Source organism: Pseudophryne corroboree, chromosome 3 (genome assembly GCF_028390025.1).
Source record: "Pseudophryne corroboree isolate aPseCor3 chromosome 3, aPseCor3.hap2, whole genome shotgun sequence".
NCBI classification, from domain to species: domain Eukaryota; kingdom Metazoa; phylum Chordata; class Amphibia; order Anura; family Myobatrachidae; genus Pseudophryne; species Pseudophryne corroboree.
The window spans coordinates 269,701,796-269,823,691 of NC_086446.1; the positions used below are offsets into that span (position 1 = coordinate 269,701,796).

The 121,896-nt window shown below is 46.1% G+C and overlaps 1 protein-coding gene and 2 pseudogenes across 4 annotated transcripts; 1 reads left to right on the forward strand and 2 right to left on the reverse strand.

Annotated features, from left to right (window-relative positions):
* Nucleotides 1–33,770: 33,770 nt before the first annotated feature.
* On the reverse strand, nucleotides 33,771–33,890 carry LOC134896058 (5S ribosomal RNA; annotated as a pseudogene).
* A 454-nt stretch (nucleotides 33,891–34,344) lies between these two features.
* Nucleotides 34,345–34,464, forward strand: LOC134896060 (5S ribosomal RNA; annotated as a pseudogene).
* Nucleotides 34,465–37,718: 3,254 nt separating this feature from the next.
* On the reverse strand, nucleotides 37,719–115,916 carry MAPRE1 (microtubule associated protein RP/EB family member 1). 4 transcript variants are annotated; one of them, XM_063959063.1, is made up of 8 exons: nucleotides 115,809–115,916; nucleotides 106,402–106,526; nucleotides 80,022–80,167; nucleotides 72,436–72,643; nucleotides 56,649–56,708; nucleotides 56,373–56,494; nucleotides 56,113–56,265; nucleotides 37,719–37,897 (listed from the first exon to the last, which is right to left on the reverse strand). In XM_063959063.1, exons 2-8 carry the CDS (start codon nucleotides 106,520–106,522, stop codon nucleotides 37,886–37,888), a joined length of 822 nt encoding a protein of 273 aa, XP_063815133.1. In that variant the 5' UTR covers nucleotides 106,523–106,526; nucleotides 115,809–115,916; the 3' UTR covers nucleotides 37,719–37,885. The 4 variants fall into 4 exon arrangements, with proteins under 4 accessions (XP_063815133.1, XP_063815131.1, XP_063815132.1 ...); XM_063959061.1 differs by lacking the exon at nucleotides 37,719–37,897 and adding an exon at nucleotides 52,941–54,300; XM_063959062.1 differs by lacking the exons at nucleotides 37,719–37,897; nucleotides 115,809–115,916 and adding exons at nucleotides 52,941–54,300; nucleotides 115,494–115,785.
* Nucleotides 115,917–121,896: the final 5,980 nt, after the last annotated feature.

Consider the following 121,896-nt stretch of genomic DNA (forward strand, 5'->3'; position numbering starts at 1 on the left):
TTATTCTTGTACTGTAAGAGGTTTCCTCTATCTAGATTCCTGGGTGTAAATTTACTAAGATGGGAGTTCTATTTAAGATGGGATGTTGCCCATAGCAACCAATCAGATTCTACTTTTCATTTATCTAGCACCTTCTAGAAGATAATACCTGGAATCTGATTGGTTGCTATGGGCAACATCCCATATTAAATAGAGCTCCCATCTTAGTAAATTTACCCCCTGGTTTTAGTAATTGCTTCTTCCAGGATCGTCTTGAGGTAGAGTTTTCTTCAAATCTTTTCTTGTAAATCTCTATCTGTTCCTTGCATTCATCATTCTTACTGCAATTTCTCTTGATCCTATGGAACTGCTAATAAGATATATTGTTCCATTTTTTTATGATGGCTGCTTTTATAGTGTAAATTGCTATTCTTGTCCACCTCCTTGGTGTAGTTCTTAGTGGTGACTGTTTCACCATCACCAGTTAGGATTAGGTCCAGAAACTCTATAGACACTTTATTTGTGTTGGAGGTAAATGAGAGATTCATGTCGTTGTGTTGTAATGTTTTAATAAATTCAGTAAAAAGTCCAATACTCCCATTCCATAAAATTAAAATATCATCAATATAACATTTGTAAAAAAACGTGTTCTATATAGAACTGTTTATTGTAAACATGAGTCTCTTCCCATTTACCCATAAATAAATTAGCAAAGCTGGGTGCGAAAATTGTCCCCATCGCTGTGCCTCAGCACTGAAGGTAAAATTTGTCTAAAAATTTAAAATAATTCCGACTCAGGATAAACTTCATTATATCACAGATAAAATCTTTGTGAGTTTCTGTGAGTGAGGGGTCTTTATCCATAAAATCTCTGCATGCCCGGATTCCCTCGTAGTGTTCAATGCAGGTATATAGTGACTGGACATCTATTGTCACCCATAGGTACATGTCTCTCCATTCCATTGCTTTCATCTGGTTCAATACCATGGCGGTATCCTGGAGATATGATGGAGTTCCTTAACATAAGGATTCAGGAATATGTCCACATATTCTGATAAATTAGATGTAAGAGAGTCAATTCCTGCCACTATTAGCCTACCAGTGGATTAAGTAAACATTTGTGGATCTTGGGCTAATAGTAGAAGATAGGGGTAATGGGGTTGGATTGCAATAGAAATTGATACTTATCTTTTGTGATAGTACTGTTCCTAAGACCTTGTAAGAGAAGTATTCTCAGTTCTTCTATATATGTATCCTTGGGATCGCCTGTTAATACTGTATAGGAGTTTGTGTCCCCTAGGAGGCGTAAAGCTTCTTTGACATATTGGTCACGGTCTAAGATCACAAACCCCTTCCCCCCCTTTGTCAGCAGGTTTTATTACAAGGTTGTTATTTTTCTGTAGTTTTTTTTCTGTGCTTCAGTCTTCCTATTCATCAGATTCTTAGTGATAACTGGTGCTAGATTGGTCTCGCATAGATCTTTCTTAACCAGATCGTAGAAAACACTGATATTGTTTCCTGTAGACTCCACTGGGTAGTACTTGGAACTCGGTTTTAGGCCTGATTTGGAATTGTTCTCGTAATTCCGAATGATGGCATCTTCTTTCCGTAAAAATTGCTGGGAAATCCTCTACGGATAGAACTCCAGGAGATACTGTCCTAAGTGGCAGGCTGTGAACCGTGGGCTGGGATAACCACTGGTAGTTGTGCAGCAAACGATAGCTGAGGTGAGAATTCTGTGGAGCTGAAAATCCAAGAGACACTGGAAGGCACACAGGTGGACCAGTGGGAGCGCAGAGCTACAACACCTGTACTGGGACAGAAACATAAAGCACTGGCAGGTTTGAAACTGGACTGCCCCCTTTTACCAGAGAGCTCAGCCTGTGATTGGCTGGAAGAAACCAGAGACCAAGTCCCATTGGCATACTATGAATTGGTCTCCAACATGGCGGCCCACAGTACTGCAGACATGCTAGAGAAGGGGATCTTGCTCAGGCAGCCTCCCTGTACAGTGCTCCAGAGCAAGGTATCTACACAGACAGCCTCCCTGCACAGTGCTCCAGTGACAGCAGGCCGCACAGTCACCAGCTCCCTCTCAGCTGCAGCACACCAACGGCCCTCACAGACCTCCACCGCCGCAGCGCTAGCCATCTGACAGAGAGCCCCAGGAGACTATCACCGTAGGTGAGTCCCTGGTCCATGACAAGTAGGACCCATTTGGTTTCTAAACCAGAAACAGTGTAGAATAGAACCCTTGACCCTGTTGATGTCGTGGCACAGGGTTGACCACTTCAGACTGCAGTAAAGAGTGAATGACTCCCTGCAATGCCTGGGCTTTGCCAGGGTCCAGTGATGGAGTGGTAGGGTACGCCTCAGGAATGAAAGAGTGTACCCATGAGAGATCACTTCTTGGACCCAGGAGTCGGTTGTGATAAGACTCCATGCCTGGGCAAACTTAAGAAGCCAGCCTCCCACCCTGGGGACCCCAGGGGGAGGCCTGTCCCATCAGACTGAGGGCATCTGGCAGCCCAATTCTGCTTGACCCTGGGTTTGGAGGCCTTGCCTGTGCGATCTGAGCATGAGAAGGACTGACCCTTGGGTTTGCCTTGTGAACGAAAAGTCCGAAAGGATCAAGTCCGAGGTCTTCCTGAGGAAGCTGAAGGCAAATGAGCCGTCTTAGATGTTGCTAGTTTCTCGACAATCTTATCCAGTGCTGGACCAAAGAGGAACTCTCCCATGTATGGGAGGGCTTCCAGGGCTTTTTTGGCATCCTTATTCACCTTCCATGAGCGGAGACACATGATGTGGTGAGCTGCAATTAAGAGAGCCGAAGCCTTAGAGCAGTGTTTTTCAACCACTGTGCTGTGGCACACTAGCCCAAAGCTGTCTCCAGGTGTGCTGCCATAGAAGCAGAGCCAGGCCCGTCAGTGTTTTGCTGCTACTGAGGCCCTGGAACGATCAATACTGGTGGGTTTATTAGTTTCAGAGTCAGTTCTAATTTTGGGCCTGGGCAGTGTTGGGCTCTTCTGGCTTTCTCAGATGTGGCTCAGGCATTACCTATGGAGAAGTTGCGACATGACATCCTAGGACACGCAACTGCATCATTCATCACCATTATATTTGTGTGTGCCTTGGCAATATTTAAATCTTGTTCAGTGTGCCGCGAGTTGTAAAAGGTTGAAAATCTCTGCCTTAGAGGATAACAGTGCAACATTAAGAGCAGCTTTGCCAATGTAATAGGCACCATCCCTGATGTTGGCAATAATGGATAACTGAGCTGTGAACAGATAAGATGTGAAACTGCGGTCTAGGTCATCAGTCCATGTGTCTATGGCCTTAGCGACCCATGCTGTGGCCATAGCTGGCCTGGCTGTAAGGGAGTACACTGACTTGAGACATGCATCCAGTTGTCTATCTGGCAGTTCCTTAAGTGAGGATGCAGTAGGGCTAGGTATCTGGAACTTTTGAGTAAGTGTGTCACATGAGTATACACAAGTGGTGGGTTTTCCCACTGTGCACAATTTTCTGTGGGTAATAGGTAAAAGGAGCTGAACCTCTTAGGGGGCATACACACTAGATTACTTTTTTCAAAGATATTGACAATAAGGATGATTTTGAACAATATATCATTCAAGTCGTCTGGTGTGTATGCCTATCCCAACGGCCGATGCGCGCAGCTGCACTCGTTAAGAGCAGGTCGCTGGTCAGCCGTGCAGACAGCTCAATGTGAGCAGTGAGCAATGTCACTTGTGACATTGCTCATCTCGGCATCTCGGCATGTGTGTACGGAGCTGTAATAGCACAATGTGACTTTGCTCCTCCTTCCCCCCTGCACCCGCCCCAGCTAAAACGTAGCCTCCTACTTCCTGCCTTCAGCGCATACTTAGTCACCACTGCCCCACCAATGAACAGCCGACATCCACTGTGCCACCAATGATCTTTAATCCACTGTTTATTTATGTGAGGGCACCCAACATATGATTATTGCATGTGCCTTGGCTCTGTATTATGCTTTGCAAAGCAGCAGATGAAGCAGCTAGACTCTGTACAGATGTAATGGCTGGTGAAAACCCACACAGGGAGCCACAGGAGGATGCAGATGCTGTGGAACTGCTACAGGGGAAGCCATTGTGGACTGCACTGGTTGTGGACTAGTCCCCGGGGGAGCCAGTGTGGGCTGTACTGGCTGAGGTATACCCATAGAGGGGACCACAGGTGGCGTAGCTATATGGTCGGCAATTTTTGCCAGCGGCGTTGTAATTGAAGTAGATGGGAGCTCTTGTACAATAACTGGTGGGGCTGAGGTGCTGGTATACACTAAACAGCACTGACAGACTATCCTGTGATAAATCCTGAGGTAAAACCTCAGTGTGACAGGCATTACATGCTACCAGGCACAATATGTGACAATGACCACACACAAATACTATTTTAGTAAAGTGTGGCAAATGTAACCCAATACGCACTAGTATTTAAGGGTTACAGGGAATAAACAAGTACAGGGAAAGCAATATCAATGTACAGTTGAAATAAAGAGAAATCAATCGAACGGCACTCATCAGGGCTGCCCTTTATCTTGTCAAAGTCAGAAAAATATCCCTATACACGCTGCCATATTTGCACCTCACGCTGGTCCGCGCTGCGCATGCGTGCGCTTTCCCGTGATAGCGCATACCCGCTGATGCGTGCACCCGCTCGCATCGGTATGCGTATTTACGGTAAGGAGTATGTAGTCGTAGCGTGCGACCCAATCGTTACATATTTTCACAATTAATGTAGTTTGTAGACCATAGTCCCTTTGATAGATTCTGAAAGTTTGGTTAATATGGAATGTCCCTGAACGGAGGAATCCCTCTTTGTATTGTGCTAAGGGTCTAACAGGAATCATACAGCAGTGTTTGGTACCCATCGGAAGAGTATTTAAATAGCAATATTCCGGTGTTGGTTTGGAGCGTATTAATCGCTCGTGCGGATAGTTATGGACATAAGAAGTTTATGTCCATTTCTATTATTTACTCATACTCAGGTATGCGGCGGGAAACCTAGTTTCCCACCCACCTGAGCTGTTTGAAATCGTCACAGCCCACCTGTATGAATCACCCTATGACCTTTTGTTATAATGCGAAGCCGAATTCCTGCGTCCAATGGACAATGAGGTTGTAGGGACCATTAGATTGCATTGTGTGAGTAGCATAAAAGACGGGCCTGTGGCATCCAGCTTTCACTTCTCATCAAACGGTTCTCATTGCTGATAATCGGGAAGCTGGCTGTCCAGAAGCGCTTGCGATCGTTACCCTTGTGCGTAAGTTTCTCTCCGTAATCATTGTCTTTCTGTGAGCCATTTCTCTCATCTCTCTCCCTATCTCTCTCTCTCTCTCTCTCTCTCTCCGTCTCTCTCTCTCTCTCCCTTCTCTTTTCTCCCATATCTCCCCTTGACTAGTATTGTATTGTATTGTATTAGATTGGTATTGTATTGTATTTCTAGTGTAGCTATTTTGGTTAGGAAGTCTCTGTTATATTGTAGTGTATCATTTGTACTGTGATTCCTTTTTGCAAGTATATTAGTTATAATACATATAATAGGCTTTGGACCCTAAACAAGTATCTGTGTATTTTCTCATAAGTATAGTGTGTTCACGAGCGTCGGTGACGCTCAAGCAGCTTTGTAGTTAAAACAGGTTACACAAGGTTGCACTTACACCTTGTCCTCACATTAAGGTATACTGTGCATTTCATTGTCAAAGATATAGATATCAAGGTTTAGCGTTGTGAGCGTCTGCGCCGCTGGTGACCTCCTCGTGGTCTCAAGCGTCCGCTACGCCATAGCGAAGCATTACGTTTGTCTATAGCCAATAGCGTGCCTGCCTGTGATCATTTACTCGTGAGTAAACGTGACGCCTGAGCGTCTCGATCACGGCTAAGCGATCGATACGCAAATAGCGTACCTTTACGGTACTTCTCACGCATTCAGCGTACAGTGTTCTTAGACCTCATAAAGGGTTGTTTATACGATAAAGCAATCCAACAGGCTTTGTCAATTGGGGGCCGTCCAGTCCTTCACATATCTGCACTAGGTAGATCAGCAGACATTATCCCTCAGCAAAGGGCGGGAGGTTGTCTCGCAGTGCTGATGGGATAAGCGTCTGCTTCGCTTAGGTAAAGGGTGCTGAAGGAATCCGGGAACCGGAGGTAAGAACAAAACGCTAGTGTTTTTTAAAACTGTTTATTTTTCTTCTGTCTTGCGTATATACGCACGCATACATATATATATCTGCATTTCTTTTCCATCTGTGTATTTCATTTTTCGTATATCACTATCCTGTTTGCCAGTTTTATAGTTGATAGAAAAGTGCCAAAAGAGATTTGCTGTTATTTCATAGTTTAAGAATAGAGGTAATAGTTAAAGTATAGACCAACACACGGTTTGCCTGGGAGATAAGGCGAAGTCAGTGTGGTGTGTGGTAGATGATCAGGGATCATCTACATTGATAAAAGTATAAATTGTGTTACGGTGGATCTTTGCTTTGCGTACACGTGTCCCTAACTGAGACTTGCGTACGCAATCCAAAGGCCGACGCACGCAGTGTACATTACGCAACGGAGCGTCTGTGTACGCCCACGTAACTCAAACCACAAGTTGACTTTAACAGGCGATAAATAGCGCAACGCGGTAAATAGCGCAACGCGGTAAATAGCGCAAGGCGATAAATAGCACAAATTGATTTCAGCTTTCCAAAAACTTAGTTTAAATACCTTACTTTACTGTAATACCTCTGGGGAGAGCTATCAGACTACGGGAAATTATTTTTCTGATCAGAAAACTATAAGAATGATATTGGTTTGAAAACGGTATGAGTGTATTGAATCCCGCTTTGTGAACTTTGTGATCTATGTGGAACGTGATGAGCACGATCTGAGTGAAAACGTGCAACAGAGTGTGATAAAGTTTTCGTTGTATTACGCTCTGGCTGTTTTGGAGCACAGTAGGGAGACTCCAATGATCCTACCATTTATGGGCAACAAGTGTCTATAAGTGGTACGATTGGACCGCACGGTTGTATGTGTGACCAATAACGCAACGTGATATGAGGTCGTATATCCATGCGTAAATCTTGCCCTCATACGTGTTGTAGGGAGCACATGCAAGCGTGATTTGTGTAAAGAAAAATGGAAAAGGGAATTTTCTCAGGAAAATCTCTAAAAATAGGGCCTGCAACGGCTACACGTGTCTGCTAGAAGGCGGACCGGAGATACCCGGAGCAGAAGAAGTTCAGTGGAAGAGCTTTAAGGATTTCCAACGAAGTTCTGTGTTTGGTGCATTTTAGGAAGTTTTTCTGTGTTAAAAAGGTCCACAATGGCAGCCAAGTGCACAATACAGAGACGGTCGGAGGTCAGGATTCAGACTCCAGAGGCTTGCAGACCCCGAGGGTCTGCTCGGTTAGTAATGTGGGGGAAATATGGTCCCCACTCTGAGACCTTTTGTGATGAATGGACACGAATGACTGCGGGGGATAAGGTACCATTTCCCGGGATAGGTAGTTTTGACTCAGAGGTGTTGCATAATTTAAGGAGAAGGATATGTCTCATTAAATCAGCAAAGAGACGAATCAAGCATTATGATTGTTTACAGATATGGCAACAGGAGGGTGAAATGCAAAGAAATGTAACTTACTTACCTAACTTTCATCTTGAGAGGAGAGAGATGGCAATGGAGGGGATTGTGGTTGCGGAGAGAAGCACAAGGGTGAACAATAAAAACGCTCTTAGCAACTGTAGTATAGATGATAAGAATAAGTGTAATAAATGTAACAAAGATAATTGTAATACTGTTGAATGTACAACTATTAACCCATGCAAGTCGCACCCCATGTTAAACTTTCCTCAGGAACACCAACCAGAAAGTGAACCCAGAACGATGTCGGCACCTCTTCCAGAAGCCATCACACAAGACGTCCAGGTGGACGCGACCCAGTCGGTAAAAACTGTAATCAAACCCCCTAATGGAGGGTCAGGTGAGGTCGTGTCCACAGGTATGTATGGTATTATACATCACGCACAAACAAATGTACCTTGTATCTTAGAATCAATTCAGAATGACATTACTGGACTTAATCCTGTTAGGGCAATTGCAGTACCAAATGGGGAAACTGACTCTTCAGGAATCACTCCTGTCAGGAACATCGCCATGTACTGCCCTTTTTCCCGAACAGAATTAAGAGCAATTCTGTCTGAATTTCCTGATCCCAGGAAAGACTTAGTTGCTTGTCAAAGATACATTAGAGTGCTAGGACATACTGCAGAGCCAAGTAACAAAGATTGGAGGACAGTTTTGAGGGCATGTTTACCCCCCGATGTTGATTCATTGAAATTTATCACTGATTGTAAGCTAGATGAGGAAGTGCCACTAACAAACAAGTATAACCAAGATAATGTAAAAAGAATCAATCTACAGTTGAAAGAATATTTTCCTACAGTAGTAAAGTGGAATAAAATCTATACAATAAGACAAAAAGAAGGTGAATCCGCAGAAGAGTATTTTCACCGGGCTCTGCAGGATATGGCTAGGTACACAGGTATAGATGACATTGAAACTAATGTACACCACAGAGAGGTAGCTGTGTCCGTATTAGCGAACAACTTAAAAGACACACTAAAAATTAGGGTACAAACTTCAATACCTCATTGGAGAGGTATCTTGGTGGCGGCATTAAGAGAGTCCGCTATCGAGCATGACCGAAATATCCAAAGAACCAGGGAAGCGCAGGGAGAGCGGTTGATGACACTGAACATCCAAGCACTAGAGGATGCATCAAGTCGACCGGAACCCCAGGCCCCTAGCACATGGAGAAAGCCAAGGATTTGTTACCATTGTAGAAGAGAAGGGCATTATGCCAACAACTGTAATAACCCACATAAAGTTAGACCCCCTAGACCAAGAAATGAGCAAAATTACAACACACACCATTATAATCAGAGATCAGATAGGAGGAATTTTGAGCCACACCCATGATAGGTAGTCAAGAACGGTGATCATACGACGGATGGTAAGCCTGAGGTAACGGTTAATAAAGTGGGAGGTCATTCACTGAAGACACAGGAATGACCAGGTGAAACGTTGTAAATGTATTTGTGAAGAAAAATGTTTTTCTCTCTCTCTCTCTATCCCCATCTTTGACGATTATCGGTAAGAATTCACACATTGCATATCCACTTGGTCCTTGCAGAAGTCTACCAAACCCCAGCATGACCTCCGCCACAATGTATTTCTGGCCAGATACAGACAGTGGAGTAATGCAGGTGCTGGTGGGGAGGGACTGCTCAAGGAGACCATTAGACACATAGATATGACAGCCTAATAAGTCTGACAATGTTTTTCTAATGCTAACAATGTTTTCTTAATGTTGACAATGTTTAAAAATGCTTTGTTTCTCTTTTCTTATTGATGGTTATTGTCGAGTTATGTAATGTATATATGCACATGAATTGTTCTCTATCTCTTTTGTTTTTTTTGTTGTCTCTCTCTTCCCACTCATGTTTCCATGGTTTAAAGATGCTATGTCACCCCTCAGTTGGACCAATGGTAATGCCAGATTTTTGCTCCTTACAGAAAGATCGTCGGTTGGGAAGGAATATTGCATCACCAGAATGTTCGTTTGGAAGACTGAGAGACAGCACCTTTGAGAGGACAGCAGAACAAGAAGAACAACAAGACGAGAGAACTTATTATCGTAACGAGTTCTCTCCCCCTCAAACTGATTTTCTTATACCCCCATTACAAATTTCTTCTTTTCTCCTCCTGTAAGATGGACTTGCCCCAAGAGACTGTGATATGGATTTTCCCGTTAACCATGATGTTGACCAGAGCAGTCTGTTTCGGTGAGAGTACCAGTGAGGTCGAGAAAGGATCCAGAAAGGTTCTGATGACTGAGACGGAGGTGTAAATTTCCAATAGCAACCCAATCACCAAGCAAAGGCGAGTACCGGGCACGATCTAACAACCATGTTATTTGTAAACAATTGTGAAGGATTGTTAGTTCAAAAAGAAAACTGTATCTGTAGGCTCGGTAGCAATAATGCCAATCCAGTTTTAATAACCATATGGACCGACATCCATTGAGTGACTATCACTCCTTAGTGGGTAGCGTGTTAAATGAGACAGATTGTTGGGTATGTTCTCAAGTACCTCAAGGGCATAGCAAATCAGGGCTAGTACCATTTCCTTTAACGTTAGGGGAGGTACTTGAGTTAAATGGTGGGAGACCGGTGGACAGGAGGTTTAATATCTCCAGCCCTCCTAGCTTGAAGCTCCACCACTACCATGTGGATAGGTCCCTCTTATGTTTCAACATCTCCAATCCCCGAAAGCCGGGAAATTGGGAAGTGTCATGGAGTAACCACACCATGACCTTTTCACACAGAGCAGATAGAATGCCTACAGATACAGAGCTTGTACGCCACATAGCCAGTAGAGGAAAATCTTTCCGGTATAGATACACCCTAGGAAATAGAATTACTAGAGTTGGAGAAGTATCACCAGGATACTGTGCACATATCGTACAGTCTGATACGTGCATTAAGCAGATGGAAGAATTAGGATCAGGAGATTTCACCTGGAAGGTGTGTAATATGGTAATGTCCTTCTCCGTCCCTTATGTTCTCCCCGATGATGCATATTTCATATGCGGGAGAAAGGCGTTCAAGTGGCTTGCCCCAAACTCTGAAGGATTGTGTTATATTGGAAAAGTATTGCCTGAAGTGATGACTGTAACACATGACAAAATGAAAGACATACACCGTGGTGCCCAAGCTCCTTATACTCACACTCATTACGAGCACCGAGTTAAAAGACAACTGTCAGAAAGGTTGGAGCATCCGGCCTCTGATCTTATCCATGAATCCACCGGGATTCAGGTTCTGGTAGCGTTAGATTTCACTCGCACCGCTCGGGGAGTGATGAATTATAGATACATTTCCGCACTCGCCAATTTGTTAGATAATATCACTGAAATGTATGATGACACGTTCAGATACACTGGAAGAGAACTTCAAGCTTATAAAACAGAACTAGTTCAGCATAGGATGGTTCTTAATTATCTTACAGCAGTAACAGGCGGATATTGTGTTACATTGGCAACACAGTACGGTATAAAGTGTTGCACGTATATCACAAATAGCACCGAGGATCCGGTAGAGGTCATAGACCAAAAGATGGACGATATTCTCCAATTAAAGTGGGAATTTCGCCGAAAACACAGTCTCACCCTTGCTGCTGTAGGTAATGAGCTGACTAGTTGGGTGTCATGGTTGAACCCGCGAAATTGGTTCTCCGGTTTAGGAGACTGGGCTCAAGGAGTCATAATGGATGTTGGAAAGTTTCTCCTATGTATCTTAGGTGTTATTATATCTATTGGATTGATATTTAGATGCGGGCAGGCTTTAATGAGGTGCAAACAAAGTACAAGAGTGATGAGCTTGAGGAGTGAGGAAACTGTAATTAACCTGGATTTGATTTATGACCCAATGATAGAAACCAGGATGTGATGAAAAATGCGATTATACGGTCCGTTTCTTTCACCTGTTTTTCTGCTTTTTTTTCCAAGATACAAAGACCCCCTTGGACGAGGAAGTTGACGAGACGCTATGACAGACAACAGACAAGCACCAAAGATGAAGTTTTGACCACTTGAGAAATGGACATTTGATGAACTTTGCCATGGATCCCCAGTTTCCCTAGTATTTTTAAACTCACGCTAGCCCAACATTTTTGTAAATCTGATGGCACTGACAAAGCTATTTGCTCATGCCCAAGGAGCAATACAGCGCAAAGAAGACGACTCTCAACAGATACCGAACAAAACTTCAACAACAGATGTACATTTCCCTGACATAGAATACCACCGCATTTACCGTATTTATGTCTTTTCTTCATTTCTACAACCCTCAGGTAATAACACACATAGTATAGGGAATACAGGCACAGATATCAGCAATCACATATTCCCCCATTCATGTATCATCAACTAAAATGTGCTCCCCATTCTGTTCAAAAGCCGAAAAGAGCTCGGTAAAGTTTGACAGCCCATCCACAGACCTGTACCACGGGATAAGAAGGAATTCAAATGTATACTTCGCAATACCTCGAAGCTTGATTTACCACACGTACGGCACGATGATACATGACCCTCCAAACATGGACTCATACACACATACTTCTGCTATCTCACTAGGTCATACCCTCTTCACACCTACTCCTCTCTTCTTCCTTACCCAACCATGGAAATGAATTAACCCCTGACTTATATTTTTCTCCTTTTTGAAATGTTTTGAAGGTGGCAGTTATTATTGACTGCCAAAGGGTGGACTGTCAAAGTCAGAAAAATATCCCTATACACGCTGCCATATTTGCACCTCACGCTGGTCCGCGCTGCGCATGCGTGCGCTTTCCCGTGATAGCGCATACCCGCTGATGCGTGCACCCGCTCGCATCGGTATGCGTATTTACGGTAAGGAGTATGTAGTCGTAGCGTGCGACCCAATCGTTACATATTTTCACAATTAATGTAGTTTGTAGACCATAGTCCCTTTGATAGATTCTGAAAGTTTGGTTAATATGGAATGTCCCTGAACGGAGGAATCCCTCTTTGTATTGTGCTAAGGGTCTAACAGGAATCATACAGCAGTGTTTGGTACCCATCGGAAGAGTATTTAAATAGCAATATTCCGGTGTTGGTTTGGAGCGTATTAATCGCTCGTGCGGATAGTTATGGACATAAGAAGTTTATGTCCATTTCTATTATTTACTCATACTCAGGTATGCGGCGGGAAACCTAGTTTCCCACCCACCTGAGCTGTTTGAAATCGTCACAGCCCACCTGTATGAATCACCCTATGACCTTTTGTTATAATGCGAAGCCGAATTCCTGCGTCCAATGGACAATGAGGTTGTAGGGACCATTAGATTGCATTGTGTGAGTAGCATAAAAGACGGGCCTGTGGCATCCAGCTTTCACTTCTCATCAAACGGTTCTCATTGCTGATAATCGGGAAGCTGGCTGTCCAGAAGCGCTTGCGATCGTTACCCTTGTGCGTAAGTTTCTCTCCGTAATCATTGTCTTTCTGTGAGCCATTTCTCTCATCTCTCTCCCTATCTCTCTCTCTCTCTCTCTCTCCGTCTCTCTCTCTCTCTCTCCCTTCTCTTTTCTCCCATATCTCCCCTTGACTAGTATTGTATTGTATTGTATTGTATTAGATTGGTATTGTATTGTATTTCTAGTGTAGCTATTTTGGTTAGGAAGTCTCTGTTATATTGTAGTGTATCATTTGTACTGTGATTCCTTTTTGCAAGTATATTAGTTATAATACATATAATAGGCTTTGGACCCTAAACAAGTATCTGTGTATTTTCTCATAAGTATAGTGTGTTCACGAGCGTCGGTGACGCTCAAGCAGCTTTGTAGTTAAAACAGGTTACACAAGGTTGCACTTACACCCTGTCCTCACATTAAGGTATACTGTGCATTTCATTGTCAAAGATATAGATATCAAGGTTTAGCGTTGTGAGCGTCTGCGCCGCTGGTGACCTCCTCGTGGTCTCAAGCGTCCGCTACGCCATAGCGAAGCATTACGTTTGTCTATAGCCAATAGCGTGCCTGCCTGTGATCATTTACTCGTGAGTAAACGTGACGCCTGAGCGTCTCGATCACGGCTAAGCGATCGATACGCAAATAGCGTACCTTTACGGTACTTCTCACGCATTCAGCGTACAGTGTTCTTAGACCTCATAAAGGGTTGTTTATACGATAAAGCAATCCAACAGGCTTTGTCAATCTCCACTGATTTTTGTTCTTTGCATGGAGGCCTTGGTGAGAGCCATTCAACATAATATGAATATAAATGGGATGGAGGTGGGTGATAGTGTAAGAGGGAGACGGTGGTGCGTGAAGTGCCTGCTGCCGTGCAGGTGTAGGTTCACCACTTACCAGGCGCCGTACTCTCTCACCTTCAGGTACCGGAACCTTCAACGGACCTGGAAAATCTTCAGTCGGACCCGGACACGGTGACCTAGGAGGAAGGAAATTGCTGAGTGCCGTCCTCCTGACTGTGGACCGAAACGCCCTCCGGAACCGAGTAGAATAGCGCTTTCGGGCTAGGTGAGAGTCATCCCAGGCGTACGCCTCAGAGCCCGAATTTCACCTATTGGCACTCTCGCACCAGGTGGAAATTCTACCTTGCACCGGTGTGCAAGGCTCACCGTTCGCCCTGAAGGAAGGGAGACAGATAGGGACAAACGCAGAAGGAATACACAGCCAGATGTTACTCACCGTCCTACGCCTTGTACTCCGATCTTCTCCACTTACAGGTCCCTGTAAGGAGGCAAAGAGAGAAACATCTGTGCAGGGCCTAACTCTAACCTAGTGTGCATCCGCTACACTAGCTACATAAACAAAGCCCTCAAACTGGCTCAAGTGTGGGTGGTGCAACACAAAACTATGCACAAACGTTAACACAACATTTTGCCCTGCACGGTAACAACACACAAAACATCATCAGAGTACAACATCAAACGGTGCAGATCCTTTATATCCCTACCTGCACTCTGGGATGGGGGGGTGGACGCCGCACAACCTTCCCACCTCCTATACCCTCTCTTATATGGGGCTCAGACCCAGCGAGCCTGCCTACCTATATCCCTTTGGGGTGGCCCAGGCCTAGTGCCCAGTGCCACCTTTATTCACCTTTGGGGGGGGCACTTATCTACCAGGCCTAACGCCCCTAACTGTCCACAGGCCGGAGGCCTTACTTTGTCCCTCGGGCCTAGCACCCACCTAACTTGCCGCCCGTTGAGTGACCTGGGCCTAATGCCCTGGGTCACCTTATAACCTTTGGCCAAAATGAACTTGGGCCTAATGCCCTCTACTGCTCCCCAGGCCTAGTGCCTGATCTTGCCCCCGGGCAGTGCCCGCCTACCGCGATGGTGAGGTGGCTTGGGCCTAACGCCCAAACCACCTAATCGAATACTGACCCCCAACTCCTAACAGGGCCACGGGTCGGGGGGAACCCCGACTGCACGTGCCCTCGGACCCAGAGGACCCGATTAAATGCACCCATGGGCCAGGAGGGCCCGACTAACTGCCCACAGGCCGGAAGGGCCTGACTTTGCCCACGGGCCTAATGCCCGAACACCCGGTGGTCGAGGGAGGAAGAGGCCCAAGGCCTCTTACCCGGATCGGTGGGAGAGGCTGCAGAGGGGTGCTTCGTCAGCTCTTTGGCTTCCCTCTCTCTGCAGCACTCTCCGCCGGACCTCCGCTGCTGGAATCCTGGCTCCGCCTCTTCGGTCTTCTTCGTCCCGTCTTCTGCCTTCTTTCTTCTCCGCCCGTTCTTCGGCCTTCTCCGGCGCCGCACCTTCCACCGCTGCTGGTCTTCTCCCGGCGTCTTCTGGAGCTCTTCTCTGCTCCGACTCCGGCGCGCAACTGAACTCCGCCGCCGCCCAGCGCCTGATATAAGCCGCTGGGAGGAGGCGGAGAGAATGACGCGGTGGACTCCCATTGGTCCGCCGCGACGAGCACTGATTGGCCCGTCGCGGCGGCTCCTCATTGGGCGCCAAGCCGCGAGCCGCGATTGGCTCCCGTCCGGCGCACTGTTCAAATCCTGGGGCGCTGATTGGAGGAACCCGGATCCTCTCGGATCCTAGTTCCTCCGTACTCAGGCCCGGTCAGGCACCTTCGCTCTCCACGTCTTCTGGGAACCAACAAGGACGCAGCATATCCCGATGAAGGGTTCTCAACCGACTAGACCCATCTGTTGCTTCCACCTGGTAAACCGGACCCTCTTCGGTGAGGCGCCTTCGGACAATATAAGGCCATACCTCCCACATCTATGCCAGTTTGCCACCCGGCCGCGTCATGCGGACCAGCACTCGCTGTCCCACGTCAAAAGGCTCCGCTCCTCGAGTTCTATGGGGTACATGAGTGTGGTTGGCTATCCTCCTCCGAGTCACTTCGTAAGCCACTCTTAAACGCTGCTGATGTTCCGCGACCCAATCTGCTGGCAACGTACCCCCTTCCTCCCGAAGTTCGGCCAAGGGCAGGTCTTGCGCTTCTCGCCCTGGGCGGCCAAACATCAAAAAGAAGGGGGAGTAAACGGTGGTGCTGTGAACCCGGTTGTTATAGGCCCACACCAGCTCAGCCACATGCTCAGGCCACCTCCGTCTCTTAGTGTCTTCCAGGGTCCGCAGCATCTGGAGCAAAGTCCGATTGAAACGTTCACAGGCGCCATTTCCCTGAGGATGATACGGAGTAGTACGGGACTTCTGCATCCCATAAAGTCGACAAAGCTGTTCCATCAGTCTCCCCTGGAAACAAGCCCCTTGGTCAGAATGAATCCTCTCGGGGCACCCAAACTGCTGGATAAAATGCTCGACAATGGCCTTGGTAGCGGACTCCGCCATCTGATCTCTGGTGGGGACCACGACCGTGAACTTGGTGTAGTGAGCAGTCATGACCAGGGCATATTGATGGCCACTAACGGACTCCCCAATCAGAACGTAATCAATCATCAACAACTCCAGGGGACGATTCATCTGAACGGTATGTACAGGTGCATGCTGTTCGTTCGGTTTGACCACCCCGCATCTCCGACACTCCCGGCACACTTTCTCCACCAACGTCCCTAACTGAGGGGCAAAAAACTGGCGCTGCATCCACTGAAAGGTTTTTGCTGCCCCCAAATGGGCTCCGCCATCGTGCGCTTCCGTCACCAGAGCCTTGAGGGCTGCTTCCGCCACCACAATCTGTTCCACCATCCTGAGTTCGTGGTGGAGGTACACCTGTCAACGCAGTGTTCCGGCGCAGACGAGTAATCGGTCCCAACTCCGCAGGACCTTTCGACAATAGAGAGTCAGCCGACTCCTCTCCCACTGGCTAGGCCAATGTCCCTTCTGTTTCCATCGCCGAATGACGCTCAGTCCCGGGTCACTCTGCTGTAATGAAGCCCACTCTTGTTCCGTGCTCCGGAGCAGAGCAGCGCATTCCAATACTTGTGGCCCCTCCAGGGTAACAGGGCATTTAATTCTGGTCAAGTCCGGGACCTCAGTGCTCTCGTCCTGAAGGTACCTCGATCGGGGGCATGGGCATAGGAAATCGCGACAGCGCATCCGCGTTCCCGTTACTCTTCCCTGGCCGATAGTGTATTTTATAGCTGAATTTTGCCAACCGGGCTACCCAACGCTGCTCCAGGGCGCCCAGTTTTGCAGTTTCTAGATAGGCCAGAGGATTGTTATCCGTGTAGATTTCCACATGGGTAGCGGTCAGGTACTCGGTGAACTTCTCAGTCACGGCCCAGACTACAGCCAACAGTTCCAGCTTAAAAGAACTGTAGTTGTCCGGCTTCCGCTCGGTTTCCCTCAAACTTCGACTACCATAGGCAATCACTCGTTCTTGGCCATCTTGTACTTGTGAAAGAACTGCTCCCAATCCCTGTAGGCTGCCATCGGTGCAGAGCAGAAATGGTTTCTCAAAATCAGCATATCCCAGAAACGGAGCCTCCGTGAGCATTTCCTTCAGTCGCCGAAATGCCTTCTCCTGTGCCTCACCCCAGGCTATTACCTGCAATTTTTTTGTAGTGGGCACTCCTCGAAGCAGGGCATGCAACGGTTCCGTGATTTTCGCAAAGTCCTTGATAAACCGCCGATAGTATCCAACCAACCCCAGGAAGGCGCGCAGTTCCGTGGTGGTGGTGGGCGTCTTCCAGTCCTGGATTGCTGAAATCTTGCCGGGCGTAGGGCAGACTCCTTCTCTGGATACCACATGCCCCAAGTACTCCAAGCTCGACTTTAAGAGATGACACTTGCGGGGCTTGACCTTGAGCCCATACTTCTCCAGACGCTGCAACACCACATCCAGGCGCGCCAAATGTTCCTCTAGAGTGGGAGCAAACACGATGATATCATCCAGATATATCAGCAGAGCTTCGAAATTCAAGTCTCCCAAACATCTCTCCATCATCCGCTGGAATGTAGCCAGGGCATTGGTGAGCCCAGAAGGCATGCGCAAGAACTCAAACAACCCCATCAGAGTAGTGAAGGTGGTCTTTTCTTGATCCGGTTGGTTAACCGCCACTTGCCAATACCCACTGGCCAAGTCCAGCGTGGAGAAATACAGAGCATTCCCCAGGGCCGCCAAAGACTCCTCTATTCTAGGCAACGGGTAGGCATCTCGCACGGTACTGCTATTCAACCGCCGATAGTCCACGCAGAATCGGATGTAACCATCCTTCTTCCATACCAACACGATGGGCGTAGCCCATGGACTTTTACTCTCACGAATGACCTGATTGTCCAACATCTGCCGCAACATCTTCTTGACCTCCTGATAGAGTTTGGGTGGGATGGGACGGTATCACTCACGGATTGGAGGACTCTCTCCAGTACGTATCTCATGCTTCAAATCTTCAGTATATCCGAAATCCTCCTCATGCCGGGAGAACACCTTCCGTCGTTCCCACAGCATATGCTCCAACTTCTGTACCATAGCTGGGCTACATTCGTCCAGACAGACATCCATCTGTTCTCGGATAACCCGGCCGCACCAATCCATACTGGGTTCCTCATCCCTATCCAAGCTCACCGCCATTGACCATGGTCCTTGTTCGTCAGTATGCAGCAAGACATGTCGCCCCCCTGAAACTCCGTCTTGGGTGATGGCCGTTACATTGGCAATGGTTGCTCCTGCCGGAATTTTCTTGGTCTCATCCAGTAGATTACACAGCCGAACCAACACCTTGCCGTCCCTTACTACAGCCAGGGTTCGGGCTAGGATGATTCCAGAGTCTATTCTGAGGTATCCATTGGGTTCCACCATCACTTCAACTCCCTCCAGGCGTTGGTGAGTACGCACCTCGAGGGGAAGGATTATCTCCTGGCGGGGAGGTAACTATCTGTTGCCGATGACTGGTCCGAATTGCTCCCAGGGATTCTTGCAGATGTCCAGCCTCACATATTCTTCCCACCTGCTGGAATGCCTGTTGCACCGGCCGTTGGACACCCAGTTCTTTCCAGTACTGCGGACCCCTTTCCTGGAACAAAAGCTGATTGAGATCTTGTAGGACGTTTATGCCCACAATCACTGGCCCGTGACTCAAACCCAAGCTTCCCACGACCAGTATTCCTTTCTTCCCTACTGCCTGTCCACAGATCGAGATCTCCATCCACACTACTCCGACAACCGGAATAGGAAGGTTGTTGGCAGCCGTAAGGGTAACCCAGCTTTCCAACACAGAATCCTTCAGATGAGAATAATGCTCCAGGAAAGAAGCCTCAGACATGGTGGTGACCTGCGAGCCAGTATCCAACAGGCATTTTTGCTCCTTTCCCCCAAGACACCCAACCACAACGGGACACTCACCCACTATATCAGCCGAATCCACTATAGCGGTTCCTCCTCCGCTCATCTCCCCCGCGGGTGGTCCCGCTACCGCGAGGGACTCTAGTTTAACGAAGGGTCTTGCCTAGGCTCACTACATTCCCGGGCAATGTGTCCAAACCTATTGCAGCGGTAGCAACGGGGACCCCTGCCTTCCCTGGGACGAGCGCCCCCAACGTTGGCTCGCGATTCCCTTGGCAGCCGCTGCAACGCCCGATCTTCCGACCCACCATGACCTCTCTGCCTATGAACCTCATCTCGCAATTGGGAGATCTCCGCTTTTATTTCCAGAGTGACTTTGGCGAACGCCGCCTTAAGATCTTGGACACAGGCCTCCATGGGGCTGGGTTCTCTGCTGGCCACCGGAGCAGACACCGGTGTCAACCATTGTGGGGCCATGGCATAAGGTCAAAAATTGGCATTGCGATCCCTAGCGACCACCTCCACTTGAACTTGACGGAAGGTCATCTTCTTGTCGTTGGCAATCTTATCTAACAGGATCTGTCGAATGGGGATACTACGTAGGCCCAGCGCAAACTGATCCCTCAGCATCACGCTAGGGTTAACCAGGGACCCCAAACCTTCTGGGTCACGCCGCGTGATTTCGCTCAACATTTCTTGCAGTGCATTGGCAAACTGGGGAATAGACTCGTCCTCTCTCTGGAATCGGTTGAATAATTGCTGACGCAGGGTTCCAGCAGAAGCAGTGTTGCCATAGGCACCCTCGAGGATCGTGAGTACCTCTTCCAACGTCTTCAGTTCCTCTTCTGGAACAAGGATCACGGACCGCCAGGCTTCTCCATCCAGTGTATTCAATGCCAAGTGCAACTGCATTTCGGGGGGCACCCTATACAGCTGGATGATTCCGTCCAGTCTCTTCTTCCAGTCTGCCAATGGCATATTCTGCCCATCGTACCGAGGGGTATGCGTCAATGCCGGTCCAAAATTGAATTTCCTCTCCGTTTCCGGAGAAGCGTTGTTTTCCGTGTCCGACATCCTGCCGACTACGCCAAAATGTAAGAGGGAGACGGCGGTGCGTGTAGTGCCTGCTGCCGTGCAGGTGTAGGTTCACCACTTACCAGGCGCTGCACTCTCTCACCTTCAGGTACCGGAACCTTCAACGGACCTGGAAAATCTTCAGTCGGACCCGGACACGGTGACCTAGGAGGAAGGAAATTGCTGAGTGCCGTCCTCCTGACTGTGGACTGAAACGCCCTCCGGAACCGAGTAGAATAGCGCTTTTGGGCTAGGTGAGGGTCATCCCAGGCGTACGCCTCAGAGCCCGAATTTCACCTATTGGCACTCTCGCACCAGGTGGAAATTCGTCCTGAAGGAAGGGAGACAGATAGGGACAAACACAGAAGGAACACACAGCCAGATGTTACTCACCGTCCTACGTCTTGTACTCCGATCTTCTCCACTTACAGGTCCCTGTAAGGAGGCAAAGAGAGAAACATCCGTGCAGGGCCTAACTCTAACCTAGTGTGCATCCGCTACACTAGCTACATAAATAAAGCCCTCAAACTGGCTCAAGTGTGGGTGGTGCAACACAAAACTATGCACAAACTTTAACACAACATTTTGCCCTGCACGGTAACAACACACATAACATCATCAGAGTACAACATCAAACGGTGCAGTTCCTTTATATCCCTACCTGCACTCTGGGGGGGGGGGGGGGGGGGACGCCGCACAATCTTCCCACCTCCTATACCCTCTCTTATATGGGGCTCAGACCCAGCGAGCCTGCCTACCTATATCCCTTTGGGGTGGCCCAGGCCTAGTGCCCGGCGCCACCTTTATTCACCTTTGGGGGGGCCACTTATCTACTAGGCCTAATGCCCCTAACTGTCCACAGGCCGGAGGCCTGACTTTGTCCCTCGGGCCTAGCGCCCGCCTAACTTGCCGCCCGTTGAGTGACCTGGGCCTAATGCCCTGGGTCACCTTATAACCTTTGGCCAAAATGAACTTGGGCCTAATGCCCTCTACTGCTCCCCATGCCTAGTGCCTGATCTTGCCCTCGGGCCTAGTGCCCGCCTACCGCGATGGTGAGGTGGCTTGGGCCTAACGCCTAAACCACCTAATCGAATACTGACCCCCAACTCCTAACAGGGCCACGGGCCGGGGGGAACCCCGACTGCACGTGCCCTCGGACCCAGAGGGCCCGATTAAATGCACCTACGGGCCAGGAGGGCCCGACTAACTGCCCACAGGCCGGAAGGGCCTGACTTTGCCCACGGGCCTAATGCCCGAACACCCGGTGGTCTAGGGAGGAAGAGGCCTACAGGAGGGTGGTGCAGGCCCAAGGCCTCTTACCCGGATCGGTGGGAGAGGCTGCAGAGGGGAGCTTCGTCAGCTCTTTGGCTTCCCTCTCTCTGCAGCACTCTCCGCCGGACCTCCGCTGCTGGACTCCTGGCTCCGCCTCTTCGGTCTTCTCCGTCCCGTCTTCTGCCTTCTTTCTTCTCCGCCCGTTCTTCAGCCTTCTCCGGCGCCGCACCTTCCGCCGCTGCTGGTCTTCTCCCGGCGTCTTCTGGAGCTCTTCTCTGCTCCGGCGCGCAACTGAACTCCGCCGCCGCCCAGCGCCTGATATAAGCCGCTGGGAGGAGGCGGAGCGATGACGCGGCGGACTCCCATTGGTCCGCCGCGACGAGCACTGCTTGGCCCGTCGCGGCGGCTCCTCATTGGGCGCCAAGCCGCGAGCCGCGATTGGCTCGCGTCCGGCGCCCTGTTCAAATCCTGGGGTGGTGATTGGAGGAACCCGGATCCTCTCGGATCCTAGTTCCTCCGTACTCAGGCACGGTCGCTGTGCCGCCGCCCGCCGCCTCACAATAGGGAGCATAAACTTGCATTGTCACGGATGACCTCCTAGCAGTTATTTCTAATCCCTTAACCTCAATTCCTCACCTTATCTCAGAATTTAGGCGCTTTGGAGCCTTTCGTATCTTATAGTCAACATATCCAAATCGGTAGCTCTGAATCTTACTTTAGATCAGATAAGTTTAAAGGTACTTCCATCTATATCTCCTTTCTCATGGCACCCATCGCAGCATTAATACTTGGGGTCATTTTGCAAATCTTTTCTTCCAAATTTCCTCCTTTTTTGGCTAAACTTCATTCAGACTCTTCTGCGTGGGGCGATTGAATTTCTTGGGTTGGGCGGGTCAGAGTTATTAAAATGAACATCCTACCTAGCGTTCTTTACCCCCTCCAGACTTTGCCTATTGCTATTACGCGTGCCTGGTTTACTGCTCTCCAATGAAAAATTAGAGATTACATTTGGGCGGGACACAAACCTAGGTTTAAGCATGACATTTTGTACAGAAGGAACCAGCAAGGGGGTCTTCAGTTACCACATTTTCTCTCCTACTATCATGTGGTGCTTTTCACCAGGGTAATGGAATGGGGCCGTACGTCGGACAAAAAACAATGGATGGATATTGAACTATCTTCCATCCCTTCTTTACACCAAGATCTTCCCTGGCTCCCAACTTTTGCTCCTACTCCTCACCTTCTTGTGGGGCCAATGTTTGCGTGTTGGTGTCATCTGCATTCTCAACACTGTTTGGTAATCCAGCATCCCCTCTGGGAATTCCAGCTTTGTCATTTAGGCTGTGGCGTTTTAAAGGATCGCTCAGCTATTGGATTCATCCGGTGTAGTGAGTTTTTCATCCATTCAGGCTACTTGGGATTTACCCAATAAGCATTTTTTAATAGGATTATGTTCACCTGTAGGCGATCACATACTCCGTTCGAGAAATGTGCCTCTCCCAACCCTACCCGCGTCATTCTCGCTCTGTCATTTATACATTGATTATTGATCAGGCGTTCTCTTCTAGGCCTAAATTCATTGGGGATTGGGAAGCTGATTTACATGGTTTGATAGGTGAAGACGATTAGCCAGAAATATACTGCAATACGTTTTCTTCCTCTGCCAGTGTGTGGTGATGGAAACTCACTACAAGGTGCTCACGCATTGGTATCGCTGCCCTAATCTGTTCACTAAAATGTATTCTGGAATACCGAACACCTGTCGGAGATGCATGGTGGCTGTTAGAACTCTATTGCATATTTAGTGGGAGTGCTCTCTTCTCAGACCTTTTTGGAATAAAGTAGTAAACAGCTAGTCTCATCCTGGGTGAAGACTTGCCTTTTTGCCCCAGTTTCTGGTTACTGAATCTCTTACGATGACCTCAATGTCAATACAAAAAGACACTACTTCGCTATATTCTTAATGCTTCTAACGCAGTTGTACCGGTACACTGGAAGTCTGATGTTGTTCCCACTATATCTGAGTGGTGTGCACGTCTTGGCCACTATATGGAAATGGTCGATCTCATTTCCTGCCTAGCTGACAAACATCAAGCTCTTACAGCTATTTGGTATCCCTGGTTGATATATAAGGAGTCAGATCATTACAAATCCCTGCGCTAGGCGGTGTTCTGTATTTAAGGGGATTTTTTGATAGAACTCCCAACTATTTTTGTCTTGGATCTGCGGACTGTGAGGAAGACCACAGTGAAATGGTGCCCTGGGCTGGGGGAGGGGCCACTGGGGAAGCGCCGACTTGCCCTGTGCTGACAATCACCACCGGTTCTCTTGGCCTATTAAAGTGGCCCCAGTGCCAGTGTACATGTGTGCCCTGGTGGTTAAGTGCGGCCGTGAGTACACTTAATGGACTGGGAGCACACCAGCAGCCGCTGCCCGTCTCCTGGGTCCAAGGCACAAGGACTGCATAGATTGTGGGTCCAGCAAGCGGGAACCCGCCTTACCTGTCCCCCTTGTGTCCGGATGCAGTCCTGGGAGCCCCTGTGTCTTGCTAATAAGAAGGATGCAGTGGGAGTCGCACTGAAATCACCTACCCACTGGTGGTGTCACGGCCTGGTGGAGGTGTTGGGAGAGACAGCTCTAGTATCTGTCAACCCATTATAAAAGTCATTCAAACTCAGAAAAAGTAAAAAAATAGATAAACAAAAGCTTAGGCTGCAGCCCTCTGTTCAGTGTGTCCAGCTCCATGCTGACACCGAAAAAACTGAAGTGCCTGAACATGGGGAGTGGGTTATGAAGGGGGAGTAGCACAGTGCATCCTGGGAGGCTCACAAGTTTGATGTCAGTCCTGGTCTCCACCAGCATCATACCCCCAAGGTTAAAAATTAACCCTGTGGAGACCTTGGACCCCGACGAAGAAAAATAAAATAAACACACTTAGAGTTCGTATTGAAATTGTATACAATGCTGATGTTACAGGAGTTGAGTGATTGCTTGCTACTGCATGTACATGAAAAACCCTAAGAACTCATACAGCACATGCATTACACTGTGTGTATACACTAAGGCACAGTTGTGACTGAAACACACAGGGCTAAATGTGATAGCCTGCGAGAAGCATAAAGTGCTTGATTGCGTACGAGTCTTTCCAAATTATTAAAGAGGTAATAACCAGTTTGGAGAAGTCCATCCAGACTCCCAAGAAATCCGCCACTTCCTGCTTTGCGCAGGCTATTACATTTAGCCCCCAGTGCCAGAATGTACTGGGCGTTCCTTGGCTTTTAGTTATACAGAAGCATGCAAATGGTCCAATTTTCTGGTGCGTGTGATTGGAAAGTCATTGAAGTAGTTGCATACACAGAAGCTTAAATCGCTAACAGCATGTCATACAAGTGTATGACAAATGGTGGTGACTAGAGCCATACCAGGCTGTATTAGGACCATACCACTGTTACATCACATTTTTGTTAAAACGTAACACAAGGAAGTTTTTAGAAAAAAAATAGTAAAATTGATATAAAAAAAACTTGATGTAAGTGCCTAACTTGCTTATTTTGTTTGATTTTTTTTTTTTTTAAACCCATTATACCCAGCATATCACAAAATCTAGAGGCTACATATGGAACGAGCAGAGTCCACCACCATTTTGTAATTGAAACATCTACTTGATAATACCCATCAACTCCAAATTAAGAGCGTGTTATTTTTTCATGAATACCTACAAGAAAGAGGTATAATTGAACTTGCCAGCTTATGTTGAAAACGCAAAAGATACACAGCTGGGGGCATGGCTTGGCCAGAGTTCTTTAACACCCTATTCTGAGTGCTCACCCCCTGTATTCCCTTTCTGGGGGCTCCCCTTCCCTCCCTGTAGGCCTCCTCAGCCCTGCTGCGACTGCCGCGGAGCCGGGGAGCAGTTTTCACTGCTCTCGCAGGTTGCGGTCTATACACCCCCGGAAGCCGGGGACTCGCGTACTCCCGGCGCCCGCGATTTAAGCTCCACAGCGGGAATGCGGCACAGGGAAGCGGCACGGACCCCACACACGCGCTCCGGATCACCCAGAAGCCTTCCCCTGACCCCCAGGGTGGACACCCCCTGAGGCAGCAGGTCGGGGAGACGCCTGGCAGCGGGGGACAGAGGTGGAACTGAAACCCAGGGAGACGTGGCGGCCATCTTTATTCCTACTGGAGGAGCTGGATCTGAGGTAGCAGTGTGCCTGTATAACTGTGGGGGTCTCTGGATTAGGGCTACACCAGGACTGGTGGCCCTCTGGCACTGTTCTCCCCCTGCTCTTACTCTGGGGCCCCTGTTGAGGGATTTGTGCATTTACTTGTGTGGGGAGAAATAGCCTTTTACTTGGCACTATTATCTTCTACTGTAACTGCCCCATCTAGTGGCCTCTGGATGTAATAGCATACATTTCTCACACAGTGTGCTGGATATATAATACATATTGCTCTGCAGACTTCATAGGACCGCAGATTTCCTGGCACCCGCCGAGACGATCGGCCGTGATGTCCCCATGGTTGAATGACCGCGATATTATGTTTTGTGTGCTCTGAGATAACTCCGCCTATGCCCGAATGCTCCTATGACATGATATGACAACACAACTTTTCTGTGGATCCTTCCTCGATTGATATTCCAGACGCCTCTTGCCTCCAGTTCCTCTACCTTTGTCGTTCAGCGTTGTAATACCTCCCAAGAAATATAAGGCCGCTAAAACTGTTTCCCAGGTGGCGTTCTTTAAACCTTCTCCCCAGGCCGCTAAAGCAAAGGATACACGGGGTGGTGCCTCTAAGCCTGCTGTTCTCGTGCCCTCACCACTTAGAGATGCATCCGCCCCTGCCACTGCACACACCAGCTCCATTGACGACAGCGACTCGCTTACAGTGGGCGCTATGAAGCATCTCCTAACACAATTTAAGGATGAAGTCGCGGCAGAATTTAGAGCAACTATGAAGGAATGCCAGGGATCTATTGACGAGATTGGTGGCCGCACCGATCACCTAGAAACAAAAATGGGTGATGTGGTGTCGTCGCACAACGACCTGATCTCTTCACATGAACTGCTCCAAAATGAGGTCACGGCGCTCAGGGACAAACTCTCGGAAATAGAAGACAGATCGAGACGTAATAACATAAAGCTACATGGTGGTCCGGAAGCTGTCGCTAATAGCGCTTTAAACGATTTTGCAGTTGACCTCTTCAGCAAACTCCTTCCTTCGTACCGCTCCGTGGACTTCCTAATCGATCTTATCCATAGGCTCCCTAAAGCCAGGAACGCTCCTGATGGTGTCCCCCGAGATGTCCTTATGAGGTTACACTATTTCCATGTGAAGGAGGCAATCTTGAAAGCTGCCAGACCCTCGGATGCTGCGTCGGAGGCTTTGGGCCCACTTCAGATATTCGGGGACTTGTCCCCTGCTACTTTAGCAAAACGGCGCTCTCTTTACCCCATCACATCAGTGCTACGTAAAGAGAACATTCTATACAGATGGGGATTTCCTACTAAGTTGCTCATCTCTCGAGAAGGTTCCATAGTTGTTATAACGAACGTCGAGGAGGGTAAAAAGATCCTATCATCATGGAACTCTGCAAGTTCTCCTACACAAACCTCTCCCGAACGGGGCAATCAGTGGGACTGGGCCTCTTCCGCTGTAGAACTTTGAGTATTGTTTGATTTACTACACTTGCATTGATTTCATGTTTTTCTAATCGGTTTGTCATGTCGTATTTCCTACGTTGCACCAGCTCCTTGGCGATTATTTGAGGAGGGTGTTTATGTGATATTTGAGTGCTATTAGAATGTTGTTCAGTGTTGCCTCCTCACCGCCGATTAACTGTTTACTGTCTATCTCTACTGCCCCGACTGCCACCCACATTTCTTTGTTGGCTGGGAATTCTACCTGAGTTTCCTTTAAGGTGGCTGTCGGGGGACCAGAGATTAGGTGCCGAGGAACTACATTTAGTCTAATTTTGGTTCGGGTGCGGGCGGATTGACCACTACCCCCCACCGTTTAACTCTGAGTCGCCATGGTTAGGCGTCCAAATGTGCCCCTGCGAGGGGTTAATGTTCTGTTTTTTCTTCCTGTTATCCTTCATCTTTTTTGTCCTATCTTTCCCTTTTCCTCTCCTTTTGTCCGGGTATGTTACACACACTTTCTACCTGCCAGTTGGTTGTTGATAGCTACGCATTCCCCGACAGTTTTACAATATGGTTAACATGGTCTCTATAAATGCAAAGGGTCTTAATTCCCCACATAAGAGGAGATTAGCGCTTAATCATTTTCATAAACTTAAAGCTCAAATCATAGCAGTCCAAGAGGCTCATTTTATTAAATCTGCCCCTCCACGGTTTACTAATGGGAGATAACGGGCCAGCAAAGAAGGCGGGGGTGGCAATCTTGTTATCTCAGCACTGCGCGTTTTCCCTCACTTCGCAATATTGCGACCATGAGGGGAGAATTCTAATTCTGGTTGGTACTCTTGAAAATAAAGAGGTAAAATTAGTTTATTGCTATGCTCCTAACACCAAGCAACTAACATTTTGCAGGAAACTCTGCGCTAAGGTGCAACAATTGGCTAAGGGCGCTTTACTCTTAATGGGGGACTTTAACTTCACTCTGGACCCTTTAGTTGATAACTCTGGCAAGCGGCCCTCGCTCTCCAGTCCGCTCCATAGGAATGCAAAGGGCTTTAGCCAGCTACTGGCGGAATATGATCTTTTAGACCTCTGGCGCGTTAAGCATCCAATGGACAGAGATTACACATTTTACTCCCCGGTGCATGCATCCTATTCTAGAATAGATCTAGCATTAGCAGATAAGTGGACTCTACAGTCCATCCGTAAAATCTCCATTCTCCCCATGTCCTGGTCGGATCACTCCCCACTATTCATCAAATGGGATATAAATAGTAGAAAGGTTACCCCGGCCCCCTGGCGTTTAGGTAAACTCAGTCTTCTTCAGCCGGAGACCACGCAGGCGATCCAATCCACCTTGGATTATTATCTTTCTGAGAACTCTCCTCAGGAGACGTCTATCTTCACATTCTGGTGCGCCCTCAAAGCAGTGACACGAGGGACGGCAATTCAAACAGCGGCTAAACTTAAAAGGGCATATCGTAAAAAATTTGAACAAGCTGAGCTTACAGTCGCTTCCCTGGAGAGTTCTCACAAGGCACATCCACACGATAAAGCCCTCCTTAAGTCATTGAAAGAAGCAAGGGAGGCGGTGAATGTTTTCTATCCAGCGGAGGTCCAATGCAACCTACATAGACTGAACCAAAAATTTTATGTTTATGGTAACAGGGCTGGTAGACTACTAGCGAGGAAGCTGAGGGGTAAGAAGGCTAAAGAAAAAATTCATATTGTCCACTCGGATAGGGGTAAAAGAGTCTATGATCCTGATGAAATTGCAAATGTCTTTGGATCCTATTACTCTAAATTATACAACCTGAAGGGGGATTCTTCTACTTTTCAACCTACAGGCGTAGATGTTCAGAATTTTCTGAGCAACTTTCCTTTCCCCTCGCTGTCGTCGGAGTCTTGTAGCTCTCTATGTGTGCCTTGGACTTTAGCCGAAGTCGAAAAGGCTATTGACTCCCTCCCAGCGGATAAGGCCCCGGGACCCGACGGTTATCCTTCTGGTTTCTATAAATCCTTTAAGGAGAGCTTGGCCCCGGTGCTCTTGTCAGTGTTTAATGAAGCCTCAGAGGCAGGCCACTTCCCCCAAAGAGATGCTGGAAGCTCAAATCATCACCATTCCCAAACCGGGAAAAAAACCCTACCTCCGTCCAAAATTTTAGACCAATTGCTTTATTAAATACGGATCTAAAAATTTATGCCAAATTAATTGCCAACCGTATCAGTCCCCTGCTCCCCTCTCTTATCAACCCTGATCAAGTGGGTTTCGTTTTAAACCGACAGGCCCCGGATAATACGCGTAGGGTGATTAATGTGATTGAGCATTCTGCCTGTAGAAGAGAACCCCTCCTAATTTTGTCTCTGGATGCCGAAAAGGCGTTCGATAGATTGAACTGGGATTTTATGAGATTAACTCTGGACAAATTTGGCTTCTCTGGAAGGATCTTAGACTCTATCCTGGCTCTCTATTCCTCACCCAGTGTGCGGGTCTTTGTTAACGAATGCCTTTCATCACTCTTCAATATCTCTAATGGCACGTGTCAGGGCTGCCCGCTATATCCTCTTATTTTTGGGTTGGCGATAGAACCCTTGGCTGCTTGCATTAGATCCCGGGACGCGATTAGTGGCCCTGTTATAGGGGGCATTTCTCACAAAATTAGCTTGTTTGCGGACGATATTCTGCTATGTCTATCTGACCCTGAGGCTTCCTTGCCAGTTCTGCATGACGTCCTTCAAAGCTATTCAGATGTCTCTTTTTATAAATTAAATACAAATAAAACTGAAGCCCACCCACTCAATATACCTCCGACTGTGGCCTCTAGGTTGAAGGATTTGCCCTCTTCCCTCATGTGCTTATCCTTTCTTACTTTAATAATCTTCAACTGCATCAACTCCAGCAGTCTTCTGCCACCTGATACTTATTCCAGTGTCATCTGCTGATGTAACTATGTGTATTTACCCTGTACTTGTTCTATACTGTCATCAACTGTAAGTTGCTGTTTTCCTGTTTGATTATTCATGTACTCTGTAATTGGGCGCTGCGGAACCCTTGTGGCGCCATATAAATAAAGGATAATAATAAATAATAATAATAATAATAATAAATATGCCTGGAAGTCCTGCTCCTTGAGATATCTAGGGATTAACTTAACCAGAGAAAATAACTTGATTGAGTGTAATTATTCCCAGTTATTAAAAGCGTTTACGGAGCTGACTGGGGAGTGGATGCTACAGGAAGTGTCTTGGTTGGGTAGGATTGCTGCTGCCAAGATGGTCTTATTGCCGAAATTAATGTACCTGTTTCGCGCCATACCAAGGCCCCTTCCCAGACTCTTCTATAATAAATTCAACCAGGTCCTGATCAGATATGTGTGGGGAGGCTCTAGACCGAAAATTGCTAAATAAAAACCTCTTATTCTGCCTAAACGGTCTGGTGGGGTAGCTTTCCCAGACATAGAAAAGTACCATGCTGCATGTCTGATAAGTCAGTTTAGAGACTGGTTTGACACCTCGAGTCTTAAACCTTGGGTTATTCTGGAAGCTTCATGCTTGAAAGCTGTTTCTCTCCCTGACTTGTTTTGGTTACCACTGTCTGCTGCTCGGAGTAGGGCCGGATCCTGCAAGTCTATTAAAACGACCCTAGATTCATGGCATAAACTAGTGCTCTCTTCGGAAGAGATTAATTTACCCGCCCCCTGCCTGTCGTTAACTGCTCTTATGTCATTGATTCCTAATGTTTCCCTAGAGGAGTGGATCCGTAGGGGGCTCTCCACTGTGGGCGATTTATTTGTAGGAGACGTCTTGATGTCCTTTTCTCAATTGCAAGAGAGATTTGAGATTCGGACTCAGGATTTTTTCAAACACCTGCAGGTGAGACGTTGGTTACACTCATTTACTCCCTCACATCTCCACAAACCTTCTCTTCCGGCTTATATTATAAGCCGATTGGAGACGTCCTCGCATAAATATGGGATTACGTGGTGGTATCAATTTCAATCGACAAACGGCACACAGACAAAATTAAAAGCTCAAACTTTATGGGAAAGAGATTTGAATAGGTCCTTTACTGATGCAGATTGGGACAGTATATTTAGATCTTGTTTTAAAGTCTCCAAATGTGTTAACCACTCCGAAATGTTCTACAAGCTTATACAGAGGGCCTATTTCACCCCTGAAAGAAAACACAGAATCTGGCCTTCACAATCTAAATCATGTTGGAGGAAATGCGGCTCTGCGGGGGATATCTTTCATATTTTCTGGGCATGCCCTCGTATACAACCACTTTGGAGAGAAGTTTTTTTTCCAATATTAATTTTTATTGTTTTACGGGTAAACAAAGCCAATGGGAAAGGGGTATAGAAGAGAAAAAAAAGGGGAGGGGGGATTAGGGGGGTACACAGACTGTTCCACAGTAAAAAAAAAAAACATTATTGCATAGAGGATATCAATGAGAACATTATATCAGAAAGTGACGTGAGGCTGAATCCAATCAATCAAAACATAATACCAGGAATACATATAAACCTAAGGGCCATGAAGGGGCGCAGGATCTGGTGAGCGATTATGCCAGTAGGTAGACCACGGATACCAGCGAAGCAATGGACAGGAAGAAGTAGGGGTATAGGCCACTCCCACTGTCTCAAATTCGCAGTGCGATTGTACAGCCAACTCTATCGCTTTTATATGAGGAACTCCGATAGAACGCCATTGGCGAGCAATTAATAATTTGGTTGAAATAAGACTGTGTCCTAAGATGGATAAATCGCCATAGTACAGGTGGAGGAGAGCCAGTCGTGGGTGGGGATGTATAGACATGCCCAGCACTAATTCCAAAAGATGGAAGACAGAGTTCCAGAGCGGGGCCAGCACTGGGCAATCCCAGAAGATATGTTATAGAGTACCTATCCCGCCACAATTACATCAGCATAGATTGGATGTAGAGGGTTGCATCGCATGTAAGCGGGAAGGGGTGAAATACAATCGGTGTATAAGTTTATAAAATAGTTCTATATGTGACATACATTTAGAAACAGTATAGCAGGATCAGAAAATTGTCTCCCAGTCCTCCTCCGATATCGAACACCTAAGGCCCGCCTCCCATTTCGCTTGGAAGGGGGCTGTCTGCAGTGATTGGGAGTTAATAATGTAGTTGTACCATTTAGTAATGCCACCCCTGCCCTCCCCGTCATCTAGAAACTTCTGGACAAGTTTGGGTAAGGTAGATAGCGAGTGGGGGCGTGCAGAGGCCCCGTGGAGCCAATGTCTGAGTTGTAAATATTTATAAAATTCCCCGTGTGGCAGCAGGAATCTTTCCTGTATCTTGGCAAACGATAGAAAAGTATTATTCATCATTATATCCTGCAAAGATAGGATTCCCCTCAAAATCCAGGAGTCAAATCTCAAATCAGGGATCAGGGAGGCTATGCCCGTCAATGAGAGAGCAGGGGTGGGGAGATTTATAACGCTTACATTATGTACTACTTCCAGCCAAGCCCTCCGAGTAGATTGGACCGAAAGAGACCTGTTGGCTAATAGTTTGCCCTCCGACTTCGGGAGTAGTAAAACATCAGTAAGGGGGAGCGGGGCAACGAGCCCCTGTTCGAGGAGAACCCACCATTTATATGGGTGATGTGAATACCAAGCACCTATTTGCGCAAGTCGGCATGCTAGTTGGTAGGAATGTAAATCCGGGTATGCCAGACCCCCCTCCCGTTTGGACCGGACCATTGTTTTCCTGGCTAATCTCGTTTTTTTACCTTTCCATATATAAGAGTTGAAAATAGCATTAAATTTAGACAAGAGATAGGTGGGTAGGAGGACAGGAATGGCCCGAAAGAGATACATGAGCCTAGGAAGGACCGTCATCTTTAGTGCAGCTATGCGCCCTAACCATGAGACATGATGCATCATCCAGTCCGAGACCAGAGCTGTAACTTTGCGCAGTAGCGGGGGGTAGTTAGCGGAGAGTAGATTGGCCAGCTTCTGGGTGATATGAATCCCCAGATATTTAAGGCTTCTATCCTGCCAGGAATAAGAGTAACCAAGAAAAAAACCAAAACAGAGAAGTATTGGAAAGTAGACTCTTTTTTGGGAGCACTCTAATTCAGAGGGTAACATTGTAACATGTTGATACTGGTAAAAGCATTTTTAATAGGTAAATCATAAAATAAGATTTGAGGAGTATCTGAGTATGAATAAAGTAGCTTCGCGAAAATATGAAAAAAGATTATAAATCGTACGTGATATCCATATCACAATCTACCAGTTGCCGGAAATTAATAACTGTGGTACCAAAAATAATTCATCATTGCACATTGAAACTCATGTAATATGTGACCATCATTTATTCTGCAAATACCCATTATGGATCATTATAGATGCAGAGAATTAAATCATTGGTCATGTGAAAACCAAGTACCCAATAATATATGTATAAGTGACACTGTGTTGGGGAGTCAATTTGTTGCAGTACCAGGGTGTTCAGAGGTGGTCTCCCATCCTAGTACTAACCCGGCCTTTCACTGCTTAGCTTCCAAGGTCAGAAGAGATTGGGCATCTCCAGTGAGGTATGACCGCAAATATTGTACTCACCCTCTTGAGTCACCCAGATATATATAGTGTAACCGCTATATATTAAGGATTTGTAAACATATATAGTACAATGGTTGACAGAAAAATGAGATTATGTGCAGCCACCTGGCTTAATCACCATGTGACACATCAGCCACAAGAAAAGTACACACGAGTGAGGGCCTATTATGTGGGAAAAATTCTTAGACACCACACAACGTCCACAATTAGGACTTGCCTTTCACTCCTAGACGTTGTGTGGTGTCAAAGAATTTTTCCCACATAATAGGCCCTCACTCATGTGTGTACTTTTCTTGTGGCTGATGTGTCACATGGTGACTAAGCCAGGTGGCTGCACATAATCTCATTTTTCTGTCGACCATTGTACTATATATGTTTACAAATCCTTAATATATAGCGGTTACACTATATATATCTGGGTGACTCAAGAGGGCGAGTACAATATTTGCGGTCATACCTCACTGGAGATGCCCAATCTCTTCTGACCTTGGAAGCTAAGCAGTGAAAGGCCGGGTTAGTACTAGGATGGGAGACCACCTCTGAACACCCTGGTACTGCAACAAATTGACTCCCCAACACAGTGTCACTTATACATATATTATTGGGTACTCGGTTTTCACATGACCAATGATTTAATTCTCTGCATCTATAATGATCCATAATGGATATTTGCAGAATAAATGATGGTCACATATTACATGAGTTTCAATGTGCAATGATGAATTATTTTTGGTACCACAGTTATTAATTTCCGGCAACTGGTAGATTGTGATACGGATATCACGTACGATTTATAATCTTTTTTCATATTTTCGCGAAGCTACTTTATTCATACTCAGATACTCCTCACATCTTATTTTATGATTTACCTATTAAAAATGCTTTTACCAGTATCAACATGTTACAATGTTACCCTCTGAATTAGAGTGCTCCCAAAAAAGAGTCTACTTTCCAATACTTATCTGTTTTGGTTTTTTTCTTGGCTGTTAAATTTGACTCTTGGGAGCACCACTGAAAGCAACAAGCATTGGTACTAGGATTGATTATCCACACACATATGGTTGCTATATCTAGAAGCAATTCAGTAATAATTCAGTTTTTCAGAGGCTACTATCTACTTGAATAAGGACTTGTGCGGTTCCCACTATTTCTTTCTCAAAAGGAATAAAAGTAGGAAGCTTTCAGCGCAGATAAGAGGGGGGGCCGAAAATTAATAGGAAGTGCCTCCGTCTTAGTATTGTTAAGTTTATAATAAGATACAGCTGAATATTCCGACAAGAGTGTGTGTAATGCGCGCAGGGAGGTAGTGAGAGTCGTGAGCGCCAGGAGGACATCGTCCGCGAATAGACATATCTTATGAGATTGTCCCATATATTCCACTCCTGTAATCAAGGGTGAAGATCTTATTTTCTCAGCTAACTATTCAATTGCCAGTGCAAATACCAGCGGGGATAGGGGGCACCCTTGGCGTGTGCCATTCGTGATCCTAAATGGAGAGGAGTCCATTCACACACACTCTTGCCGAGGGGTGAGAGTATAAAGCCAAGATGGAAGAGAGAACCCTGCCGGTAAGACCAAACTTACAAAGAACCGCCTATAAATACCCCCAGTGTAGGCGATCGAACGCCTTCTCCGCGTCTAACGACAACAGTAGCAGGGGAGAATCAGACGTAGAAAAGATGTCTAGCACGTTTATTACCCGCCTAGTGTTATCGGGGGACTGTCTTCCGGGGACAAACCCCACTTGATCGTAGTGGACTAGCGAGGGGAGCAGGGGGTTAAGCCTGTTGGCTACTAATTTTGCGTATATTTTCAAATCAGTATTTAGTAGAGCTATGGGGCGATAGTTAGACATCATAGCGGGATTTTTCCCTGGCTTGGGAAAGGCAACTACACGAGCTTCCAACATTTCAACCGGGAAATTCCCGACAGAGGAAGCATGATTATAGACTCCGTTCAGAACAGGAGTGAGAGTATCTTTGAAGCATTTATAAAATTTATTTATGAACCCATCGGGGCCTGGAGCTTTATCCAGCGGGAGAGAGTCTATAGCTTGACTAATTTCTGTAGAAGACCAGGGTTGGTTTAGAGCCTGCAGAGTAGATGAGTCGACGGAGGGGAGATGGGCATCTTTTAGAAAGGCCGCAATGGTAGCCGGCGTGGGTTGTGGGATAGATACGTCGTCCTTTAAATTATAGAGGGAGGAGTAATATGTGGCAAAGGAGTCAGCAATATCTGACGGGTCGGTTATTTTGATATTATTTGAATTGAAAATGAATTTCACCCTCTCTTTAGCAGTTTTCCCCCTCAGCTTGCGTGCAAGCATTCCACCAGCTCTGTCCCCGTGTATAAAACTTTTGTTGCAGTCGGAAAAGGTTCTTGTGGACCTCTGTTAAACCTAATTTATTCAACTCATCTCTGACCCGAAGCAGGTCCCGATATATTTTCTTATTAGACGGGCTCAGCTTGAGAAGGGATTCTAAATCTTTAAGACGGGTTTCAAGGTCTAACTGATGTTCTCGAGAGGTCCTACGGATATAGGCAGCCGCCTGGATTGCCGCTCCCCTAAACACCGCCTTAAGGGCACAACAGTGTGTGAAAACGGATGTGTCGGCTGGGACATTGGTTTCAAGGTACTGGAAGAGGGCCTGGGTAATTAACCGGTTAGCATCCGCATTTGAAAGGAGATAGTCCCCAAGGCACCATAGGGTAGGGCAGGTCCGCATGCGGCGGAGATTCCAATGGATAGAGAGAGCCGAGTGATCGGACCACGACACTGGCAGGATAGAAGCCTTCGAGACCCGTTGGAGGGTCCACTTATCCGATATTGCTAAATCTGGAGAGAAGTTTTAAATATGGCTAGCATGGTTTTAGGGCTCAGCATCCCCATGGACCCAGCTCTAGCGCTATTTCATTTGTACGTAGATCGCCTCTCCGCAGGTGATCGCTACGTCTTGGGGCATATCTTGATAGCCACTAAAGCTGCTATAGCACAATTGTGGAAATCTGAGAATATTCCCACCTTAGCGTTCATCCAAAATAAGATTCACAAACATTTCATTTTTGAAACAGCGGAGGCTAAATATTCCTCCTCGGCTAACTCTATCCACTTGAAATGGTTAGGATGGTCCGATTATAGGAGTAGAGAAGGTAGGTTAACCGATTACAGCTCTCCAATTGATACGTCTGTGCTTGGCCCTTCCTAGATTGACCTCCACGAGACTGCTGTGATACCAGATATTTTCTGTTTATTGTATTTTGGTCCTTATTGCTTTTTTTTTTTTCTCCATGTCTTCTCTCAGTGCTTTCTCCTTTTCTTGTATCTGTACGCCTAATGTAGCCAATTGTATATTCATCCGACTGTGCGTTGTTTGTATTTGCATATGGTAACCATTCCGGACTTCCCCTGTGTTTCCCTTATCTCTTTTTTCTGTTCCCCATTTGTGTGTGTAAACTCTTCAATAAAAATTTAATGTTTAAAAAAAAAAAAAGATACACAGCTACAGATTTATTTATTATTTAGTGTCACAGTCACGCATGGGACATTTTTACTTACTCACTTTCATGGAACAGCACATTACAGTGTTTTTAGATATTCAAAGTGGGTGCCTCAGTCCTTGCACATTCAGACTTGCGCTTATACACCAGGGGAAGGGCTGATACTAGCATTAGCATAAAGTCACAGATGCCAATACGGCAAAAGACGCTAACGCACTCTCGGTAGTTAACAACTCAGGCCCTTAATGTTTATACTTAAACCTTACGTGTGGATAAGGCAAATACTTTGCGGAATCCATCCTGTGAAAAAACAAGGTCATTTAGAACGGTAATTTTAACTGGATTTATTTTCAATTTGACACAATGCAATAAACGATTTCCCAACAGAAGAGTCTTTCTTGCAGGCAACAGCAAATATCTGGTTCTGTAATCAATAAATATTTCTGAGCAGTTTTCAGTCAATTTCCAAGACATCAAATTTTGCTGTTAGACTGGATCCTGAAACAAGAAGTCATAATGAGTTAGAAAATATTCTGGATCTCATATTTGAACAATAGTTTTGCGGAACAATCAAGATGCCATCATGTACACCCCACTTTCTCAACCATGCATTGATGGATAATGTACCATTCTCTGGACAAGTGGTCCTCACAATCAGTCCTCATGACTCCAAAACAGCTTACGGTCTCCTGGCAGATGCACACATGTAGTCATTACTCACTGACATATTTTAGACAATCCACAGATGGCGCTAATTATTTAAATTGTTATTCTGCATGGAGATGTGGAAAACATGAACCATTTGGGGCCCCGAGGACTGAGATTGAGACCCTATGATCTAGCCGGTATTCGGTCTTTAGGTCGACAACACTTAGGTAGACACTCATTTGGTCAACATGGTAAAAGTCAACATAAATTGTCACAATTTTTTTTCCATTTTTAAACTTTTTCACACTTTACGATCCACGTGGACTATGATTGGGAAGTGTAACCTGTGCTGAGCACATCGGCAGCGGAGCGAGGCACCTTGCCCGAAGCGAGCCATGTGAGGGGACATGGTGCACTAACTGGTGTTCCCGATCAAATAGTAGCGCTCTCCAGTAACCATGTTAAATATCACCCATGTGAAAATGATATATTGAAGGTTGATCCACCATATAATGAAACTAAAATGTCCTTTATGCTCCTTATCGGATGCAATCACAAACGGGGGGTCACACAGGAATTCTTCCTTCTCAAGGAAAATCAGCAGTGATCATTTGTGCTATGGCCAACACAGTATCTAAAAGGAATGAATATAAGTGCCTCCTAATCCTCTTGCAAGGACAATGGCTGGAGACACGGTTCTGTGTGTTCCTCAGCCGCCGTTTGCAGTGCAGTCTATGCTCTATTACAGCGTAATGTGAGCAAATGGATTGCTGGCTGGGCTTCGTTTGAGGAAACAATACCGGTGTAGCGATGTATCCAATGGGTTAAATTCCATACGCATTTCTCCGCACCTGTGTGTTGTTTTCAGCAGAGGATCCTCTGCTGAAACCAACACATAGGTGCCGAGAAACGCGTATGGAATTTAACCCATTGGACACATCGCTACACCGGTATTGTTTCCTCAAACGAAGCCCAGCCAGCAATCCATTTGCTCACATTACGCTGTAATAGAGCATAGACTGCACTGCAAACGGCGGCTGAGGAACACACAGAACCGTGTCTCCAGCCATTGTCCTTGCAAGAGGATTAGGAGGCACTAATATTCATTCCTTTAGATTCTGTGCTGGCCATAGCACAAATGATCACTGCTGATTTTCCTTGAGAAGGAAGAATTCCTGTGTGACCTCCCGTTTGTGACTGCATCCGATAAGGAGCATAAAGGACATTTCAGTTACATTATATGGTGAATCAACCTTCAATATATAATTTTCACATGGGTGATATTTAACATGGTTACTGGAGAGCGCTACTACTAGTGTACATTTATTTTCCTTACGCATATCTGTGTTTTTGTATGCACACTTGTGTACATTGTGTAGCTGCACTACTGTTTGATTGCGCACTGTATTTTGAAGTTCTCCCCATTTTTGTTCCCGACCAAATGACAAAGAAAAAGACGCCCAAAAAATTAAATAAAAAAAAAAAAAAATTATATATATATATATATATATATATATATATATATATATACACATATATACATATATATATATATATATATATATATATATACACATATATACATATATACATACATACACACATACATACACGCACACACACACACATAGCTAGCTATACATGGAAGCTAAATGTAATAGCCTTGCCAGCCTAATGACCGTGTCAACCTGGTTACTGTCGACCCAACGATCCACATCTGCTCTAGCCTGTAGAGTATGCCGGCTAAGAAAATCCGCTTTCCACCCATGGAATGGAAACCATTAACATCTAGAAAATGGAGTTCCATCTAGTTTTTTCATCAAGTGAAAGCTTTTGCTTCTTATCTGCAGTTGCTAAATTGAATTTTTATCAGCTTTCCCCATCGAAGAGGTCATGTGCCTAGTTGTAGAAAATGGATAGCTAATTTTGAATTGTGTAGCTAATTTTGACTTGTGTGAGGACCAGAGGCCTATGAACACCACTGCCCTTTTAACTAGCATCTGTAATTTAAGAGAGTTCATTTAGAAATTGTAAATGGATGACAATTGAGAAGGTTTTAGCTGGAGCCACCAAAGGAACAATAAAACAAGCATTTAAGAACAATCTGATGACTCAGATAGGTGACAGAGCAAAGCCAAAACAAAAACAAAAAAACACCTGCACCATGGCACGTGGGGCAGATTTAAAATGTACACAGAATCAGAGTTGGGAGCTGTATGTCGTAGCTAAATTCTAAACTGCAGAGTGTAAACAAAAAACAATTCAGTATTTGTGGGGGTTGCATGTTAAAGCAATCAGCATGTAAAGAAAAGGACACGTTTTTGTACTCCTTCCAATTAAACATTGTTTGCCCGAGTGCAGAGTCGATGTTTTTTTTGCCTTGCTCCCAAGTTCAAATCAGCCCACATACCTCCCAGGCCTCCCAAGTCTAGAAACACAGAAATCCATGTAAGAACCAACAGAAACCCTACTAGCTTCGGCAAAGAGAGAACCTCATCTTAAAGTAAGAACACTCAATAAGGTATGTTGGCAATAAGTACTAGGAAGTTCATCCCCTGACCAGGAACAAAGCGGTAGTTCTAGCAGTTGATGAGCCATCCGCAAGATTATTTGGGCTGCATGTATAAGTGGGCAACAGTCTGCTTTGAGTTACAGGTCATCCAACAAAAGAATCTTCTCAGGAGAACCAGCATTGCTGCCAAGACCTTAGGCACAAGCACAATGCCAAAAGGAAGACAAATCTGAGATTAGACCGCAAATGTCAGGAGGTAATGGTGACCCTCCCAGATTTGAGCATGCATGCGTCAATGACACCAGGAATTTTGTTTTCTCCATGATGTTTACAACTGACTTCAAGGACTTTAACTTGGACTGGATGAGTCAAAGATATAAATTTAGGTCCAGATAATTCAGTCTGGATTTTGGACAATCAAATTTTTTTGAATGAAATCACTTCTTTTGCTGTACTGGGACTAGAAGAACCTACACCAAGGAGATTCAAGATTGAATGGCCTTTAGTAAAAGTCTATCGCTATGTCCTATCCACAAGACCACTGTTGAAAGACTGGGAGAGAACAGAGAAAGTAATAAGCCCTATCTGCAAAGGACTCCATAATTCACTCAGGATCTGAAGGTCTGCTAACATGGTCTGCAAAACTAGGAAACGTTTGCATACCATAAACCAATTTGGTGTAACATTTACAAGACTTCCAATTTATGTTTGTTTACCAGATATGGAAAAAAAAAAAAAAGATATAAATAGAACTTCTTAACCAAGAAGACAAAGGTAAAATTAAAATTAACTGCTCTAAGATTTTAATGTGTTTAAATCTTTGAGAATACTTTTAAGAAAGGGTAGATGTATGAAGCAATAAGAGTGGAGAAGTGTGCCATAGCAACCAGTTTTCAAGTAACATATCAAGTGCAGTCTATAAAATGACACATAGCATCTGATTGGTTGCCATGGCACACTACTCCACACATCTATCCCACTGTCACTAAGTCCTTGAAAGTAGCCATATTATTTTCCCCAAAGACAGCTATGTGGTTCAAAGGACATTGTCTCACATTTGCTATCATTGTCTTAAGACAACAGTTCTATGGAGAGCTGTCCACCACCTTAATGACTGATGTAAAGTAATTTCCCTACTTTTTTGCTTTGTAATATTCTGGATATTTCTAAAGACACTGAAATATAAAACGCATGCCAGATTACACTGGTTTAGAACATTCCAGAATCACCGTCCCCGATTAATAGAATCTGGCAAATTTAGTGGCATTGACTTAATCTCTAGAATCATCCACAAAATCCAGAATACATTCTCTTGCATGTGGAACAATTTAAGACCATCCCTCCTTTAAAAGACTGATTAGCAAATATGAGAGTGTTTTCTACCACTCTGATCCTTCTTTACCCTATGAACAAAATGAAATGTGCTAAGACCCTAAGGCTATCTACACTGATGCTTGTATCATGACTAATGCATAAAAATTTATTGTTAACATGTATGCTATTAAAAAGAAAGTTCTGCTAAAACTTACCTTCGTTAACTCTTTTTCTTCGAGGTCCATGGGATTCAGAGTTAATCTTGGGTATGGCTGGTGGAGACCAGGACTGGAACCGAACAATTAAAGCTTGTGAGCCTCCCAGGATGCACTGGGTTCCTCTCCCCTCATACCCCACCCCCATGCTCAGGCACTTCAGTTAACAACTCCAAAGCAGAAGCTGGAGAGATTAGAGAAGGAAGAATGGTACACAGGAAATCAAAAGGGAACTGGTGACCGTAAAGGCAACCCATTCAAGCCAAGTGTGTCAGGGTGGGCGCCCTGTGGATCCCATGATAGACATCGAAGAAAAAAAATAAAAGATAAAAGTTGACGAAAGTAAGTTTTACCATAACTCTCTTTTCTTCTTCGGTGACCATGGTCTCCACAGGGTTAACCTTGGGATGTCCCAATGCAGTTGTAATAGGGAGGGAACGCTCCTAAGCTGAAGAGGACACTGCGGCCAAAGGTTGCATCCAGAGAGGTAAACTTAAGAAACATGTGGGCAGCAGACTTGCATAATTGTTCAGCAGACGCTCTACAGCATGCTGCACACGAAGGACTGACAGATCAAGTAGAGTGAGCAGAGACTATACTTTGAACATGAAGATCAGCCTGCGCGTAAGCCTGTGACATGGTCATGTGGCGCCAACATTTGTTTATTGGCAGCCAACCCCGCTTCTGGAATCCATAGAGGATGAATAAGGAATCCGTTTTCCGAAAAAAAACTAGTATGGTCCACATAGATCCCAAGAGCACAGACCACATCCAACGAGGCTTCCTTTTGAGAAAGACCAGGTTCCTGGAAGGCCAGTACCACAATTGGTTTGTGGATATGGAATTTAGACACTACTTTAGGTAGGTTTCAAGGTTCAGTTCGAAAGACTGCCCGGTCCTGGTGAAAATAAAAAAAAGGGGGAGTGACAGGAGAGAGTTCCCAAGTCAGAGACTCTTCGGGCTGAAGCTATAGCCAGCAGGAAAAGTTTTAGTGATGAGCCACTTGAGGGCTACCGTTTCCAATGGTTCAAAGGGAGTCCATTGTAAGGCCCAGAGAAGCCAGGCAAATACCCAGGGTTAAGCACGCCTGTAAAAAGGCTAATATTCAAGGGATCCTGAGAACTTTAGGGTCATAGCGACAACGAGCACACCACTGGAAATTGGAGTGCCATGTCCGGTGATATATACAGGCTTAGGCTCGTTTCCCGAGCCTGAAGCATAGTTTGAAGCACTGCACTGGAGAAACCTTTTCTCTTAAGAGGGATGACTCAAGAGCCATGCCGTCAAAGACAGGCAAGATAGGTCCAGATGGAGGCAGGGCCCCTGAGAGAGCAGGCCTAGACAAAAGAGGCAGAGGGAAGTGCTCGGTTATGGAGAGATCTTGCAGATCCGTGAACAAATGGCATCTGGGCCATGCTAGAGCCACCATTATGATCGTGCCGCTGTCCTCCTTGAATTTCCATAGTACTCTGGGAAGGAGAGACACTGGAGGGAAGAGATAGGCCAGATGAAAAGGTCCATGGGACTAAGTGCGTTCATGAAGCTCACTTCCGGATCTAGTGTCCTGGCCCCATACACTGGAAATCTTGTGGTTGTGTCTGGAGATCATGAGATCCACATCTGGAAGCCTCCATTTGTGTACCAGAATCGGAAAGACATCTGGGTGTAGAGCCCACTCTCTGATGTGACTATCCTGTCGACTGAGAAAGCCCACTTCCCTGTTGAGGACTCCTGGAATGAATATTGTAGAGATGGCTGGAAGGTGGGGTTCTGCCCAGGTAAGAATCAGAGTTAACTGCATCACTGCGAGTGCCTCCTTGTCGATTTATATAAGCCACTGTCGTGGCGTTGTCTGGCTGGATCTGTACCGGAGAACCCTGTAGTAGGTCCTGAGCCATTTGAAGTGTCCGAAGTTCCAGGACGTTGATCGGAGATCCCTTTCTGCCAGAGACCAGCACCCCTGAAAGTAGTGACTGCCCATGTCTGCTCTCCACCCTTGGAGGCTGGCATCCATGGTGAAGAGTGTCTAGTTTGGAAACCAGAATGTCCATCCTTTGACCAGGTTGGACGTGTGGAGCCACCAGGAGAGGGACGTCCGAGTAGCCTGTGGTAGTATTATAGTCTAGGATTTGATCTGCGTTGGTCGACTACTCCATTTGGCGAGTATCATGCGCTGTAGAGGCAAAGAGTAAAATTGGACATATTCCACCACATGGAAGACTGATACCATGAAGCCCAGTGCCTGCTTTGCCGAATGGACTAAGACCCGTGGACTGTGAAGTAGGTTGTGGATGCACAACTGTAAATGTCACAATATTGTACTGAGGAAGGAGATGCGTTGTACGTTGGTGTCCAGTAGTGCTTCGAAGTGCAGCAACTGCTGAGATGGGATGAGCGTGGACTTGGCCCAGTTGATGATCCGTCCATGGTTTTTGAGAAATTACATAGTCAGCCGTAGGTGACTACTGGACACTGCACCATAAAGGAGGAGGTCGTCCAAGTAGAATAGAATCTGAATTCCCTGCCATCTGAGATAGGCCGCCATCACTGCCATGAGCTTGGTGAACACACAGAGCTATAGACAATCCAAAGGGAAGCGCCTGGAATTGGAAATGCTGTCACAAGACAGCAAAGTGGAAGTATTGATGATGACAGGGTGCTATAGGTACATGGAGGTTCTCATCCTGAAATGTACAGGTAGACCATATAGTCCCCAGTTCGCATAGCCAGGACAATGGAACGGAGTGTCTCCATACAGAACTTTGGGACCCTGCGATACTTGTTCAGCAATTTCAGAATGGGATGGTATGACCTATTTGGTTTCTGAAACAAAAAGAGCGTAGAACACCTGACCCTGTTGAGGCCATGGAACAGGGATAATGACCCCCGACTGTAGTAAGGAGTGTGATTATTCCTTTCAGAGCCTGTGTTTTGCCGGGGTCAGTTGGTTGGGTAGTAGGGAAGTACAATCTGGAAGAACGCTTCAGAAAGAAAACAGCATACCCGTGAGAGACCACTTCTAGGACCCAGGTGTCGGTTGTGACTTGGCGGCACGTGGGCAAATTGCTTTATACCCATGGGGGAGCAAAATGGTCAGCAATTTTCGTCACCAATGCAGTGAAAGATGCCCATGGAAGTTACTGCACATGTGCTGGGGGAGGCTGAGGTGCGGGGAGGCACAAGGCAGGCTGTGCGCTGACCATCCTGTGACAAATAGTGGAGGCAAAACCTCCATGTTACAGGTTTTACATGCTACCAAATTAGGAGACCCTGTTTGCTTGGTCTTACTTTTGTTAGACATAGCAGTAAGCAATGTTTACACACAACATAGCAATGTGCAGCAGGAACAGTATGTGACAATGCACACACACAATATACAGTTAAGTGTGGCAAATTCAACCCAAAACACAGTTTTCAAGTTATTGAGAGATAAAAAGCAAAGCAATAAACCTGTACAGTGAAGAGATGTAAAAACATACAACAGCACTAGCATAAGTCACACGGTACAATGCAGAATATTAAATTTAACTGCAAAGGGCACTGATATCAACTACCCCGCTCTGGGGAAGAGACTGGGAGGATGCGGCGCTGAGTATAACCTGCTATGTGGCAGAGGTATAGGAGGATGAGGGAGGAGCCCAGGGAAGGAGGACCGCAGTGGAATGGCACCCTAGGCTGGGTGAGGAGCCCCTGGGGAAGCACCGACCTTTCCTGATGCTGAATGTCACTACCACTCCTGGCAAGCAATGGTCCCTAGCGCCAGTGTACATTACAATCCTGGTGGTTTAGTGCAGGCACGGGCACACATAAAATGGTCCAGGAACACATCCGCACCCCTGCCCATCTCCCATGACCTACGGTATATGGACTGCGCTATACATGGGTCCCACAATCGGGAACCCGCCTTACCTGTCCACCAGCATTATCCAGTCCTGGGTGCTCCCGCTAGTGGAAGGTGTTGCCAGGGATCCCGCCAAAATCACCTACTTAATTGTGGTGTTGCAGCCCAGTGGGGGTGTTGGAGCAAAAGAAACAATTAGCATTTAAAAAGTGAAAGTTTGGGCTGCAGTGTGCAGCCCTTGTTCAGTGTGCCCAGCTCCTGCTGGCACCGAAAAAAACCTGAAGGGCCTAAGCATGGGGACAGGGTATGAGGAGAGAGGAGCCCAGTGGATCCTGGGAAGCTCACAAGCTTTATTGGTCAGTGCCAATCCTGGTCTCTGCCAGCCATGCCCACTGTTAACCCTGTGGAGTCCATGGACACCGAAGAAGGTGTTTACAAAACACACTCAAGCATTTTTAAAACCTGTAAATAATGAAACGGAACATGATCTTGTTAAGCCAATACGTGACTTCTGATACTTCGTCTCACTGCGTGCAAAATGCACACCCACTAATACAAGCTTTCAAAATGTGTGGATGTGCACAAAATACACAGAAAGCGAACAGACAAGCTAATATCAAATATGTACTGTAGGTTTCATTTGGTATTGATTTTATTTTCAAAATAATTTCCTTTCACTACTGTGGTTTAAGAAACATCTTCAATCATCTCTTCAAGCACATACAGTTTTAGTAGCCATTTTGTGGACGGATACAATAAACCCACTGAACGGCTAGCACATAGGCAACCAAACTTAGGGGGCGATTCAGACCTGATCGCTGGGCTGCAAAAATGGTTGTCCTGCGATCAGATAGTCACCACCCAAGGGGAGTGTATATTCGCAGTGCAAGTGTGTAATCGCATGTGTAAGTCGATCTGCCAATCTGTTCGCACCTCACTCACCACTGAATGATATTTCCTGTGTGTGCAGTCTGTGCGCAGGCAAGGACTTACTTCTACAGTGTGATGAGAAAAAGGCTGATCAGGTCCGGAGCAGACGTCACATATCCACCCTGAAAATGCTTAGATACGCCTCCAATGTCCCTGACACTCCCAGTAAATGGTAAATTACCACCCACAAAAGGCCTCTTCACGTCAACCACCTTGCACACACCTGTACGAAAGAAATTTTCGCACCAGCCTATCGCTGACCGGCAATGCCTGTTACCTGATGTACATGTGCACTGTGGCTGCATATACAGTCTATTGCTGATAACACACAGCAATAATTAGGTCTGAATCACCCCCTTAGTCCTCAGGACCCCAACAATTCATATTTTCCAGGTTTCCTCACAGAATCACCAGTGAATTAATTAGCTCCACCTGTGGATATTTAAGATAGGATTTTAATTACCTACCGGTAAATCCTTTCCTCGTAATCCGTAGGGGATGCTGGGGTCCACATTAGTATCATGGAGTATACATGGGTCCCCTAGAAGCCACTGGCACTTTGAGAGAGTGGGCTAGCTCCTCCCTCTATGCCCCTCCTACCAGACTCAGTCTAGAAACTGTGCCCGAGGAGACGGACATACTTCAAGACAAGGATTTTACACAGATAGTGGCGAGATTCATACCAGCTCACACACAAGGCAAACCAAGCTAACTAGCTTAAAACATCAGCTGAACAATATTACTTACCAAGTAAAAAAAGTAAAAAAAAAAAAAACCCAGTACTTAACCAAGAACTAAGCAGTACTGAACAAAATAACCACTGCCGGATCACGAAGCGCTGGGCGGGCACACAGCATCCTCTACAGACTACGAGAAAAGGATTTACGGGTAGGTAATTAAAATCCTATTTACTCTTCCGTCCTAGAAGATGCTGGGGTGCACATTAGTACCATGGGGATGTACCAAAGCTCCCAGAATGGGAGGGAGAGCACAGAGGCTCCTGCAGAACCAATTGGCCTCTGAGGACCTGACGTTTGGAAAGTTATACAAGTTCAATACTTTGACCAAACGAGGTCGACACAGACCAAGTAGCCACTCAGCAAAGCTGTAAAGCTGAGCCCCCACCCCACCCCCCCGAACAGCCTCCCAGGAAGAACCCACCTTATGAGTAGAGTGGGCCTTAACAGACGTAGGACACTGCAATCCTGCCGTAGAATACACATGCTGTATAGTGAACCTGATCCAGCGAGAGATTGGACAAACAGAGAATCCGAGTTTCTGTGACGAGAAGTCCTCTTCACATAGATTTTCAGAGCCCTTACAACATCCAAGAACTTTGATAAAACTGAGGAGTCAGTAGCAACTGGCACCACAATAGGTTGGTTGATATGAAATGCCGACACAACCTTCGGAAGTAACTGGACGTGTCCGGAGCTCAGCTCTATCTTCATGGAAGATCAAGTAGGGGCTCTTACAAGACAAAGTCCCCAGCTCCGACACACGTCTAGCAAAAGCTAAGGCCAACAAAAGTGACAGCCTTCCACGTGAGAAACTTAACCTCAACCTCCGGTAGAGGCTCGAACCAATCCGATTGGAGGAACCAACACCACGTTAAGATCCCAAGGAGCCGTAAGTGGCACAAAGGGAGGCTGGATGTGCAGAATCCCTTTCAGAAAAGTCTGAACCTCAGGGGAGGGAAGCCAACTGTTTCAGGAAGAAAATGGAATAGGGCCAAAATCTGGACCTTTATGGATCCCAACCTCTGGCCCCCATCCACACCTGCTTGCAGGAAGAGGAGAAACCGTCCCAGTTGAAACTCCACCATAGGAAACTTCTTGAACTCAGACCAAGATACATTTTTTCCTCAAATACGATGGTAATGTTTAGACGTTACACCATTCCTAGCCTGTATCAGGGTAGTAATAACGTCAGTCAGAATGCCTTTCTGAGCTAATATCCGGCGTTCAACCTCCATGCCGTCAAACGTAGCCGCGGTAAGTCTTGATAAGCGAACGGCCCCTGCTGTAGCAGGTACTCCCGAAGAGGAAGAGGCCTCGGCTCTTCTAGCAGTAGACCCAGAAGATCCGCGTACCAAACCCTTCTTGGCTAGTATGGAGCAATGAGGATTGCCTGAACTCTTGTTCTCCTTATGAGTTTTAGAACTCTTGGAATGAGTGGAAGTGGAGGAACCACGTACACCGACTGGAACACCCACAGAGTCACTAGGGCGTCCACCACCACGGCTTGCGGGTCCCTCGACCTGGAACAATACCGCCGAAGCTTCTTGTTGAGACGAGAGGCCATCATGTCTACTTGAGGTACACCCCAAAGATCTGTTACGTCCTTGAACACCTCCAGATGGAGTCCCCACTCTCCTAGATGGAGATCGTGTCTGCTGAGGAAGTCCGCTTCCCAGTTGTCTACTCCCGGAATGAAGATTGCGGACATCGCCAAAGCGTGTTTTTCTGCCCAGAGGACGATTCTCATTACCTCAGACATTGCAGGTCTGCTCTTTGTTCGGCCCTGTCGGTTTATGTAAGCCACCGTCGTTACATTGTCCGACTGCACCTGAATGGCTCGATCTCGCAGAAGATGGGCTGGTTGGAGAAGACTGTTGTAGATGGCTCTTAGTTCCAGAATGTTTATGGAAGGCTGGATTCCATGCTTGACCACCTTAGTTGGAAGGTTACCCCGAGTGACTGCGCCCCAGCCCCAGAGACTCGCATTCGTGGTTAGAAGGATCCAGTCCTGAATCCCGAACCTGCAGCCCACCAGAAGATGAGATGAGTCGTGAGAACAATGGACCGAAACAACTGCTCCCTGGACGATGCCTTTATTAGCAGATCGTCCAGATATGGGATTTTGTTCACCCCTTGTCTGCGGAGAACCATCATCTCCGCCATCACCTTGGTGAAAACCCTCAGTGATGTGGAGAGACCGAATGGTAGTGCCTGAAATTGATAGTGACTGTCCAACAGTGCAAATCCGAGATAAGCCTGGTGCGTCAGCCAAATCGGAATGTGGAGGTACGCATCCTTGATATCCAGGGATACCAGAAATTCTCCCTCCTCCAGACCTGAAATCACTGCTCTGAGAGATTCCATTTTGAAATTAAACACCCTCAGGTAAGGGTTCAACGATTTCAAATTCAAAATTGGTCTGACCGAACCATGCGGTTTCGGTACCACTAAAAGGTTTGAATAATAACCCTTGTTTCGCATAAGAGGTTGAACTGGGACAATGATCTGTGACTTTTCCAATTTTAGGATGGCTTCCTGTAGGATAGCCCTGTCAGCAAAGCTGGCAAGCCTGATTAGAAGAATCGGTGAGGCAGGAGTTCTTGAAACTCCTGTCTGTACCCGTGACACAATATCCTGTACCCAGGAATCCAGGCCGGACGACACCCAGACATGTCTGAAACGTCTGAGTCTCGCACCCACCAGCCTGTCCTCCAGGCTTTGAGGTCCACCGTCATGCTGAGGATTTTGAGGAACCAGAAGCAAGTCTCTGGTCCTGGGAGCCTGCGGGTGCAGGCTTTTGGGATTTTGCCCGACCACCTCTAAAGAAAGTGGTAAAAGGCTTGGACATTGTTACCTTCGCGATCCAAAAGGGCTACGGCACAGCTGAAGAAAATGGAGTCTTCGTAGAAGGAGTAGCAGAGGGAAGGAAAGGTGACTTACCCACAGTTTCCGTGGAAATCCACGCAACAAACGCTTCCACCAAATAGAGCCTGACCGATGTAGGGTAGGTTCTCCACACTTCTCCTGGATTCCACGTCTGCAGACCATTGGCGTAGTCAGTCCCCTGCGGGCTGAGACACAGACATGGAAGATATCCGTGCAGTCAGCGTCCCCCAGGTCCTTCATTGATTCCACAATGAACCCCGCAGAATCCTGTATGTTACGTAAAAACAATTAAAATGTCACTTCTATCCATTGTATCCAAATCCTCTAGTAATGTGCCTGACCACTTTACTATGGCTTTAGAAATCAATGCACAGGTAATAGTGGGTCTTAATGCCACTCCTGAAGCAGTGTAAATGGATTTGAGCGTAGTGTCAATTTTATGATTAGCCGGTTCTTTCAACGTGGCAGATCCAGGGACAGGTAAAACCACCTTTTAGACAGATGCGTCCACAATGGGTGGGTTAACCCATTTTTTCCTATCTTCCTCAGGGAAGGGAAAAGCAACCAGAACCCATTTTGGAATCTGGAATTCTCTCCCTGGGTTTTCCCAGAATTTTTTTTTAAAATATAGCGTTTAATTCTTTAAACACAGGGAAGGTTAGCGAGGCTTTCTTATTGTCAGTGAATAAGACTCCTCAACCTGCTCAGGTGTGGTGTTATTAATATTTAACACATCTCTGATGGCCTCAATCATGAGCTACACCCCCTTAGTAAGGGATGCCGCCCCCCTCAGCACCTCCCCATCACCATCTGCAGTATCAGAATGGGTATCCGTGTCATCTTGCATGATTTGGGCAAGTGCACGTTTCCGTGGGAACATGCTAGGAGATTTTGCAGGAATAGGGACAGAGCCTGACCCAACTGCCATAGACTTCTTCAAACACCCGAGTTTCAGTCTCAGTATTGGCTTCAAAAATGGGGATCTCAAACAAAGCATTACAATCCTGTGTACATGGAATGGATCCCTCTTGAGAGGAAACATCTTCTGCAGCATATGACAGTCCTTAGACATGCCTATGTGAGATAGTAAACACCTACACACAAGGAAATGTCAGACAGTCCCCCCCCAAGCATGCCACAGAGAGAGACAGAAATTGGAGCCAACCCACACACAGCACTTTTTAAGGTAGAACTAATAACACTACCAGCGCTGTCTGTGTACCTTAATAGGCTACACAGACTTTACACAGCCTCCCCCCCCCCCCCCTTCTACAACCCCCTGGTACCGTACAAGGCAGCTGCAGTTTATCTGGAGGGACAGCTCTCCCTGTCCACGCTTCTGCAGGCAGGAAAATGGCGCAGAACGTTGCTGGGTCCGCTCTGAGGAGAAGCTCTGTCCCCTTCAATGGCGCAGTCTTCCCGCTCTTCTGAAGATTATACTGGCCTGAGGAATTGTGCTGGCAGCTATCCTGGGACCCTGACCGGCTTGCTGGTTAGTGTAGGCGCTATGTACCGCTGAGCCCCGGAGCGCAGTTAGTATTGCACTCCATACCCTGTTGCCGCCATCTTCACACCGGCTCCCCGCTTGCCAGGGGGGCCGGTGACTAACTCGCCACAGATCTTCTGGCTCTGTAAGGGGGTGGCAGCATGCTGCTGGGATGAGCTATCCCCTGTGGTGGGGAACGTTCGACCCCCTCAGGAGCTCAGTGTCCTGTCAGCAGAGACAGTGGCTCAGACCCCACAGAGCGGACACTACTTCCCCCCCCCCCTCCCTTAGTCCCTCGAAGCAGGGAGGCTGTTATCAGCAGCCTCCCTGTAAAATAATAAACTCTAAAAAAAACAAAAAAAACTTTTTTTTACTAGAGAAACTCTGGAGAGCTTCCCTAGTTGTGACCGGCTCCTCCGGGCACATTTTCTAAACGGAGTCTGGTAGGAGGGGCATAGAGGGAGGAGCCACCCCACACTCTCAAACTCTTAAAGTGCCAGTGGCTCCTAGTGGACCAGTCTATACCCCATGGTACTAATGTGGACCCCAGCATCCTCTAGGACATAAGAGAAAATATGTGTCAGTGAGTAATGAGTACACCTGTGCACCTGCTAGGTGAGCTGGAAAACGTGAACGGTGTGTGGTCCAGAGGACAGAGGGGCAGATGTATTAAGCCTGGAGAAGTGATAAAGCAGTGATAAAAGTGATAAGTGCAAGGTGAAAACACACAAGCCAATCAGCTCCAATATGTAAATTGGAAGTTAGGAGCAGATTGGCTGGTGCGTTATTACCTTGTACTTATCATTGCTTTATCACCGCTTTATCATTTCTCTTGGCTTAATACATCTGCCCCAGAGTTTGCGAATCACTGACATAGGAGACGAATGTGCTTTTTAAATCAAACTGGCAAACTTTAACTATAGCTTTAAGGGGACACCTCCTAAGATGGAACACAAAGCAGGAGACAAGTTCACTCTTGAAATACAGAAGTTTTATTTAGAAATGGCTTAAAGTAGAAAAAAAACTGTTGAGAAAGAAGGAGGGAAAACAAAAAAACAAGACTAATTTTGATAAATCAAGGAAGGAGGGGGAAAAAAAATAAAAAAATAAAAAATAAAATAAAAAAAATACCAGTATTAAAAAAAGGCCACGAGAGATTTAGAAAGTGTAGCACTGCAGTGTCAGTGACAGCTGGCTACCAGAAGGACACAAGCTGCTTAGGTGAGGGCCTTCAAACTTTTCATGCATTACACGTTACTTGTTTTGTTACCAAATAGAATGTCAACGAATATAACCAAACCATCTGTTCCAGGAGTGAATAACCCAGTGACCTGGAGAATACAGCAGATACATAGAGAACACATTGAGAATGAGATCTTAAATAATGTTAGCAAAAAGTTTTACACAAAAAAAAAAAAACAAAGCAAAAAAAAACCTAAAATAAAAATGTGAAGAAAACAAAAAAAATATATATATGTAAAGGAAGGAAGAGGGAGGCGGCTGAACATACAGGAATTTATCACTAAGCCTCAGTAATATTTCGTCTTATCTTATGTACACCCATTTTTGTTTTAAACTTCTGTTATCTTCTTGGCTGCCAGAGGGCCTGCACGGACTGAAGCCACCTGCCTAAAGAGCAATAGCATGCAGGCAGCAGAGGTAGAGGCAGCAGCACCAACCCATTCCCCTCCACACCTCACACCAGGAGCAGCACATTGGGTTCTTACACTACTTGCAAGCAATTAAAGGATGAAGAACCCGCTCGCTTCATGGCGAGCATCTATCTAGCTAGACACGCTCGTTAAGCCATATTACACTTTGAGCTTAGATATGAAAGCACATGTAAACTCCTTAAGGCATTTTCATCTCCTGTCCGCCATACTTGATCTCATTGCAATGAACTTTTTTTGTCTTTAGTTTTTTTGTTTGTGTTAAACACCAACTTGACATGTCTCTGTTACTTATTTCATTTCCATTTTGCAACAATTTAAAACATTCTTGCCTCCATCAAATTAACCTTCATTAGTCCTTATCAAACGTTCCTCTAAGAACGTTAAAAAAAAAATAAGTTATATGTTAATACTTTCTTGCTACAAAACGAGACATCTCCAAAGGGTAAACCACTAAAATGAGTGAAACTTTGGCAAAGTACACTTTCAAAAAGTGAGGTGCTGAGCCAGCCCTCTGAGAATAAAAAAGGATGTTTGTACAGTTAAGCACATGATTTGGGCCAAAAATAAAAATAAAAAAAATGCATGGCAGGAGAGCGCTGTTAATATTCTTCTTGGTCCTCTGGTGGTGCACCTTCATCTGGTATGACAAATCCCTCCTGGAGAAAACAGTCATTATTAGATTGATGTACACACTGCTAGACAGTTGGTGGATATAAAAATACTAAACAAAAAAAACAAAAATACATAAAATAAAACCACACAGTAACAGCAACTGGTTTTACTACGCCCAGACAGCAAGAACTACAATAGTGTGTGTAAATTATGGTGAGGTGGTACCCCTGGTTAATGATTTCAATGTTAAACCACTACAACATCTTTGGATTCATTTCTGAACTCTAGGTCTATGGCCAGATGTATTAAGCCTGGAGAAGTGATGAAGCAAAGATAAAGAAGTGATAAGTGGAAGGTGAAATGCACCAGCCAATCATTATAGGTTTGAAAAATGACAGTTAGAAGCCGATTGCCTAGTGCATTACTACCTTCCACTTATCACTGCTATATCACTTCTCCAGGCTTAATACATCTGCCCCTATGTTTCTCCTGCTTTGCCCATTATGTTTTGGGCTCATCATATTCATACAGTTTTTCTTGTTTCACACTTTAAACTGTTTAAACAGTGTACTAAATTGTTTTTGTACTGCAGGTAAAAGTACTGGAGCAGGTAAATGTGTGAGGTAGTATAATGCTTTATTAGGAAAGCATAGGTTTTGGAATGCTGGTTGAAGCAATGTCCCAATCATTTGCAAGCAGCTGCATGACCCTTATAAAAAGGGCTGGCTGTTAATATTCACAGGTTCCTGATGATAGCTCAACAGTCAACAGGTCGACACTTTTTAAATTTGCTACTTCATCATTTACCATTCATGTGGACTACGATTGGGAATAGTAACCTTGCCCAAAGAAGGATGAGTGAAGTGGCTTAGATATCCTTAAATATACAAATGACAAAAAAAAAAAAGAGAATGTCGACTTTTTCACCCTGTTGACCATACGGTGTCAACCTATTGACTGTCGATCGTTTGATCCACACACAATATTCACAGCATTCACTCCTGCCAATATTCTGAACAGTAAGCTGGTACAAAACAGATCTCTTCTTGTTATGTAGGGTATGCATAAGACCACCTGCTCCATATTTAACAGAGTGGGATTCTTGACTAATGAGAACAAGATACACTCATTTTTGGGGCGGTATCCAAGCACTAATTTTTCAGCCAATATATTAAAGAAAAAAAAAAAAAACGTAAAAAAAAACGATATCTTGTTTTTATCGTCCGAAAAATGTCCCGTCTTTGGCCCATAGCACATGGGATCCGGGATAAGTTCCCGGACCCATATGTTATTGTGGCTCTGAGGGATGGTTTTCAAAGATTATGCTTTGCGTGACTCCCCTGATGAGTGCCGGGTATCGGGGCTAATTCAATAGCCCCCGGCGAATCCATTAGCAGTAGTAAATGGCTTTGTAAAAAAAAAAAAAAAGGAAGGGAGGATGCAAGCTTTTAAGTATTTGGCCTGTGTGACCGAAGGGGCGTTTGCAAAGTTCCACCACCTACCTCGAGGCAGAAATTTAAATTGTGGACAACCCAGTTTGCCCAGCTGAATATATGCGGCAGTGGGATCTCACTCGATAGTGTTCGCTACCACATAGGGTAGTGAGTACCCTTAAGATAATCAGGCGAAGAGAGCGAGTCGGGCTGCCATTGCCGGCATTTAAAAACCGCAGCAACAGCAATTCGCACCCTTCACCCACAACAGATTTGCCTTTAAGAGTTATACATTCTACCAACCTACCCTGATGAAATTCAGGTTTATGGATGTATGACAATGCTTTGTAGCATTGCGGATTTATAAAAGCATAAAAGAAAATAACCAATGTCTAGCAATGGGATGGAATAAGGAAGACTTACATCTGTAGCATACAGAATCTCTATGATCCTCTGCAGGACTGGATCACTCTCGCCCTCATTCTCCTGACAGATGAGTTCAATATTCCTTAGCTTGCCAAAATAAAAGTCTCTTTCTTTTTCTAAGTCCTCAACCGTTACTTTCAGCACCTTTATCTGCAAAAAGAAAGTTACAGGCAAAATGTATAACTCTGAAGCGTTTCAAAACAGTGAACAAGCATTTTACTAATTATCTTGTCAGTTTCTTTACTAAACTCATTTACCTGTTGAACTAGCTCTGCAGATTCCTCTTCTCCATTACCTACTGCAGCGGCCTTTCTGCCAATCCCTGGGGCAGGTTTGTTGACAACTGCAGTCCTCTGGGCTGGAACGACCCTCTGTGGAGCTGAGAGAGATGGAGCAATTATACAAGAGGCCATGGCTGCAGAGATTCACAACGTGATGCAAACCAGTGGCTGGCACAACAAAAAACACCATATCCCTCAGCCTGTTGTGAAACACCATAGAATGTGTGCTCCCCACTCCAGACAAACATGTACCAATTTTAGCCATTTTCTTTAGGTTTTCAGTCTTTGGATGCTTTCCTTCAAATGAATCATCTGAAAGATATATATATATATATATATATATATATTTGGCAGCGAATCAGACGTACAGACGACAACACAGTGTGCGTAGACACAGACCACATGAGAAACTTTTCTTTTTTCTCAAGTCTAGAATAGCCAGTCATAATTATGCAATCAAATCCAGTTAATTTATTCAGTATCTAGGGATATATTGTAACCAGTTAGATGTAACTGAAAAAAGGCATTATACAGAACCTATATGACTAAAGACAAATGCTTGGCACAGTGCTCTGCTGCGCCAAGTGCTGTACATCTGCACTATTCGTGTAGAGGCCTGTCCATACATGTGGTTAATCCCGATGAAAAGAAAAGAACAAGATCATTCCGGTACTATGGGCAGGTAATAATTTTACAAGAATTATGAAGGTGTTAATTCTCCTTTAATGTATTTAATTCAGTAGAAGAACTGGACAGCAAAACATCTGACAACATACGGACTCGTCTTTCACTGGCTTTAATAGATCTATTGAGCAAGTAATTTCATAACCCCACTCCTCCCAACCGGATACTACAATAATGGGCGGGATATGCCATGGCTATAATCTGATCAAAACTCTGAAAACTTCCATTTTCCGAGTTTTGACTGCATTCCCCATATGTAAAAAGCTCCAGAAAGCCAAACTTTCCGGGGCTTGTACCTGTGGGCTTCTTTTTGCATTCCTCTCAGAAAGAGAACCGGCACATGCAGTGATCGTGCTGAGGCCCCCAAAAAGTGGGTCCCAGGGACCCCTCACTTTTAAAAATTGGGGTCCAACCGGTCCTTTTCTGGGTCCCATTGGGTTAAAGGCTCTTATTGATCTTAATCTTATTTGGACACCACAAAAAAGAGTTGCAAGGGGGGGGGGGGGGGGGGGGTGACTATGCTGCTGGGCTGTGTAGCATGCAGGTCACCCTGCACCAGAGCTGTAACTAGACATTTTGGTGCCCTTTGGCAGAAAGTGAATTGATGCCCCACCTCCAAGATCCCAGAATGCAGGCAGTGCGCGCGCCGCAAAAATTTAGGGGCGTGGCTTCATGGGGAGGGGGCGTGGCCACATAATAGTGCCAATTCACATTACGCCACACAGTAGTGCCGCTTATACACATTGCACCAAGTAGAATCTCCTATACACACTGCGCCAGTTAGTGCACGTTATACATATTGCTCCAGATAGAACACATACACAATGCGACAGGTAGAGCACGTTACACACATTGCGCCAGATAGAGCACGTTACACACATTGCGCCAGATAGAGCACGTTACACACATTGCGCCAGGTACAGCACGTTACACACATTGCGCCAGGTACAGCACGTTACACACAGTGCGCCAGGTACAGCACGTTACACACAGTGCGCCAGGTACAGCACGTTACACACAGTGCGCCAGGTAGAGCACGTTACACACAGTGCGCCAGGTAGAGCACGTTACACACAGTGCGCCAGGTACAGCACGTTACACACAGTGCGCCAGGTACAGCACGTTACACACATTGCGCCAGGTACAGCACGTTACACACAGTGCGCCAGGTACAGCACGTTACACACAGTGCGCCAGGTACAGCACGTTACACACAGTGCGCCAGGTACAGCACGTTACACACAGTGCGCCAGGTACAGCACGTTACACACAGTGCGCCAGGTACAGCACGTTACACACAGTGCGCCAGGTACAGCACGTTACACACAGTGCGCCAGGTACAGCACGTTACACACAGTGCGCCAGGTACAGCACGTTACACACAGTGCGCCAGGTACAGCACGTTACACACATTGCGCCAGGTACAGCACGTTACACACAGTGCGCCAGGTACAGCACGTTACACACAGTGCGCCAGGTACAGCACGTTACACACAGTGCGCCAGGTACAGCACGTTACACACAGTGCGCCAGGTACAGCACGTTACACACAGTGCGCCAGGTACAGCACGTTACACACAGTGCGCCAGGTAGAGCACGTTACACACAGTGCGCCAGGTAGAGCACGTTACACACAGTGCGCCAGGTAGAGCACGTTACACACAGTGCGCCAGGTAGAGCACGTTACACACAGTGCGCCAGGTAGAGCACGTTACACACAGTGCGCCAGGTAGAGCACGTTACACACAGTGCGCCAGGTAGAGCACGTTACACACAGTGCGCCAGGTAGAGCACGTTACACACAGTGCGCCAGGTAGAGCACGTTACACACAGTGCGCCAGGTAGAGCACGTTACACACAGTGCGCCAGGTAGAGCACGTTACACACAGTGCGCCAGGTAGAGCACGTTACACACAGTGCGCCAGGTAGAGCACGTTACACACAGTGCGCTAGGTAGAGGATCACTTACACATTGCAGCCACCACCTCAGACCCCCACTACTTGATGTGCAGGCTAGAGATGGTGTAATATGGCTAGGGAGAGAGAGAGGGGGGACAGGATACAACCTGCTGTTGCTAGTGGCTGCTATTACATGTCTCCCTGCAGCTCAGCCTCTTGGGCTCCATGAGCTGAATGTTCAGAGCAGCCCTCACCCCTGGTTTGTGCCTAGCCCTGTCCTATGCTGGGAGCTGGCTGCACACAGTAATAACTGTATGGACACTGCAGCCCTCCCCCAGCACCTCCGAGCTCCGTTCACAGCACAGCCTAATAAATCAAGCAGAGGCTGCCGCTGATCTCCATAAATCCCGGGTGGTAAGGGAGTGTGTACAGCGAGAGCTTCGTGATGGATTACATAGAGAGGATCAAGGACGGACTTTGCTAAGGGATGCGAACACTAGCAATGACGTGCGGTAGTGCACTGTAGCCGCCCTTTCCCTCCTTCACTGCCAGATCCTCCTGCGCGGTGTGCTCCTGGACATACTCCCCAACCCCATCCCCGCTGCTGCTGCGCTTACTGAAGCATGCGGGACATCAGAGGTGCGTGGCCCCCCTCCCCCATGTGATTCATATCTAAAACACCGCATCAGCCGATCAGAACTGCAGCAGCGCCAGCACTGAACAGGCAGGTAGCTGCTGGGTTATGAATACACAGACGGTCACTCACTGTCGCGGCCAGAGCGCCCGGGAAGCAGGGAAGAGTCGAATACACTTTTTCTGAAGGGGTGTGTCCCTGGGGACGCGCTCCACTCAGATTGGCTAGAGGTGTAATGATTGATGTCTCCCTTGACCAAGAGGCTCCTTCTCCACATATTTAGTTCTCTCTGCAGCCGGACAAGGTAGAAATCAATCATTACACCTCCAGCCAATCCCAGTGGAGCGCGTCCCCGGGGACCCACCCATTCAGAAAAAGTGAGTCCCTGGGTCTTATTATTGGGTAAAATACGCGCTATGCCGCGTTTTTGCGATCACTGACATGCACAGAAGGACTCCCAGGTCATAATCTCGAAGGTGCAATAAGCACCTGAAAAGCTGTCGTTTGCAATTCTGATCACAATTCCATGTGCATACCGGCGTTTAATGCTACTACGCACACGATAATTTGCTGGATGCATCACAAAGCTGTGCACAGTCCATCCGTTTTTTTTGGGGTGGTGGTTACCTACACACACAGGTGTGCACCCCATTTCTGGGTATGGCAAGTGCAGTGGTTCCCGGTAGACGCATGTTTAATTAACCTTCATATGTATCTCATCCACCCCTACTAAGCTCATTTACTCTTAACCTGTGTCAGCTGCTGCCCTACTGGTAATTTGTAAGCTGTGTAGGTGACCGACTCCCATTTAAAAGCCATAGGTTAGTTAGCAGGTGAGCTTTAAACCTGGAAGCACAATTTTAATTTGTCTCTGATGTGATAGCAATAGCCAGGTTTAAAAGTCAAGGTGATAGAGTAGGACTTGCAGTGAGATGGGGTCCCGTGAAGTTGGGCTGCAAGCTTATATGCATTGTATAATCCATGAACTAAAACCCCATAATTTCTGCACTGATGTATAGAGGTGAATGAACTTAGTAAGGCGAGTGCTGGGCTCTCAGTTACATGTCGTGTAAATGTTCTCTAATTAAAAAAAAAAAAAAAACTTCCGCTAAGATCAGATACTGGAGGCATGAAATATAAAAAAAAAAAAAAATAAGATTTTAAACCTATCGGTAAATCTTTTTCTCCTAGTCCGTAGAGGATGCTGGGGACTCCGTAAGGACCATAGGGTATAGACGGGCTCCGCAGGAGACATGGGCACTTTAAGTCCTTTTAATGGGCGTGAACTGGCTCCTCCCTCTATGCCCCTCCTCCAGACCCGAGTTATAGGAACTGTGCCCAGAGGACCACAAAAATGTATACACCTGGCGCCACTCTCCTCAAAGTAATTAGCCGCTAGTCTCGGGGATTAAGTTCCAAGTACCCCAGATTTAAAAGCAAAAAAGAAAGAATGAGACAGCGCTTCTTACTTAGATATAAATATAAACAATTTTGTTCAAAAACACAATAATTCTCATTATCACATATAAATACCGGCCAGTATTATTTAAAAGAACAATACAGTATTTATATTACACAATCTTAAAACAACAAAACCGCTTGATACTTTCTGGAGCTGCCAATTTCAATACTCTATTAGCTATAATATTCATCCATACTATATGGAGACAAATTTGCATATAATGTTTTTAAGGTAGAAATCCCTCTGTAGCTATTTCTAGCACAGTTCTTTTTAGGTACAACATACAGATGTGCCAATCAGATTCCAATAGTATTCGGCAGTCCCGTGCATATGCCAAAGAAATAACAGGGTATTGTGCCGTATAGATAAAAGGTAGATCTTCCGAGGCAATAGCAAGATGTTATTATACCATATTATTGGATGGCAGATCTTTCCAACACTTTGTAAGCCATACACCAATTTACTGGTGATTAATAGGTAGCAGTTCTTTTAGGTGCACCATGCAAAGCACCAATTACCTCTCCCAGCCACTTCTTTCCCTTAGAGCCTTGCCTGTGCTCCAAGGCTGCTGTGTGGAGTCTGTTCAAATCACCCTTTAGCACTAGGGTGTTTGAATGAATAAGAGCCGGCCGGCTTTAAAACAAGACTATAGGAGTGCTTTTTTTCTCCCAGGGTGTTCTGCTTGTGACAAACGCGTTTCTCCACCTCCTCATTAGCATCGGCGGCTTCCTCAGTGTCAGTGTCCCTGACACTGAGGAAGCCGCCGATGCTAATGAGGCGGAGAAACGCGTTTGTCACAAGCAGAACACCCTGGGAGAAAAAAAAGCACTCCTATAGTCTTGTTTTAAAGCCGGCCGGCTCTTATTCATTCAAACACCCTAGTGCTAAAGGGTGATTTGAACAGACTCCACACAGCAGCCTTGGAGCACAGGCAAGGCTCCAAGGGAAAGAAGTGGCTGGGAGAGGTAATTGGTGCTTTGCATGGTGCACCTAAAAGAACTGCTACCTATTAATCACCAGTAAATTGGTGTATGGCTTACAAAGTGTTGGAAAGATCTGCCATCCAATAATATGGTATAATAACATCTTGCTATTGCCTCGGAAGATCTACCTTTTATCTATACGGCACAATACCCTGTTATTTCTTTGGCATATGCACGGGACTGCCGAATACTATTGGAATCTGATTGGCACATCTGTATGTTGTACCTAAAAAGAACTGTGCTAGAAATAGCTACAGAGGGATTTCTACCTTAAAAACGTTATATGCAAATTTGTCTCCATATAGTATGGATGAATATTATAGCTAATAGAGTATTGAAATTGGCAGCTCCAGAAAGTATCAAGCGGTTTTGTTGTTTTAAGATTGTATAATATAAATACTGTATTGTTCTTTTAAATAATACTGGCCAGTATTTATATGTGATAATGAGAATTCTTGTGTTTTAGATATAAATATAAACAATTTTGTTCAAAGTAAGAAGCGCTGTCTCATTCTCTTCTTTTTGTGCCCAGAGGAGACTGACATTTCGAGGAAAGGATTTTGTTAATTAAGGGCGAAATACATACTGTACCAGCTCACACCACAACACACAACCTGGGATAACTAAACCAGTTAACAGTATGAACAAATAAGATCAGCAACAGCTTGATCTGAACTGCAACACAACCCTTGTGTAGACTTATCAATAACTATGTACAAGTACTGCAGATTTATTCCGCACTGGGACGGGCGCCTAGCATCCTCTACGGACTAGGAGAAAAAGATTTACTGGTAGGTTTAAAATCTTATTTTCTCTTAAGTCCTAGAGGATGCTGGGGACTCTAATGACCATGGGGTTTATACCAAAGCTCCAGACCGGGCGGGAGAGTGCGAATGATTCTGCAGCACCGATTGAGCAAGAGAGGTCCTCAGCAGCCAGGGTATCAAACTTACAGAATTTTGCAAAAGTGTTTGAACCCGACCAAGTAGCTGCTCGGCAAAGCTGTAACGCCAAGACGCCTCGGACAGCCGCCCAAGAAGAGCCCACCTTCCTAGTGGAATGGGCCTTTACCGATTTTGGTAACTGCAATCCAGCCGTAGAATGAGCCTGCTGAATCGTGTTACAGATCCAGCATACGATAGTCTGCTTGGAAGCAGGAGCGCCAACCTTGTTGGGTGCATATAGGATAAACAGAGCCTCAGTTTTCCTAATACGAGCCGTTCTGGCAACATAGATTTTTAAAGCCCTGACTACATCAAGGTACTTGGAATCCTCCAAGACATCCGTAGCCACCGGCACTACAATAGGTCGGTTCATGTGAAACAAAACAAAACCACCTTAGGTAGAAATTGCGGACGAGTTCTCAATTCTGCTCTATCCACATGGAAAATCAGATAGGGGCTCTTGTAAGACAAGGCCGCCAATTCTGACACCCGCCTTGCAGATGCCAAGGCCAATAACATGACCACTTTCCTAGTGAGAAATTTTAACTCAACAGCTTGAAGTTGTTCAAACCAATGTGATTTAAGGAACTGTAATACCACGTTAAGGTCCCACGGTGCCACTGGGGGCACAAAAATAGGTTGGATGTGCAGTACTCCCTTCACAAAAGTCTGCACTTTTGGAAGAGAGGCCAATTCCTTCTGAAAAAATATTGATAAGGCCGAAATATGCACCTTAATGGAGCCTAACTTTAGGAGCATTCTTGGATTCACACCAAGACACATACTTCCTCCAGATACGGTGATAATGCTTCGCCGTTACCTCCTTCCTAGCTTTAAGTAGAGTAGGGATGACCTCTCCTGGAATACCTTTCCTAGCTAGGATTTGGTGTTCAACCGCCATGCCGTCAAACGTAACCGCGGTAAGTCTTGGAACACACACGGCCCCTGTTGTAACAGGTCCTCTCAGAGGAAGAGGCAAAGGATCTTCTGTGAGCATTTCCTGAAGATCTGGATACCAGGCCATTCGAGGCCAGTCTGGAACAATGGAGTATCGTTTGAACTCTTGTTCTTCTTATGATCCTCAATATCTTTGGGATGAGTGGAAGTGGAGGGAACACATAGACCGACTGATACACCCACGGTGTCACTAGTACGTCTACTGCTATTGCTTGAGGGTCCCTCGACCTGGAACAATACGTCCAAAGCTTTTTGTTGAGGCGTGACGCCATCATGTCTATTTCAGGGAGTACCCAACCATTTGTCACTTCTGCAAAGACCTCTTGATGAAGCCTCCACTCTCCTGGATGGAGATAGTGTCTGCTGAGGAAGTCTGCTTCCCAGTTGTCCACTCCCGGGATGAAAACAGCTGACAGAGCGCTTACATGATTTTCCGCCCAGCGAAGAATCCTGGTGGCCTCCGCCATCGCTGCTCTGCTTCTTGTTCCGCCCTGGCGGTTTACATGTGCCACGGCTGTGATGTTGTCCGATTGGATCAGTACAGGTAGGTTGCTAAGAAGATGCTCCGCCTGTCTCAGGCCGTTGTATATGACCCTCAATTCCAGGACATTTATGTGCAGACAAGCCTCCTGGCTTGACCATGTTTCCTGAAAATTTTTTCCTTGTGTGACCGCTCCCCAGCCTCGCGTCCGTGGTCACCAGAACCCAATCTTGGATTTCGAACCTGCGACCCTCTAGGAGGTGAGCACTGTGGAGCCACCACAGGAGAGATCCTGGCCCTGGGGGACAGGCTTATCATCCGATGCATTTGGAGATGGGACCCTGACCATTTGTCCAGTAGGTCCCACTGAAATGTTCTTGCATGGAACCTGCCAAACGGAATAGCCTCGTAGGCCGCTACCATCTTTCCCAACACCGGAGTGCATTGATGAATCACTCTTTTTGGTTTCAGCAGATCCCTGACCATGTTCTGGAGTTCCAGAGCTTTTTCCATTGGGAGAAAAACCCTCTGCCATTCCGTGTCCAGAATCATGCCCAAAAACGACAGTCGAGTTGTCGGCATCAACTGCGACTTTGGCAAATTTAATAGCCAGCCGAGTTGTTGTAGTACCCTCAGAGAGAGTGCCACGCTTTTCAGTAACTGGTCTCTTGATCTCGCCTTTATCAGGAGATCGTCCAAGTACGGGATAATTGTGACACCTTGCTTGCGCAGGAGCACCATCATTTCCGCCATTACCTTGGTGAAAATCCTCGGGGCCGTGGAAAGCCCAAACGGCAACGTCTGAAACTGGTAATGACAATCCTGCACAGCGAATCTCAGGAACGCCTGATGAGGAGGATATATGGGGACATGAAGGTATGCATCCTTTATGTCTAGTGACACCATAAAATCCCCCCCCCCCCCCGTCCAGACTGGAAATCACTGCCCGGAGAGATTCCATCTTGAATTTTAATCTTTTCAAATACAGGTTTAGGGATTTTAGGTTCAGAATTGGTCTGACCGAGCCGTCTGGCTTCGGGACCACAAATAGAGTTGAATATAACCCTTTTCCCTGTTGCAACAGGGGAACCGTGATAATCACTTGCTGTTGACACAGCTTATGTATCGCAGCTGAAACTATTTCCCTCTCTGGGAGAGAAGCTGGTAAGGCCGATTTGAAAAATCGGTGTGGAGGCACGTCTTCGAACTCCAGTCTGTATCCCTGGGTTACAATTTCTAGCACCCAAGGATCCAAGTTCGAATGAATCCAGACCTGGCTGAAGAGCTGAAGACGTGCCCCCACCGGTGCGGAATCCCACAGCGGAGCCCCAGCGTCATGCGATGGATTTGGTAGAGGCCGGAGAGGACTTGGGAACTAGCCGCAGCTGGTGTTCTTTTCCCTCTACCCTTGCCTCTGGCGAGGAAGGATGATGCACGTCCCTTTCTGAATTTATGAAACCGAAAGGACTGCATCTGGTATGGAGGCGTTTTCTTTTGCTGTGGGGGAACAAAAGGCAAAAAAGAAGACTTACCCGCGGTAGCTGTGGAAACCAGGTCCGCGAGGCCGTCCCCAAACAAAAGTTCACCCTTGTAAGGCAAGGCCTCCATAAGCCTCTTGGAGTCAGCATCACCAGTCCATTGACGGGTCCACAACGCCCTCCTAGCTGAAGTTGCCATGGCATTGGCCCTTGATCCCAAGAGGCCAATATCTCTTGCAGCCTCCCTTAGTTATAACGCTGCGTCCTTGATGTGACCCAATGTCAACAATACACTCTGTCGATGGTGTCCATGTCAGACGACAAGTTAACCGCCCATCCTGCAATCGCGCTACTTACCCAAGCCAAAGCTACCGCCGGTCTGAGCAGGGTTCCCGTAGTCACAAAAATCGATTTCAAGGTAAGTTTCCTGCCTGCGATCCGCAGGATCCTTTAGTGTCGCCGTGTCCGGAGACGGTAGGGCCACCTTTTTGGATACACGCGTTAAAGCCTTATCTACCGTGGGTGATGATTCCCACCGTAACCTGTCATGTGAGGGTAAAGTATACGCCATAGACGCCATAACAATTCTCTTAGGAATCTGCAGTCTTTTGTCTGGGGTTTCTCAAGCTTTTTCAAATAGAGCGTTCAGCTCATGGGATGGGGGAAATGTTACCTCAGGTTTCTTCCCCTTAAACATACAGGCGCGTGCGTCAGGGACAGAAGGGTCCTCTGTGATATGTAATACATGTACTGAATACTCTTGGCCACCCTTGGGTGTAACCAAGCGTCATCATAGTCGACACTGGAGTCGGAATCAGTGTCGGTATCAGTGTCTGCTATCTGGGTAAAGGGACGTTTCTGGGACCCTGATGGGTTTTGGGACACCGCAATATCCATGGATTGTCTCCATGCCTGGTTCTGGGACTCAGATTTGTCCAACCTTTTATGTAATAAAGCCACACTTGTATTCAAAACATTCCACATGTCTACCCAATCAGCAGTCGGCGGTGCAGACGGAGTCACTATTACATTCTGCTCCGCATACTCTCTGGAAGAGCCTTCCGCCTCAGACATGTCGACACACACGTACTGACACCCCCACACACACACACTGGGATATAGGGGACAGACCCACAATAAGGTCCTTTAGAGAGACAGAGAGGGAGTCTGCCAGCTCACACACAGCACCACTGCGGTCTGAAATAATAATGTCCCAGACCTGTAAGCGCTTTTTGTATCACACTAGCACCAAATTAATGTGCCCCCCCCCCCCCCCCCCCGTTTTGCACCCGGTAACTTGTATACAGCGGTGAAGGGAGTCCGGAAGCAGCGTCTCTGCAGCAAGCTGTGTAGAAAAATGGAGCTGGTTAGAGCTGAGGGACCAAACTCCGCCCCCTCGATGGCGCACTTCGGTGCCGCTAATTTTTATACTGGCAGGGGTCTGTATATAATGCCCATGCAGTATCTATGTGTGCCAGTGAACTTTTATGAGGTAATCATTGCTGCCCAGGGCGCCCCACCTGCGCCCTTGCTGTGCTTTGTGTGTGGGAGCAATGGCGCGCAGCGCGACCGCTGCGCGGTACCTCAAAGATCTGAAGTCTTCTGCCGCCTTTGAAGTCTTCTTGCTTCTCATACTCACCCGGCTTCTATCTTCCAGCTCTGTGAGGAGGACGGCGGCGCGGCTCTGAGACGAACAACTAGGCGTACCAAGTGTACCGACCCTCTGGAGCTAATGGTGTCCAGTAGCCTGAGAAGCAGAGCCTATCAGTAAAGTAGGTCTGCTTCTCTCTCCTCAGTCCCACGAAGCAGGGAGCCTGTTGCCAGCAGTGCTCCCTGAAAAATAAAAAAACCTAACAGTCTTTTTCCAGAGAAACTCAGTAGAGCTCCCCTAGTGTGCAACCAGTCTCCTCTGGGCACAGAATCTAACTGAGGTCTGGAGGAGGGGCATAGAGGGAGGAGCCAGTTCACGCCCATTAAAAGGTCTTAAGGTGCCCATGTCTCCTGCAGAGCCCGTCTATACACCATGGTCCTTACGGAGTCCCCAGCATCCTCTAGGACAGGCCTGGCCAACCTGTGGCTCTCCAGATGTAGTGAAACTACACATCCCAGCATGCCCTGCCACAGTTTTAGCATTCCCTAATAGCAAAACTGTGGCAAGGCATGATGGGACTTGTAGTTTTACAACAGCTGGAGAGCCACAGGTTGGCCAGGCCTGCTCTAGGACGTAAGAGAAATGAAAGGTTAATCCAGTGGTTCTCAAACTGTGTGCTTAGGCACCCTGGGGTTCCTTGGATTGGTGGTCCAGTACCAATTAAAAATGTATATGGTCGATACAATAGGCAAAACCAGTGTTGGTGGCTGTCAATCATAAAACGTGTGGACAAAGAAGCAAATCTTGGCACCAGCGACATTTGAACCGTAGGATAAAACAATGTGTTCCCTAATGCACACCAAGTGAAAAATATTACTACATAATAGTCAGATAATACGGAGATCTTAGTTGCGTATATCTGCAGATATAGGGTTAAGCCCCCAGGCCGATCGACAAGGCTTCTCCGTCACTGGGGGTCCCTAATACTAGGTATGGGTCCAGGAGGATAAACATTTACTTAAATATTTTTCTAAATTTCTCAATAAGAAGCTTTTGGCTTAGGGGTGCCGTGAAAAGAATTATTTTCACTGTAGATCGCATGGATTCAAAAAAAGTTTGGGAACCACTGGGTCAATCCATTAAATTATGTATCTATCTCTTTAGAATTTATACATTCCCTAAGTCAAACCACTTAGAGGGCCCAATAGCTACCACATTGTGGGGCAGATGTATTTACCTGGAGAAGGGATAAAGAAGTGATAACGCACCAGCCAATCATTATGGATTTGAAAAATGACAGTTAGGAGCTGACTGGCTGGTGCGTTATCACCTTGCACTTATCACTGCTTTATCCCTTCTCCAGGTTTAATACATCTGCCCCACTGTGACAAGACAACAATGAGAAGGAAGCGCGCTACAAGCTAGCTTTCTGAGCCAAATCGGAAAGAAAAAAAAAAGTTGACCGTGACTACAGATTTGTAAAATGTAGGGAGCTTAAAGTAACCACAACAAACAAATAATACCTAGTTGACCATTGTTGCTGCTCTTGCATTGAACCAGGATTTTTGATCCATCCAAATGGAGGACACACAATCGGACACAGGAATAGATCTCTCGCTCTCGCATTTTGGAAAATAAGCTTCTCCCTAATTATTTTAGCTCAACTACTATTCAATGTCAACCTAAAGCAGGAAGATATCAATCCACTGCCTTTAAGCCTTGGGAGATAACTAGTCAAAATGTCCTTTCATTCTCTCCCTTGATGCAAAGAAGGCTTATGACCTGATCTCTCCTCTTTCTGACATACTAACCCCGCTTTGGTCCTCCCCCCTGAATTCACTGCAATTACTCAAGCTTTATACTCCAACTCTACTTCCCAAGTTCACTGTCATGATTATCCACTTCATTTGATATTCAAAGTGAAACAAGGCAGTCTGCCCCCTTTTGACATTGTTTGCAAGTGCATTGGAACAACTGCCCAAAGCCCTGTCAGTCCTCTTGCTTTCGTGGGGTTCGAGTGGGCAGAGTAGAGTTGAAATTAGCGCATTTTTCTGTTGTGTTTGTTTTGGCTCCTGCTCACTCTATTCCTTCGGTTTTGGACATTACGGATTGGTTTGGTTCATTTACAGGCTACAGTATTAAAGGTGGACAAATCTGAACTTCTGCCCTTTTCTAGACCTCAAGTTTTACAATTGACACCCTCCTCCTCCTTTACATTGGATACCTCTAAAATATCAGATTTGTATTTGAGCAATATCCGTGTTCATGCTAGGCTGTTTTAGCAGGGGCCCAATTTTTAAACGCCAAAATACACTCTGCCCTTGTATCGGTGCTCTGCTAAGAAAACAGCCTGCCCAATGCCGATCTGCCACTGTGTGAATAGATGCCACACGCATGGCATCTATTCACATTATGGGGACAGCTGGGGGGGGGGGGAAGGGGAAGAGGGGGGGGGGGAGTTATGCACTTCATAAGTGCTGGGCACGTCCCCGAAATGTGACACTGAGGGGACCACACTGCTCCCAATAGTGACATCAACGGGCCCACCCGTCCCCCTTCCTGGCCGCCACACCCTTTTTGGATGCAATACTATGCTGGCCCTGTAGCACCCTGCCATAAACACTATAATTTTACTGTTTCTTTCCAAGATCTCTCAACTGCTCATTACATGGAAATCCCTTCCTCACACTTTACTGGGTAGAGGGACGCTATTAAAAAGCAGAATTTTTCACAAACTTTCCTACGTCATGCAATCTTACTAAGGAAGATACCTCCTTGTTTTTTTTCTAAAACTTCTAAATTCATATGGGTTAGTGGAAAACATAACTGCCATGGCTAAATTAACTAATGAGCAGCACCGATGGCCGCTTGGGTGTCTCAAATTTAATGGGTTTAGCTATTTTCTACACGTATATACTGTACTAGACTGGCTCTTGTGCAGAAATATTTACACATCGCTTGCTGGATAAAGCCCTTCTGGCACCATGTTAGCCAGTGTCTTGTTACATACCCCACAATCAAACCCCTCCCCCTATTCCACAATACTTATTTTGCTTGGGTGGCAATTAATTGTAAAGTACTTTACAGACTCTATCTACATTACCATTTGGGGCGAATGCCTTTTACCCCGACAGAGTTTAAAGGAGATTGTCGACCCAGGTGGTCATAGGATATATTTTCAAGACCTTCACAACACTAATGGCCTTCCTCCCAAACACTTACATGCATCTGCGGTAGATCAATTTATCAACACCCTGCCCGCTCCACTTTTGAACTCCCAAGCAAACGACACACTCTTCTCTTTATGTTTTTATAAACACAGCACCTACTGTACCCTGCCAAATATTTATACAAATATTTGATTCATAAGACTCGTCAGTGATGTGGGGTTCAACTATCTTGAGTTGTATAAGGACATTACCTCTCTTGTTCCTCCCAGTCTGATGTGTTGTGACACTTTCGTTCCACCATGAAATACTTAGTCAGCAATGTTCCCCCTCAGAACTATGAATCGTTCCTATATAACCCAATGGTTAGTAAAAGGACTGTACTTTGACAGACATTCAACGTTACTAGATGTGGAAAAAGGGATACTTTCACATCACAATAAATGGGGCTTCTATCTTCATCAATTAGAACCTCAGATACAATCACATCAGCTACAAACTTTTTAAAAACACTAAATGGTATTTGAGGTGTCAATTATATCCCTTTCACATATAGCCTTTTGACTCTCGTTCGTGACCATGCTTGGTACCAGGGTTACACCAGGACCACACTGGGTCGCCTGTAGTGCGAACAGTATTACCCGAGTCATGCCTAAAAGGGGCTGATTGGCAGGCACTGTAGCGCTTAAGATTACAACTCCAAGAGTTTACTGTAAGCTGGGTCACTGGAAGATGCAGGTCCGGTGTGAACGGTGACAACCCGGGAATAACCCAGGTCCGTCACTCATCTGTGAAAGAGGGCAAGCACTGAAACCCAGCTTCAACCTATGCTCAGTGTCTGGGATGCGAGCTGGGATTTGTGTGTGAAGGGGGTGTAATTTGCCTGTTTGAGGTGTATTTTAAATGTAATAAAACCCACTCCCCAACAAACATGCTCTCAGAGCCAGTCAGGAAGCCGAGAGAAAAGGGCATGGGAACTGTGCTACAAACATGCACAATGAAATGATTGGCATTCCAGAGCTGCTCTGCATCAAGACGTGCATGATGACGGGTGGTCTTCAGTTTGCCGGCGGTCGAGCTCCCGACGACGGAACCCCGACCGCCGGCATACCGACAGCTTTTCTTCCTCTTGGGGGTCCATGACCCCCCTGGAGGGAGAATAGATAGCAAGGGGCTCATTTACGCTCACCCACCTGTCGGTATGCCGGCGGTCGGGATTGCGGCCCCAGTATGCTGGCTGCCGGGAGCCCGACCGCCAGCATAACACACTACACCCCATGATGACTGTCATCATAAACTGGAAATAAAAAACACCCACACAAAGAATATAAACCGATGACTTATCTTAAGGGCCCCATACACTAGAGCGATAATGCCCGATTTCAGCCAGATATACCGGATGAAATTAGGCATTTTGGAGGCGTTGCCGATCCGATGCACGTTTCCCTGAGCATCGGATCCTCCAGATTGAATGCACATTCAATCTGGTTCGACCCCGCAGGTGTGGCTGGGATCGCCCAAGACACATCGTATGCAAAAGGACAGCATACGATGTATCGTGGGCGATCCTGCCCCCCGGGAGGCTGCCGGGGGTGATGACCCACGTGCAACATGTCGCAGTAGTGTATGGGGCCCTTTACAGGTAGCAAGTGACCATACATACAATACAAAAAAAAAAAGAATAGATCGGAAGCGCTAAAGTCAATTATATCAATGAATAGAAACCACAAATAAATCGAAGAACAGTAATTCTATGTACCAGAGTTTGTAGATCCCATTGGCTTCTTGGGCTTGTTCAAGACTGGAGTTGGAAGAACTGGTGCAGGGGCAGTTTCTTGTCCTTGTCTGGCAGCAACAGGGTCATAGTCTTTACCATCGTAATTTGCGTCAAAAAACTTTTTAAACCACTGTATAAATTCAAAGTTGTCTTGAAATTTTCCTTTCACCAGCTTGTCCACTGGAATTATCTAAAGGAAAAAGCAAACAATAGATATATATAGATATATATATATATATATATATATATATATATATATACACACACACACACACACACACATTTATTTTTACTTAGTATCACACATCTCTTTTATAGTTCTCCCTTGGAAACCATTGGCATGACAGGCAATCTGCTCACCCAAGAACATAGGCGAGTTGTGAGCCCGTCTTCTCTTTCAGGACCAATGTTCAGTTCCACTTCAGGACACACGAGTAAAGAGTTGGAGATCAGGAATATATCAGTTTTCCTGCAGTACCCACCCAAACACATTCGGTTGTGGATCATTAAGTCGACCAGTATTAGGCAGACCCTATACTGTCAACATTCACATGGTTGAAAGGGTCAAAATGAGGACATGGTAAAGGTAGACCAGCACATAAGGCAGACCATGTAAAGGTGGACATGGAAACAATCAACAAAAGTTGTTTTATTTTTTGGGTGTCATTTTGTTGAAACGTGTACCCTTGTGGGCTCATTTCGCTTGTCACACTTCGGGCAAGATGCCTCGCTCCGCTACTGGTGCACAGGTTACTATTCCCAATCATAATCCACGTGGATAGTAAATGAGAAAAAAAAAAAAACACCACACAAGAAAGAAAAAAAACACCTTGTGTCTGTTATGTGTGTCGAACACTGTCATGTCGACCATGTGAACATGTCGACCATATGGGGTCAACCTATTATCCGGATACAGACATTTCCTCCAGCAGCCATCGCAGAGAAGAACCTAGGTGACTAGGGAATACATAGCATATGGGGGATGGTTGTCTCTGTTAGACAATGTACATGGTTGTCTCTGTGCTTACACACATACCTTCTGAATATGTGGTGGCAGCTGGAATTACTACTCTGATTTCTAATTGTGAAGTACTCCCATCAGGTAAATCAGATATAAACCCTGTAAGGTGTTGGATACAAGGATTGATGTATCACGCAGTGAAAAGGATGGAGACGTGAACCAGTGGCTTAGTTTCCATAGCAACCAATCACCAGCTACCTATTTTATAGAACGTACTTCATAAATGTTTCCTCAAAGCTGACTGGCTGCTATGGGCAACTTCACAATTCTGTTCGCTGCTTGGTACATCAACCCCACACAGTCTTCTACACATGCAAACTCTGGTAGGTGTTCAAAAGAAAGATAGAAATAAAAGCTTTCTTTGTCCAATACTTTCTCTCTCACTTCACTAATCTAAATTTACTATCACAGCAGGTGTAATGCTAGACTAACTCCATTCTGCTTTCAGTTATTAATCACCAAAGATTAATAACTGGTGGGGGGGGGGGAGGGGGAGGAGTAAAATAAGATTTTACTTACCGATAAATCTATTTCTCGTAGTCCGTAGTGGATGCTGGGACTCCGTAAGGACCATGGGGGATATAGCGGCTCCGCAGGAGACAGGGCACAATAATAAAAGCTTTAGGATCAGGTGGTGTGCACTGGCTCCTCCCCCTATGACCCTCCCCCAAGCCTCAGTTAGGATACTGTGCCCGGACGAGCGTGCATAATAAGGAAGGATATTGAATCCCGGGTAAGACTCATACCAGCCACACCAATCACACCGTACAACCTGTGATCTGAACCCAGTTAACAGTATGATAACAACGAAGGAGCCTCTGAAAAGACGGCTCACAACAAGAATAACCCGATTTTTGTAACAATAACTATGTACAAGTATTGCAGACAATCCGCACTTGGGATGGGCGCCCAGCATCCACTACGGACTACGAGAAATAGATTTATCGGTAAGTAAAATCTTATTTTCTCTGACGTCCTAGTGGATGCTGGGACTCCGTAAGGACCATGGGGATTATACCAAAGCTCCCAAACGGGCGGGAGAGTGCGGATGACCCTGCAGCACCGAATGAGAGAACTCCATGTCCTCCTCAGCCAGGGTATCAAATTTGTAGAATTTAGCAAACGTGTTTGCCCCTGACCAAGTAACTGCTCGGCAAAGTTGTAAAGCCGAGACCCCTCGGGCAGTCGCCCAAGATGAGCCCCCTTCCTTTTGGAATGGGCTTTTACAGATTTTGGCTGTGGCAGGCCTGCCACAGAATGTGTAAACTGAATTGTATTACAAATCCAGCGAGCAATCGTCTGCTTAGAAGCAGGAGCACCCATCTTGTTGGGTGCATACAGGCTAAACAGCGAGTCAGATTTTCTGACTCCAGCCGTCCTGGAAACATATTTTTCAGGGCCCTGACAACGTCAAGTAACTTGGAGTCCTCCAAGTCCCTAGTACCCGCAGGTACCACAATAGGTTGGTTCATGTGAAAAACAGAAAACACCTTAAGGAGAAATTGAGGACGAGTCCTCAATTCTGCCCTGTCAGAATGAAAAATTAAGTAAGGGCTTTATATATGATAAAGCCGCCAATTCTGACACACGCCTGGCTGAAGCCAGGGCTAATAAAATATCTCACATGGAAGGTGACGATGCTAAGTCCACAGTGGTGAGTGGTTCAAACCAATGTGACTTTAGGAAACTCAAAACATTGAGATCCCAAGGTGCCACTGGGGCACAAAAGGAGGCTGTATATGCAGTACCCCTTTTACAAACATCTGAACGTCAGGCACTAAAGCCAGTTCTTTCTGGAAGAAATTCGACAGGGCCGAAATTTGAACCTTAATGGACCCTAATTTTAGGCCCATAGACAGTCCTGTTTTCAGGAAATGTAGGAAACGACCCAGTTGGAATTCCTCTGTAGGGGCCTTCTTGGCCTCACACCACGCAACATATCTTCACCAAATGCGGTGAAAATGTTTTGCGGTTACATCCTTCCTGTCTTCGACCAGGGTAGGGATGACTTCATCTGGAATGCCCTTTCAGGATCCGGCGTTCAACCGCCATGCCGTCAAACGCGGCCGCGGTAAGTCTTGGAACAGACAAGGCCCCTGCTGGAGCAGGTCCTTTCTTAAAGGTAGAGGCCACGGGTCTTCCGTGAACATCTCTTGAAGTTTCGGGTACCAAGTCCTTCTTGGCCAATCCGGAACCACGAGTATCGTTCTTACTCATCTCCCTCTTATGATTCTCAGTACTTTTGGTATGAGAGGCATAGGAGGGAACACATACTCTGACTGGTACACCCACAGTGTTACCAGAGCGTCCACCGCTATTGCCTGAGGGTCCCTTGACCTGGCGCAATATCTGTCTAGTTTTTTGTTCAGGCGGGACGCCATCATGTCCACCTTTGGTTTTTCCCAACGGTTTACAATCATGTGGAAGACTTCCCGATGAAGTCCCCACTCTCCCGGGTGGAGGTCATGCCTGCTGAGGAAGTCTGCTTCCCAGTTTTCCACTCCCGGAATGAACACTGCTGAGAGTGCTATCACATGATTTTTCGCCCAGCGAAGAATCCTTGTAGTTTCTGCCATTTCCCTCCTGCTTCTTGTGCCGCCCTGTCTGTTTACGTGGGCGACTGCCGTGATGTTGTCCCACTGGATCAATACCGGCTGACCTTGAAGCAGAGGTCTTGCTAAGCTTAGAGCATTGTAAATTGCCCTTAGCTCCAGTATATTTATGTGGAGAGAAGTCTCCAGACTTGATCACACTCTCTGGAAATTTTTTCCTTGTGTGACTGCTCCCCAGCCACTCAGGCTGGCATCCGTGGTCACCAGGACCCAGTCCTGAATGCCGAATCTGCGGCCCTTTCATAGATGAGCACTCTGCAGCCACCGCAGAAGAAACACCCTTGTCCTTGGAGACAGGGTTATCCGCTGATGCATCTGAAGATGCGATCCGGACCATTTTTCCAGCAGATCCCACGGAAAGGTTCTTGCGTGAAATCTACCGAATGGGATCGCTTTGTAAGAAACCACCATTTTTCACAGGATCCTTGTGCAATGATGCACTGATACTTTTCCTGGTTTTAGGAGGTTCCTGACTAGCTCGGATAACTCCCTGGCTTTCTTCTCCGGGAGAAAACATCCTTTTCTGGACTGTGTCCAGAATCATCCCTAGGAACAGTAGACGTGTCGTCGGAAAAAACTGCGATTTTGGAATATTTAGAATCCACTCGTGCTGTCGTAGAACTACTTAAGATAGTGCTACTCCGACCTCCAACTGTTCTCTGGACCTTGCCCTTATCAGGAAAGCGTCCATATTTCTTTTAAGAAGAATCATCATTTCGGCCATTACCTTGGTAAAGACCCGGGGTGCCGTGGACAATCCAAACGGCAGCGTCTGAACTGATAGTGACAGTTCTGTACCACGAACCTGAGGTACCCTTGGTGAGAAGGCAAATTTGGACATGTAGGTAAGCGTCCCTGATATCCAGTGACACCATATCGTCCCCTTCTTCCTGGTTCGCTATCACTACTCTGAGTGACTCCATCTTGATTTGAACGCTTGTATGTAAGTGTTCAAATATTTCAGATCTCACCGAGCCGTCTGGCTTCAGTACCACAATATAGTGTGGAATAATACCCCTTCCCTTGTTGTAGAAGGGGTACTTTGATTATCACCTGCTGGGAATACAGCCTGTGAATTGTTCCCAATACTGCCTCCCTGTCGGAGGGAGACGTTGGTAAAGCAGACTTCAGGAACTTGTGAGGGGGAGACGTCTCGAATTTCCAATGTACACCTGGGATACTACGTGTAGGATCCAGGAGTCCACTTGTGAGTGAGCCCCCTGCGTGCTGAAACTCTTGAGATGACCCCCTACCGCACCTGAGTCCGCTTGTACGGCCCCAGCGTCATGCTGCGGACTTGGCAGAAGCGGTGGAGGGCTTCTGTTCCTGGGAATGGGCTGCCTGCTGCAGTCTTCTTCCCTTTCCTCTACCCCTGGGCAGATATGACTGGCCCTTTTGCCCGCCTGCCCTTATGGGGACGAAAGGACTGAGACTGAAAAGACTGTCCTTTTCTGCTGAGATGTGACTTGGGGTAACAAAAGGTGGATTTTTCAGCTGTTGCCATGGCCACCAGGTCCGATGGACCGCCCCTTTATACGGCAATACTTCCATGTGCCGTCTGGAATCTGCATCACCTGACCACTGTCGTGTCTTCGTCTGGCAGATATGGACATCACATTTACTCTTGATGCCAGAATGCAAATATCTCTCTGCGCATCTCGCATATATAGAAATGCATCTATAGTCAATAAAATCTTGTCCCTGTCAAGGGTATCAATATTTTCAGTCAGGAAATCCGACCAAGCCCCCTCAGCGCTGCACATCCAGGCTGAGGCGATTGCTGGTCGTAGTATAACACCAGTATGTGTGTATATACTTTTAGGATATTTTTCAGCTTCCTATCAGCTGGCTCCTTGAGGGCTGCCGTATCTGGAGACGGTAACGCCCCTTGTTTTTATAAGCGTGTGAGCGCCTTATCCACCCTAAGGTGTGTTTCCCAACTCGCCCTAACTTCTGGCGGGAAAGGGTATACCGCCAATAATTTTCTATCGGAGGAAACCCACATATCATCACACACTTCATTTAATTTATCTGATTCAGGAAAAACTACAAGTAGTTTATTCACACCCTACATAATACCCTTATTTGTGGTACTTGTAGTATCAGAAATATGTAACACCTCCTTCATTGCCCTTAACATGAAACGTGTGGCCCTAAAGGAAAATACGTTTGTTTCTTCACCGTCGACACTGGAGTCAGTGTCCGTGTCTGTGTCGACCGACTGAGGTAAATGGGCGTTTTTACAAGCCCCTGACGGTGTCTGAGACGCCTGGACAGGTACTAATTTGTTTGCCGGCCGTCTCATGTCGTCAACCGACCTTGCAGCGTGTTGACATTATCACGTAATTCCTAAATAAGCCATCCATTCCAGTGTCGACTCCCTAGAGAGTGACATCACCAATACAGGCAATTTGCTCCGCCTCCTCACCAACATCGTCCTCCTACATGTCGACACACACGTACCGACACACATCACACACACAGGGAATGCTCTGATAGAGGACAGGACCCCACTAGCCCTTTGGGGAGACAGAGGGAGAGTTTGCCAGCACACACCAAAAAGGCTATAATTATACAGGGACAACCCCTTATACAAGTGTTTTCCCTTATAGCATTTTTATATATGTAATCATATCGCCAAATAAGTGCCCCCCCTCTCTGTTTTAACCCTGTTTCTGTAGTACAGTGCAGGGGAGAGCCTGGGAGCCTTCCTCACAGCAGAGCTGAGCAGGAAAATGGCGCCGTGTGCTGAGGAGAATAGGCCCCGCCCCCTTTTCGGCGGGCTCTTCTCCCGGAGTTTGTGAGATCTGGCAGGGGTTAAATACATCCATATAGCCTCAAGGGCTATATGTGATGTATTTTAGCCATAAAAAGGTATTATACATTGCTGCCCAGGGCGCCCCCTCCCAGCGCCCTGCACCCTCAGTGACAGTTGGTGACTGTTGGTGAAGTGTGCTGACAACAATGGCGCACAGCTGCAGTGCTGTGCGCTACCTTATGAAGACTGAAAGTCTTCTGCCGCCTGTTTCTGGACCTCTTCAACTTCGGCATCTGCAAGGGGGGTCGGCGGCACGGCTCCGGGACCGGACTCCATGGCTGGGCCTGTGTTCGATCCCTCTGGAGCTAATGGTGTCCAGTAGCCTAAGAAGCAAATCCATCCTGCACGCAGGTGAGTTTACTTCTCTCCCCTAAGTCCCTCGTAGCAGTGAGCCTGTTGCCAGCAGGACTCACTGAAAATAAAAAACCTAACTTAAACTTTTATTCTAAGCAGCTCAGGAGAGCCACCTAGATTGCACCCTTCTCGTCGGGCACAAAAATCTAACTGAGGCTTGGAGGAGGGTCATAGGGGGAGGAGCCAGTGCACACCACCTGATCCTAAAGCTTTTATTATTGTGCCCTGTCTCCTGCGGAGCCGCTATATCCCCCATGGTCCTTACGGAGTCCCAGCATCCACTAGGACGTCAGAGAAATAAGAGGAACAGTGAAGAGGAGGGACATGGGTAGGGAACGCTGAGAAAAATTTGTCCAAGCCTGATTTGGTCCCCAAAATGCTGCACTGTAGTGAGATTATAGCACTTGCTATTCAGTTATAGCTTGCAGATGAATCTGCAACCTGGGCTCTCCGGCAAAGACGGAAAGTATAATACATTACAGCCAGATTGGACCATTGCATATTCACCTCCTGAAGTGGTTGGTGCTGGACATGTGGCTAAAAGTATATTATGTGCTAGTTCACTATTATATAAGCTTTTCAAGAATAGACAGTATGTACAGCACAATTAAAGGCAGAATGGGATCCAGCCCATAATCATTTCAAGATCAAGTTTTATTACAGAATTTTTACTTATACGATCCACAGAGCAGAGGGTCAGGAAATGGAACATAAAGCAGTATGAGATACAGACAGCACATTAGCAAAAATCCATCATACTTACTTTATCAGCACCCATCTTCTTGAAGCCGGCTTGTAGGACTTTATAGTTTTGGATATATTCATGTTCAAGCTTTGCCTGAAATTTCACTTTCTTTAATGTGACTGACCCAGGAAACAACATGTCCATAAACTGACAATACACACTACCTGCAGAAGAGATTGTACACAATATTAACATTCTAGCACATCTTTAGGTTATTCTTTGGAGGGGAGGGGCTACCCACCCTCCTCCCATATTAGTCTCTTGATTAGAAGCTCCTTAATCAGAGATGCCTGAATAATCATCACTGTCCATTACTTCTCCGGACCGAATGCTAGAGAAATAGGTGGCCATAATCATATCAAAACTTTAGATAAGGATTAATGGTCCCATAGAGATTTCCAAATCCCTCTATTTTCTGTGGGCAAGTGGGTCTGACTAAAAAGGTGGTCAATTTTTAGAGCCCCTGGTCTAGTAAACTAGGAGCACAGACCTGTGTCCAAACCAACCAAGTTCTTTCATATGACTAACCATAACTGTATTTTCCACTAATCTCAAAATGCTGAATGGGAACACTGCTCGTTTTGGGGCCACACATGGCACAAATGTTTTTATAGGCTGGTGTTTGACTTGGGAGGTTCACCTTGCAAGGCATGCTTTCATATAGCAGTCAATGTTACAGAAGGAACTATGGGGAATTTATATCACAACTTCTAAAGAGTTTTTGCTATGGAAAGAGGCAGACAGATTGCTATGGCCAACTTCACCACAGTTTAGAACAGGGGTTCTCAACTACGAAAAACAGGTCATGTTTTGTGGCTTTTGAATCATGCACGGGTGAGTTAATCTATACTGCTGGGTCAGTATTTATCCCAACTGATTCCACAGACAAAGATCCTCAAACCATGACCTGTTGGGAAAACAAGCACTTGTTTAGAAGCTTTGATACATTTCTCCCTATGTTAGGAAGCAAAAAAGACCCGATTAAAATGCAATGGAATTCCATCTCTCTAAAATCCCAAACCTTGCTCAGTGGAAGAGGTCTGAAAAAAGCACCAGCATTCAGTGCAGTAGGAGGCATAGGAAATCATGTGAAGCACTCAGTTTTTACTAAACTAGGAACATCGCAAGCAACAATGGATAACCTAAAATCTCAAAAAAACAAGTCATATTCAGAGTACTGTTCAATGCCCAAAGTCCTGTGTATTTACTTTCAGAGCAACAAAAAAAAAAAAAAAAAAAAAAGCATAAACACATTTGCATCCATTCCTGTAACATGATCCAATAACATAGGAAGCATTAAATGTAGTTGACACAAAGCCCCCAGGTTACCAAGCGACAATACAGAAACTAAACAAAAACAACAGCTTTGCACTTTAATACAATGTAACCATCAGAGGAGAGAAAGAAAAAGTAAATATACTTTTGCCCTCACCTAAGTGTGAGCAGAACTGCACGTTAAGTGCTGCCTCGGAGCTAGTCACGGGTTCATCGCAGGTCTCTATATTTTGCAGATGATACAAAGATATGCAACAGAGCAGACACACCGAGAGGGGTAAAACAAATGATTGATGACCTAGCTAGGCTTGAAAAATGGTCAAGAACGTGGCAACTACAGTTTAATGCTAAAAAATAAGAATTTACTTACCGATAATTCTATTTCTCGTAGTCCGTAGTGGATGCTGGGGACTCCGTAAGGACCATGGGGGAATAGCGGCTCCGCAGGAGACTGGGCACATCTAAAGGACTATCTGGTGTGCACTGGCTCCTCCCCCTATGACCCTCCTCCAAGCCTCAGTTAGGATACTGTGCCCGGACGAGCGTACACAATAAAGGAAGGATTTTGAATCCCGGGTAAGACTCATACCAGCCACACCAATCACACTGTACAACTTGTGATCTGAACCCAGTTAACAGCATGATAACAGAGGAGCCTCTAGAAAAGATGGCTCACTACAGCAATAACCCGAATTTTTTGGTAACAATAACTATGCACCAGTATTGCAGACAATCCGCACTTGGGATGGGCGCCCAGCATCCACTACGGACTACGAGAAATAGAATTATCGGTAAGTAAATTCTTATTTTCTCTAACGTCCTAAGTGGATGCTGGGGACTCCGTAAGGACCATGGGGATTATACCAAAGCTCCCAAACGGGCGGGAGAGTGCGGATGACTCTGCAGCACCAAATGAGAGAACTCCAGGTCCTCCTCAGCCAGGGTATCAATTTTGTAGAATTTTACAAACGTATTTGCTCCCGACCAAGTAGCTGCTCGGCAAAGTTGTAAAGCCGAGACCCCTCGGGCAGCCGCCCAAGATGAGCCCACCTTCCTTGTGGAGTGGGCATTTACAGATTTTTGGCTGTGGCAGGCCTGCCACAGAATGTGCAAGCTGAATTGTACTACAAATCCAACGAGCAATAGTCTGCTTAGAAGCAGGAGCACCCAGCTTGTTGGGTGCATACAGGATAAACAGCGAGTCAGATTTCCCGACTCCAGCCGTCCTGGAAACATATATTTTCAGGGCCCTGACAACGTCTAGCAACTTGGAGTCCTCCAAGTCCCTAGTAGCCGCAGGCACCACAATAGGTTGGTTCAGGTGAACGCTGAAACCACCTTAGGGAGAAACTGAGGACGAGTCCTCAATTCCGCCCTGTCCGAATGGAAAATCAGATAAGGGCTTTTACAGGATAAAGCCGCCAATTCTGACACGCGCCTGGCCCAGGCCAGGGCCAACAGCATGACCACTTTCCATGTGAGATATTTAAACTCCACAGATTTAAGTGGTTCAAACCAATGTGACTTTTGGAACCCAAAAACTACATTGAGATCCCAAAGTGCCACTGGAGGCACAAAAGGAGGCTGTATATGCAGTACCCCTTTTACAAACGTCTGAACTTCAGGGTCTGAAGCTAGTTCTTTTTGGAAGAAAATTGACAGAGCCGAAATTTGAACCTTAATGGACCCCAATTTCAGGCCCAAAGACACTCCTGTTTGCAGGAAATGTAGGAATCGACCCAGTTGAATTTCCTCCGTCGGGCCTTACTGGCCTCGCACCACGCAACCTATTTTCGCCAAATGCGGTGATAATGTTTTGCGGTTACATCCTTCCTGGCTTTGATCAGGATAGGGATGACTTCATCCGGAATGCCTTTTTTCCTTCAGGATCCGGCGTTCAACCGCCATGCCGTCAAACGCAGCCGCGGTAAGTCTTGGAACAGACAGGGTCCTTGCTGGAGCAGGTCCCTTCTTAGAGGTAGAGGCCACGGATCCTCCGTGAGCATCTCTTGAAGTTCCGGTTACCAAGTCCTTCTTGGCCAATCCGGAGCCACGAATATAGTGCTTACTCCTCTCCATCTTATCAATCTCAGTACCTTGGGTATGAGAGGCAGAGGAGGAAACACATACACTGACTGGTACACCCACGGTGTTACCAGAGCGTCTACAGCTGTTGCCTGAGGGTCCCTTGACCTGGCGCAATACCGGTCGAGTTTTTCCCAACGGTTTATAATCATGTGGAAGACTTCTGGGTGAAGTCCCCACTCTCCCGGGTGGAGGTCGTGCTGAGGAATTCTGCTTCCCAGTTGTCCACTCCCGGAATGAATACTGCTGACAGTGCTATCACATGATTTTCCGCCCAGCGAAGAATCCTTGCAGCTTCTGCCATTGCCCTCCTGCTTCTTGTGCCACACTGTCTGTTTACGTGGGTGACTGCCGTGATGTTGCCCGACTGGATCAACACCGGCTGACCTTGAAGCAGAGGTCTTGCTAAGCTTAGAGCATTGTAAATGGCCCTTAGCTTCAGGATATTTATGTGAAGTGATGTCTCCAGGCTTGACCATAAGCCCTGGATATTCCTTCCCTGTGTGACTGCTCCCCAGCCTCGCAGGCTGGCATCCGTGGTCACCAGGACCCAGTCCTGAATGCCGAATCTGCGGCCCTCTAGAAGATGAGCACTCTGCAACCACCACAGGAGGGATACCCTTGTCCTTGGTGACAGGGTTATCCGCTGATGCATCTGAAGATGCGACCCGGACCATTTGTCCAGCAGGTCCCACTGGAAAGTTCTTGCGTGGAATCTGCCGAATGGGATTGCTTCGTAGGAAGCCACCATTTTTACCCAGAACCCTTGTGCATTGATGCACTGAGACTTGGCTCGGTTTTAGGAGGTTCCTGACTAGCTCGGAAAACTCCCTGGCTTTCTCCTCCGGGAGTAACATCTTTTTCTGGACTGTGTCCAGGATCATCCCTAGGAACAGAAGACAAGTCGTCGGAACCAGCTGCGATTTTGGAATATTGAGAATCCAATCGTGCTGCCGCAACACTACCTGAGATAGTGCTACACCGACCTCCAACTGTTCCCTGGATCTTACCCTTATCAGGGAATCGTCCAAGTAAGGGATAACTAAAATTCCCTTCCTTCGAAGGAATATCATCATTTCGGCCATTACCTTGGTAAAGACCCGGGGTGCCGTGGACCATCCATACGGCAGCGTCTGAACTGATAGTGACAGTTCTGTACCATAAACCTGAGGTACCCTTGGTGAGAAGGGTAAATTTTGACATGAAGGTAAGCATCCTTGATGTCCCGAGACATCATGTAGTCCCCTTCTTCCAGGTTCGCAATCACTGCTCTGAGTGACTCAATCTTGAATTTGAACCTCTGTATGTAAGTGTTCAAAAATTTTAGATTTAGAATCGGTCTCACCGAGCCGTCTGGCTTCGGTACCACAACAGTGTGGAATAATACCCCGTTCCCTGTTGCAGGAGGGGTACCTTGATTATCACCTGCTGGGAATACAGCTTGTGAATGGCTTCCAAAACTGTCTCCGTGTCAGAAGGAGACATCGGTAAAGCCGACTTTAGGAAAACGGCGAGGGGGAGACGTCTCGAATTCTAATTTGTACCCCTGAGATATCACCTGAAGGATCCAGGGGTCTACTTGCGAGTGAGCCCACTGCGCGCTGAAATTCATTGAGACGGGCCCCCCACCGTGCCTGATTCTGCTTGTAAAGCCCCAGCGTCATACTGAGGGCTTGGCAGAGGCGGGAGAGGGTTTCTGTTCCTGGGAACTGGCTGATTTCTGCAGCCTTTTTCCTCTCCCTCTGTCACGGGGCAGAAATGAGGAACCTTTTGCCCCTTGTCCACGAAAAGACTGCGCCTGATAATACGGCGTCTTCTCATGTTGAGAGGCGACCTGGGGTACAAACGTGGATTTCCCAGCTGTTGCCGTGGCCACCAGGTCTGAAAGACCGACCCCAAATAACTCCTCCCCTTAATAAGGCAATACTTCCAAATGCCGTTTGGAATACGCATCACCTGACCACTGACGTGTCCATAACCCTCTACTGGTAGAAATGGACAACGCACTTAGACTTGATGCCAGTCGGCAAATATTCCGCTGTGCATCACGCATATATAGAAATGCATCTTTTAAATGCTCTACAGACAAAAATATACTGTCCCTATCTAGGGTATCAATATTTTCAGTCAGGGAATCCGACCACGCCAACCCAGCACTGCACATCCAGGCTGAGGCTATTGCTGGTCGCAGTATAACACCAGTATGTGTGTAAATACATTTCAGGATACCCTCCTGCTTTCTATCAGCAGGATCCTTAAGGGCGGCCATCTCAGGAGAGGGTAGAGCCCTTACAAGCGTGTGAGCGCTTTATCCCCCCTAGGGGGTGTTTCCCAACGCACCCTAACCTCTGGCGGGAAAGGATATAATGCCAATAACATTTTAGAAATTATCAGTTGTTATCGGGGGAAAACCACGCATCATCACACACCTCATTTAATTTCTCAGATTCAGGAAAACTACAGGTAGTTTTTCCTCACCGAACATAATACCCCTTTTTGGTGGTACTCGTATTATCAGAAATGTGGAAAACATTTTTCATTGCCTCAATCATGTAACGTGTGGCCCTACTGGAAGTCACATTTGTCTCTTCACCGTCGACACTGGAGTCAGTATTCGTGTCGGCGTCTATATCTGCCATCTGAGGTAACGGGCGCTTTAGAGCCCCTGACGGCCTATGAGACGTCTGGACAGGCACAAGCTGAGTAGCCGGCTGTCTCATGTCAACCACTGTCTTTTATACAGAGCTGACACTGTCACGTAATTCCTTCCAACAGTTCATCCACTCAGGTGTCGACCCCCTAGGGGGTTACATCACTATTACAGGCAATCTGCTCCGTCTCCACATCATTTTTCTCCTCATACATGTCGACACAAACGTACCGACATACAGCACACACACAGGGAATGCTCTGATAGAGGACAGGACCCCACTAGCCCTTTGGGGAGACAGAGGGAGAGTTTGCCAGCACACACCAGAGCGCTATATATATATATATATACAGGGATAACCTTATATAAGTGTTTTTCCCCTTATAGCTGCTGTATCTTTAATACTGCGCTTAATTAGTGCCCCCCCTCTCTTTTTTAACCCTTTCTGTAGTGTAGTGACTGCAGGGGAGAGACAGGGAGCTTTCCTCCAACGGAGCTGTGAGGGAAAATGGCGCCAGTGTGCTGAGGATATAGGCTCCGCCCCCTTATCGGCGGCCTTATCTCCCATTTTTCTATGTATTCTGGCAGGGGTTAAATGCATCCATATAGCCCAGGAGCTATATGTGATGCATTTTTTGCCATCCAAGGTGTTTTTTATTGCGTCTCAGGGCGCCCCCCCCCAGCGCCCTGCACCCTCAGTGACCGGAGTGTGAAGTGTGCTGAGAGCAATGGCGCACAGCTGCGGTGCTGTGCGCTACCTTGTTGAAGACAGGACGTCTTCTGCCGCCGATTTTCCGGACCTCTTCTGCCTTCTGGCTCTGTAAGAGGGCCGGCGGCGCGGCTCTGGGACCCATCCAGGCTGGGCCTGTGATCGTCCCTCTGGAGCTAATGTCCAGTAGCCTAAGAAGCCCAATCCACTCTGCACGCAGGTGAGTTCGCTTCTTCTCCCCTTAGTCCCTCGATGCAGTGAGCCTGTTGCCAGCAGGTATCACTGAAAATAATAAACCTAAACTAAAACTTTCACTAAGAAGCTCAGGAGAGCCCCTAGTGTGCACCCTTCTCGTTCGGGCACAGAGATCTAACTGAGGCTTGGAGGAGGGTCATAGGGGGAGGAGCCAGTGCACACCAGATAGTCCTAAAGCTTTCTTTAGATGTGCCCAGTCTCCTGCGGAGCCGCTATTCCCCCATGGTCCTTACGGAGTCCCCAGCATCCACTTAGGACGTTAGAGAAAATGCAAAATCATGCACTTGGGTCTCAAAAATCTCAAAGGCTAAATATAGTATCAAGGGTACTATAATGGAAATTACTGAGGAGGAAAGCGATTTAGGAGTCACTACTTCAAGTGATTTAAAGGCAGGAAAGCAATGCAACAAAGCAATGAGAAAGGCAAGTCAGATACTTGGTTGCATAGGGAGAGGAATCAGTAGCAGAAAAAGAGAAGTAATAATGCCACTGTATAGGTCATTGGTGCGGCCTCATCTGGAATACTGTGTCCAGTTCTGGAGACCATATCTCCATAAGGATATAAATACATTAGAGAGTGTACAAAGAAGGGCAACTAAAATGGTGCATGGCCTACATCACAAAACTTACCCAAAAAGGCTAAAAGATCTTAACATGTATAGTATGGAGGAGAGAAGGGAAAGGGTAGACATGATAGAAACTTTCAAATATACCAAAGGTTTTAACAAAGTTCAGGAGGGAAACATTCTTCAAAGGAACAGAAGTATTAGAACTCAAGGACATACACTAAAACTGGAGGGAGGCAGGTTCAGGAGAAATTTAAGGAAAAATTACTTCACAGAAAGGGTAGTGGATAAGTGGAATAGACTCCCATCAGAGGTGGTAGAGGCTAAGACTGTAGAGCAATTTAAACATGCTTGGGATAAACATATTTATTTATTTATTACCAGTTATTTATATAGCGCACACAAATTCCGCAGCGCTTTACAGAGAATATTCGGTCATTCACACCAGTCCCTGCCCCAGTGGAGCTTACAATCTATATTCCCTATCACATGTACACGCATTCATGCTAGGGTTAATTTTGTTGGGAGCCAATTAACCTACCAGTATATTTTTGGATTGTGGGAGGAAACCGGAGTACCCGGAGGAAACCCACGCAAACTCCCCACAGTTAGGGCCATGGTGGGAATCGAACCCATGACCTCAGTGCTGTGAGGCAGTAATGCTAACCATTACACCATCCGTACACATATGAATATCCTTACAAAGAATTAAGGTTCAAAAAGGGTTAAGATTACCTAAAGGAAAAAAAAAAAATGGGCAGACAAGATGGGTCAAGTGGTTCTTATCTGCCTTCAAATTCTATGTTTCTATGTCTCCACCTCTACTGATGGAAAAAATAAGAATTTACTTACCGATAATTCTATTTCTCGTAGTCCGTAGTGGATGCTGGGAACTCCGTAAGGACCATGGGGAATAGCGGCTCCGCAGGAGACTGGGCACAAAAGTAAAGCTTTAGGACTACCTGGTGTGCACTGGCTCCTCCCCCTATGACCATCCTCCAAGCCTCAGTTAGGATACTGTGCCCGGACGAGCGTACACAATAAGGAAGGATTTTGAATCCCGGGTAAGACTCATACCAGCCACACCAATCACACCGTACGACCTGTGATCTGAACCAAGTTAACAGCATGATAACAGAGGAGCCTCTGAAAAGATGGCTCACAACAATAATAACCCGATTTTTGTAACAATAACTATGTACAAGTATTGCAGACAATCCGCACTTGGGATGGGCGCCCAGCATCCACTACGGACTACGAGAAATAGAATTATCGGTAAGTAAATTCTTATTTTCTGACGTCCTAGTGGATGCTGGGAACTCCGTAAGGACCATGGGGATTATACCAAAGCTCCCAAACGGGCGGGAGAGTGCGGATGACTCTGCAGCACCGAATGAGAGAACTCCAGGTCCTCCTCAGCCAGGGTATCAAATTTGTAGAATTTAGCAAACGTGTTTGCCCCTGACCAAGTAGCTGCTCGGCAAAGTTGTAACGCCGAGACCCCTCGGGCAGCCGCCCAAGATGAGCCCACCTTCCTTGTGGAATGGGCTTTCACAGATTTTGGCTGTGGCAGGCTTGCCACAGAATGTGCAAGCTGAATTGTACTACAAATCCAACGAGCAATAGTCTGCTTAGAAGCAGGAGCACCCAGCTTGTTGGGTGCATACAGGATAAACAGCGAGTCAGATTTTCTGACTCCAGCAGTCCTGGAAACATATTTTCAGGGCCCTGACTACGTCCAGCAACTTGGAGTCCTCCAAGTCCCTAGTAGCCGCAGGTACCACAATAGGCTGGTTCAAGTGAAACGCTGAAACCACCTTAGGGAGAAATTGAGGACGAGTCCTCAATTCTGCCCTGTCCGTATGAAAAATTAGGTAAGGGCTTTTATAGGATAAAGCCGCCAATTCTGAGACACGCCTGGCTGAAGCCAGGGCCAACAGCATTACCACTTTCCATGTGAGATATTTTAAGTCCACAGTGGTGAGTGGTTCAAACCAATGTGATTTTAGGAACCCCAAAACTACATTGAGATCCCAAGGTGCCACTGGAGGCACAAAAGGAGGCTGTATATGCAGTACCCCCTTGACAAACGTCTGAACTTCAGGAACTGAAGTCAGTTCTTTCTGGAAGAAAATCGACAGGGCCGAAATTTGAACCTTAATGGACCCTAATTTTAGGCCCATAGACAGTCCTGTTTGCAGGAAACGACCCAGTTGAAATTCCTCTGTAGGGGCCTTCCTGGCCTCGCACCACGCAACATATTTACGCCAAATACGGTGATAATGCTGTACGGTTACATCCTTCCTGGCTTTGATCAGGGTAGGGATGACTTCCTCCGGAATGCCTTTTTCCTTCAGGATCCGGCGTTTAACCGCCATGCCGTCAAACGCAGCCGCGGTAAGTCTTGGAACAGACAGGGTCCCTGCTGGAGCAGGTCCCTTCTTAGAGGTAGAGGCCACGGGTCCTCTGTGAGCATCTCTTGAAGTTCCGGGTACCAAGTCCTTCTTGGCCAATCCAGAGCCACGAGTATAGTCCTTACTCCTCTCCTTATGATTCTCAGTACCTTGGGTATGAGAGGCAGAGGAGGGAACACATACACTGACTGGTACACCCACGGTGTTACCAGAGCGTCCACAGCTATTGCCTGAGGGTCCCTTGACCTGGCGCAATACCCGTCTAGTTTTTTGTTGAGGCGGGACGCCATCATGTCCACCTTTGGTTTTTCCCAACGGTTCACAATCATGTGGAAGACTTCTGGGTGAAGTCCCCACTCTCCCGGGTGGAGGTCGTGTCTGCTGAGGAAGTCTGCTTCCCAGTTGTCCACTCCCGGAATGAACACTGCTGACAGTGCTATCACATGATTTTCCGCCCAGCGAAGAATCCTTGCAACTTCTGCCATTGCCCTCCTGCTTCTTGTGCCGCCCTGTCTGTTTACGTGGGCGACTGCCGTGATGTTGTCTGACTGGATCAGCACCGGCTGACCTTGAAGCAGAGGTCTTGCTAGGCTTAGAGCATTGTAGATGGTCCTTAGCTCCAGGATATTTATGTGAAGTGATGTCTCCAGGCTTGACCACAAGCCCTGGAAATTCCTTCCCTGTGTGACTGCTCCCCAGCCTCTCAGGCTGGCATCCGTGGTCACCAGGACCCAGTCCTGAATGCCGAATCTGCGGCCCTCTAGAAGATGAGCACTCTGCAACCACCACAGGAGAGACACCCTTGTGCTTGGTGACAGGGTTATCCGCTGATGCATCTGAAGATGCGACCCGGACCATTTGTCTAGCAGATCCCACTGGAAGGTTCTTGCGTGGAATCTGCCGAATGGGATTGCTTCGTAAGAAGCCACCATCTTTCTCAGGACCCTTGTGCATTGATGCACTGAGACTTGGCCTGGTTTTAGGAGATTTCTGACTAGTTCGGATAACTCCCTGGCTTTCTCCTCCGGGAGAAACACCTTTTTCTGGACTGTGTCCAGGATCATCCCTAGGAATAGAAGTCGTGTCGTCGGGATCAGCTGTGATTTTGGAATATTGAGAATCCAACCGTGCTGGCGCAGCACTATCTGAGACAGTGCTACCCCGACTTCCAACTGTTGCCTGGATCTTGCCCTTATCAGGAGATCGTCCAAGTAAGGGATAACTAAAACTCCCTTCCTTCGAAGGAGTATCATCATTTCGGCCATTACCTTGGTAAAGACCCGGGGTGCCGTGGACAATCCAAACGGCAGCGTCTGAAACTGATAGTGACAGTTCTGTACCACAAACCTGAGGTACCCTTGGTGAGAAGGGTAAATTGGGACATGTAGGTAAGCATCTTTGATGTCCAGAGACACCATATAGTCCCCTTCTTCCAGGTTTGCAATCACTGCTCTGAGTGACTCCATCTTGAATTTGAACCTTTGTATGTAAGTGTTCAAGGATTTTAGGTTTAAAATTGGTCTCACCGAGCCGTCCGGCTTCGGTACCACAAATAGTGTGGAATAGTACCCCTTTCCCTGTTGTAGGAGGGGTACCTTATCACCTGCTGGGAATACAGCTTGTGAATGGCTTCCAATACTGCCTCCCTGTCTGAGGGAGACGTCGGTAAAGCAGACTTTAGAAAACGGCGAGGGGGAGACGTCTCGAATTCCAATTTGTACCCCTGAGATACCACCTGAAGGATCCAGGGGTCCACTTGCGAGTGGGATCACTGCGCTTCTTGAGACGGGCCCCCACCGTGCCCGAGTCCGCTTGTAAAGCCCCAGCGTCATGCTGAGGACTTTGCGGAGGCGGGAGAGGGCTTTTGCTCCTGGGAACTGGCTGTTTGTTGCAGCCTTTTCCCTCTCCCTCTGCCACGGGGCAGAAATGAGGCGCCTTTTGCCCGCTTGCCCTTATGGGGCCGAAAGGACTGCGCCTGATAATACGGCGTCTTCTTAGGTTGAGAAGCTACCTGGGGTAAAAATGTGGATTTTCCAGCAGTTGCCGTGGCTACCAGGTCTGATAGACCTACCCCAAATAACTCCTCCCCCTTATAAGGCAATACTTCCATGTGCCTTTTAGAATCCGCATCACCTGACCACTGCCGCGTCCATAAACCTCTTCTTGCAGAAATGGACAGCGCGCTAACTCTTGATGCCAGTCGGCAAATATCCCTCTGTGCATCACGCATATATAGAAATGCATCCTTCAAATGCTCTATCGTCAGTAATATACTGTCCCTATCTAGGGTATCAATATTTTCAGTCAGGGAATCCGACCACGCCAGGCCCGCACTGCACATCCAGGCTGAGGCGATTGCTGGTCGCAGTATAACACCCGTGTGAGTGTATATACTGAAGGGTTAGCTCTTCTGTCTTTGTAAATATTACTTTTTATATGATCAATTTCCTTATAATAAGTATAGTGTAAAAGTGAATATTTCTACCTCCCTAATGAAGGGTTAAACATGCTATATGAATTGTTATGTGTTTGAATAGACACGTACGCACTCTCTACAAGATGCCTTTGTCTGTTCATATAATATAAGGCTTGTGTGTGTCTTATCTTCAAGGACAATTACATACCAGATCAAAACTGTTACTTCTGTGTGTTACTAAAATATCCTGCATGTAATGTCGTATGCTACTTCTATTTATCCAATCATATGCTTGCACATATTGTATACACCCATGTTTCTTTTCTATATAGTACTCTGTAATTTATTAAATAAACAGTGTGAATTTTTACTGCTTGTGTTGTGCATGTAACTGATAGCGTAAAGGTTTACACTCCCAGACGTCTGAGAGGCCATCACATCGAGGGTTAAAGAATATAAGGGCAAATCCTTTCAGCTGGGGGCTCGTCCGGGATTCAGTGATCGTCCCTGAATGGTAAAAATAGAGAATATATTGTCTGTCTTTGCCATACAGGATTGCGGTCATACACTGAAGCTGAATCCGTGTCAGTGTTCCGGGAACACGTGACAAGGTAATATTTAAGTCCGGGACTTAATATTACGAAGTTTTATGTAAAAGCATAAAACAGGTATCAGGGATACCATAGAATCTTTAATGTCTGGGACTTAAAGATACGTCTGAGAAAGGACCAGGCGTCCAAGCGCAATTCTCCAAAGACGTTAGTATCTGGGATACTTAAAAAAAAATAGACCTGGGGTCTATACATAACGTAGATTATACCTCGATCTGATCGTCTATATATATATTCTTGTATGTTGTAGTGAGATAAGTTCTTATATTTGGTTCAGACGGCTGGTAAGTTTTCGTCTGCCAGATATCTTTACTCAAACACTTTTCTTGCTTCCTGTTTAAAACGCTGTATTTTTCTGACATCTTGTACGAATGGTAAGCGTACCCGTCAAAAGATTTCATGTTCTCATTATACAGATAATATTGTGATATTGTCAATGACTAATTAACTGGTGTTAGCTAATGCATGCATAGAAAGTTTTTGTAAATTGCATTTTTTGTTGTGGAAATTGCGTAGAAAGCTGGTGTAGATTGCATTTACTATGGGAGGGGGTCAGAGTAAGACAGTCATTTATCCCCCGCCCCTCCCTGGTGAGACATGCAAGATGTATGTCGCCCGCAACTCTACCTCAGAGTATTACTTAGTTAACCCATGGGTGGATAATTTAGCGGGATGGACAGAGAAAGCAGGACAGGACCCATTCCTACGGGAAGGCAGTAATTACCCTTTCTATATGGAGATTTAAGAAAAAATGTCAGTTTAGCACAGAAGCGAAACTGCAGAGAACTGTAAATCTTTTAAAATCCCTCTCGCCTCCCCCCCTTGCATTCCAATGTATCCTGCGCTCAGAGACACAAATCTCTTGGCAGCAGTAACCCTTTCACACTAGATGGGATCGCCTCCAACTTCACTGCTGGAGGGTGCGTCCACTAGCTCTATCCCTAGCACCAATAACCCAGAGTTTAGATAATAGTAAAACACTGTCCCAAGCCCACCATTACCCTCGATGGCTGTATATCTTATTTGCGCAAAGCTTGCAAAGGACGCAGCTATACACATATGAAGGAGGTCTTTAAAACCCGTGCTCCTTTGCCTGTGCTTTTTTGCCTGTCGCTGTAGCTTGTAAACAGAAACCTTCATAGTCTGTTACTGCGTTTTGGAAAAGGTTTAAGGACTGCTGGACAGATGACGCTGGCTTACCTTTGCTTAACTTAGAAAGCTTACTCATTTCCCCACCCACTCATGCCTATCAGAGCTCCGGACGCTTTGACAGACAGAGCCAACCCCGCAGTCAGGGAAGATTCCAAAGACCCCGCGCACTGACGGGGCCCGGAGGAGGGCATCCCAGCCTTTATTCAACTCTCCCGTCATAGTAAAGATTCACCTCTGCTGCCACTTATTATAAATGGAAGTAAAATTCCCTTTTTAGTGGACAGCGGTGCAACAACCAGTGTTTTGTGTTCTGACTTATGCAGTATCCCCTCTCACCAGAAAAGATAGAAGGTCTCCGCCCCGTGATACAGCAATTCTTACAACAGGGTATTCTCAGACATATTGTATCACCATACTGTACTCCTGTGAACCCTGTTGCCAAAGCTGATGGCAGTATAAGATTTGTACAGAATCTCAGAGCGATCAGCCAATTGTCCCAATTGCACCAATTGTTCCAGATGTAAACTCACTCATTTCTGCAATCCCTGCAGATGCTGCGTTCTTCTCTGTAATTGATTTGAAGAATGCCTTTTTTTCAGCATACCTGTAGATTCACAGACACAATTACTTTTTGCCTTTTCTTTTGAGGGTAAACAACTTACCTGGTGCAGATTAATGACGCACCTGTTGTCTCCAGGCCACATTGAGGCCCTGGCAACCTCACCATGGTTCAGTCCTGCTACAGTATGCAGATGATCTGCTGCTCTGTAGTAAAACTGAGGAGGCCTGCCGAGAGGATGGTATATCACTGTTAAACTGGCTCTGTGAATGTGGACACAAGGTGTCCAAAACAAAAATGCAATGGTGTAAGAAGCATGTGGATTACTTAGGTTTTGTGCTCACTCAGGGGGAGAGGAAAGTCAGTCCACAACGCATACAGTCTGTATTGGGCCTGGTCACCCCAACTACCCAGAAGGAACTACTGTCCTTCCTGGGTATGGTAAATTACTGCAGACAGTGGATATCTGATTGCTCTTATTATGATAACATTTTGAGACAAGCCACACTGAAGGACAAGCCTAAAACTGTACAATGGTCACAAGAAATGTTAACTGCATATGAAAGTTTAAAATGTATGTTGATAAAAAGTCCGGCACTTGGCCTCCCCAGTTATGTGCTACCTTTCCATCTATATGCAAGGGACAATTGTAAAACCATGGCGGGGGTGCTCACACAGTTTCATGGAGGGAAGTTGCGCCCCGTGCATTTTTTTTCCAAAGTCATGAAACCCTGTGTGCCCCAGTCCAGTGCCCCTTTGCTCGTTGCCCAGTGCCGTGGTGTTGGTCACCGTGGTGAAGCCACAACACTCCTCCTACTAACCAATGATTTTTATGTTACTAATGCCAAATCACTTGTGGACCAGTATGTTAGCAGATGCATCACTTGCCTCAGGAACAACCCTAATAAAGCTAAACACCAGCATCTTGAATACCCCACAGAAAACTCTAGGATACTCACCCTTTGAAATACTAATGGGTAGACCCTTTTCCTACACCCTGGGCTAAGAAACCACTAGTAATACAGGAAGGAGATCTAGAACTCATCAGAGAAAAGTATGTCAGGTCCCTGATAACAAAACTGAATGAAATTGAACATGAGGTTGTTTGTAAAAACCCTTTGAATCCACAGGAACCTACACACCCCTTTAAAGTCAGAGACAGAGTCGTGGTGAAGGTGCTCCCCAGGAACAAGAGCCCAGGAGACTTCACCTATGGTCCAGAGACAGAGGTCGTAGCAGTTACCCGAACAGCAGTCCTGACAGAGGAAAGTCCTGCCTGGATCCATGCATCCCGAGTAAAAAAGGTTCCTAGACCAGACCTAGAGAGGGAAGCAAGTGATTCCAGTGAGGTACGAACCGGGGCAGACAGCCCTGACCTCCCACCTAGCGAAGAAAGAAGAACAGAAGAAGATGAGGAACCTGTCCCCTATCTTTATCCTGGGGACTACCTTGATAGCCCTACTGGCCCTTACTCACCACACAATATGTGAAGTCGACATCACACAAACAGATGGGGTCCCCACCTTGTGGTACAATTCCTCCAATACACACGTAGCCACATACATCCTTGATTATTTCATGTTCCCTAAACTTGCTGACAACAAACATTTCATACAGCAGAAAAGGAAATCAGGAATGTCTGAGACAGTATATATTTGTGTTACTGACGAATGGTACTATAGTGCAAGACAAATGTTTTATTTGTGGGACATGTATAAAAACCCAAAATACCAGCCTAAAATTGCTCCCCAAAACAAACCTTTAAAGCCCCATATTGCCACTTCTAAAGATATGGTGGCTATTACTAACCCTACCTTTGAAGACACCCTAGCTATTGAAACTGGTTTCTCTGACATTAATTTTTGGTTGGAATGGATGAAGTATAGTGCTAACAAACACAATAAAAGCAACTGTTATGTCTGTGGCAAATCTAGGCCCCACCTAGGTACAGTGCCCCTTAATATACCCCTAGAACAGGAAAATTGTTTTTTCAGCCTTTTTAATGATCACCGATGACCCCACTCCTCCCTCTAATACTCCTGCTAATCGAAAGAAAAGAGCACTCCCAGGAGGTAGCTTTGACCCCCACGTATACATTGATGCTATAGGGGTCCCAAGAGGTGTTCCAAATGAGTTCAAAGCTAGAGATGAGGTGGCTGCGGGTTTTGAGTCATTGTTCCCTATAGTAACTGTAAATAAAAACGTAGCCTGGATTAATTATATATATTATAATCAACAAAGATTTGTTAATGATACCAAAGATGCTCTTAAAGGTATAGCTGAACAGCTAGAAGCCACTTCCCAAATGACATTTCAAAATAGAATGGCCCTTGACATGATCCTAGCAGAAAAAGGCGGTACATGTGTTTACATTAGTAAGGTGGAAGGCTGTTGTACATATATTCCTGACAACACTGGTCCCAATGGTAAGGTTACTTTAGCCATAAACGAGTTAGAAACCTTATCCATAGAACTTAAGAAAAATTCAGGTATTGATAACCCATGGAGCCAATATTTTGGATGGTTTGAAAATTGGAAACAGGCTCTTGTGCAAATAAGCATATTCATACTTGTAACTTTAATTCTTGTAGGCATTATAGTTTATTGTGTAATCCCCTGTGGAAAGAAACTTACCTCCAAAGGCATTGATAAGGCCCTGATGTACTATGATATAACCACCAGTCCTGTCACCTCCTCTGATAGTAAGGGACCCGACGATTATGTCCAATATCTCAAGAACTGGAGGAACAAGAAAGGAGCCTCACTCAAGAATCATGTCATATAATAATCATGATTCTAAGAGGGGATTGAAGGGTTAGCTCTTCTGTCTTTGTAAATATTACTTTTTATATGATCAATTTCCTTATAATAAGTATAGTGTAAAAGTGAATATTTCTACCTCCCTAATGAAGGGTTAAACATGCTATATGAATTGTTATGTGTTTGAATAGACACGTACGCACTCTCTACAAGATGCCTTTGTCTGTTCATATAATATAAGGCTTGTGTGTGTCTTATCTTCAAGGACAATTACATACCAGATCAAAACTGTTACTTCTGTGTGTTACTAAAATATCCTGCATGTAATGTCGTATGCTACTTCTATTTATCCAATCATATGCTTGCACATATTGTATACACCCATGTTTCTTTTCTATATAGTACTCTGTAATTTATTAAATAAACAGTGTGAATTTTTACTGCTTGTGTTGTGCATGTAACTGATAGCGTAAAGGTTTACACTCCCAGACGTCTGAGAGGCCATCACATCGAGGGTTAAAGAATATAAGGGCAAATCCTTTCATATACATTTCAGGATATTCTCCAGCTTTCTATCGGCAGGTTCCCTTAGGGCGGCCGTATCAGGAGAGAGTAGTGCTACCTGTTTAGACAAGCGTGTGAGCGCTTTATCCACCCTAGGGGGTGTTTCCCAACGTGCCCTATCCTCTGGCGGGAAAGGGTACGATGCCAATAACCTTTTAGGAATTATCCGTTTTTTTATCGGGGGAATCCCACGCCTCATCACACACTTCATTTAATTCCTCGGATACAGAAAAAACTACAGGCAGTTTTTTCTCACCAAACATAAATACCCTTTTTAGTGGTACTTGTATTATCAGAGATATGCAATACATTTTTCATTGCTTCAATCATGTAACGTGTGGCCCTAGTGGAAGTCACGTTTGTCTCCTCATCGACACTGGAGTCAGTATCCGTGTCTGTGTCTGCCATTTGAGGTAACTGGCGTTTTAAAGCCCCTGATGGCGTTTGAGACCCCTGGACAGGCACAAGCTGAGTAGCCGGCTGTCTCATGTCGTCAACTGTCTGTCGTAAAGAGCTGACACTGTCACGCAATTCCTTCCATAAGCTCATCCACTCAGGTGTCGACTCCCTAGGGGGTGACAACTCTAATAGGCAATTGCTCCGCCTCCATCTAATTTTCCTCCTCAAACATGTCGACACAATCGTACCGACACACCGCACACACACAGGGAATGCTCTGATAGAGGACAGGACCCCACTAGCCCTTTGGGGAGACAGAGGGAGAGTATGCCAGCACACACCAGAGCGCTATATATAGACAGGAATACCACTATAAAACGTGCTTTTCCCTTTATAGCTGCTGTTAGTATCAAAACTGCGCCAAATTAGTGCCCCCCTCTCTTTTTTACCCTTTTCTGTAGTGCAGGACTGCAGGGGAGAGTCAGGGAGACGTCCTTCCAGCGGAGCTGTGATGGAAAATGGCGCCCGTGTGCTGAGGAGATAGGCTCCGCCCCCTTCTCGGCAGCCTTTTCTCCCGCTTTTTGGCGAGTTCTGGCAGGGGTTAAAATACATCCATATAGCCCTGGGGGTTATATGTGGTGTATTTATGCCAGCCAAGGTGTTTACATTGCTGCTCAGGGCGCCCCCCCCCTAGCGCCCTGCACCCTCAGTGACCGAAGTGTGAAGTGTGCCTGAGTAACAATGGCGCACAGCTGCAGTGCTGTGCGCTACCTTGTTGAAGACTGATGTCTTCTGCCGCCGATTTTTCCGGACCTCTTCTTGCTTCTGGCTCTGTAAGGGGGCCGGCGGCGCGGCTCTGGGACCGAGCTCCGAGGCTGGGCCTGTGTTCGGTCCCTCTGGAGCTAATGGTGTCCAGTAGCCTAAGAAGCCCAAGCTGGCTGCAAGCAGGCAGGTTCGCTTCTTCTCCCCTTAGTCCCTCGATGCAGTGAGCCTGTTGCCAGCAGGTCTCACTGAAAATAAAAAACCTAAAACTAAACTTTCACTAAGAAGCTCAGGAGAGCCCCTAGTGTGCACCCTTCTCGGCCGGGCACAAAAATCTAACTGAGGCTTGGAGGAGGGTCATAGGGGGAGGAGCCAGTGCACACCAGGTAGTCCTAAAGCTTTAATTGTGCCCAGTCTCCTGCGGAGCCGCTATTCCCCATGGTCCTTACGGAGTTCCCAGCATCCACTAGGACGTCAGAGAAATAGATTGCACAGCAACACAAACTGCAGAATCCGTTGTACAGGCCATGCAATATACTATTATCCGCAGCTGTCAGCTCATCTGACATGCTGGGAGTGCACAGCCTCTGGTACACACTGACTGATGCAGGGGATATATCGTTCGGGTCCACGTCGGTACGATATATCATCCGATATAATCTCCTAATGGTCACACACACACCCCCCCCCCTGGAGTTTACCTCTACAACACTAGTAATCAAGTTTAGTGTACAGAAGTGGACAAAATGAAATTTTAATGCCAGAAACAAAACAAAAAGTTTTCTATTTGAGTGAGCAAGCTTCATATAGCCATCAAACTCATCTGAAAGTGCCTCCATTACCCTCCTCACATCAGGTCAATGCCCCTACAGTCACATGTAGCCATCCTGACATCACCCATGTCCTGTTATACTCTATGCTGGTGGGGTACCATGCTACTTTCACTATATAACTGTCTGTGGCTTCCTGCTGCGCATAATGCATAATATATTATATATATATATATTATATATATATATATATATATATATATATATATATATATATATATATATATATATATATATATATATATATATATATATATATATATACATACATACATATATATATATATACACACACATACATACAAGTTGAGTATCCCATATCCAAATATTCCGAAATACGGAATATTCCGAAATACGGACTTTTTTGAGTGAGAGTGAAATAGTGAAACCTTTGTTTTTTGATGGCTCAATGTACACAAACTTTGTTTAATACACAAAGTTATAAAAAATATTGTATTAAATGACCTTCAGGCTGTGTGTATAAGGTGTATATGAAACAAATGAATTGTGTGAATGTACGCACACTTTGCTTAATGCCCAAAGTTATAAAAAATATTGGCTAAAATGACCTTCAGGCTGTGTGTAGAAGGTGTATATGTAACATAAATGCATTCTGTGCTTAGATTTAGGTCCCATCACCATGATATCTCATTATGGTATGCAATTATTCCAAAATACAGAAAAATCCGATATCCAAAATACTTCCGGTCCCAAGCATTTTGGATAAGGGAGACTCAATAGGTAGGTAGGTAGGTAGGTAGGTAGGTATGTATGTATGTATGTATGTATGTATGTATGTATGTATGTATGTATGTATGTATGTATGTATGTATGTATGTATGTATGTAGGTAGGTAGGTATGTATGTATGTATGGGCACTCCGGATAATAGACAATATTTGCCCCGGTGCCTTCACTTATCTGTATTGCGGCAGACAATGTAGGAGTCCAAAAGGAGCGGCACTCAGCGGGTCTTTCGTATAGAGATGATGAATAAACGGCGGAGTAACGCCTGGCAGAGGTTAACGTTTCAGTTTAATACATAAACTTTCGTCAGAACAAAGAAGCAATAGAATGTACATACCTTGAGTTCACCATGTGAAACAGACAGCGTGGACGCTGACCGCGGCGCCTTCCGGTGACGTCACGCGAGTGCGACGTGCGCTCTGCAGCGCTACTTCCGGTCGGGCCGTAACTAGGAGACAGAATAAACAATACAACACCATCACCATAACAACATGACAGATGACGTCTGGATCCATAAGTAATACTGGTAGGCAGGATAACCAGAATCGCATTAAACATACCCAAACACTTTACTACTTATTGTTACTTTATAGTGCGCTGCTCAATCGCCAAACTATAAACTACCGTGCACTATAATAAATAAATACCGACAGGCCATAGCAGATAAATTATACTAAAGAAAACAGTTCCAGTACAATTGTTCATTCAGTCCCCTGGGTACCAAAGTATCCAGGGAGTGAATCCAGCGTGCCTCCAGCTGGAGAAGTCTCCTTGATCTGTCGCCTCCTCTAATATTTACAGGTACCTGATCAATAATTTTATATTTAAGAGTAGCCAGACTATGATGCATGATTTTAAAATGCCTGGCTACTGGTTGCTCCGAATCTGATCCTTCAAGTGCATGTCTAATAGACATCCTGTGAGTGGCCATCCTTTCCTTAAAACTACAAGTGGTTTTACCTACATACAGAAGTCCACATGGACAGCGGATGAAATACACGACAAATTTACTAGAGCAAGTAAGAACATGCTTGATTGTCAGTCGTTTTCCCGTGTGCGGGTGGGCAAAAGAAGAGCCTGCCTCCATATATCTGCACGTAGTGCATCCTGTGCACTTATTCAAAAACATGACTATCCTACCGAGTTATAAACGAGGACGTAATCTAAAAGATTTACTAGTGGTGAATGATGTTGGAAGATTACTCCCTGCTTCGACCTCTACTTTCCTTACGCGTAAGCCAGGATGCTATAAGTGCACAGGATGCACTACGTGCAGATATATGGAGGCAGGCTCTTCTTTTGCCCACCCGCACACGGGAAAACGACTGACAATCAAGCATGTTCTTACTTGCTCTAGTAAATTTGTCGTGTATTTCATCCGCTGTCCATGTGGACTTCTGTATGTAGGTAAAACCACTTGTAGTTTTAAGGAAAGGATGGCCACTCACAGGATGTCTATTAGACATGCACTTGAAGGATCAGATTCGGAGCAACCAGTAGCCAGGCATTTTAAAATCATGCATCATAGTCTGGCTACTCTTAAATATAAAATTATTGATCAGGTACCTGTAAATATTAGAGGAGGCGACAGATCAAGGAGACTTCTCCAGCTGGAGGCACGCTGGATTCACTCCCTGGATACTTTGGTACCCAGGGGACTGAATGAACAATTGTACTGGAACGGTTTTCTTTAGTATAATTTATCTGCTATGGCCTGTCGGTATTTATTTATTATAGTGCACGGTAGTTTATAGTTTGGCGATTGAGCAGCGCACTATAAAGTAACAATAAGTAGTAAAGTGTTTGGGTATGTTTAATGCGATTCTGGTTATCCTGCCTACCAGTATTACTTATGGATCCAGACGTCATCTGTCATGTTGTTATGGTGATGGTGTTGTATTGTTTATTCTGTCTCCTAGTTACGGCCCGACCGGAAGTAGCGCTGCAGAGCGCACGTCGCACTCGCGTGACGTCACCGGAAGGCGCCGCGGTCAGCGTCCACGCTGTCTGTTTCACATGGTGAACTCAAGGTATAAAAGGTATGTACATTCTATTGCTTTTGTTCTGACGAAAGTTTATGTATTAAACTGAAACGTTAACCTCTGCCAGGCGTTACTCCGCCGTTTATTCATCATCTCTATACGAAAGACCCGCTGAGTGCCGCTCCTTTTGGATAGATAGAGAGATATATATATATATAGATATATATATATAGAGATATAGATATATATATATATATAGATATATATATAGATATATATATATATATATATATATATATATAGATAGATAGATAGATAGATAGATATATATATATATATATATATATATATATATATATATCTCTCTCTAACACATTAGTTTTCCCATATATACCTTAAGTCCTTGTATGGCTCATCTCCCACAGTGTAACCTTTGTAGTGTGTGGTACACTCATGGGTGGGATGTAAAATACATGGTTCTGATAGTTATGTTAGGACCCTACTCCTAGCATTAGGAAGCTGCAACCAGACTGCAGATGCTTACTCAGGCTGGCCATAGAATGTGGACACCCGGGCCCAGAAAGTCTGCAACATACCCCCGTTTTGAAGAACTGTACTGGGTGCCGCACATGCTATGCCCCCCCAAAGAATGTCAATTATGCTGTGGCTGCGAGCGATATCGCATGACCTGTTTTGCACATGCGCAGAAACCCAAACATTGTATTTGCACTAAAACCATCGGGTTTGCATTCAAAGATGTATCAGGCCCTATGTGCTATGTTTTTTAAGTCTGTAAAGAGGCTATGAGAGAACATACATAATTTCACAGTTAATCAAGATTTAAAAGCAATAAATATACCAAACTGCTGTTCCAAGTTTATACAACCATGTCTTTTACGACTGAACTGCACGCTACTAATCTTAGCGATCCCCCAACCAGGGTCTGCAAAATAAATTAGCAATAAAAGTACTGTAGTTTTCTATCATTCTGAACTAGTTAAAACATGGGCCAAAATAATCAATCATTGGAAGCATGACATGGTCACTGCATTGAGCCCTCGTCATCATGTGCTGCCAGAAAGCATCACTCTCTCACTTTTGTAACTCTTGCTTGGAACAAACCCCAAATTGTTTCATGCACGGTTTGCTTCCTGTTGACATGTTTCTTTGGGCCCCAGGAGCAGATTCCTGAAACTCCAACAGACAGTTTCTGATGATCGCACTGGGCCTTTTCAGTTCAATATCTTATGTCAACTGAATACCTTCAATGTGATCTCCTAGGCCCCTTGGAGTTGTTACAAACTGGAACGAATAGGTGCAGTATCAGGTGTGCGCAGTAAAATCAAAGCAAGCTGCCCAGACACCCTGTTCAATGAGGGGAAGAAAACATCAATTCCCAATAATACAAGAGGGTAAAACAAGGCGAGCTGGGTGTCACTGGCGCTTGATCGATAGGATGTGAATACTGTTTCCAACAAAAATTGTCACCACAAAACCCCTTAGATTGTGTTTTTATCACTGAATGGCGGGTGTTACCATGTGGTGGAAAGGTATATAAAAAATGGCAATTATATGACAATGTAAACCCAAAGGATTACAAATTTATTCACAAACATAAATAGATAAAAATGGATAAAAATACATGACTGGTAAAAGTGCAACTGAATACTTCCATAAAGTGGCTGGTGCTTAGTATTAACAGGAAAGAAGCTCTCACCCTCTCCCTGTATTGCGGTGGGCTAGCTTAAGAAATAAGCTGGTGTGGTCCTAGGCTGAAATAGCCAAGCACCACCGCAAACAGTTTTTCAGCATCAGATCCCCTTCAGTCCACATGTATCAGTCCTCAGTCCAAGACAACGCGTTTCGGTTCCCAAGAACCTTTCTCAAGAATTGTTCTTGGGAACCTTTTTGCGGTGGTGCTTGGCTATTTCAGCCTAGGACCACACCAGCTTATTTCTTAAGCTAGCCCACCGCAATACAGGGAGAGGGTGAGAGCTTCTTTCCTGTTAATACTAAGCACCAGCCACTTTATGGAAGTATTCAGTTGCACTTTTACCAGTCATGTATTTTTATCTATTTATGTTTGTGAATAAATTTGTAATCCTTTGGGTTTACATTGTCATATAATTGCCATTTTTTATATACCTTTCCACCACATGGTAACACCCGCCATTCAGTGATAAAAACACAATCTAAGGGGTTTTGTGGTGACAATTTTTGTTGGAAACAGTATTCACATCCTATCGATCAAGCGCCAGTGACACCCAGCTCGACTTGTTTTACCATTGGAGTTGTTAGTCAAAGTCTGCAAACTCCAGATCGAAGAGCCAGACTTGCCTGTCATCAGGGCATGTGTATTCTGTTGCCCAAGCCATATCCCAGGCTCCCTGCTGGTCTTGACCAAGCCTATTTCATAAGGAAACCCCCAATGCATTCTCCTACCTATGATTCAATTCAGCATGAATTGATTAGAGCCGGGAAGGAGATCCGGGAGCTATTCAATTGTTATGTCCACTAGAGGAATCCTTCTCACACCTCTCCTGGGTTGCAAGCAGAAATCCAACAGAACTACTGGCACAATGCCACTTCTGTCCTTAGGGTGGCGAACTGGCATTCTCCGAAATACCAGCACACTGAATTGAATAGCTTCGGGAGCTCCTTCCCAGCGCTATTAAACTCACACTGAATTGAATCGAGCCCTTTGACTTAGGTCTCTGTACTAACATGAAACAAGGGGACAAGACGATAAAGGCAGAGAAAACTGCTATTCAATATGTTCTAAAGGATTTTCTCCACATTTTGGCTGCTATATTTAATTGAAGGGTAGATTTCACACTGCCATAGGCAACACTAAATGTCCTAGCTGTTACAAAAGTGAAAGATCTCTTATCAGCTGTCTTCTCCAACGCTGGATTTGCCTCCTCTTGCTGACGCAATCTGCTTCCTGCAGTGTGTAGACTTGAGATTTTGACGTCATTTTTGTTTGCTTGTTGATAAAGTTATTACTATCTCCGCCAAAGTGGTGAGTTTTCAGTAACTCTTCAGCGGTTCTAATCTTAGTAATAATTGCAGTAGCCAACTCCTTCACAACGGTAAAATGTCGAAGCAGGGGTGGCTGTTCCTATACATTAAGTGCCTGTTTAGTATACAGACCCTTTAATCGAAACAGAAGAACTCATCGGAGTACACCTCAGGTCCAGACAAGATTTTCCGGTCAAAAACTCAGCACCATAAATATTACATGTTGTGGTAGTTATCCACACTCACACAGATGAACAGCGTGAAGAAGGTTATCAGGTCTCTGCATAAATAAACTGAGACAAGTGGTCTCTGTTCAACAACTGCTAGGAGTAATTACACAACCCTGCTAATAAATTATTACCTTCTACCCTATGCTATTCACTCCCTTGTGGGATTTTTTTTATTTATTTTTTTATCTATATTGCCACATTTTACATATAGGTTTCTCAACTGTAAAAGGGTTGGGAAACACCAATCTACATATGCTGGCTTTTACATGACAGCATACCAGAGAAACATGAAAAATACATCACAAAATGATTAAATAAATTGGACAGCCCTAAGAACAGCTTTAGGTCTGGAAGGAGGATCTGGTACACTAACCATAGGTCTCTGAACGGACAGAGGATGTTTGTACATTACCTGAACACAAATGCTCTATCTTGGTCAGGTTGAGTTGCAGAGACTCATTAATCCATGCAAGCATGTCATGACGACTTAGATTGTCACTTGTCACTGATGTGGAATAAACATTAACTGCCATTGTTCTAGAAGAAAAAAGAAAAAAAAAATCAAAACAATCCATAAAGCACAAACATCTACAAAATAGCGGAAGATAAAAAAGTTCAGAGACTTGTGTAAACAAAACCATTTAAATTGTATTGTGGTAAAGTTGGCAAGATGATATCAATGATACAGGTTGAGTATCCCATATCCAAATACTCAGAAATACAGAATTTTTTGAGTGAGATAGTGAAACCTTTGTTTTCTGATGGCTCAATGTACACAAACTTTAATACACAAAGTTATTCAAAATATTGTATTAAATGATCTTCAGGCTGTGTGTATTAGGAGAATATGAAACAAATGAATTGTGTTAATGTACACACACTTTGTTTAACGCACAATGTTATTCAAAATATTGGCTAAAATGACCTTCAGGCTGTGTGTATAAGGTGTATATGAAACATAAATGCATTCTTTGCTTAGATTTAGGTCCCATCACCATGATATCATTATGGTATGCAATTGTTCCAAAATACGGAAAAATCAGAGTTCCAAAATACTTCTGGTCCCAAGCATTTTGGATAAGGGATACTCAACCTGTATGTGCAATATTACAGTTACATGCCTTGTGTATATTCTGTAGGTGTCACTATGCTGCTTCTCATCAAATATCAACTGTATGTGACTTGGGGAATGAACACGTGAAACGAAGAACAGTCCTGAGAGGATGGGTGCAAAAATTGGTAGAGGTGGGTACACACCGATGCATTGAATGCTCCATGGGCTGACATATCGGGCGGCCGTTCACATGGAGCAATCCATTACACAACCGACCGCTATGCATCCTGGGCATAGTGCTGCATGGGAACGGCAGCCGCTTCCCCTGATCTTTTGAACATGTAGTGTAAGGGTGCGTAAACACTACGCAAGATCTGTATAGTGTGTACGCTATAGTGTACGATGCGCGCTCCCGTGGGTCGTATGCTGCATGCAGGTCCAACGTGCGATGTTGCCAAATGCAGCATGGCCACGCTCCTCTCCCTGCCACCGCTTGTTAGGAGTCCAGTCACAAGCTATAACACATCATGCATACGTCTCACTGAGGTGTACATAGCCTAAGATCAGGGGAAGCGGGCACCATGTGCGATATTGTACATACACATGGAACCACTGGACAAACGATCGATCTGGAACGCTCCAATCGTTTGGCCAATCTTACTGTGTACCTTACGTTTTGACCAAGTGAATATAAAATTTGTGAAGTTAAATTATTAAAGGGTGAGGAATTTACAGATATTGGAAATTCTAAAATCTAGATCAGGCCTGGCCAACATGTGGCTCTCCAGCTGTTGTGAAACTACAAGTGCCAGCATATTCTCCTTGTAGTTTCACGACAGCTGGAAAGCCACAGGTTGGCCACTCCTGGTCAAGCAGCATTGCGACGGAAGAAAAAAAAAAAAAAAAAGTGTGCTATTTAGAGAATGGGAAATAAGTGGTAAACTAGCAAATTGGCTGGATAGGAGTATACATTTGAGGCACTTTATTGGGAAGACTTGGGGATTTAAGGTAACTAAAGAAAATCTATGGGGGCAATTCAATAGCAGGTAATGGACCGGTCAGAATTCTTGTAACAGCATCATATAGCGACAGTAACAGACGTTCGCATGAAAATGGGCGACATTGCTCTACGCAATTTTGGCCAATATGCACAGCAACAAATCAGAGATATTTAAAGCTAACTAAGAGGACAGAAGAATTTAGTGTATTGTAAGGGTATAATTATTACACAGCAAAAAGTATTATCTATTTTAATGCTGAAAAACACTGATGATCCTCCTCCACAACCAAGAAGCAGACAGCAACCCACACGGTTACCAACATACGCACTGCACTCAGGGGCAGATTTATTAAGCCTGGTGAAGAGATAAAGTGGAAGGTGATAAAGCACCAGCAAATCAACTCCTAACTGTTACTTTTTAAGCCCAGCCTGTAACATGGAAGTTAGAAGCTGATTGGCTGGTGCGTTATCACCTTCCACTTTATCACTTCTCCAGGCTTAATAAATCTGCCCCTCAGTCAGTTAGAGAGAGATGGCAAGTGTAGACAGTGTTAAAAGGGTACAGGGTTATAGGAGAAGGTAGGGATGGAAATATAGGGTTTACCACATGATATACTGGAAATGTGAATATTGAAAGGTAAATAAGATATTTATAGGTCATAAAAAGGAGTACATGATGTAAGGAGATATTTGAGGGATACAGTGTGATAACTTGAGCGGTATACCACTTAGGAAAACTATATTAAGAAATCTAGAGTGTGACAGGTAAAGGACCACATTGCAGTTATGCTTGAAGTAGAAATACAATAAGAAAGGTACATGAGGAGTGATCGCAGTACAAAATAATATATTTAGGAAGATGTATGCAGAAAAGGGGCAGTTGAGGGGATAAAGCATAAAAATCTTTGGTTGATACATAGGAACAATGGCAATGATCAGAGAAAATAAGGAGTGAATTATGAAGTGATTTTACTACATTGGTGATGTACAGAAGTAAACTCAAGTAAGAGGTGAAATATCATGAAATAAATGGAGCATGAAGATGGCATAGTGTGACATACAGTGTTCAGGAAAAGGGGCTTTGATGAAGTAAATGATTCTGATGGGAGTATAGGGGGGAATGTATAGGGAAGAGGTCTATGATTCAGTAATGAAGTTGTGAGAAAATACAGGGTGATATATTGAGCGATAAAAGGGGAAGGGAGCTATAACGAGGTAAGTGAAAAAACAGGGGAGTACATGGTGACATACACTAGCTGGTATGGAGAGAACAATAATGGGGTAAAAATAAGAATTTACTCACCGGTAATTCTATTTCTCGTAGTCCGTAGTGGATGCTGGGAACTCCGTAAGGACCATGGGGAAATAGCGGGCTCCGAAGGAGGCTGGGCACTCTAGAAAGATCTTAGACTACCTGGTGTGCACTGGCTCCTCCCACTATGACCCTCCTCCAAGCCTCAGTTAGGTACTGTGCCCGGACGAGCGTACACAATAAGGAAGGATTTTGAATCCCGGGTAAGACTCATACCAGCCACACCAATCACACCGTACAACTCGTGATATGAAACACAGTTAACAGTATGAAACAATAGAGCCTCTCAACAGATGGCTCAACAATAACCCGATTTAGTTAACAATAACTATGTACAAGTATTGCAGATAAACCGCACTTGGGATGGGCGCCCAGCATCCACTACGGACTACGAGAAATAGAATTACCGGTGAGTAAATTCTTATTTTCTCTAACGTCCTAGTGGATGCTGGGAACTCCGTAAGGACCATGGGGATTATACCAAAGCTCCCAAACGGGCGGGAGAGTGCGGATGACTCTGCAGCACTGAATGAGAGAACTCCAGGTCCTCCTCAGCCAGGGTATCAAATTTGTAGAATTTTGCAAACGTGTTTGCCCCTGACCAAGTAGCTGCTCGGCAAAGTTGTAAAGCCGAGACCTCTCGGGCAGCCGCCCAAGATAAGCCCACCTTCCTTGTGGAATGGGCATTGACAGATTTTGGCTGTGGCAGGCCTGCCACAGTATGTGCAAGCTGAATTGTACTACAAATCCAACGAGCAATAGTCTGCTTAGAAGCAGGAGCACCCAGCTTGTTAGGTGCATATAGGATAAACAGCGAGTCAGATTTTCTGACTCTAGCCGTTCTGGAAACATATATTTTCAGTGCCCTGACAACGTCTAGCAACTTGGAGTCCTCCAAGTCCCTAGTAGCCTAGGCACCACAATAGGCTGGTTCAGGTGAAACGCTGACACCACCTTTGGGAGAAACTGGGGACGAGTCCTCAATTCTGCCCTATCCATATGGAAAATCAAATAAGGGCTTTTACAAGACAAAGCCGCCAACTTTGATACTCGCCTGGCAGAAGCCAAGGCCAATAACATAACCACCTTCCACGTGAGATATTTCAGATCCACGGTTTTTAGTGGTTCAAACCAATGTGATTTTAAGAAACTCAACACCACGTTGAGATCCCAAGGTGCCACAGGAGGCACAAACGGGGGCTGACTCTGCAGCACTCCTTTTATAAAATGTCTGAACTTCAGGTACTGAAGCTAGTTCTTTTTGAAAGAAAATCGACAGAGCCGAGATCTGTACCTTAATGGAACCCAATTTAAGGCCCATAGTCACTCCTGCTTGCAGGAAATGCAGAAATCGACCTAGTTGAAATTCCTCTGTTGGGGCCCTTTCGGCCTCACACCATGCAACATATTTTCGCCATATGCGGTGATAATGAGTTGCTGTAACCTCTTTCCTGGCTTTAGTAAGCGTAGGAATGACTTCCTCCGGAATGCCCTTTTCCTTCAGGATCCGGCGTTCAACCGCCATGCCGACAAACGCAGCCGCGGTAAGTCTTGGAACAGACAGGGCCCCTGCTGCTGCAGGTCCTGTCTGAGTGGCAGAGGCCATGGGTCCTCTGATATAAATTCTTGAAGTTCTGGGTACCAAGCTCTTCTTGGCCATCCACGAGTATCGTTCTTACTCCTCGCCTTCTTATTATTCTCAGTACCTTTGGTATGAGAGGCAGAGGGGAGAACACATAAACCGACTGGTACACCCACGGTGTTACCAGAGCGTCCATAGCTATCGCCTGAGGGTCCCTTGAGCCGGTGCAATATCTTTTATAGCTTTTTGTTGAGGCGGGACGCCATCATGTCCACCTGTGGCCTTTCCCAATGGTGTACAATCCTATTGGAAGACTTCTGGAGGAAGTCCCCATTCTCCCGGGTGGAGGTCGTGCCTGTTGAGAAGATCTGCTTCCCAGTTGTCCACTCCGGGAATGAACACTGCTGACAGTGCTAACACATGATTTTCCGCCTATCGGAGAATCCTTGTGGCTTCTGCCATCCTGCTTCTTGTGCCGCCCTGTTGGTTTACATGGGCGACTGCCGTGATGTTGTCTGATTGGATCAGTACCGGCTGGTTTTGAAGCAGAGGCCTTGCCGGCCTCAGGGCATTGTAAATGGCCCTCAGGTCCAGAATATTTATGTGTAGGGAAATAACCTGACTTGACCAAAGTCCCTGGAAATTTCTTCCCTGTGTGACTGCCTCCCAGCCTCAAAGGCTGGAATCCATGGTCACTAGGACCTAGTCCTGTATGCCGAACCTGCGGCCCTCTTGAAGATGGGCACTCTGCAGCCACCACAGTAGAGATACCCTGGTCCTTGGAGACAGGGTTATCAGCCTATGCATCGGAAGATGCGATCCGGACCACTTGTCCAACAGGTCCCTCTGAAAAGTTCTTGTATGGAACCTGCCTAATGGGATTGCTTCGTAGGAAGCTACCATTTTTCCCAGGACTCGCGTGCAATGATGCACCGCTACCTATTTTGGCTTCAGGAGGTCTCTGACTAGAGATGACAACTCCTTGGCTTTCTCCTCCGGGAGAAACACTATTTCTGGTTTATGTCCAGAACCATCCCCAGGAACAGTAGACGTGTCATAGGAACCAGCTGTGACTTTGGACTGTTTAGAATCCAACCATGCTGTTGTAGCACTTTCCAAAATAGTGCTACCCCGACTACCAACTGCTCCTTGGACCTCGCCCTTATAACGAGATTGTCCAAGTACGGGATAATTACAACTCCCTTTTTTTGAAGGAGTATCAACATTTCGGCCATTACCTTGATAAAACACCCTCGGTGCCATGTACAGTCCAAACGGCAGTGTCTGGACTTGGTAATGGTAATCCTGTACCACAAATCTGAGGTACTCCTGGCGAGGATGGTAAATGGGGACATGCAGGTAAGCATCCTTGATGTCCCAGGATACCATGTAATCCCCCTCGTCCAGGCTTGGAATAACCGCCCTGAGCGATTCCATCTTGAACTTGAATTTTTGTGTTCAAGGATTTTAAATATAAAATGGGTCACACCGAACCATGCGGTTTCGGTACCCCAACCCGTGTGGAATAGTAACCCCGTCCTTGTTGAAGTAGGGGCACCTTGAGTATTACCTGCTGGGAATACCGCTTATTAATTGCCTCTAGCACAGCCTCCCTGCCTGAGGGAGTTGTCAGCAAGGCATATTTTAGGAAACGGCTGGGGGGAGACATCTCGAATTCCAGCTTGTACCCCTGAAATACTACTTGAAAGAAACAGGGATCCACCTGTGAGCGAGCCCACTAATTGCTGACATTTTTGAGACGGCCCCCCACCGTACCTGGCTACACCTGTGGAGCACCCGCGTCATGGTGTGGCCTCACAGGAGGCGGGGGAAGAATCTTGATTCTGGGAACAGGCTGACTGGTGCAGCTTTTTTCCCTCTACCCTTGTCTCTGTACAGAAAGGAAGCGCCATTTGACCCGCTTGCTTTTCTGAAGCCGAAAGGACTGTACCTTTGTCTGTGAGGAAACCTGAGGTAAAATTATTTCTTCCCAGCAGTTGCTGTGGATACGAGGTCCCAGAGACCATCCCCAAATAATTCCTCACCCTTATAAGGCTCTCTATGCGCTTTTTAAGTCAGCATCACCTGTCCAGTGACAGGTCTCTAATACCCTCCTGACAGAATGGACATTACATTTATTTTGGATGCCAGCCGGCAAAATATCCCTCTGTGCATCCCCCATATATAAGACGACGTCTTTAATATGTTTTTATGTTTGCCAACTAGTATCCCTGTTTGACAGGGTCACCGACCACGCTGCAGCAGCACTATCTGCAGGTCTCAGTCTAGTACCTGAGTGTGTAAATACAGACTTCAGGATAGCCTCCTGTTTTTTATCAACAGGTACCTATTAAAGTGGCCGTATCCTAAGACGGCAGTGCCACCTTTTTTGACAAACGTGTGAGCGCCTTATCCACCCTAGGGGATATCTCCCAGCGTAACTTATCCACCTGGCGGGAAAGGGTACGCCATCAGTAACTTTTTAGAAATTACCAGTTTCTTAACGGGGGAACCCACGCTTTCACACACTTCATTTATTCATCTGATGGGGGAACAAAACACTGCCTGTTTTTTCTCCCCAAACCTAAAACCCATTTTTAGAGGTGCTTGGGTTAAAGTCAGAAATGTATAACACATTTTTTATTGCCGGGATCACGTCACGGGTGTTCCTAGTGGATTGTGTATATGTCTCCACCTTGTCGACACTGGAGTCAGACTCCGTGTCGACATCTGTGTCTGCCATCTGAGAGAGCGGGCGTTTTTGAGCCCCTGATGGCCTTTGAGACGCCTGGGCAGGCGCGGGCTGCGAAGCCGGCTGTCCCACAGCTGTTACGTCATCCACCCTTTTATGTAAGGAGTTGACACTGTCGGTTAATACCTTTCACCTATCCATCCACTCTGGTGTCGGCCCCACAGGGGGCGACATCACATATATCGGCCTCTGTTCTGTCACCATATAAGCCTCCTCATTCAACATGTCGACACAGCCGTACCGACACACCGCAGACACACAGGGAATGCTCTAAACGAGGACAGGACCCACAAAAGCCCTTTGGGGGGACAGAGTAAGAGTATGCCAGCACACACCAGAGCGCTATATATATATATATTATATATATATATATATACATACAGGGACTAACTGAGTTATGTCCCTAATAGCTTTTATATAATATACTGTATACAGTGCCAATTTTAATGCCCCCCCTCTCTTTTCCCTCTTATTGTACTGTAGAATTGCAGGGAAGAGCCAGGGAGCTTCCCTCCAGCCGAGCTGTGAGGGAAAAATGGCGCCAGTGTGCTGAGGAGATAGGCTCCGCCCCTTTTTCGCGGCCTATTCTCCCGTTTTTTATGGAATTCTGGCAGGGGTATTTACCTCATATATAGCCCCTGGGGCCATATATTGAGGTATTTTAGCCAGCCAAGGTGTTTTTATTGCTGCCTCAGGGCGCCCCCCCCAGCGCCCTGCACCCTCAGTGACCGGAGTGTGAAGTGTGTGAGAGGAGCAATGGCGCACAGCTGCAGTGCTGTGCGCTACCTTGGTGAAGACAGAGTCTTCATGCCGCCGATTTTCCGGACCATCTTCTTGCTTCTGGCTCTGTAAGGGGGACGGCGGCGCGGCTCCGGGACCGAACATCAAGGCTGGGCCTGCGGTCGATCCCTCTGGAGCTAATGGTGTCCAGTAGCCTAAGAAGCCCAATCCGGCTGCAAGCAGGCGAGTTCGCTTCTTCTCCCCTTAGTCCCTCGCTGCAGTGAGCCTGTTGCCAGCAGGTCTCACTGAAATTAACAAATTCTAAGACTATAACTTTCTAAGAGCTCAGGAGAGCCCCTAGTGTGCATCCAACCTCGGCCGGGCACGAAATCTAACTGAGGCTTGGAGGAGGGTCATAGTGGGAGGAGCCAGTGCACACCAGGTAGTCTAAGATCTTTCTAGAGTGCCCAGCCTCCTTCGGAGCCCGCTATTTCCCCATGGTCCTTACGGAGTTCCCAGCATCCACTAGGACGTTAGAGAAATAGTGGTGAGGGAGGTACACCCGGATATACTCATGTAGACACGCTGGCTGATGTATGGGGAAGGGTCTACTCTACGCTGAGGTAAGCGAGAGTAGGGGGAAGTACAGGGATATACATTAGGTCAGTGGTTCTCAACCGCGGTCCTCAAGTACCCCCAACTGTTCATGTTTTTAAGGTCACCTCACAGGATTGCAAGTGAAATAATTTGCTCCACCTGTGGGTCTTTTATCATGTTTCAGTGAGTAATGAAAACACCTGTGCACCTGCTAGGTGACCTGGAAAACATGAACTGTTGGGGTAACTTGAGGGCCGAGGCTGGGAACCACTGCACTAGGTGATGTAAATGAGAGGTGAGGGGGGTACAGGGGGGGACATACAATGGCTGGTGTACGGAGAGGACAATAATGGAGTAGAATAGTAGTGAGGGGCATACACACTGATCTATACACTAGCTGGTGTATGGGGTAGGGGCAAAGAGGAGGTGACAGAGCAGGGGCAGTACACGAATATACATCGGGATAGGGGGGTACAGGGGGACTTACACTGGCTGATGTATGGGAAAGGGGCTATGGTGAGACGAGGGTAGTACAGGGTGATTAGAGGGCACAAGCCGGTATACTGCGGGCGGAGTACCGGAGACAGAGGTATAACACGGCAACGTAGGGAGCACAGGGTGACCGTGTTACGTGACGGGAGAGCGGATATGTAGGCGAGATGTATGGGAAGCATGGGATGTGACGTGTGGAAGGACGGCTGCGGGGAGAGGTAGGTCAGATGACAGCCCCGGTACACCCGGGTCTCCCACCCGTGCCCCGCTGGGACCCCCGGCCTCTCCCTCACCCGCTCCCGGCCGTTACCTTTGCTGTCTCGTTCGAACCGGCCTCACCCGTGCTGATGTCACGCGCTTGTAGAGGAGCGTGCCGTGCGAGGTGACGTCACTTCATGAATAATTCATAACTCGGTCAGTTGCTAAGTGACACTTTGTCTGCCCTGGAAACCCCACCCGAGCGTCACGTGACGAGGCTCGCAGTGGCCAACCTCTGTACGGTACACGTAATGCCCTTGTCTCCTCATAGCCGCCATTTTACCTGAGCTAAAGACTATTGGATGTAGAGTGCACATGTCTGGGAAAATGGTCGTCCTATTGAACCACATTGCTGTGATATGGAGACAGTTTTTCGCGCTACATGTCTTTCCTCTTTGGTTTATGTTGCGCTGGATGTGACGGTTTAGAATGCACATTTTGGTTGACACTACCGCATTGAGTAGTTGGTGGGCGTGTAGCTGGCCACTGCAGAGCAACGTCTTGTCCCTCCGCCGTACTGCAGTGCTGCTGCACCGAGTGACTGCCGCTAGAGGCGCCACACCACGCTACTTTAGTCACAGCAGCAGCTGTCTACCTCTGAGTCCCCTCCAGTGCCTCCACTTCTCTAATATTCTAAGAAGTGAATAAGAAGCTGGCCGAATAAGACGCTAACTTCAGCCTCGTCTAGCTGGCTCTGGCTGAGTGTGTGTCACCACACGATACAGCACACAGTATTACTAGCTATGTGTCATACGGTTATACTTTGTTACCGCATAATAAGGTAACGCTGTGTGTGTCATACTCTCATGATGCTTACAGCCAGAGCCGGCCATAGGCATAGGCAAACTAGGCAATTGCCTAGGGCATTTGATATGCCTGGGGGCATCAGCAGCTTCTGCTGATTAAAATGATATGCGGCATGCCTATATTCTGTGTGTAGCATTTCATATGCAGACACAGCCACAGTCTCACACAGTATATAATCATGGCGCATATCATTTTAATCAGTAGAAGCTGCTTGCGCATCCTAGCCATATAGCAATGTAAATTAGATGCATTTTGATTAAAAAAAGGTACCAGACGTTAGCATTGAGTCAAGATTTAGGAGGACACATCTGTATCCAAGCAGAGGCAGAGGTCACAGTGTTAGTGGCAGTGTGATTGCTGTGTGCATGTGAGTGGGTTGGTTGTGCAGTAGTGTTCGGAATATATGTAAGGGGCACTATGCATGTCATTATGTGTATAAGGGCATTAATAATGTGCGGCATATGTGTAAAAGGGTACTACTGTATGCATGTCATTATGTGTATAGGGGCACTAATAATGTGCAGCAAATGTGTAGGGGGCACTATGTTTGTCATTATGTGTATAAGTGCATTAATAATGTGCAGCATATGTGTAAAGGACATTATGTGTAAAAGGGCATTAATAAAGGTTGGCATAATGTGCAAGGCGCATTATGTTTATAAGGACATTATTAATGTGCCTCATGTGTAAGGGGCATTACTGTGTGGAATGTGCATAAATGCTTTACTAATGTGTGGCATTATGTGTATAAGGTGCTCTTCTATGTGGCGTTACATATAGAAAAGGCACTACTGTGTCGTCTAATGTGAATAAAGAGCAATGGGGTGTGATGTAATGTGAATAAGGAGCAATTTAGTGTGATGTATTGTGAATAAGGGGCTCTACTGTGAGGAGTAACGTTTATAAGGTAAAGTGATACTACTGTGGGATGTAATATGAATTATGGACACTATTGCATGATAAAATGTGAATGAAGTTGCAGTACTGTGTGGCGTAATTGAAATTGGGGTTACTATTGTGTGGCCATGCCCCTTGCCAGCAAAAACACACCCCTTTTTGGGCTGTGCCCAAAATATAGGGGGTACAAACACCAAAATAAGGACTGCTATGGGTGAGGGGTGATGGTGCTGGGAAAGAGGTGTCAGGTCAGAGGCGGAACCAGCGGTGGTGCTAGGGGGCACCAGCCAAAATCTTGCCTAGGGCATCATATTGCTTAGGCCCGGCTCTGCTTACAGCAGCATACACGGGGTGCAGTTCTATGTAGTCATGTATGATAGCAGAGTGGGATGAAGCCCAGCTATTAGCACAGGGGTATTTGATCAGAATGTCAACAGGGTTTGAATATTGGCACAATACTAACATAGAGTCTATATGGTCGACAAGAAGTGTCAACATGGTTAAAACATTGACAAGTTCATAATACTGGCGTTTAACGGGTGTAGTATGGTATGCCAGCGGCCGGGCTCCCGGCGACCAGCATACCGGCGCCGGGAGCCCGACCACCGGCATACCAACAGTGTGGCGAGCGCAAAGGAGCCCATTGTGGGCTCGCTGTGCGCGCCACGCTATTTATTCTCCCTCCAGGGGGGTCGTGGACCCCCACGAGGGAGAATGTCGGTATGCCGGGTGTCGGGATTCCGGCGCCGGTATACTGTGCGCCGGGATCCCGACATTCGGCATACTGAAGACCACCCCGTTTAACATGTCTGTCAATACCAGAATGTGTTATTTTTAGGGTTAGGCTGCACTATGCATAAAATTGTTGACATTATGTTGTGTACATGTTAAATTTCGATATGAATATGTCAACATTATAACCATGTCAACATATTGTTTGTCGACCTAATGTCCATGTTAACATTCTGATTCGATATTCAGAATCTGTTTGACTTTTCATACCACACCTGTACATGGTGCTGCTCTGCAGTATAACAATAGTAGCACTGCTATAAACTAGATACAAACTCGTGGTAAAAGTTCACTGAAATAATTTGGGAATGATTACTTTTGAACCAATAAACAATAGAAAAACATTGTGAAATCTTGTATAGCATTACATACAATTATTAAAATAATTTAGCAATTCCCCCTTCCCTATGTTTCTTTGTGTCTTTTTTTTTTTTTACTTACAGCTTGTCTGTTTGTTGGTATTTTTTCTGTGTAATGTGAAAATTTCAATAAATACTATTGTTAAAAAAAAAAAATTTGCAAATAAATATACGGCAGACATGTCTGTGCAGATCCCAGCACCTCAGGGTATCCGTTCAGATGGTCGACAATGTTAAGGTAGACACTCATTAGGTCAACCACTATTGGTCAACATAGACATGGTCGACACATTAAAATGGCTGACACATAAAAGGTCGACATTAGTTTTTCACTTCTTTTTGTTTTTTGGAACTTTTTAATTCTTTACGATCCACATGGACCACAATTGGGAACGGTAACCTGGGCCGAGCACAGTGGGAGCGGAGCGAGGCGAGCCATGCAAGGGGACGCGGTGCACTAATTGGGGTTCGCCGTCACTTTACGCAGAAAACAACACAAAAAAAACCTCATGTCGACCTTTTCATGTGTCGACCATTTGTCAATGTCGACCATTAGTGGTCAACCTAATGAGTGTCAACCTTAATATTGTCGACCATTCATACCGGAATCGAAGCTCAGACATTAGCATATTGTCGCAGTACCACTGCATACAGAATCACAGTCGTAGTGGAATTTGCGTCCAGCTCGGGATCAGACCCACAGAGTCTTATCCATAGCAGCTGTTCTTTCTCTTTACATCGGGGTTCGGACCAGACCAAATGCATATGCATGGATATCTGGTATGTGCACAGTGGATCATTTCCAGCCCATCTCTCTCTGGCCGGCTGCTACATTGAGGTATGAGGGCTAACACCATCTGAAGATGGCATTAGCTAATGGACGCGAGCTCTGAAAAGCTCTGAGGGAGAGACGTATCATTGCTTGGAGAGTGATAAAATGGAGAGAAATAAAGTACTAATCTGCTCATAACTGCCATGTTACAGGCTGTGTTTGAAAAAAAACAGGAGCTTGTTGGTTGGTACTTTATCTCTCTCCATTTTATCACTCTCCAAGCGATGCCCTGTGTGTTTTAAGGGCAGAATACAGTAGCTTTGATAAATAGCCCCATACATGTTTTATACTACAGCCCCCCATATTTATACCTCCCAACTGTACTGAACTGAATCACAGACGTTAAAAGTGCTTATGTGAAACATGCAAATTTCATACACATGTGGACGATTTGGGCAGGATCTGGATGAGGTTTAAATAAGCAGGGATAAAGTTTATTTGTCCCATAGATGCCTACTCATCCGCATCCTGCGGAAGACTCCCGGAGCAATATAGATTCTCCCGCTTCCCTGCAAAATGAAACAAAATCCCCGGATTCCCCACTTCCCCGCTGGACATCCGGACTGTGCATGTGTAAGCAATCACATTCCAGGAGACCACTACATGAATATAGCTACTGGAAAATATACGCCGCGCTGGAGACACAGCAGCTGGGTGATTTGCGGACTCACATAATGTGATAACATTATGTGCAGTGATTGGTCAGTGGATCACCATGTGGCCATAGATGAGCTGAGCTTTAAGGGCAAGGAGTAAAATAATGGCTGCAATACTGCTCTCTATGTGGAGACAAACACTTATCTCTGGTAGTAGAAAGATGGCGGTTTGGCATTACCATGGAGCCTCCTGCGAATTGTGCAATGATAGCAATGCCCAGCTCAACCAGTAGGAGAATTGGTGAGAGCGGTAGCCCCCCTGTCACTGGGCACTTATCTGTTCTCACCCTCCCTTGCCACTGGGTACTCACCTGCCCCCACCTTCCCCTGTATTCACCTAACACCCTCCTGCTACTGAGTGCTCAACTTCTCACTCCCTCCTATTGGGTGCTCATCTAACCTGTGCTACTGAGTACTCACCTTCCCCCACTCTCCCTGCCACTGAGTGCTCATCTGCTTCCACCTCTCCCTGTACTCACCTGTTAACACCTCCCCCACCTGCCACTGGGTGCTCCCCCCCACGCCATTTGGTACTTACGCCCTGTGGGAGGGGCAAAACATGCCCTCTTGGCGGCTTTATCAATAGGAACCTCGCTGAAACTCTTTTTCAAAAGCAGAAACGTATGATTTGCCCTGATTCTGCATGTCTAAATGTTGGCAGGTATGTATATTACAATATGTGTGTCATACTTTTATAGTGTATGTGCTGAGAACAGTGGACTGGCATTAAATAAGGAAATTTATTGTAAGAACTCACTTTTGTTAAATCTCTTTCTGCGAGGTACACTGGGTTCCACAGGGATAACATCGGGGTGCAGAGTTGGATCTTGATCCGAGGCACCAACAGGCTGAAAGATTTGACTGTTCCCAAGATGCACAGCGCCGCCTCCTCTATAACCCCCGCCTCCGTGCAAAGGAGCTCAGTTTTGTTAACCAGTCCAATGCAGTAGCAGGTAAAAGAGACGACAATCGTTAGTAGCCACATATACCACATTCTCGCGACAGGATAAGGTACCAGCGGCTAATGCCATACAAACCCAAAGAAGCTAAGTGCGTCAGGATGGGCGCCCTGTGGAACCCAGTGTACCTCGCAGAAAGAGATTTAACAACGTTAAGTTCTTACCATAAATCTCCTTTTCTGCAGCAGGGTACACTGGGGTTCCACAGGGATAACATCGGGGATGTCCTAAAGCAGTTCCTCGTGGGAGGGGACGCACTGTAGCAGGCAAAAGAACCCGGCGTCCAAAGGAGGCATCCTGGGAGGCGTCCAAAGGAGGCATCCTGGGAGGCGGAAGTATCGAAGGACTAGAACCTTATGAACGTATTCACTGAGGACCACATAGCTGCCCTGCACAATTGTTCAAGGGTCGCACCACGGCGGGCCACCCAAGAAGGTCCAACAGACCGAGTAGAATGGGCTTTGATGGTAGCAGGAGCTGGAAGGCCAGCCTGTACATAAGCATGTGCAATCACCATTCTAATCCATCTGGCCAAGGTCTGCTTGTTAGCAGGCCAGCCACGTTTGTGAAAACCAAAAAGGACAAAGAGGGAATCAGATCTCCTAAGAGAAGCTGTTCTCTTCACATAAATATGCGGAGAGCCCGTACCACATCCGAAGACCGCTCTTTGGAGGATAAATCAGGAGAGGTAAAGGCCGGAACCACAATCTCCTGATTAAGGTGGAAAGACGACACCACCATAGACAGATAACCAGGGCAAGTTCAAAGAACCGCCCGGTCATGGTGAAAAATCAGAAAGGGTGACCGACAGAACAAGGCACCCAAGTCTGAAACCCGT

Excerpts from the sequence above, each read along its gene's own strand:
- MAPRE1 (XM_063959061.1), bottom strand. The coding sequence starts at position 106,522 with ATGGCAGTTAATGTTTATTCCACATCAGTGACAAGTGACAATCTAAGT. Across the intron at positions 56,495-56,648 it reads AAAGAAAATGGCTAAAATTG|CTCCACAGAGGGTCGTTCCA; the intron begins GTACATGTTTGT and ends CATCTCTCTCAG. Across the intron at positions 56,266-56,372 it reads CTGCAGAGCTAGTTCAACAG|ATAAAGGTGCTGAAAGTAAC; the intron begins GTAAATGAGTTT and ends TTCTTTTTGCAG.